At 38.9% G+C, this 144,179-nt stretch overlaps 6 protein-coding genes across 7 annotated transcripts in view; 4 read left to right on the top strand and 2 right to left on the bottom strand.

The window, feature by feature from the left end:
- The first annotated feature begins 16,722 nt into the window (after positions 1-16,722).
- LOC139721353 (uncharacterized) lies at positions 16,723-18,465 on the top strand. Its single transcript, XM_071632671.1, has 2 exons — positions 16,723-16,990; positions 17,290-18,465. The coding sequence occupies exon 2, from the start codon at positions 17,407-17,409 to the stop codon at positions 18,049-18,051; it is 645 nt and encodes a 214-aa protein (XP_071488772.1). The 5' UTR covers positions 16,723-16,990; positions 17,290-17,406; the 3' UTR covers positions 18,052-18,465.
- Positions 18,466-30,372: 11,907 nt separating this feature from the next.
- LOC139721304 (uncharacterized) lies at positions 30,373-50,014 on the bottom strand. Its single transcript, XM_071632626.1, has 8 exons — positions 49,557-50,014; positions 46,313-46,802; positions 45,787-45,977; positions 45,225-45,296; positions 42,533-42,652; positions 41,165-41,287; positions 38,357-38,486; positions 30,373-35,360 (listed from the first exon to the last, which is right to left on the bottom strand). The coding sequence occupies exons 1-8, from the start codon at positions 50,012-50,014 to the stop codon at positions 30,651-30,653; spliced, it is 6,294 nt and encodes a 2,097-aa protein (XP_071488727.1). The 3' UTR covers positions 30,373-30,650.
- Positions 50,015-50,301: 287 nt separating this feature from the next.
- On the top strand, positions 50,302-72,673 carry LOC139721367 (conserved oligomeric Golgi complex subunit 7-like). The gene is made up of 24 exons (XM_071632683.1): positions 50,302-50,391; positions 52,837-52,929; positions 53,680-53,724; positions 54,606-54,746; positions 55,323-55,412; positions 56,222-56,290; positions 56,870-56,905; positions 58,357-58,477; positions 59,114-59,196; positions 60,155-60,265; positions 61,136-61,288; positions 62,606-62,657; positions 62,868-62,995; positions 63,674-63,748; positions 64,452-64,517; positions 65,476-65,644; positions 66,939-67,050; positions 67,634-67,734; positions 68,396-68,526; positions 69,425-69,502; positions 70,228-70,342; positions 71,155-71,292; positions 72,012-72,102; positions 72,595-72,673. The coding sequence occupies exons 1-24, from the start codon at positions 50,389-50,391 to the stop codon at positions 72,671-72,673; spliced, it is 2,280 nt and encodes a 759-aa protein (XP_071488784.1). The 5' UTR covers positions 50,302-50,388.
- Positions 72,674-77,532: 4,859 nt separating this feature from the next.
- On the bottom strand, positions 77,533-94,228 carry LOC139721365 (renin receptor-like). 2 transcript variants are annotated; one of them, XM_071632681.1, is made up of 9 exons: positions 94,111-94,228; positions 89,186-89,316; positions 88,135-88,269; positions 87,385-87,486; positions 86,206-86,400; positions 85,221-85,370; positions 84,330-84,434; positions 81,693-81,785; positions 77,533-80,306 (listed from the first exon to the last, which is right to left on the bottom strand). In XM_071632681.1, the coding sequence occupies exons 1-9, from the start codon at positions 94,169-94,171 to the stop codon at positions 80,091-80,093; spliced, it is 1,188 nt and encodes a 395-aa protein (XP_071488782.1). In that variant the 5' UTR covers positions 94,172-94,228; the 3' UTR covers positions 77,533-80,090. The 2 variants fall into 2 exon arrangements, with proteins under 2 accessions (XP_071488782.1, XP_071488783.1); XM_071632682.1 differs by lacking the exon at positions 81,693-81,785.
- A 4,630-nt stretch (positions 94,229-98,858) lies between these two features.
- Positions 98,859-128,914, top strand: LOC139721303 (uncharacterized). Its single transcript, XM_071632625.1, has 22 exons — positions 98,859-98,957; positions 101,415-101,598; positions 104,080-104,147; positions 105,903-105,937; positions 106,725-106,785; positions 109,401-109,464; positions 110,472-110,552; positions 111,252-111,361; positions 112,588-112,625; positions 113,315-113,397; positions 114,398-114,533; positions 114,914-115,188; positions 115,539-119,237; positions 120,087-120,536; positions 120,706-120,849; positions 121,570-121,690; positions 122,145-122,260; positions 123,761-123,868; positions 124,969-125,128; positions 126,111-126,377; positions 127,677-127,772; positions 128,706-128,914. The coding sequence occupies exons 2-22, from the start codon at positions 101,431-101,433 to the stop codon at positions 128,912-128,914; spliced, it is 6,489 nt and encodes a 2,162-aa protein (XP_071488726.1). The 5' UTR covers positions 98,859-98,957; positions 101,415-101,430.
- A 12,141-nt stretch (positions 128,915-141,055) lies between these two features.
- Positions 141,056-144,179, top strand: part of LOC139721302 (FAST kinase domain-containing protein 1, mitochondrial-like) — a 9,258-nt gene continuing 6,134 nt past the window's right edge. Inside the window, exons 1-2 of the mRNA XM_071632623.1 lie at positions 141,056-143,708; positions 144,129-144,179. The exon at positions 144,129-144,179 is cut by the window's right edge and continues 57 nt beyond it. Of these exons, the coding sequence (XP_071488724.1) occupies positions 141,314-143,708; positions 144,129-144,179 (2,446 nt within the window). The 5' untranslated portion in view covers positions 141,056-141,313. The remainder of the gene's footprint in view (positions 143,709-144,128) is intronic.

Raw genomic sequence — 144,179 nt, 5'->3', positions numbered from 1 at the left:
TAAGGCGAATCTTAAAAAAAAAAAAAAAAATCTGTGTTATGTATGCTAAACACCAGTGCTTTAAATTGAGTTGTTATGTTTGTGTGTATGTATGTGTGTATGTGTGTGTGCGTGTTTGTGAAAAAAAAGCAAAGCAACAAACCCCAGCAGAACTTGTAGTTGATCAAAACAGAAAGTGGAGAGACTACATGATGTAGGCCTATAATGATGCTCTGAAGTTTCTGATATACGGATAGTTCCTAATGAATGTTTGACATCGTTTCTACAGTTTTCCTTCTTTTAAAGCTTGGACAGTAGCTATGACCAGGGTAACAACTTCAATACTCTCATTTGATTGGCTGTTTCCCAATAGATAGGCCTATACCACCATGAAGTGCAAGAGCCTTTATAAGCTGCAGTTGGTATACGGAGATTTCTGAACGTATTTCAGCAAATGGGGATGTTCGGCTTCATCTGTGAAACTTCCCCTCCAAGGGACGCGCTAATCCCATTTATATCCTTAAGTTGTCAAATATAGCTGTTAAGATGGTTTCATTAACATGATAGTGTAGGAGAGTTTAGCGGAGGGTGAGGGCTGAGTATGACCTCTCGGAGCCGTAACCCCCACCTCCCCCCCCCCCCCCCGGGGGGGAGGGGTGGAGGGGTACAAGGGCACTCTCACTTTCTGTATCTGTACAAGTCACTGTCCTATGACTGTTCCTGAATCATCGTGTGTCTCTGTTTTGTCTTCGTCTTTCCGCGCTCAAAATCTCATTCACGCCACCCTCATCATCATGAACGGTGGTAAAGCAGTCATTGGTAAACCCTTGGGAGAATAAGGAAGAAGGGACGGAAGGAAGGAGAGAGAGAAAGATAGTTTGAATAGATACTGTAGACAGCTAGACATACGTGCAAATGGGGTGGGGCTGTAAATTAACTAAACGTAGCGCGATGACTCACTGTATAAACTGCCCATGACTTGACATTTACGTTCAACTTGACACCAACGTGCATTCTTACTCTCTATAGAAGTTGGCTGTAATATGCACGTACATGCATGACGCCGAAATCAAACGATTAGAGTGATAAAGTTTCATCAAATCTGGACAATACGTGAAATGACAGACTTATGAATTTTCTGTTGAACATGATATCAAGAAATTAGTGATATGAGTTGCAGCTACTTATCAAATATTAATATATTTTGAAATGGTGACCCCATCGCCCTACCAGTCTCGTACTGATCTGCACACAGGCCTTCACTAAATTTCCTTCTTTGAGATCCAGTCATCGTTGTGTTAGATGATTTCTGTCTGTCTGTCTGTCTGTTCGTCTGTCTGTCTGTCTTTCTCTTTGATTGGCTGTATTCGACGTAGCCACAAAGGAAGCACCTTTATAGCAAGTCCCCTTGTGATCCAGCGATGATATTTTGGCCTCAATCGATTTCGCTGCGTGGCGAAAACAATATGTGTAACCGTAAAATTCACATTCTAATTCGTGTCCAATTGTCGTAAAACCTAAAACCCTCCGATTGTTATTTGATTTGTCTTCATCATACGATCAGCTTGCACTGGTAAAGGCAGAGGCTTACATATTTACATCACTACTCCCCTTATCAGCAAGATCTCTAACCCTTCTCCTCCCCACCCTTCATAATATTCTGATGATTTTGATCTTGTTTCAACTTTGAGAGGATAAGATATGATTTGCTGAAGTTTTGGTAACTTTTAATGAACGCTATAGGCTCTTTTGAAATCTTTCATAATAGTGATTAGCATAATGTTATTACAATATTAGCAAAGGGCTGATTTGTTTTTACTACTACGTCTACGTCTACGTCTACTACTACTACTTCTTCTTTCTGATGCAATGAATATTGGACGACAGCAAGACTTCTGGATTCGAAGTGTTTTACACCATATTCGACCTCCCACGAGAATATTCCAATCCATCAAGGTCTGGTGTAGTGCATTGTCATTATAGATTAATCAGCTAGGTGCCATCCCATAATCACCACCACCACCACCATCACCATCATCATCATCATCATCATCATCATCATCATCATCATCATCATCACCATCACCAGGTAGGATTGGCTTTCCTCATTATACTTCGCCCCATCTCGCTCTTTCAATCATCGCTATTATCACTGTTTTGGTTGTGATGGTTCCCATTAACCAGGCTCCGTTGGGAGAGAAGCGATGTTTTTTTTTTTCCCAGAGTTGAGTTTCCTCGTGTTTTTGTCAGAGCCTGAAAATAGGCGGGAAGGTTCGTCGATGGAGGAGGCGCGTGTTGCCTTGGAGACGATGCAGATGCATGTATCTAGGATGGCACTACCTAAGATCTTGCCGTTTATGACGTGAGGAGTCATCTGAGCCGCTGAAGGGTCAGTAAGCCACGCTTGTTGATTGCCGAGAGCTGGGCAACGCGTCAGTACCTTGTGAGAGGTCTGTTCGTAGAGAGATAGATAGTAAAGTTTGCATCTTCGATGTGAGACCATGGAGTTGTTTAGTAGCTCCATGGTGAGACTGTTCATCAGAGGCTGGAATCAAATCATGCCACCTTGGCAACGCTGATGCATGAGCTCATCTGCCTCCTGAGTAAGTTGTGAGTATATTATGTGAACGTGATTAGGAGTTACTAATTAAAGCAAGTTAATGTGCCGATCGACTTTTATGATTTAATAGCACTTCGCGGTTTCGCCGCTCTATTTCGAGATTACTACCGACGTTAGAGCTGCCTTTATATATTTGTCATGTGCCAACAGACAAAGGTTGGATAAAAACAGGAGAGAGCACACATCACCACGGAAACTCGGTTTCTGAAGAGGAAATATCCTAGGTTAATACATCCAAGACAGTCGTGAGGCTACTGAGAGATAACGCATGTAGCCTTTCAGTTTCGTCGTTCTCTTGCTTGCAGACCTAAGAAACCTCGAAATCGAATATATCATACGAGTATTTGTAACATAAACTCCATATATCCTATGCAGTGTACGCCTTTTTGTTTTCTTTATGTAAGTAGAACACATTTTCATCAGATGTAGAGATTGTATCACGGAGTCACCTACCCGATTGTACAGTATGATTTGGTATATCATACCTATATGATGATGTACAGGAGCCGCGCCCTCCCAGACGAGTAGGCCTATAGACTCGAGGGTATGCAGTAGTAATCACTGCAGAGGAAAGAGCTAGGTATTTAACCTTATCACCGACGAAAGACAGAAATACTGTGTGCTTAGCAATGACTCTTTGAGTCGCTGATATTGAGAGGGTTAATGAGACGAAGATGAATGATAGACATTTCTCCGTGCCAGAGAAGCCATTAAGGCTTTGTGAGCATCCATATGTGCTCTTCATTGATTAATTGCCCTCCCGAAGCTCTAGATATTCAAGGCGAGGATTTCTTCTGCTTTGCGTGGTCTTGAAAATTCCTTTGATTACTGTACTTCTTACCATTCCTCTCTGCGCCGCGCCTGCGTTGCCATGCCTCGATTTACAATTTAAGGAACAAGGAGTATGTAGATGAAGAAGACTCTCCGTGTCCTACCCTGAAGAGGTGTAACTGTTATGTTGTTGTTGTTGTTGTTGTTGTTTATTTTGTTTTGCTTTGCCTTTGAGGTGTAGTGAGGAGGATGGGTGGGTTGTTGCTTTTTAGGGATTGTCCACAAAGACAATCGAACTTGCAGTTGTTTGGGGAGTCGAGGGACAGAAAAGCACCATTGTTGCATTCCTATCTTATATAGTTGTTCAACTTTCTAGACTCCTGAATGATCATTTATAGATGAAACACAAAGGGGTCACCATGTTTGCTGTTGATGACGTCATGATGGACTCCCGGAATGATAACCGTCCCCCATTACGAATAAAACAAAAGTAACGCCACGACAATGTAATTACTTATGTATACCTCGTCATAGCCTATAGCAACAAATATAAGGATAACAAGTGTCAATTCTGTCATCCTTCACTAAGGTACACCTCGAACCAAAGACTGTGTCGAAATTTGTTAAAAGTCATGATATTAGGACTGGATGAACAATTGTAGTTGTGGTGACAAAAAGTCTACAAATACGGGAAGGGAAGAACCACCTAAATTTAGTTAAGCAGCAGAATGCAATGGTGTCTATTTCAGTAAATAGAAATATGTATTCTGTATGGGGAAAGATATTCCACGAGGCAACAACGGAAGGAAAGATCCACTCCCGCAACTTTGTCATATTTTTTTTTTCCTGGGGGGGGGGGGAACGGGGCGTCAGATATCGGTGTAACCCATTTTTGACCAGATTCTTCCTACTTTATGGTCACTTTGAATTAGTTGCGAAGTTTCTCTTTAAAATCAAATCAAGGATATGTGAATGTTCGGCAGTAGCGTACGTATTCTGAGTACTGGTATGATGTTATCTCCATCACTGTAATTAGACCTATAGTTCCACTTGAATGCCGCCGTATTGAGCTCTAGATTAATTATCAATGTTGATTATTCGTTTGGTCGGGGCCACATCTTACTCTCAGATTTGTATCAGTGCAAGCACTGATGGGAATTTGAGGACAACCACTCGTAAATATCCTTCTTCTATTCCCACATTCCGATACAAAAAAAAAAAACTAATAATGAAGGCATGAAAAATAAATCAATGTAGTTAGGCACGGTGAGAAAACCTATATTCATCTGTAATACAGAACGTTACAAGGCGTGATGTATCCATATTTTATACCTTTCGCAGTCATCCATGGGAATCTGTTATGAGGGGCGGTGGAGTATTATCAAGTCTGGCGCCTGGATTACTGTTTCATGAGATATGTTTCCCCGGGAGTAGGCCCGTCGACGCCAAAGGGACCTCGTTGTCTCTGTGGTGTCGACGTGGTATGGACATTGCATAAAGGTTTTTTAAAAAAATGAATGCCTTAATAATCTTGAAATTAAGACGTGAACAGGATGCTTAAAGGGAGAGTGTAGTATTGGTTGAGGTGAGGATCCGGCCTTTAGCTTTTTGAGAGATACTTAAAAACCACTTTTACGAAATGTTAGAGAGCATAACGATTCTAAGAGGAATTCAAAGTACATATGATGAAAATCGGTTTTGAAGTTGGTGACAATGTCATATCCAAAACAGAGTAAAACAAAGCGATCCTAATAAAAGATGGGTCCCAACTTTGCATTTGTTTTGTTGGTATATCTCAGCCATTTCAAAACCAATTTTCATTAAATAAACTTTTAATTCCTCGTAGAATTATATGCTCTTTCATATATTCATAAGAGATTTCTCGTTACTCGTTAGTTCACAAAATCATCATCAAAAACGTTGAAAACATGTAGCCCTATCTCAACCAAAACTGCACCATCCCTTTAACTCGAGGACTACTTCTAATTTTCGATATACGGAGTGTGTGACTTAAGAAGACTGGCTGTAGATCATAAATATAAGAGTAGAAATAATCGATGACGTAATTCACTGATACAGGGCACACACGAAAAGATTTAGTTTGGGGCTCACTGAAACAGTTGTTCAATACTGATTATAACTGCATAATTTGCTAAGATGTGTTTTGTTTGTATACTCTGGGCGAGTGTCTTCAAATGGATTGTGGTCTTTGTGGTATTTCACTCATGTCCTTTATCTCATACCTTCTCTTTTTTTTCTTTTTAATTCTTCTTACTATCATAATGATAATAATGAAATAATAAGAATAATAATATTGATAATACTAGTACTACTGATAATGATAATAATAATAAAAATAATAATAAGTATCACTATTTGTGAATATCATTATAACCATAGTGACCATTATTATTATTGTCATTATTCTTATTATTATTATCCTCATCATCGCTGTTGTTTTTGTTATCATCATCATCATCATCATCATCAGTATAATGATTATGTTTGGTTATATTGATTAAAAAAAAGAATTGTGAATGATCCCATACAGAGAATGAATAAATCAAATCAAATCAAATCATTATCAGAAAACTATTTGCCATCATCACGTTTATCCTCATCAATAGTGTCTTTCTTAGCAGATCGTTTCCGGTTGTTGATAGGTTGATGTGCCTAGAGCTTCTTGGAAAAAGATATCGGATGTTTCTAGACCGGTTTTACATTGCCCCGTGTGCCCCGTCTTAAGAGTATACCCCATCAGTGTACGTCAGCGTTAAATCATTCTATTCTTGTTCTAGTTCTCTATTTACCCCTTTATAAGATCTCAAGGGACTTTCCCTTACCTCAAAGAATCCGATTCCTATGCGGATAAACTCACCTTTTCTCTCTCTCTCCCTCCACTTAGTTATTTTGCTAAGTTGTTTGCATGCCCTTTGTGAATTGTAGTATTGAGTGGCGGAAAGTTATGTCAAACCCTTTTACAAAGAGAGAGTAGCTTCTGCGTCAGCGTAACTGAATACAGACTAATCCCAGTCAGTCAGGCACGTCAGAAGTGGGAATAAGATGGTGAAAGAGATGGGGGGAGGGGGGGACGCACTGTTTTAAACAATTTAGTGTCGAGCCCTGCACGTGAAACTTGTCTATTCGTATTTCATAACTTTTTTCTGCGTTGTTCAATGTCAATGAATGTCTATGAAACTGTTAGTGTCTCGTTTGTTTGAATGTAGTCTGTTCAACTATACGTCAACTTGATAATAATGGAGTGGAATTTTCACTTCCAGTGTTCGTCACCTTTAGCCCTAATTTTCGGCAACGGTTTCCCTTTTTGTTTACGTCTACTGTCGTTTGTTTTGAAACAAGTCAATCACATTCACTCATTGCTGTAATGATGTGTGCACAAAGAGGACGTCATCAATTCATTTCATGTTGACTTGCACCTCTGAACTTTGAACTTTAAAGATATTATTCCGATAGCAGCTTGTCCATAAAGATAAACTGGGATGGGTGTGCGACGTGACAGTATTATAGTGGGAGGTGACAGTGTTGAAAGCAGAGAAAGTGAAATGTTTGTATGTACAGTAAAAAGGCTAACGTAGAGTTACACTTCTTTTGATGTTCACTCATCTCATTCGCTGTCATTTTCTTCATGCGAAGACAGGGGAGAAAAAAATGCGATGATTTTGTTAGTGTATTTTAATGAATGTATTGCCTTGATGTGGAAAGACTTGTAAGAACAGAACGTCCTTGCTATATCCGCCATAAAACTTTCGCATTCATACTTTTTCTTTCAATCAGTCCTTGATTTTATTTGTACACACACACACACACACACACACATGTATGTATACACACATGCACACGTTGACACACATACAGACATACACGCATTTACACATTGGTAGCTATAACAACCAAACAAAATCATTGATAATGGCAAATAGGCTAATGCCAGAGCGAAATGGTCACTTATAGCCCAGACGCTTGGTACAGGGTAATGATATGCAGATGAAACCGAGCGTCATGCTAGATAGACTGTACTCATGCTGCTACATGTTCATGGCTTTCTCGATCACTTTCGTCAGTTCCATTTAAACCTTACAATTGAAATGCTGTCTTTACTTGACACTAATTGTTTTCTCAACTTGACTTCCCTGAATAAGCGTCTTTCACGTAAGATGGCAAAGAATTGCGTCAAAATATAATATACGACTGAAACGTGTAGCAGATGGCGAATGAGACTCCAGGTGTTCACGCCTTGAATATTAATTTCATATCATTATGAAAGCTGTCTCCCATCATACTTAATGTCGATATGGAGCGTGACATCATGCTTATTTTTAGTTGTTTGCGTCACTGCAACAACCAGTATAGACTGCGACTATTTTGAAGCATTATATCCCCCTCCCTCTCTCAATATATGAGCGACCTTGTTGTGACGTCGGATGGGATCTCCTGGTAGATACTTATGAATGATAAAAAGAGTCGATGCACGCTTTGTTCCCTCTCCTCTACAACGGGCATTTCCCGTCTGCATTCAGAAAGTAATGGTGGTATAGAGTATAGAATTGATCGCGATTTCAGGGTTAATTTGATCGTGTGTCATGTGTGTTCATTTGTTTGTTTGTTTGTTTATTCCATAGCGCAGGGCGACCCCTTTCCCCCCCCCCCTTTGTATTCCGACCCGTTACAATTACAAGAAATTGTGCGTTTTCGAGGAACTCAAATCAAAATGATATCATGAACGCGATGATAGAAAAGTAACGGATCATCGGAGCCTCGAGTGAAATCAAGCCAGCTGTTTAGGGATGGAATGATTCCTAGGATAGGGGTTAGTGCCAGTGATTTCAAGTTGTCAACTTGGTTACGATTGTTCCGAGTATTATGATCTCCAGGGGTGATGACGTTACTATGATAATGCATCCATATCCTTTCTTACTTGAAATCCCTATAAGGTCTACTTTCTCGAAAGCCTTCGTTCACAATGTTGTACGCGGGCTTTGTTATCAAACACTTTTATGTAATGTGCAAAAAACAAACAAACAAACAACGTTGAGCTCTGGATATGGTTGAAAAGAAAACTAAGGGGTAGAATCCCGAATAAGTTCTTTTCTTCAATACATATTTTCAGAAATGTTTAGTTTTGTATACCGGAAAATGAAAGTCGCAGGTGACGTTACTCTGCTGATTCTCTGCGTCCTATCCCTATACCCCCAGCCTTTACCCCACCATCCATCCAAAGTCTCTTCTTTCTCTTCTCCTCAGCGTTTTCCCCTCCCCTTTCATCCTCCCTATTTCCTCCCTCCTCCCCCTGTGGTGCCAGGATTTGTAAAAATGCGGGGATTTGTAAAAACGTCTCGCCGGGAAATGTAAAAATCTCGAAAATTGCATTAACGGGAAATATAAAAACGTCTCGCCGGGAAATGTAAAAATCTCGAACATTGCATTAACGGGAAATGTAAAAACGTTCAATTTTACCCTTCTCATAACTCTTCATCCCTTCTACCATGGAGGTAGAAATTCTCTTTTCTACCTCCATGCTTCTACTGTTTCAATTCCTTTCCCTGTATACCTCCCTTTCTCCCTCTCCCATCCGTCCTCCCGCTCTCACCCCCCCCCCCCCCCTCTTTCCCTCCTCTCCATGTCCCCATTAGACACACCCAGTAGGCTACGGGTATGACACCGAGAGAAACCCATTAATATATAATGGCTCTCATGTGATTAATCCTATGTCGCACGTATAACCATTCCTAGAAATCGCTGATTCGATTTCGCCTGCTCAGCTAGCTGCCCCATTTGCCCTGGACCCGTACCCAGAAACGCAATGTCGAAAATTTGGTTTAATGGGCAGGCGAGGTATTATTGATCAGCACGCTGTCCTTTCGTGTTTTAATGATATGCCTAATAACCTAACGGTTCCTGTTGGTGTTAATTGGTTGGAAGGTCCCGCAGAGAGCGTGCAAATTATGATCCTAGTACATTCCAGGGTTTCCTGAAAAGGCCGAATATTTTTTTTTTCTTTTTCATTAAAGTTTGAGCTATTTGATATTCATCTGACAGTATTTGTTTCGGATACAGAATTTTCTAAAAATCTGTAATTTATGACAAATTCTTGTAAGTGACAACATATTTTCGAAGATTTAAGAATCTTTGGCTCTCTCAAGTCGACGAATGTTTGTAATTTTTTTTATTATGATAGCATGCACACATATAGGGATTTACAAATTTTTCAGCTAATTTGTCTCCGATATAAAATCAAGTGATATTCGAAGGTGCCAATTTGATGATCGAGAAATGATTAATTTGACAGCAAAGATCCCCGGCTTTCCATGGGAAAAGTCTCGAATGTCTCAAGTTAAAAGGGTTTTGTAAGTGATTTGGTTATGCAGGCCTATGATTTACAGACTAAAAGGCATCAATAGATCTTAACAAACATTTGGGTAGCATGTACCTTTTCGAATCGACCATTTGAATTAGGGGTTGTTGTTCAACGTTGTTGGTCAAAAAAGTACTCCATTCCGAGAGAATTGATAAATTCGATTTAAACAATGGTCTACGATTCCCTAGCGCTGAGCCCTACACATGCTATCACGCAGGCCTCAAAATATAAAGTAGTTGTGAAGTAGTTGGAGTGGTACACATACACTCTGTAACTTTCCGTGTTTTTCCCCTACCGTTCCCCCTTTCTCTATCCCTTATTCTATCCAGAGTAGCTAAGTATAGGATCTCCATACCGTCAAGCCTCGGCTTATTTTGGAGACCCGTCTTTTTAAGTTCCCTAAGCTGTTTTGTTTTATTTGTTTTATTTTTGACTAAAACTATGTGTCGATATATTGTTTGTCATAAATGACTTGTACACAATGATATCTGATGTAACGGAATTAAGCAGAAATAAATCAAATCACATCAAATCAAATCAAATCAAATCAAATCAAATCAAATCAAATCAAATCAAATCAAATCAAATCAAATCAAATGAAGTACAAGTTCATGTTTGTGGTTTGTTCTTCTCTGCGATATTTACACTGAGCTACAAACACATAATAATCAGGCCAACCGTGGTGACTACAATGGAAACGATTTGTCTTTACTGACTGATAGATTCTTCTGGGAATTACATCCGGGCCACTGTCACATAAAGCGGAATAGAAAACGATGTTTACGATCGGCGTCGGATATTGAGGAGTACACGTCAGGGAACACTCAGCATGGGAAATGAATGCCAGAATTGTTTGTGGTACATGCGCAAATATCCTATGTTTGAGGATAGTTAAACTTTTATGTTGTTTCAACTTTCTCTCTTCCCCTCGCTTAATCTCATGATCACCTCTGGCAGGCCACATATTGGAATATGATTTATTGAGTTCATCTTGTAGTTCATAATCAAGGAGGCCTAAAAGGTCTGAAGGCCATCCCTGCGTGGTGCCTTGCTATTTCATCGGAGTCGACGGCTGCTTAGCAAAAGTTTCTCTGGTCTTTTTAGCTATGGCTGTAAAGCATCTTGTTAGCTATGGCTGTAAAGCATGATATATTTGCGGCACGAAATTTTCGCGAATTGGAGCCAACGGCCTTTTTCGAGGCAAGAAATTTCCGCGAATTGCCACTTGCGTTCAATGCATATAGTGTAGATAAGAAATTTCGAGTGCATTTTAATTTCGCGAATCTTGGCGCTCGCGAAATTCGCGAAATTAAATGCACGCGAACATTCCTCGTTTTTCGGTATACTGTATAATATGTAGATGCTTTATACATATCAGTCTGTGCTCTCGAACGTGTCGAACCGATCTCCAATGAACATTTTTTTTTTCCCCCTGATAGTCCTCGTTATGAAGTTTAGGCATTGTAATTACTTTAATGAACACCCCCTCCTTGCGCGGTCACACACATATGCACACACACACAAACACACACACACGCAGACATCTCCTCTTTAGCATGTAATGCTGATGTGTGTTTTGCATGCACTGTAAAAACATCGGTGTTAGATTTAACACCATGGGTGTTAAATCTAACACCAATCAAACTTCAATAGAGGACCACACCCACAGGTGTAGAAAATGCACTGCGATGGTGTTGAAAAGTGTTCACCTGACACTTCGTGGTGTTAATTTGACACTGTATCTGGTGTTATTTTGACACTGTACTGGTGTTAATTCAAAAATGACACCACATGGTGTTGATTTGATATTTGTTGATGTTAATATCAATGGTTTAACACCCGTCCAGCTTCAATAAGAGACCACACCAGCTGGTGTTACTGTGGTGTAAATTTATTTTCACATTTTTTCAAAAATCTAGTATTTTAACGTAAAATTCTTAATCGTCTTGTTTAAATTAAAAATCAACAGGAAGTGCAGTTACTAAGAAACTCTTCAAAAAACAGTTTTATATTTGGAAATGACACCCGGAGGTGTTAATTTAACACCATAAATGAGCACCGAAAATTTAATACCAGCTCGGTGTTCACTATTTAACACCGGACTTTTTGCAGTGTGGGATGTAGTCACATCGTCATTAAACCTCCATGTCGTGAATATCACACTTGATTTTTAATCACACCCTATAGCATCGCATCAGATTACGAGGAAAATCTTCTTCGGATTTCCATTTTCATAAGGTGTTCATAATGTAGGCCTACTTATTTATGTGAAATTTCAGCAATGGGCGTATGATTATTATAAGGAAGCCAACCTCCCACGTGCCCACATATTTTAACAAATCATTCGTTGAAACACACCTGTGAACAATTAATTATTATAAATGGTTATCAATAATAATTGTTGATTATAATTATTATAACACTGTAAATACAATGCGGGTGGAATGCAACTAGATAAGGGTATGTCCAGTCATACTTTTTTTCTGCCGAAGAAAACAGATAACCATCGCGAAACAACACGAACTCTTTCAAAGAGCTTCTCTTGTTTTTTTTTTTTTGTTTTTGTTTTTGTTTTGCTTGTTTTGTTTATAAAAACAACACGATGTGAAGTTGTAAGGTAGCAGGTAGTGCTGAACTGATGAGCAGTGTAGCTTTCCTTCTCGCAAGGGGGTGGGGGTGAGATAAACAAAACCAAAATAATCAAAGTATCAAACCAAGCGGAAGTATTTCAAGAGTCCATAAACCTAGATACTAAACTTCACGACACAACATGGAAATGAAATGGAAGGAAAATGTGTCTTATCATTAACTTGAAAAGATTGATTATGTCAATTACAAAACCGCGCGTCAAACAAGTTGTGTTCATGATACTTAAAAAGATGATAATAATAGCATGCTCAGATTCATTCAGAAACGGAAATAGAGCGGGAATAGAACAATTATGTCTTTCTGCAGTAGCAACCGGGAGTTCCTTGTAAAATCGATTGATGTGGCATTGTCTGTGTATACCTTTACCGTGAAGATATCTTTCTACAAAAATCGCTGTGCGGAAGACAAATTATGACGGTTGAACAAAAAGCTGCTTCTTTCACGCGACATTTGCCAACATGTCCGTGTCAGTATGACCGCTGGAAGTTATATTCTTCAGAATGCTCATTGTAATAATGTTGTATTTATGTTTTGACAGGTGTTCCAGTACGCCACTAGGAAATCCCTACTGCCTGCATAGTCACCGTTAGTCATTCACTGGCAGTTGTTATTCGATTCAGTCCCGGATTCAGTCCAAGACAAAGTAAAATCCGGTGGAAATGTATACTGCACCTTGAGCAATGTCAGTAGTTTATTCATCTAATATTGTCCTTTTTTTTTGTGGTGGATGGAGCTATTTCAGGCGTAGAATAACCAGAAGCTCCGCTTTGCTGCTTGTCTCACTGCCCCCCCCCCCCTCCACCGTGTGCGTGCTATGAAACATCACGTGTCCTCAAGTTTCACAATGATGACATATTGAAATTAAAGAATTTATTCATTCATTCCCTCGTTCGTGTTCATTTTTTCATTCATTCATTCATTCATTCATTCATTCATTCATTCATTCATTCATTCATTATTTCCATTTCCAGCAGAGACACAAGTCATGAACATTTTACAGAAATGGAATGTATAAATTTAATTACATCAAATTGTATAATAAAAATTGTTAAGTTTGAGGAATATTGAAAATACAGTTGTATATTGACGTCATCCCAATGCGCTGAAAATCCTCATCTTACCTTAGATATTGACCAATGTGAAAGCAAGAGTGTCGTTATAGTTTTACTCGTAAAAAAGAGATTTTGAGATGTTATTTTCATCATCAAGCACTGGCTACAACATGGAGCTGTTGTAGCTGGGGGGGGGGGGGGGGTTCAAGTCCTTCCATGGCAATCTATTAATAGTCTTATGATGGATTGACCAAAATGACAATCATGATTTATGCGCTACACGTTAATGATATGCCTGAAGTCACGGATTCGCATCCGCATAAGAAACATTAGAAGTGCTACAAAGTCTCGTCTAACTTGTCGTGACGTAATGCTTGATTCTCTATTTTTGAAACCGGAAGTGAAACTGTGAAACTTTATGCTGGTATATAACGATACGCAAAATTTCCTGCCATTTCGGTGAATTCCCCGGTATGAACATGACCGTTCATGGAAGAATAAGGGAAATAGAAGTATACAGTACACTGCACATTTTCAGAAGTGGGAGCGGGGTAGCGGGCGGGGCTTGGGGCGCTGTACAATAGAAAGCAGGTTTTAATAATGTGAATTATCCACTGCTTATTATAAGATGAAATTTATTGAGTTTTAGGTAAGGCATTCGTGTAAACACGTGTCTTCGATCTAATAATATATCAATTAGAAATGCCTGGGCTTAGTAAATGTATACACCGCAACAAAAATATTGACCCTGAAACCCTTTTAGGCGAAGTGCGAAATTCACCTTAATCGACCATTTTGTAAAAGGTTTTAACTCATTGTGGAGGTATATGTTCTCTTGCGTCAAATAATTATTTCTTTATGTGAAAAAGTCTAAACTGATGATTGTGTAAACAGGTGAGAGGCCAATGTAGCAAATCGTCGTCAGTGCTGAAATGCTCGGCAAAAGTTTCGTCCACCATTCCCATCTCACCGCTGGCAGAGGACGCATGTAGCTACACGTTCAGTCATTTCCGACAAGCTCGAGTAGCCGAATGTCTGTGAAAACAATAAAATGACTACACCTACGTCTATACGCCAGAAAATTGCCGAACACTGTACACGTACTTCCCTAGCGTGCTAAAAGGAAATGCACAGGTCCGTTTTGGATGCTCTTATCAGAGCGATTACCTTGAAGTGAAGTGACACACCTCGGCTTCCATTTTAGGCAATGATGGTTAACATTTCTACTTTTTATGTCAAAAAGTTCGTCATTAAACTTTTTGGTCAATCTCTTTTACTTTTGAATCTCTCAGTCATTTCAAAACCAATTTTCATCAAATAAACTTTGAATTCCTCTTAGATATTGTATGCATTTTCATATTTCATAAGATGTTTCTCATTATCTCACAAAAAAAGTCTGGAACCTGCAGCCCCATCTCAACCGAAACTATACCATCACTTTAAAGGGCCTAGTCAAAGTCATCTGGTCGTAGCTGATGTGAAGCTCATTGCAACTTCTTATTTAGTTATATTAATTAATCAGTATCATCGTGATTTTTTTATTTGTCATATTACCACCATCGTATACCACCTTCCATAGGCAGTCACATCCCCTTTTGTATTTTTTTTTTTTGATACCGTACATATGACTATAGGCCTACTGCCTTCCGGGGTGAACATACCAGGGAGAAGGCCAAACCATGCCAAAGTGCCTGAACATACGGCAGGTTGATTCAATTGATACATGTATTGGTATCTCTGTAGTGCGCTTTGGAAATGTGCCTGGGAGATGATTGAACTTTAACCTTTCCAAGTTCAACGTATACCGTCTCAATGTGTCACTGCTATTGTACCAAAAGACGTGGACCAAAATGTTATGCGCTGATAAGATCTCACCCCCGAAAGACAGCTAGTGCATGAGCCGCGTAAGTGGGACTGGGAATGTAGGCCTATGTGGAAAAAAATAAGACTCCCCAGAAGAGACAGGAAACCCAAAATGGATTACTAGTAATATGCAGTAAATGGAAAAGACGTGGAAAGGATCTCACCAAGGCCTCGATCGGCACTCCACTGGTGAGAGCGCTGCTGCGTGCTCATCAATGTATAGTACACATAACCAAATGCACATAACACAATGACGTCATAATTTTATGTCGTGTAAAACGGGCGCGCCTCATTACGCCACGGTCTGCGGACCGTCTGCGACGTGTTATCACACCCTGAACAGGGCAAGCTGCCTGGTGTTGATTGAATGTATCTCATAACGCCATTTACCCTAACAAAACCACTGCCCTCAAATTCCATGGCTATTGAACTCAATAACAGAATGATGATAACAACAACAACAATGATAATGATACTTCTACGCATACTACTACTACTACTACTACTACTTCTAATTATCATTATTATTAATATTATCATTTTTATTATCATTATCATTATATTACTTCGCATTCACTTCTCCTCCCAAACCGTCCGTTCTCTACCCCTTTCCCCTTCGAGAGGGGGATAAGGATGAGTTGAATGGACCCAAAACATGATTCTATCATTATGGGCACACGAATGGGAGTTATGTTAAGCTCATATCACCACTTAACTCGATAGTATGCATGTTATGCGTTCATCAAGCCCTCATTGCAATGTGGTCCCCAGGAATGTTCCATCAGATCCTTGACCTCAATTTTGTCCTGGCGTCTAGACCACCCACCCCCCCCCCCTCCCCCATTCCTCCTCTAACCAGACCCAAACATGCTGCCAGACCTGTTACGAGAGTTATGTACAGCAGTTGGCCGAGGAATACCATCCTGAGCGATGACGTCACAATTGGTATACGACATCGATCTGTGCCCGCCTCGTATGGTCCTGCATCTATAAGGCCAACACATTGATGTTTGGTAGCCTTCTATGCGCAGACATGTTTACCGATGCAGGAATTTAATACCGGGATGGAAATAAGAGCTATGTTTTTGCAACAGCAGTGCCTTTGGCTTTATTGTGAAACTCGAAGTCTTTGTAAGATGAAGATTTGATCAAACAAAACTAATATTTACATGTATTATGTGTCGTGGTGTCATCCGCTCATACATTCTAAGCGGGTGTGCAGGTGATTCTAAGATAATCGTGTCTGAATTATTTCATAACCAACTGAACGGTATTCATTTGGGAGGCGTGTCTACAGTATGACATAGTCTGCCAATCAGGGCTCGCTGCGTTCACGATTACGTCCGTATGTTGTCTTGGTTATAAAGTCCCCGCGATCGAACCCAATTAACTGCACATGTGCTCAGGACCACAACGCTTGACGGACCCTCTTCGATCTCTCGCATTTGTTTTGACGGATCCTCTCTTCGATCTCTCGCATTTGTTTACTGGTAAAGCTCCCACTTCACAAGATCTATTTCTTCATGGTCAATCATTCTTGTTTACACATTGCATAGAAGTAATATCAGCATGCGGATCTTTTCTCTTGGAACAATGTCATTTTTGCTCCTTCATGTGATTTACTGACATTTTATTTCAACGAGTGGCACATTTCCAGTTGCAGCGACATATATAGCACAGGTTGGTATAACTTCTGGGTGTTTTTTGTGCCCTGAAAGAGCACTCAATGCCCGTAGTACACTGTAGTATGCACGTACTGTATAACGTTTTTCTTTCACCGCTCTCGCTGTCTCGTGTTACGTGTTGAGTAAAAGAAAACTTATCGCATGAACGATCATATCATTGTGTGCAAAGACTTCGAACCATTATTAATGCTTTTAACGCTCTGCAACCCTAGTAGTCACATTATCTAAAAAAAAAAAAAAGAGGCCTTAATACTAATGGTCTCCGGTATCGTCTCCCTCTTGTGTATCTTTCAGATTATCCGCCAGACCACTGTCCACGGACAACCGTTGTAAAGAGAAGAAGGCGATTTCGTGAGAAGGGACCAGTCTCACAACAGACTTCTAGCCGTCTGCTTACCCGACTTCGCCTGCATGGGAAAACACTGGACAGGTGTGATTAAACGCGTCAAAACGATGGGATCACCACAGAGCCCAACAAGCCCGAAGCAGCAGAACAAGTTCCTGCAAACCCTCAAAAACTCGCCGTCGTTGCTGCGTAAGAAGTTTATGAACTCGGACAGCGATTTATGCGGCGAAGCGTCGGCAACGAAAGAACGATGCTTCCATGTGAGGTATGGCGGCCGCGTACCTGTACGGTCGCTTCGTGTTCGAGACGCGGTAACAGCCGTCGAGAAAGTGGCGCCACTGTCAAACTTACACCACCATCAACCGCAGCAACCTATCCAGACGTCATGTTCGCTTCGCGTCGACAAGAGTACCATCACGTTTGAGGACGTTACGCGCGACGTTCTGGAATCATTACCGCTGTTCTGCATCGCGTATTGCGCGACGGACCTGCGACATCCGCGCGCTGTGGCGTTGACGTGTAAGACGCGGGAATCGGTGCACTGCCACGTCTTCGAATGTGCGACGAGGGATAAAGCCACAGAAATTGTAAATTACATCAGGCGGGCTTTTGAAGCAGCTTGGACCGACTGGAAACGGTGTCATCCAGATGGGGAGGATCCCCGGGAGAGGAGTAGGAAGCCTTCCCCTCCGAGCCACGTGCCTCTCTGAGCTCAAGGCAAGGAAATTTACAGTTTTGTATTACTAAAGGACATTGTCAAGATCAAGTACTGCGCCGGCTTGCAGACCTGCAGTAAGGAATAATCTTTCCATCTGTTTGCAAAATCGCAGAGAATTTTTCCACGCATTGGACATGAATAAATAAGATTTTATCTTAAATGTTTGTATATAGAATGTACAGTACAGTGTATTCATACGAATGATACTCATGTGGTTATCTATTATGAGATTATGTGTGAACGTAGACCTCATCGTAATGACGTGTAGTCCCACGAAGGTACCGTATTCATTTCTCAGTAGGTATGTAGGTCTTCTACATTTAATAAGTGTAACTGCACTGAACAGTCGTTTACTCAGTCATGACAAAGTAAGTCAAACCATTCCAGCTTTTTCCTCATTCGACCCCCTCACCCGTTTGATTGCACGAGTCAAAACACGTTTGGATAAGTCTGCTTGTTTAGGCGCCATCCGTGTTATCGTGCTGGTTTTTTTTTTCGTTTTTTTTTAAAGTATATTCAGCTTCGATATTAAACAGAGGATGCTACAAACAATGGTATTCTATTAATTGGTCAACGCGTCTCTTCATTGATTATATTTGGCAGGATTTAATCCAGTACCTCTATACGATAACCTTATCTGATGAGACTCTCAGAAAGCACTCACAAACACAGACACTTGAATTAAGTGACAATGGACTCTGAACTTTGTTTTCTGCCGATTCTTGCCACATGGTATTATCAAGAATATCAAATGCTCATTCCACGCATATTTTGTCGATGATGTGGTCTACATTGTACATGTATTTCATATTTTGATATCATAATGGTGGTCTAATTTCCTCTAATAATAACCGATTACGACTGAAAATCACATTCATCGTTAACTTTTCAAAGAAAAACAAAATCCAGGAGGTTTGAACCGGTCTGAACTTGTGTCCGGTTAGCTGAATAAATAAGATCAGAGCACGATTAATGGCCCTATAATAAATGATATAGGAAGAATAGTAACAACTGGGTATGGACGTTCAATTCATAATCACAGTGAAAGCCAGTTTGTGTAAAATCACTAAGGTCTACAGCTTTGAACACATTCAAGATAAAGTTGAGTGCATTCTAGCCCAGGTAATTATGCGTCACAATTGTTCGTTGCAAGCTTCATATCTGTTTGTTTTGTTTTTTTCCTCGATGGAAATCACCCAAGCAGCATGTTGAACAGAAATTTGTATAAATTTCACTGTCAATGCCTTGTAATTGTACTTACAAAAGCTCTCAGTTGATAAGACCGAAAATTTATCGTTAGGCCTCGGATTCAAATCCCTTCTCTATAACGAATTGGCGTCCTTATGTATATGCAAATTGCTTTGTGATTCGGAAGGTGGCTTGGCTGCTTGCTCGCAGGCAGTCATTGCTGAACTAAGCAAATCACGCAAAAATCACGCAAAAAAAGCAAATCATCGCAAAAATACGATAAAAATTTAATTTCAAAACACTTCCATCTGAAATTAGATGGTGATTTATTGTAATAATTAGGGCCTACTGATGTGTGCTGTACAAAGTGGCGGCAGGTATTATTTGATATAAAGACTTAGTCTGTGAACGGAAGACCGCTTAATGTATTCATATCTCTGATTATCATTAATTTCCCCAGATGACAAAGTCACAAGTAACTATTTAATCGAAATCTAGTGGTGATTTATGACGTGTACTGTAATGTGAAATGACGACATGAATTCTTCAATTTACCTGTTTGCATGAAATGTATTGCAATGTCTGGGATCAAATCATTTTATTAATTGTCAACGTGTCTGGCAAACTTCAGCTTACTTTTTCGGTTGCCAGGAGCAACCTATCTTCAAAAAGTATACAAGGTAGATCTCCTGATCAAACTTGTTTCTGCGTGCACTGGTCTTCTGATTGATTCTACATGTACTCTGAATTCAAAGGTGTCTCTCGTTATCATGTGGCTTTAATTCTTGACATCACGCACTCGAACGAACACTATCTGTGAACTCTCAATGTACAAGAAACTGGAGTGGTTTGTATTGTTTGTATTGTGCTTTTTATAGATCTTCAGTCAAGTATCATGCGTATGGTTTCAATCTTCAAAAGTATATGAATCATTAATGTGTATGTTTCGTCGTGCGCGTTTAATGGAATGATAGATGTGACTTTGACTTTTCAACTACACTCGAACGAAGTTCACTTTTAAGTCCGCATTGTCGTAACTTATAGACATAACATCAATTCAAAATTAGGTACATGTATTTACGTGTGTACAGTTTAAATGCATGCGGGCCTATACCAGAGATTCCCAAATATCAGCAGCTATAATAGAGACCCATTATACTGTATTGTGAAATGATCAGTTAATCGACTCATTCAGGTTCGTAGAAATTTCTCCTCTTCACTCCAAGTGACAAAAATAATGATGATGAGCCTTGTCATATTGAATTCATTTCGATACTCTTCCGGTTGACGTACGTTTCCTGTTGTTACACACTGCGCAAGTTTATAAAGTTTATATGATTAGGTACAACAATCATTGTGTGTATACAAATTGTGTACCCTGATGCACTTCCTCGTCTATAATCGTGGCCCATACGAGAGGGAAGAATATCAAATATCACCGATGTGTATTTAGGAACGATGTTTTGTTGACACGGTTTTGTTTTCAAAGCGCTATGTCTACATCTTTGCAGACAAATTGACGCTAAAATTCTTTTCGCCATCATCATCCATTACTGGGAACGATTTTCTCTTTTGTCAGTATTATACACGTAAATGAGAAATACGCCAGTGATCTGTTTTTGACTAAATACATGTAATAGTCGTTTTCAGTGCACTTCATCGACGAAAACGAAATCCCAGCGTTTCTCCTTCACTTCTCACAAAAACTCGTATTGGACGTCAGTTGATTTGTATCAATGTGTGTATTAAGAGCGCTTCATGTATGTATCTATGATGAGATTAAAACAATGTATTCTCTCCAAGAATCATATCAATCTGTTATGACGATAACTTATTAAAATGTTGTGTATGCCCTCGTGCATGAAATTATGAGTATGACTTTTGGCTTGATTTTTTGTTTGTTTGTTTTTTGTTTGTTTTGTTTGAGGGTATACATGGAAATCATGCGCCTTAATTGATACAAGCAAACAAAATGAGAAGAAATAAAGTACTAACGACCTAAAAACTCAAAGTGAATTAGCCACCCACTGATAGGGAGTAAATACATTCTCCCGATAAGCAATCGGTATAGGCCCACTTGCCTATAGTACTGCAAATACGCTCCGAGTTACGATTCCCTGCATAAAGTTGGCATATTACAAATGTACCACTAATCAATACGAATTTAGAAGTTAGTGTAGTATACACAATGGTCATGATCATATTTCAGTGATCTTATGATAGCAAGATTCATGAAATTGCACACGTACATAATTTATGTAGAACAAATCCACAAACATACTATAGGCCTACCTCAAAATATATATATACACTCAGCAAAAAAAAAAGAAGTAAACACTTTTTCAAGTTTATCTTTCTCATAGATTATCTGACTAAAAATGGTGTTTTACATACCATGTTAAAGGTAATTTGATTAGCTACCAACCTAGTAGGTCAATGAAAATGTTAAATTTACGCATGAGTGAATACATTCGTTTTTCTCTTCCAAGGCACAAAAGTAAAAATTGCAAAATGGACAAGTTGTTATTCAAGCGTATTTGCTCTTCCATATGATAATGAGAACTAAAAAGACAAATTCAACACAACAGAAATGCAAATTGATTTGGAAACATCAGCCTATGATCTCAATAATGTCTCTGCAACCCTCCAAAGATAAAGAAAGGCAAAAAATAATGGAGGAAAATGAAGAATCCTCTGTCAAATCCGCAGTCAAAAGACGCAAGAGAAAAATTATGGTAACAAAGAAAGTTAAATATGCAACGTTATTTTAAGAAAATTTGAAATGATATTTGGTTCTTGAATTTGTCTCGTGCATTCTTAAATTCCTTAATTAAAAGGTAAAATGAAGAAATTCTGTCGATTTTATCACCTTTCCGGCTTACTCCCTATAATGTCATTTAAAGTTTGAATTGATGGAAAATGCTTATGTTCCACCTTTAGTTTCCGCACTATGTTTTTGTTCTGAATATAAAGGGAAACAAGGGAACGGAAACTTATTTCTGCTGCTTCATTCATGTCTCTACTTGCGTTAAAGTGGTCTTTTGTTATCATTGGTATCTTGGAGGGCATTTGCAAATGAATTTCAATATGTCCAATTCTGCAATTTTTACTTTTCTGCCTTGGAGGACAAAAACGAATGTGTTCACTCATGCCTAAAATTTTCCTTTGTATAAACCTACCAGGTTGATAGCCAATTAAATAATCTTTGATATGGTATATGACACATTCATTTTTATCAAAATCTTCTACGAAAATTATTAACTCTAAAAAGTGTTTACTTTCTTTTTTTGCTGAGTATATATATATATATATATATATATAATTACACTATAATCATCTTGAGACAGATAAGACAGAGAGAGAGAGGTAAGATATTCCAAATTACAATACCAGCAAGTTTTCATGATCACTGGCTAAATTTTGATTCATGCAATATTGCAAGAAAGTAATTTCCAATCGTCGGGGTATGTAATATCTTTTGACGTACGGTGTATGCGACTGACATAAATATGATGCGTCGAAGGTCAATATGGATTGTATACATAATGACAATATCATTTTCTGTGTTCTCAATATTGATACAATAGAATTTTTTCCAAATTTGCGCGCTGTTAGTTATGATTCAGCGCTTCCAGTTTCCATCGAAAGTATAAGAAAGATTGAGGTTGAGAGAGAGAGAGTGAGTGAGAGAGGAAGAGACAGAGTAAGAGACAGACAGACAAACAGACAAATCAAACCGACTGATAAGATGCTATCATGTGCCTATAAGGTTCTGACAACAACATGCACAGAGCAACCCGTATATACCGGAGATTAATAAAAAAGTAGGGGCGAGTCAATCCCAGAAGGGTCGCTTTGAGGCGTTTGATTACTGGCCAAACATAATAATGGCTGTTCAATCAAAGCCTCAAACTCCCGAAGGCTTTCATAACATCATGCACGAGTAGATTATGTGTCTTGAAAATGCAATTACGACTGACGTGAATTACGCTATGCAAATAGGGGGAAAGCGGGATGATAATCCTGTAATTACAAACTGTTTACGTGACACTTAATTCTCGTTATTTTATTACAACGTGAATTCAGTAAAATTTGGAATAAACAGTCAATTTTGAAAACATTGACTCTGTTTAAAGTCCATAGTTTGAATTGATCGGACGCCAAAATCGTACTTCGTTTTTGCAATCATTCATTCTACAGATTTTATCTACTAGCATAATATCATGAGAGATGTCCAATACTTGTCACTACTTAAAATATGATAGCATAAATCATAGGGCACTCTTTATAACTTTGAGGGCACGTAAATAAAGAATCTAATTTTGTATGTTGTGTAGTTTCTGCAATATTCTTAAAAATGACGAACCGGTGTGTGTTTAAAGAACATCGTTTCATTTGCGTTAAAGCAGAATGTAAAATTCAGTATACACGTACAATGTACATTGTATTACATGCTATACACCACCTTGCACACTGCTCGATTTGAGTCAGAATTTTGTTTACTAAGAACTTCGAGTTTTACCACGTCTAGATCGTTTGGCACAATGAGGAAATTGTTCACTCGCGTCAGATATGAAGCCTACAGTACGTTTATTTATCAAATTAAGTACTTGCCAATTCTTATGAAATTTAAGAAGTTTCAGTTTCGATGATTCCATTGTGAATCATTTCCCGGTACTTCGGGTACAAATCACGTGTATACGTATATAATGTATATGTGTGCATCATGTATTGTTCGTGTATGTATACTTATAGATTTTATATATATATATATATATATATATATATATATATATATATATATATATTTCTCGCACTCTCTCTCTCTATATATATGTTAATCAAAAATATAATATATACATTATATTTTATACACTGTATGTGCGTGTGTGTGAGTGTGTGTGATGTGTTGTTGCCAACGAATAGAAATATAGGGGAAAAGGAGAATAGAACTTCACATTACTTTTTTTTTTTTTTTACTCACTTGGGAACACATACGTAAGATTTGTAAGATTTGTAAGATCGTATTGACTCTATCATGTCTATCGATCCCCTCTCGGGGTATAAGAGTACAAATATATTTACAATATACATGTATGAATACAAAAATGTAAGTGATGATGTACATGTACATGTGAAAATAACAGATATAAAAATAAACATGTTTACAAATCAAGGAGTAAAGGACGTTTAACTACTCTACCACTACGTGTCACACATTGATATCTACTATACTTTCTACGAAACTATTGTCTTTCTTCTTTGGCTTTGAAGAAAACTGAAACATAATTATTCTGACAAATACGTAGAAAGGCATTGTTGACAAAATAATGCACTTAAAATACGGAACTTTCATCGGCCACTTCACTAAAAAAGGTTGCTTCTTGGTCTGTGTACCACTTTTTTATTGCCAAACATCATCATCATCATTACTATCATTATCATTATTATTATTATTATCATCATCATTATTATTATTATTATTATTATCATCATTATTATCATCAGCACATTAGCATCATCATCGTTGTTATTATTATTATCACTCTGACAGGAGAAAGTGGCTTTTTGTGTGTCTTTTCATATGACGTATTGCCTACTTTCACTATCCGCAATAACTGTTGTAATGGAAAATTCGTCATTCTTAGGCCTTTTTTTTTCCGAAGGGAAAATTATCTTCCTAATTTGTCCCGCGAGAGTATCCATTGGACCTGTGGCCCCGTTTCCGTTATAATGCGATACAATAAATCAACGAATTCATGATCATAAAGAGTGACTCCAGTATTGTGTGACGTAATAAACGAGTGATCGATGGATGTGCAGTACATGTATCACCTTTTACTTTCACGCTTGATGACATTCGTCCAAACGACACCAGCTATTCTGACTAGATAAAGAGTTATAGCAACACAACGTATTTTGCATAAACTGAGAATTCAAATAGCTTTCCGAAAGATATCATACTGATATAGCATTTCTAAGTTGGTCATTGTACAAAGATACGAGCCATCAAACTTCATGCGTTACAATATACTACAAATGTATGTATGCTACTTGTTGATTTGTATAGCAATAAGTCTCAAAATATATTTCTTTAGAAGGTATACAAAGCCGACATTTTGAAGAGTCAGTAAACGTGATACGATGTCCAAACGTCGTATATTCACGTGCAATCTCACGTACCGAACATGCCCAATAAAAGTTTGATAGCGTTGGCCTACTCCTGCGTGCAGGGTCTTGCATGAAGGCATCGAACATCTAAGATTCTGGCAATTGCCTCTAATCTAATAAAGAAACACACACGTGCACACACACACACACACACACACACACACACACATGGCAGAAGGTGGCGGCCAAATTTGGTATTAGAGCGAAACTAAAACTCCGGGTACATGTCATGTTAATGTATATTTACGCCCTAATAACGTCGAAAGCAACCATAAAATGTTGCCTGGATGATTAAAAGCAACAACAACACAAGCAGATAAACAAACAAAAACGTGTTTACGACAAGTTAAACGTTGCATTAATCTAAAGTAAATTAGCATCGGTAATTGACTTCCATCTACAAGCGCTATCTTTGAGAATTTACAGCCGTCTTCCTATAGCCCATCCAAACGTGTGAAGTTGCTACTTCTTCGAGACGAAAAAGGAAATGGACAATTGGTTACAGGTCATCGAAGTGTCCAAAAATATTTGTGAACTTGGTCTGAACGGTGAAACAAATAGTTTGCATATAGTACACTGTACTTTGCTTTCAACGCTGCCACAAACTGGAGCAAAACACCGCCCATTTTTTTCATAAGGCACTCATACCCTTCACTTCGTACATCATAATACTCCAGTAGTGATTGGAATGTATAGGGAATATTGAAGTACCGCGGGGTACAATGTACATCAAAATTGGTAGTGGACGTGATGATCTGTTCATATAGGCCTATGCTTCCAGATTGAACACGAAAAGACAAGGAAACCTTTTTCTTTCTGACGATGAGAGATGCTGGCATGATAGTACATATATATAGTTAGATACACATCTTTGTATATATATATATATATATATATATATATATATATATATGTATATAATACTCATGTATGTACATACATATGTATGTACAGTGTATATACATATAATTATTATATCATATATAACACCTACAAGCATTGGAAGGTATACACCATTCTACCTGGCAGCTATATTCTAGAGACTATTTTGCTTGAACGTGTGGAAGTGGAGAAGAAAATCACTCATCTCTGCTCTAGACCCTCTACCCCTACTCTCTACATACCCGTCGGGGTAGAGATCAGTGGAGCAAACGGGTGCAAGCAAGTCCAACCAATCAATGGCGTCAATAGTCTTGTGCAACCGTCCGTGGATAAGGGTTCTCTGGCCGCAAGAGGAACTCATCGCTTCGCTTCTCCCCTCAACGTCGAGGCGCCAGGGGAAAGGGAATACATGCTCATGGACGTACTCATGAGAAGTCTTCGCGCGAACGAGGTCCGTTCACGTGATAGATTTGAGAGCGGAACCGTTTAACAGCCTTAACCCCTTTCTGTCATCCAGTTGCATTCGGAGGTTGACTTTGCGTTTTCTGGCAAACTCGTGATTGCGTTAAAGGCATTTTTACATTATTTTGATTGTGATACAGTGCACTCCCGTTATAACGAACACGGTTATAACGAAATGTCGGTTAGAACGAAGTAGACTTTAATACCGCAACATTATTTGGTCTTTTTTTAAAAATTGTTATTTGTTCGGTCATAACGAAATTTCTTCGATATAACGAAAGAAAACTGCGGGTCCCGAGGACTTCGTTAGTCTTAGTAGGACTTAGTACTCCTAATAAGCTCAATAACTTCCTTATATGATACCTGATTGAAATAAAAACGTGCACCGCTCTGATAGTATATATGATTTTATTTTCCTTCAATGTGTGGTGCATCACTTCGAGGAATAGTCAAGAGCACGTCCATTTCCACTCTTTATTTTTCGTTCTCTTTCTGTCGCACACACACACACACACACACACACAAGTTAACGAACATGTTTATCAAGACACGATACACAAAATGTGTCTTGTTCTGCATTATACAGGCTTCTCAACATAAAACATCATATCAACATTGCTTTCAAGGATTTGAAATAACGGTAAGACATATCACGAGGAAGGACAATGAAAACACTTGCTAAACACCAAGTTTGAGTTAAGAAATTAAGTCATTTTAATACCTCGCCATTACTGTAACACTCGGTATTTGTACAACAGATCCACAGGACACATTGGCATACTTCTGTCAACTCAACCTTAGCGTGAGCTACTGACAGACAAAAACAAAACTGGAATATTTACATTTATATTTCCTTTTCCGCTGTCTGGTGTGAAATACAGGACTGTGGATTTGACATACCATTGACTACAGTAGCAGAATTTATTAAGACAGACCTATCAGGAGCATAAAATTTCCTTTGATTCTGTATCAATAACAAACGTATTGGAAATAAAAGTTCATTTGAACTCATAACTGAATCGAATTACAAAATTGACACTTGGTGACGAAATCAGACATTATTTCTACTTCTCACCAAAGTAAGTCATATGAAATAATTTTTATCTGCAAATTTACATTCTGAAAAGGAAAGAAGTGCAGCTGACAAGCTAGCAACTTTAGAACATACTGAAGTGAAGGCATGGAAGTGCCACAAGAAATGTTGAAACAAAGTGATAAAAGAAATAGAAAATAATAATGCCTCCGGCACCACTTCGTGGCGGAGGCATAAAAACTGAAAATAGAATGTTTTCATGAACTCGCACATCATGCTCTAGCAACAGCACTTTGGAGCTTAACTCTTTTGAATTCATCGCAATTCAACTCGGTGCTTTAACTCTATCAATGCCAGGGGAGTGTAGTGCTTCGGGGCAGGATCAGGCTTCATTGTAATGACCAAGAGACCAGAAAGATTGCTTGTTTTTGAATACAGAGTGTACTGAGTATATGACACATCATTTACACTACCAACCATACTTTGAAATATAATTGACTTTCATTTGAGAGTAGCAGTTATTCACTTCAATGTCTAATATGAGCAAGAGCGCATGTAACAACATTTTTGGGGAAATTTCCTCAACCTGTTTCTTTATACTACCTTTGCCAAGTCAAAAAATGAACCATGAAGAGAAATTCTATCACACAGATTTAGCTACTTTTTTGGAAGCTTGAAAGATTACTTGAAATCTGATGAGAGAAACACAGGCATGTGAGTTTGTTGTAGAATCAAGAACGTGAACTGAATTACATGAGAGAGCAAAATTCCATGACTATAATAATTGGAGGTTGTGCACTTGACATGAAAGTCACTACATAGTATATTCTTTAAAATGGCTAAGTGTACATTAATCATGTGCTTGAAAGAATAATCATGGAACTGATTTACGACTGAAGAAGTCCCTTATAAGAAATGCCTCTGTGGATTGGAAATAAAATCAAAATTGGCATTATGCATGAAGACATTACAGCCTTCTCCTGTGGCAGTGAACACCAATATAATCATTTCGCCATGAGTGTTTCTGACGGTGTCTATCAGACACTAGGTAAGTTCCTTGAAATAGCTTCTGCGTTATTTAAATGTGGGTGTAGGAAAAACACATTGAAAACAAATGGGTGACAGATAAACAAATCTCTTTGACAGGTGTCTGAAAATAAAGTACAAGTACTACTTTACAAAGGCTGCACCAATGGTCAAATGATAATGTAATGAGCACCAATACATGCCCTTCATAATGTCTCAAACATACAAGAAAGTGTTAATTGAAATACAGACGCCTAAAAATAAAGATTAAAGACAGTCAAGAGACACAGTTTTCAACTGTGACTACATTGTACAGTCAGTACATTGTACAAGAATTACAAATCAAAGTTCCTATGGTACCACTTGAAAGGTAAATATATGAAAACATCAAAATTATTACTACCACATATTACATATTTTAGCTGAGATAAACAGCATATGACTGTTGGCATCAACATATTTGCTTATTATTTGACATATTCACAATACAGTGGCATGAAACCTCTGGCAGGTATAGATACAATGGACAATTATGTCACAACCATTGTATTGTGTTCACACAGTCTTAGCAAACTCTGCATGCATGCCAGCCTTACAGAAAACAAATGTGGCTAGTTGGCAAATCTTCAAAAGGAATTTGTGCAGACATGGACTTCACATTTACATATTTTTAATATGTAACATGTGTGTTATCTTAATACAAAGAATAGACATTGAAAAAGACAGTAAATTATTGCTCACAGAAACATGATTACTTTGCACAAATAATCTATATCTGTATGAAATGAAAATAACAACATTGCATCCAATAGGTACAACCAACAGCAATCCAAGATATCATTTGGATCTCTATTGAGCATGACATGGTATTCTGCACATTACTCGCTTTCTTTTTCTACCATATATCAAAAAAAATTCAAGTACACATATCATGTGCCCTAAGGTCGTAAAAAGATGTTTCACTTCCTGACAAACTAGGCTTCTAGAAACAATCATGGAATGTTGCCAGTGAGAATTTACTTCTTTCTTGATTCAGTGGGAACTTGGGTAAAAAAAAAAGTCCTTCGTTAATTTCTACAGTATTCTATAACATCAGCAACCAATAGCAAATAGAGACAGAGGAAGTTGCCTTTAATAGCAGGGCTGCAGAAAAGAGTTTCTACTGATACAAGGAAGGGCTTGACACTACCTTTTTTCCCCTGGTGGCCTGTTCTGGACTTAAATCTTCTTATACCAAATGTTGGTCGCCCGAAAAAGAAATGTATTAACCCCAAATAAAAGGAAATATAACAATTCATTTTGAATCTTAGATGCCAGACCAGGCCACCCAAAAATAAACTTTGGGGAAATTTGGTGGCCTGACATCAATTCTTAATGGCCCGGGGTCACGGGGCTACTGCTAATGTCAAGCCCTGCATAAGGTATTGCCTTTCACCAGATGACTTTGCACAGTATCCACTGGGTACTCCAAATGGCCCATATAACCCAGAGCATGTGGTGACTGTTCCAATGCATTTTCTCGCATGCAAGTTGTGAGCTACGTGAAAAAACCTATGATACATGCAAGTCATCCAAACTTGTTTTTCCCAGAATGAACAGACATAATAACTTACTGTTTGGGGCAAAACACATGACTGATAAAGTATCAGTGGGAGTTCAACTTTGTGGACCTTGCCCAGTGTATTAGAGTCCTTCGCAGCTGATCGTAATAGTCTTATATTTCATGCAAGTGGGAAATCCGTTAAAGAGTACATGTACAACCAAATTATGAAGTCAATAACAAGCAAACATTCATAGTGTCAAATTGAACATTTATTACTGATTTTGCGTCAAAGCCACCACTGGCGATACTTGTGACAACTTTGAGACAGTGGTTCCGAGTTCTTGGAGGATAAACTGTACAGCTGTGAGATGAGGCTATCTCTTGACTGGGTAACGAGACCATAAAACACACTACTCTCCTTGACCTCTTTCACCCCTCTACCCCAGTCATCGTCATCCCTCTTCCAAAACCGCTCCCTCCTCCCTCCCCTCTGGTTCTCATAGTACCTCCTGTGCCTCGTCGTGTCGTGACTGCCTCTGTAATGCCTGGACTGTCTGTAGTAGCCTCGGTCTTCTCTGGAGTGATACTCTGAATGGCGCCCAGAGCTGCGTTCCCGATGGTATTCACTCTCTCTTTCAGTTCTGCCCATGTATCTGTCTCTGTGATAACTTTTCTCTGAGTGATACTCTCCTTCACTCTTACCCTTGCTGCTTCGATCTTCTGTGGATGGGTACTGTGGATAATGCCCAGGGAGCTGTTCCTGATAGAATTCTCTCTCTCTTTCAGTTCTGGCCATGTATCTGTCACTGTAACCACTTTTCTCTGGGTTATAGTCGCTGTCATCTTTTCTCCTAGCACCAGAGGATGTTTGATGAAAAGCCCTGGTGTCTTCATGGTACCGCTTCAAGGGGTTTGCAGGAACATTTCTACCCCTTTTATCATCATCAGCTAACGTTGAAGTACGACTGGTGGGTCTTTCTCTATCATCCGTTGAACGTTTCATGGGTTCTCCTTCACTTAAACGTGATTTCTCATGGTCATCTCTCCTGCTGTGTATGTGTTTAGTACCTCTGGCAGTGTTCTGCTTTTCTTGTTGATGTAATTCCTTTGGGCTACTACTATCTAGTGTTTTTTTACCAGATCCCTCCCTTCCTTGCTTCCCTGCATTTGTTTCTCGAGGTGCTGTTTTTGTTTTCCCCTTGTCATGCAATTGTGAGTCATGACTTTGCTCATGTGACAACTCTTTAGCAACATAATGTCCCTTACTATCCATGTAATCCTCCCAGCTTTCAAACAGTGCATAGGCACCGTCACTGCCGGAATCTGAGTTGGAGGAGTGTGAATCAGACATTTCTTCTCGACTTGGCATGGAATCACAGCTTGCCTCAACATGTGGAGATGAAGAGCGTGATGATGTCGTTGAAGAATGGCTCCCGGAACTTCTGCTACTGCTGCTGCTCCTGCTTGTAGAATCGTCAGAGATAGAAGACCTAGATGAAGATCTTGAACTGCTTCTAGATGATGAAGATGTGTCATCAGAACTCCTGTCAGATTTGTCACTACGACTCCTAGATGAACGTCTGAGTCGCTTCTTGCTCACTGAACTTCTGTCACTTGACGAAGATAATGACCTGTAATTCTCTCCCTTAGCCTGCCCCTCAGTGTGATCTGCCGTCAAATCATTGTCCGAATCAGCTGCACCGGTCGAGCTGCATGACAAGTCTGAATCCATCTGGTCTGGCTCCAGTTTGGGTGGAGAAGCTGCACAACCCCCTCTTAGTCGAAGAGGAGCATTGTAAAAGTGGGAACAGAAACATCCCATGCAGCGTAGACTCTTACTGATTTCTCCTACTTGTAACAGGTTGCTGATTATTGTGGGAGGTGTCCCCTTTTGATCACAATGGTAATTGTCATGTCTCCGATACCCTCCTGAACCCTGTCCATAATTACTGGCATTACTTCCTGTGAACTGAGAGGATTGGTTTTGTGATCCATGACTAGTTAAGGCTCCTCCTCCTCCTCCCCCACCCCCTCTTTTTCTGCCCTGGACATTTCCAGAAGCATCATCATCATCTTCACTATCAGTGTCCCACTTGCTCTTCACCTTAATGATTTCATCCTTACAAGAGCCTGAAGTTACATATTGTATTGGTGTCAGATCTTTCTTGGCGGGAGGTTTCGCTTCACTATCGGGAGGAACTGGAATTTCAGAGACCGCCACTGCTGTACCTTCTTTAGAAGTTTGTTTTTCAAGCACTCCTCTGCTTCCACTGCCTTTCTTGTCTACACTCTTTTCAGCATTCTTAGAGTCTCTTTCCTCAGGCTTCTCTCTTTTCTTTGATTCTGTGGTGTCCTTTGGCTTTACTTCTCTGTCCCTAGAATTTCCTCTTCTTTCATTGGATCTCTCTCTTTTGTGACTTTCCTGATCTGATTTCTTCCTATCCCTGTCCCTTTCATCTCTCACTTTGTCCCTGTCATTGGACATATCATCCAATGACCTTTGTCTTTCATCGAAGTCTCTACCTTTGCTATCATTTGATCTCCGCCTGTCCCTATCTTCAGATCTTCCACGATTCCTTTCGTCAGAATGACGTCTCTCTTTAGCACTTTCCCTGTTGGCCTCTCCCTTTGCCGTATCCCTGTCACGCTCTCGACTTTTACTCCTTTCACTGCCTATTGACCTCTTCCTTTCTGACTCTCTTCTGTCATCTGCTCTTGACTGCCGACGCCTCTCTGCTTGATCAACTGAAGAGCTCCTAGAATTTCTAGACCTTCTATTGACACCCCTCTCTTCCCGGGAACTCGGCCGGCTGCTCTCACCGACGGGAGATGGACTACGCCTACTGTCCCTCCTCTTCCTGTCTCGTGGTGAGTGTGATGGCTTTTTGTCAGCAGATTGTGAACGGCTTCTACTTTTCTCTGATGATGCTGATCTCTCCTTAATTTCTGCTTTCTCTCTAGAATCTCTTCTGTGCTGTTTTTCAGATACCTCAGCCTCTCCTGAGTCCTTTGATGTTCTTTCAGACCTTGTCCTTCCTGGGGACACTGGTTGCATTTTGGAAGACTCATCCCGTTTCCTTTTCCTGTCCCTGGCTGGTGTTTCATGATTTGGGGACTCCTGCTCTTTAGATTTGGGAGATTTAGACCTAGACACTCTGGACCTTTTTTGTTTGCTTTCATGGATGCCATCCCTGCTTTTGGGTACACTCTCTGACTCAACACCTTTGTTTGTCTTGTCAACCTTCCTAACCGGAGAAGATGATTTCGATCTTGATGAAACACTCTCAGATTTCCGTTTCTTTTTGTCCTCTGCTTTATCCTTCGGTGAATGCCTCTCTGTTGAGTGGTGTGACCTATCTGATTTGTTTTCCAAATGTTCACTCCTGCTGCCACTCCTCTTATATTCATATTTCACTTCATCCTCTTTTGGTTTGCTCTTCTTTTCTCTGTTTTTGGACTTGTCTTTGGCTGGTGAGAGTGATTGCTGATATTCTGTGATCTTGTCAACTTTACCTTCCTGTTTCTCTGACCCGGAATCAGAAGAATGCTTTGAATGCTTGGAATGTTTTTTCTTCTGCCCTTTGAGTGATTTAGTTTCAGGATCTGGTGATGACTTTCTTTTGGAGTGCTCTTGCAGACTCAGTGCATACATATCACTGGATTTGGAACGCTTCTTGCCTAGTTTGACTTCACTCATACTATATTCTTGGATCTTTTCATATGATACGTCTTGGTTACCTGAAGAAACAGACCTTGATCTTCTCTTAGATTTTTCACTTATTGGTGATGACTGTTCAGTCCTCTTTGACTTCCGTTTCCCCTCTTTGCTGTGCTTAACCTTTTGGGGCGACATAGAACTATCAGAGGGTGGTGATGGTGATTCATCTGTTAAATCTCTAGATTTATGTTTTTCTCTTTTTTTCTGTGTTCTTGTGTCCACAGATGTTTTTCTCTCAAGAGACTCTGAACTTTCACCAGATGCGACGGATACAGAAGGAGACCTTGCCTGTTTCTTCTTTTTCTTGTTCTTCTTCTTTTTCTTGTGACCTTTCCGTTTTGCTGACACCTCTTCTGCATCAGTTTCTTGTCCAGAGGATGTTTCCGAGGCACTTTCGTTTCTCTTCTTCAAGCTCTTCATATTTTTCTTGACCTTTTTCTTGGTCTGTTTAGAGTGCTTTGTCTTTTTTCGTTTGGGAGATGGAGAGAGGGATTCCGATGTTTCGTTTGAGTTTGAAGACGACGACACATCTGTGTCCTTTGCTTTCCTCCTTTTCTCTGCCGAGGCATCTTTGATTGACCCTTTTTTCTTCTGATGCTTCTTGTTTGCACTTTTGCCATTTTCAGGAGACGATGAGGAGCCACTTGAAAACGTATCCGACTCATCTCTGTTTCTCTTGGAGTTCTGTCTGTTCAGAGATCTCTTTTCTCTGCCTTTCCTCTTTTTCGACTCTTTTGTACTGACCTTCTCGTCATCCGTTGATGACATGGTGGAAGAATCAGACACACTTCTGCGGACAAGGTCAGCTCTCCTGGTCTTGCTCCGGCTTTTCCTCACTGGCGAAGCGGTCTCCTGCCTTGAACGCTTCCTACTAGCCATCCTCGTCTTCTCCGCCCTCTTCAGTTCTTCAGATTTGCTGACTTTGCTTGACTTGGGGGTCTTTTTGTCCTGGGGCTCAGGACTTGCATATGAGGAAGCACTGTCAGAGTCACTTGACTCGGTTCTTGACACTTCCTTTTTCCTGGGTGCAACTTTACCACGTGGAGAAACACTTTCAACCTGCTTCTTCCTCTTCTTTATCTTCTTTTTCTCTTTTCGAATCTTTTTGTCTCCTTTTCCATCTGCCTCTTTCACGCCCTTGCTCTTCTTTTTCTTCTTCTTTGCTAATGCCTTACCATCATCAGCATCTATCATGTCTCGGAGTTGCTTAGCAGACATATGCTCCTCTGGGGATTCCTCAGAAGAGCTTGAAACCTCAACATCATCATTATCATCATCCTCATCATCACTTTGTGCTTTCTTCTAGCCAAATATTTCCATGTAGGTGAGAAAAATTTCAATCAAATGGTATGACAAGTCACGACATAGGCAAAAAAAAGAAATGAATACAAATACATGATTAACAAGATTCATTTTATGGAAAATATATCACAAAAGGTAGAAGGAAAAAAAAACATAGAAAGTGTGGAAAGATTCATTGCATCCATGTTTGCAATGTATGGACCACAAAACATTGTAAGTTAAAAAGGTGTGGATTGAATGAAAAAAGATATATCAAAGAATCATACTTACAGGAAGGCAATTGCCCATGAGTCAGACATGCAGCAGGTTGATTATTTGCATTTTGTTGGTGATGTCCACACACATCAAATGGAGGTTGTCGTTTTTGGTTTAGTATGGTCAGAAGGCAGCAGAGGGCAGGACATTTCAGAAGCCAAATATCATTGGGAGTTCGCAACGCACAGAAAAGGAAGAAGGAAACCATCTTTCAGTAAAAGTTTCACACTTTATCATCCACTTCAGATTTTTTCTTCATTTTTCTTTTTTAAAGAAATACACATGACTGATTGACAAATCTTCCTTACACAAGATGATAGGACTTGACATTAGCGATAGCCTGCCTGGTGGCCCGGGGTCAGTACTAAGTGAACGACCACCAAATTCTCCATAAGGCTATCTCTTGGCCCGATTGGGCAGCTAGAATTCACAATGAATAATCAAACTTACTTTCTTTGTAGACCACTTAGTTTATTTTTTGGGCCACAAAAATTATAAAGAATAAGAATACTGCCTTCCAGTGACATGCAAAAATACCTTTGTGGTTGGTACACAGAACACAACTCACACACCTGCTTTGAGTTTTTCGAAAAGTAATGGAGTCGTAGGTGTGTCGATTTTTTTTTTTCCATCACATCCACGAGAAAGAATATATAGAAGCAATGCTTAGTTTTTTTTATACCAAAAGATACTTGAGAAAAACAACTTTAGGTATGGAGCATTCAAAGAATGTAGTACAGAGGGCTGGCTGCATAATAGTTTAGGTTGATAGACAGATAGATACATGGTAGATCTAGGATATATGAGGGGCAGAATAGAATAAGATAAGAGGTTTGAAAGAGAAAGACATAGATGTAAAAAATGGAAACAAAGAATGAGCAGACTAAGTAGAGGAAATAGGTAAACGATTTTGGGGAATTGTGCCCATTTGTATTGATATATTTTCTATCACCCAAGCGATAATGCCTACCAAGTTTGGAGAAAATTTGATAGTGCATTCTCAAAAAGGAATTTAGGTCCCCATTTGGAACAAAGAGGGGTACCCCAGACTCTGCCATGAACAAACTTGAAACTACAGTCATCAATGTACTAAGTTATAGCATTAATTCAGCTCTATCACTTCTGGTTCCAGAGAAGAAGATTGTTAAATGTTCTTTCATTTGATGGGGGAGGGGGTTGGACCTCCCCAGGGCGCCAAGGGGGCACCCATGGATCCGCCATGAACAAACTTGAAACTACAGACATCAATGTACTAACTCATAGTATTAATTTGGCTCTATCACTTCTGGTTTTGGAGAAGAAGATTTGTAAAGATTCCTTAAATTAGGGGGATCTGGGGTTTTCAAGAAGAAGGTGAAAATGTAAAAAATTTACACACGAAGAACGACACACTATGGACGCCGAAGAGCAATCACAATAGCTCACATGAGCCTTTGGCTAACAAGGTGGCAAATGATGAAGATATACATACAGTCCAACCTCTGTTTTTTAGCAATGTTGGGACCAGCACCCATCTGGATAAGCGATTTGTACACATGTATACATGCAGCTGCCAATCTAGTGGTAGCTAAGTAGGTGGCGTACATGGCAACAGTGGAGTAATCTATACAGGCCTGCTAAAAATTAGAGTCAGTTATTGGTCCTCATGTTGAATATTTTGTTTCTAAATATACATTTCTGATCATGTCTCCTCACAATGAAAAGTTAGTGTGAATGTATGTTAACTCTGTTGGGAATTGCGGGAGTTTTGTGGGAGTTTTAACCCTAACTTGGCTGGGGGGGAGGCCTCTGAGGCCCCCCCTCGACGTTCCACACGATGTATCGCAATCGCAAAAAGCTATCGCCGCGACGTTTCATGACTTTTTTCTTTTGAGTCTCCCACATCTTTTGACACCAAATTTGCGACGCCCGGGCGCGCGGTTCCGAAGTTACGCATATATGTACATGTATGTCAGACCAAAAATTGCTCAAAAACGTGAATTCGTGTACAATTTCAATGCAAACTGTGCTTACAGGCAAATTTCACAAAACACCATTATTTTGGTGTTTTATCGATTAAAATCAATGAATAACATATTTTCTTGTTTGGAGCAATGTCGCAGACAAATTTCATCGAAAAAACAATGGAAAACATACATTTATGTAAAGTCGAAAAAGCAAAGAAATACATAATTCAAAAAACAATAAAATACTTCAGAATTTTTTCTGATATCACAATTTTTTTAAAATTACATTTGCTAAGGACACTAAAAAGAATATTTACACAAAAAAGGTGCCTGTTTTGAGCTCTATTTTGTGATTTATACCAAATAGTCTGATTTCATGCATCATTACGCATAAATTAGCATAATTTCGCATAAATGTTAATTTTTTGAAAAATTAACTTCATGGTATTTTAGATTACATCATAGGCAATGTGTGTGCCAATTTTCATTGCGATCGCGCGGTCGACGGCCGAGATCTGGAGGGGGGGCCTGGGAGGCCCCCCCGGCTCTATCAACTACCTAAATAGCCCGGCCTAGTTAAGGTTAATAGAGTTTGAAATCACTTTGTTGTTGTTTTTTTTTTCCATCTTCACTGCTTAAACATGTCTGAATGATAAAGAAGTCCAGATAAGAGACAGCCAGATAATCCAGGTTGGACTGCACATGAAATACTTCCATCATTCTTTGTTTGTTCGTTTCTCTCATCCTCTCTCTCTGTATAACCCTTCCTACAGAACTCACCCGTCGTGACACTTTGGTGAGTTTCTGAAGACAGGTCCGGGCCTCCTCAAAGTCTGGATTCAGGTCCAGGGCACTCTGGTAGCATTCTATGGCCTTCTCCCGGTCATTTTCTTCCTCACATCTGGTAGCAAGAAACAAAACACCAAATTCTCATGGCTTGTTAACCTGCTGAAGACTAGTCCCAAATATACTCAGGTAGGGGCAAATTTCCGTGGGAAGTGTGTGTTATAGCAAAATTAGCTTGTCCCTTATAACACGTCAACACATCCACAATCTTTAGTTTCAGGCAAGGGGTAGGGAACTTCAGTTTCAGGTTCAGTTTGATTTTATTTCTGCATGAAAATTATACATAAAACAACAATACATTTGAACAGAAATGTACATAATAAATATGAAGTATATAAGTCATAGTATTCGAAATATTTGAACAAATACATAGAAGTTGCAGAAGTCAACAGAAAAATTAATTTTAATTAAAGAGAAAAAAATATAAAGGCAGGTCTCTGCCATCCTGAGCAGGTGCTCGATAATTGATGGCAGCCTAAAACACACACACACACACGCACGCACACATACAAACACACTCACAATGAAATGGGTCACTGGCAATCAAAACTTGTTTTGTGCTTACACTTAATGGAATAAACAAAGTGAGAATATCACGCAAGGAAGGAAAGAAGCAAAGTGAACAAGAGACCCGGGGGTCACGCGCTCACCTGAGTATTGCAAGTTCACCTTCCATGCATTCTTGCACACTCTTACCTAAGAACATTGGAAACTTGGAGGGGCAGACCTGGATCCGCAATGAACAAACTTGGAACTACAGTCATCAATGTACAAACTCAAAGTAACTTTGCTCTATCACTTCAGGTTCTAGAGAAGAATAGTAAATATTCCTTAATGTTGGGGTGGGGGCGGGGGGGGGGGGGGGGGGGGGAATTTGGCCCCCTTGGGTCCCCCAAGTGAACAAATTGAGATCTTGACCTAGCATGCTACATGTACCTGTCAAGTTTTGTGAATATTCACAAAGGGGTTTTCAACGATTCTGAACATGCACAATTTACATCACTATTTGGACCCACATCCCATCCCTCTCCTTGGGTCCCAATGGGGAGGGGGGAACACCCCTGATTCTGCCATGAACACACTTGGAACAACAGTCATCAATATTTTGACTCAATGTATTAACTTTTTAAACAATCACTTCTGGTTTTATAGAAAAAATCTTTAAAGATTCTTTACTGGGGGTGGGTTGGGCCCCCCTCGGGGCCCCCAGGTGGGGCATGGTGCCCATTTGATAGAATTGAGAATCTATCCCTCTAGGGATGCTAAAAGTACCTGCCAAGTCTAGTGAAAATTCATCATGGCATTTTCAAGAAATAAAGAAAATGTACAATTTAGGCCCCAATTTAGGTCCCCCTGGGGCCCCCAGGCGGGTTATGGTGCCCATTTGACGGGAATGAGATTCTACCCCCCTAGGGATGCTACCTACCAAGTTTGGTGAAAATTAATAATGGCACTTTCAAGAAAAAGATGAAAATGTACAATTTGGGCCCCATTAGGACCCCCACCCCCTCCATGGGTCCCAAGGGAGGCACCCCTGATTCCGCCATGAACAAAGTTGAAACTACAGTCATCAATGTACTAACTCATAGTATTAACTTAGCTCTATCACTTCTGGTTCTAGAGAAGAATATTTTTTAAGATTCCTTAAATTTGGGGGGTTTGGGCCCCACTCGGGCCCCCTAGGTGGGGCATGGTGCCCATTTGAACAAATTGAGATCCTAGCCCCCTCGGGATACTACCTGCCAAGTTTGTTGGAAATCAGTCATGGGGTTCTCAAGAAGAAGATGAAAATGTAAAAAGTTTATGCACGACGGACGCTGGACGACGCACAACGGACGACGCATGACGGACGACGCACGACGGACGAAGAGCTATAAAATATAATTGCAATAGCTCACTTGAGCCTTTGGCTCAGGTGAGCTAAAAAGTGAAAACTTGTCAGCGGGCCTCCTTCTGCGACTATATTGAGCAAGAATGGAAGGATCTACCACATTTAGAGTCACTAGTTTCTATTTGCTAGTTAAATATATCTGCATCTCTACATGAAGTTGTATACATGTTAATACAAAAAACTCGCAACGCCGACCCCACCATCCTCTAAATTCCCAAATACCATTTGATGATTTCTGGTTAAAATGTCAGAAGCTTTAGAAAATACCTGAGATACTGTGCTAGGTATGATAGACATTCCATGAAACATAAGGGTAATCAAAAATTGTACTTAAAGGGGATGGCTAGTAACTGATCAGTGGGAATCAGTGGGAATGCTGGGGGATGATTGTTCCAATTCTTGTGGGATTCATTTAAGAGTACATTATATATCTATTGTTGTGTGAAAATCATTAGCTTCGGAATGGTCTCATATTCAAGTAATGTGCAGTTTAATGGTTCCAGGCTAGCATGTGAAAGTTTGAGAAAATCCATTCAAAAGTTATGAATTTTTGAAGTTTCAATGACGCCGTTGCTGGATGAGAAGACTACTGCAGCTTTTGATGTCACAAGCATGGAATGATATAAAGAAAATATCAAGAAAATACAAGATATTTTCACTTTTCTCGTATAATAAAAGAGCACTTGACTTGCCTCTTTCAGAACGCAGGGGGAATAATATTATCCTTAATATACTGTATACGCCGAATATTTTGCAGTTTCTCAACCAACGTGTATATGGAGGTGGACTTGTCCTTTAAATCAACCTCATTATGTACCCAGATCAGCCTCCAAGATACTTACTGCTTCCCCTTCTCGAATAGCGTTTCACACATGTATTTGTTGGCATTCTTATGGGATGGTTTCAACCGGAGGGCCTCAGCAAAATCCTTGATGGCCTTAGAAAGATTATCCTGATTAGCATATCTAAAAGTGAAAAAACAAACAAACAAACAAACAAGAAAGATGAAGAGAGAAGAGCATGAAACATTAATTGATCATGAGTGATATAATGAATTAAGATTGAAGGATTATACTCCATCAATCTATCAAATTAGTAAAATGAACAATGTACTATATTGTTTTCTGCATGCTTAGGTTTGACATAGCGAGACCAGAGAAAACTGTTACCAGTTTAAACTGACTAGAAATTACAGAACTAAGGGTGTCCCGGAAAGTTTCTTCCACTTTTTAATGAAGCAAAAATGTTATTTTGTACTTAAACAAAACAAAACAAAACAAAAAACACTTTATTGGTGCTTTGAGGAAGTGACATTTCAAGTCAGGTTTTAAGAGAGTTCCCATTAAAGGTCACATCAACACTGTGATTCACTGCAACATAAACAGCGTTTGCTTTCTCTACTCTGTGTTTGCTGGGTGCTATCAAAACTTGTCATTACAAGATCAGTGTTCAATCTGTGCTAATATGCTTCATGTCTTCCTGGCATTGGTGAGTACTACAACTGTACTCTGGCATGGCACGAGTCTGTCAAACATGTTCAGTGTAATTTACTTATCCAGCACTACCTATTGCGTTGCACCATAAGTTCTTGTTTGGTGTACATATTTGGTGTTTATGCAAAATCCTTTTAAGGCTTTGACAAACTTCAAAACAGATACAATTTATTCCAAAGTCAACATTAGTTGTTTGATAGCTAAGTTAGGAGTCCTTGCAATGAATCGAACAACCAACATGCATCAGACGAATATATTTTTTGCTCCTAAGAAGAAAACATGACAACTGCACAAGTACAGAGGAAGAACTTGGGTGGATTCAAGCACTCTCCTAAAATGTACCATACCAAACCCGTGCTACAGGAGCACTGAAACACTGCTACAGTGTACCGTTCCATACTGAGAGCTCAAATGCTGATTATAGATAATAGATTAGTGCGCTTTGGTTTGCTTCTGAGTGCTCAAATGCGGCCCAAGAGTCCAGAACATGCAGAAGACCAAAGCATAAGCAGTGGCGGATCCAGAGGGGGGCGTATCGGGCGTGCCCCCCCCCCCTCTTTATTTGTTGTCAAAACAAAAGAAAACAAAAGAAAAAAAATGAGATAAAATCCGGAAGTAGCATCAGAAATATTGTTTGCGCCCCCCCCCCCCCCCCCCCCCCCCCCCCCCCTTTGCGGAATTCCTGGATTGGCCACTGATAAGGCAAGAGATTCTTACAGAGCTCCTCTTGCGACGAGTCCCTCCACGTTTTCTGGGTCAATCTCGAGGGCTCGGTTCAGCTGCTGCATGGCTTCGATGTGTCTGCTGGCCTTGAAGTGCTCCACACCTCTGGCAACACTGCAGCAGAGTAAAAGGAAACATGCATACAACAATATGGCAATTAAAGCCACTCTTCAATGACAACTAGACGCTGTCATCCTGGTGTGTTGCTTCAAAATTTTCGGAGAAATCAGGGAGAAATTGGGTCATCTTTTCCTGTGAATACATGGTCAGGATGAAAACACTATGCTCAAAGCAATACAGTTCTGCAATCTCTTCATAGCATTCAAAAGTGTTGTGTGTGAAACATAGGTACATGGGTACAGCCAAAACATATTCCAATATCTCAATTGTGACATTTAACAACTTCTGGAAATTTCGTACATCATGTAATGATTAAGTATATGCATACGGGCACACAAAATGTTAGTGTAAGACTGTCATTTTGTCAACATATTTCTGCCAGCAAGATGAGGGGGCAGGTACAGGAAGGACAGGAATAGTACAACCAGTGGCAGATGCAACATCAAATTATGAAGCTGTATATCATAGTCACAATCCGACAATTGACCAGGAATATATATATATATGGCTTAAAAATTGCAGCACACAGTTACAGCTCATTATTATCTGTAATACTGCTTAGGCCTATGTATGCATTTACACACTCAGCTAATTATCTCTAGTTTGTGTATTGATTGTTAAAGACAACTAGATTTTGTTGGGGGTTTTTTCAGAACATCTGAGGATATACAAGGTGTAGAATGCACGGTGAATACAAACAGAAGCTTAAAAATATATTGACTGCTGCTAAACGTGCATGTATGCAAGACACAGCAGAACACAAGCACTTCTGCTGCAAGTGCCCTTTTCATATCATTACTTTTTTTGGCTAACAAGAGGTCTAGCAAATAATGACTACTGTCCTCAAACTACAATTGCAATAGGTATTCTATGGATCATCATTCTGCCATAACTCTTTGTCTGAGCACACTTCCCAACCACTTCATTAACCTCTGAGCCATCTATCAGATCTACATGTACCCACTACTACTTGGAGTATACCTGCTTGCAGCATCACACAAAGTTTGTCATCAGTTTCAAATGTCTGCAGAAACACATGTAGCTCCTTTTAAAGGGATGGTACAGTTTTGGCTGAATTGGGGATTAAGATTTTAACTTTGTGCGATATAACCACAAATCATTCATGAAATATTAAAGAGCATACAATTCTAAGAGGAATTCAAAGATTATTTGATGAAAATCTTTTTTGAAATGGCTGAGATATCCAAAACACAAGTAAAATAAAGTGATCCTAATAAAAGGTGGGTCCCATCTTTTATCAGGATTGCTTTGTTTTGGATATCTCAGCTATCTAAAAACCAATTTTCATCAAATAAACTCTGAACTCCTCTTAGAACTCCGACTAGAAATGTCGCTATGGCGATTGGTATGCCTCCGCCATAATGCATGGTTCTCCTAATAGGTCTATAGTACATGTGGACAATTTGTGATTACATTTTCACAAAATTGGCAAAATATTAAAATGACAATTTTGTCACAAATGTGTTGAATGTTCACCTTCCTTGACGTAGGTTTAATTGGATGAATAGGAGAGCATGTATTTGGAGATTTAAGAACTTTAACTTGACTTTGATCCATTCATAAGTTTATGCACTGAGTAATTTTCAAGGTATGGAGAAAAAGTGCAATTTAGGTATTGAATAGTAAATTGTTGTAATTTTCATCTGGCCTTTGACCCTAAAATTCATATTAAGATAATCAGTCAGGCAGAACATGCATAAATATGTAATAAGTTTCAAGATAACTTGAACCATTTCTTAGATATGAAGGAAACAGTTCAGCACTTTCACTTGATCTTTGACATTTTGACCTTTAGGCAAAAAAAGAAAAAAAAAACTTAACAGAGAATCTCTATTGGGTTATACATGAATACACCAAGTGTAAAAAAAAAAAAAATCCTGCTGGCATTGCATAAATATGAGGGAAATAGTAAAATTTTGAAGTGTTCCCTTGACCTTTGACCTTTGACCCCTGACCTTTGACCCCATGAACCCTAAATTCTCTAGATAATCACTGCCAGTCAGTACATGTATATATACTATGTTCCATGAAGATACCTTGAACGATTTCCAAGGTACAGAGAAAAAAGTGAAATTTTAATATTTTTACTTGACCTTTTGACCTTTGACCTCATGACCTCAAACTTTCACCAGAGAATCTTAATTGGGTAATACATGTATACACTAAGTTTCAAGAAAATTTCTTCAGGCAATGCATAGATATGGAGGAAATAGTGAAATTTTACGTATTTGACCTTGACCTTTGACCTTGAGCATGTGCACCCAAAAGTTGATAGGCACAACTTCACCCCCTAATACACACACACGCCAGGTTTCATTAGGATACCTCAAACGGTTTTTTAGTTACACTTGCCACAAAATTCATTACGGACGGACGGACGGACGGACGGACGGACGGACGGACGGACAACCCGAAAACATAATGCCTCCAGCACCACTTCGTGGCGGAGGCATAAAAAGAAGTTGGAAACCTGAAGTCCACCTCAACTGAAACTGTACCATCCATTTAACTGAAGCCTTCATGCTTTGGTCTGCTACCTGCTTACCTTTCCATGGACCACTTGTGAGATTGCCACTTCCTGAGGGCCTCTGCATGTTCTTCCACTGGGAACTTTGAGCTGGAAGTATAAAGTTATGGGAATCAATACACAAAGGTAGTAAGAAGATTACACTGTTTGGTGGGAACATCAATTTCACTTTCAATTTCAATTTCAATTTCTATTCATTTCCTTCGAGATGGAAACCATCGGGTAGCAAACAGCCTCTGGAGCTAGCAAAGTCTATAAGATGCAGCAGCAAGTGGTGCCTTAAAAAAAAAAAAAAAAAAAAAACTCCCTCAGGAGGTGGAAGGTGAGATGGGATCAAAATGATCTTTACAGACCTAAAACAGGTTATTGAAGAATATCCTTGACATTAAGATACTTTGGACCCATCAGTTTGCTGATATCATAGATTCATTTGCTATAAATAACAATGAATGTAGACATTTGTGTCATCATGGCAGCAACATACATGTACCAGCCTGGCTGGATGACCCCAAAAAATAAACCACATTTTCCGTAGAACTCTCAGATGGCACAGAGCTGTGTATGAACGAAGAATATTTACCTCTGCAGACTTGTCATGAGGGAAGGAGGGTCCTTGTCATCGATGTGCAAGATGTCAGCAAGATACGCAACGTTTGATGGGTTGTCAAAGCCCAGTGTGTTGTCCAGCATCTCATCATATGACTCTCCAGTGTCCAGCTGGGTCTGGGAGCGGCGATAGTGGACGGGAAGTGCGCCCTCGTTGACGATGCCCTGTGAGAAGCAGACATGCAGCAGCATTAGTACATAACATCTGCCCAGTAACTCTCAGTTTGCTTGAGCCATGCTTTACATACAGTCTGTACATTCCATCTCTGTCACTGGCAAATACTTCATGTGATTCTAAACAAACTGCGATGGACTGATACAAGACATAATCTTGGTAACTAATACACTACTTTCATAAATCTGCCATAAACACTAGATTGTGCTCGTGATATTCATGCCAAGTCATCCAAAAAATTACTTTATTTGCTAATTTAAGTTATTTCTTATAATGGTTATCATCAGAGAATGGACAAGTTAAAGGATTGGGGTGTACTACATACCAGTGGATAAGCCTCATTATCTTCCTTGTCATTCTTCATGGTCAAGATAATTTTCTCATTGACAGGGTCTGCCTTGACCACCAGACATCTCACAACATCCATGACCCTGAAGTCTTCCAGCTCGGCCTTCTGCGAGAACCTGTCGCCAAGCTCGCCCTTTGGCAGCAGCCCGACCACGTCGCAATTCTGGATGTAGCGGGAGCCCTGCCCACACAGGCAGAGCACGCGGATGAACATCCCAAAGTCTTTGATGGCGATGATAGATCCGCCGATGATGTCCCCCGCCTTGAGGATCTCGAAGAGCCGTTTCCGGACGTCGTCCGGCGGCACCTCCATGAACTGCTCCGCCGGCGGAAGGATGGCATAGTAGTCCAAATCTTCGCTGTCCTCGACGCAAGGTGACTGGTCACGTTCTTGGGTTGCAGCAGGCTGAAAGAGGACATCTGCTTTCTTGGCGATGAAGGTGCGCAATCTCGACGCAAAGGTGTTGCTGAAATATTAAAGACAGAATACATGTATGTGTATCACAGATATTCTTTGCAAACACTTGTGCACAGTGACCATTTCAGGATTGTAAATATATTTTTTTCCTTTAACAGCCTTACTTGTACTGTATACTACTCCAATCTTTCGGTCACGTATCACTAATCACAAGCCAGCATATCCTATTGTCACAACATACGCATACAGACTGGCACAGTGGCACTGTCATTCACAACTGGAAAATCCCTTAGGGTTCTAGTCACCTCCAAAAATCCATTAAAAAAATCCTAAATTTCACTATCAAAAATACAAAATTGGCACAACTTTTCCAAAGCGAGTGGGAATTATGCACTTGTCAATGTAATGACTCACCCCACTACCCCCGGACATGGGTGCGTCATTTCCTCGTTTGGTTCGTCAAATTTGTGACCCAGGTGTTCGTCATTTTACCAGCTTTGTCCGTCAAATTTTTGACCGAGGGGTGCGTCAAAATCCCATCATTGTTGGTCAAAATTTTGACCGAGGGGTGCGTCATGGTACGTCACTTGGCTATGGAAAATAACACGCATTATTTTGAACCGAGGGGTGCGTCATGGTACGTTACTTGGCTATGGAAAACTGCACGCATTTTTGCACGCTACCAGTCCCGGATACTGTAGTACACATACCGCGAGTGAAGTTACAGTGAGCGCTTTCCCGCGACAAGTGAAAATCAAAGTCGGGAAGCGTTTTGGAATAAGAGGAAAAAATGCTTGCCAGAATCTGGCAAGCAAAGAATTTAAAAGCCACCCTTTCTCCTTACATTTTCCCTCCAACTAACCCATGAAATCATGCATACTCAATCTCAAACCAGGGACTGTTCAGCGATGTAACAACTTAGTTCAACCTTTCCTTGCGAAACAGCAGCAGAAGAACTGCCTGCCGCATGCCATTTCCTGCTCGCGGGATAGCCCGACCAGACGCGCGACGCTGTTAGCTGCGCGAATCTCCACGTACAGCGACTAGGCTGTATGTAGTTATGCAGTACTCGAGCGGGAATATGAATGCCGTGGCGTGGTGTGTACCTACCTGCGCTGCAGCAGTATGCATCCACCGCACTAGCAATGGCCGCGCACACACAGCGCATTCTGCACACATGACTGTGATTGTCATGTACAGTTGTATGGATTGCATGCACAGAATACATACTACTGTAGGGAATATCGTAGCAGCAGCGTGATGTACGGTGAATGACGGTATGGTGCTTACATGGTAAGGGAAACTTGCCGAAACTTTTACAAATTATGTGTACGAACCAAAAGAAAATGAAATTGCTTGAATAAAACGTATGCAAAAATCATTTCAGTATTTACGGGGGTGCGTCAAATGTACCGAGGATGTCCGTCAAAAAAGTGACCGAGGTGTGCGTCACTTTCAACGTGTTGTCCGTCAAAAAAGTGACTGTGGTGTTCGTCACTTGCAGCGTTATGTCCGTCAAAAAAGTGACTGTGGTGTCCGTCAAAAACCCCGTGTGGTCAGTCAAAAAATGACCATGACGCACCCATGTCCGGGGGTAGTGGGGTGCGTCATTACAATGACAAGTGCATTAAGTCCAGTGTTAAGAATGAGGGTTGACAAAAAAAAAACACACACAAAAAAAAAAATCGAGATATATGCCGTTCTGCTGCAAGATTTTCACCTCATGGCTCATTGCAAGCTCAGATTGTGATGGCATTCGCAAATACGCAAAAGAAAAACAAAATTTCAGTAGAAGTCTAACGTTACATGCCAATGTACACCTGTAGCCCTGTAAGTGCACTGATATGACATTGAACGCACATATTGTCTGAATGAATTCTGGCCATACAGTTCGGGAAACCCACTCACAAGGGGGGCCCCTCCTTATAAGTAACCCGTCCCCCTTATAAGTAACCCCGTCCCCCTTATAAGTAACCCCCGGGGCACCCCTTATAAGGAGTCTCCACGCTTTTTTGCAATGCAACGCGAAAATGAAAGGACTGCGGCAATTCGCTTGATTATGTCCATAAAGCTTCACAAGTTTCCTAGTTACCAACGACTGAGTCGCCACGTCTGCACTCAAGCATTGCCGCGCCGCCGCGCCTGGCGACACTCACGCCAGTAATCGCTCGCATTTCAGCATTCGCATGGGTCGTTTGACATCGCATTTAAATCCATGATTTTAGATATGATGCCTCAAACCGATTTTGCTCAAATTTCGTGAGTAACTAGGAAACTTGTGAAGCTTTATGGACATAATCAAGCGAATTGCCGCAGTCCTTTCATTTTCGCGTTGCATTGCAAAAAAGCGTGGAGACTCCTTATAAGGGGTGCCCCGGGGGTTACTTATAAGGGGGACGGGGTTACTTATAGGGGGGACGGGTTACTTATAAGGAGGGGCCCCCCTTGTGAGTGGGTTTCCCGAACTGCATAGCAGTTGGATTCTGGTTGTTCAATATCATGATTCATAGAGATATCTAAATTATTTTTGTATTTTCTGAAATTTAGGAAGAATCAAAATTGAAATATATAAAAGAAGTCTGATATAGGTCTAGATCTAGATTGCGACTAGAATATTATTAAGTTTAAACTTTAACATTCGTTGTTGTGACTTGTAGATATGATTTTGTATGTATTATTTTAGTTGAAAAAATATTGCAGAAAACCTTAAGTGACCAAATTCTGGTAGGTTTACACTACACTCTGCTACAGTGCTAGGCCCTACACTACAGTAGTAGTCTAGTACAGCTGCAGCTAACTTTACCTTGTTTTTTCTTCGATTTTGCTGTTGTGGTGGCTAGTGAGAGTGTGAGTGTGATTTTCTCCTGTTCTATTATCATGATTATGCTTCGCTGAACTTTTGCTGGATTCGTTGAAAGGTTCGTGCAACTCCCTTGGCACACCAAGCGGCAATATTTCAGGAGAAGTGTCTGACTTTGATGATCCTTCCTCAGCACTGGAATCAATGTTCATGTGGGGTTGAACAAGGTCCCGAAGAGTACCAGTGAGCCTAGCGCCCCCACGCTGTATTGCCGACGGGACAGGTTCGGCGTTGCTTGCAACAGATTCCCGCTGTTCGCCGTCCCCCGCTGTCTCTCCATTACTCGGTTCCGCGTTCAAGCCAGAAATAAAAGTAAAATTTTCCCCCTGGTGTTCCTCTACTAAAGCTGCCAAATCAGAACCATGCATACGCACGGCTTGTTGATACAGATTCCGATGCATTTTAGCTATAAGGCGAGCTAATATGCTTGAAATTAATCATATGGCGCTGACTTATCGTGCTCGCGTGGGTGTCGCCATTTGCGAAACTTGTCATACTGGAAATCAGTATAACTATTTAGTGTTAAAATAAATAAACGATGACTTTTCCATCCAAAATAGATAAGTTAATTTTATATAATTATATCTAAGTTTTTCTATAATTTTCAAATACGACAATGAAGTTCCTGTGTAGAATCTATAAGATAATTTTAAACTGAAATAACATTAATCTTTTGCTCTTGTTGACACGTCGGGTGGTGACAAGCTAAAAACATCATTTTATTATCACTTGCTGTGCGTGCCATGAGGTTTAATTACGCCCTTTTCAGTCAGTAATGGTAAGCCACATGTACAATTCACTCTTATTGAAACAAAGTAGCTCATTCATGTAGGGTTGAGTAGGTTTATTGCCGTCTGCCTCTGTACCTTGTAGTACATTTATACTCTCAGTCCCAAATGTAGAAATATGTGTAGTGTGTGAAGAGAGCAGCTAATTCAGTTGGATAGATAATGTGTGGTCATGGTGGTATAGCCTAGCTATGTCATCCTATGATGATGTAGGTTTGTAAATTTTACCACAGCTTCATCTGATCAGGGTATTCGATTTCAAAATAATTTAAAGCAGTAATAAAAAAGGAAATAAAATAAACACTACCCAAGCATTTCCAAGTAAATTTAAAACTAAATTGGATCTAACGTTACAGAAGTAGAACTAGAAGTGTGAATAAGTTTAAATTCATTATAAAAATTATAACTTGATTTCATTATGTAAGACTATTGTAGATACACATTTTTGGTCCTGTGCATTCTGTGGAGATTTTACTTTGAGAACATCTGAAGTGGTTAAGACTTTGTTTCTGGAAAGTGTAAATACAAGTAAATTTTAGCTATCTAATCTAGCCTACAATTGTATGTCTTTTATTACTAATACGTAATGCTAATTGTGGCATTTAGATTTTTAGCAGCTAGACCCTCTACATGTATGGTCAAAATTTTGTCAATAGTGGGGCATAATGGAAGTTTTAATCTTTTGTAATTAAAACAACAACAACAAAAACATCAGAGCAGGACAATAAAAAACAAAAAAGTAAATCTACACATTTGACGTGAACCACTAACTATTTCTTCATTTATAAAGTCTAATTAATTATTTATTACCATATCTACTTGAAGTACAGAGTCACTTCTGCAGTCAAGTTTCCTGGTCTAGATCTACATGTATCTCTCTCTAGCTAGATCTATATGTAGTTGGGTTGGTTGGGTAGGGTTGGTTCTCTGTCATGTGTCTGAGTGCTGTGCTTATGGGTGGAAACTCTATTGCCATGGTTATAGTGCTGGTTATAGTGCTGTCCTCCAAAATGACCTCCAGCGCTTGGAAAAATGGGCTAAAATGTGGCTAATGTCATTCAAATTGCCGAAATGCCAGATGATCCACTTCACAAAATGGCGTACCATTATCCCAACTTCATATACACTCTACGGTCACCGCCGTGCTGAGGTGTCACAACACAAGTATTTGGGAATAACCCTGTCATCGGACCTAAAATGGAATACACATATTGACAACATCACCAACAAAGCAAGCAGTATGCTTGGATTCCTACGGCGTAACCTCAGTAGAGCTCCTCTTAATGTCAAAGTGCAGGCGTATAAGAGTCTAGTCCACCCTCACCTGGAGTACTGTAGTCCTGTTTGGGACTCGCACACTGTGAGGCTTATCCAAAAAGTAGAGGCCATACAAAGGAAAGCTGCCCGCTTTATAACCAACGATCATGATTATGGAAGCTCTGTAACAACCATGCTCCAGACTATCAAACTACCTACTCTGGAACATAGGCGTCACATGAACAGCATTATGTTTATGCACAAAATAATCTATGGCCTGGTTGATTTGCCCTTTGAAAGACATGGTGAATTCAACCCTGAACCACTTAGAAGGACCAGGAGTTGGAAGCCTCTTCAAATCAAGCTCCCTACTTCCAGAAGTGATCTCCATCTACATTCATTCTTCCCAAGAACCACCAGATACTGGAATGCCTTACCACAAGCAATAACCAATATAGCTGATTCAAGCTTATTCAAAGATACATTATTCAAACACTTTGAGTAATGTCCCTCCTACCATGACCTATGAACCAAAGTTGAGTGTTGCTCTACCAGGGCTGATCAACGTACACCATCAAGATCAAGATCAAGACATAATGTAGAAATGCAGACCAGAACGTGTCTCCTTGTCTTAAAGCTATTGGCTGATGGAGCCATGACTATGTCTGCAGGCAGAGAGTTCCAGTCATATTGACAAACCTGACACTCAAGGTGTTCTGTCTGGCATATTCTAACCTGTGTTCCCTCAGATTGCATTGCCACAACATAATGCAATCAGGATTGTATCATATTGTGATATTTTGGTAAAATTCAACATGTTGTTGGTTTTTTTAAAATCATTTTTTCCCGTCTTCTGTCTGAATTTATAAAGTCAGAGACAGCAAACTCAAATTAAATTTAATTTGAGACAAGAGAATGTCTTCAGCCTGCCTTCTTATGAATACAGTTGTAATTATAAGAATGAAGACATTCTCTGAACTGGACAGAATGTCCCAGCCTTTATAAGAATGAAGACACTCTAAGAACTGAGCAGAATGTCCCAGCCTGGTATACAATGTACATGTAATCCTAACTTTGTCAATGACCAGCAATCAACCTTCTGCAGGGCCAGGGCATGTCTCTTGTTTACTATTGACTATTGTGATTTGTGTCTATTTTCCTTCTTTTTCCATCTGCAGGACTTTTCCAAGTTTCTAGATTCTAACTTTGATGTGAAGGAATGGGTGAATGCAGCATTCCGTGCTCAGAAGGACTCTCCAGAGCAAAAGGATGTAAGTCACACTTGTAGCTTCATCTCTTTTACAATGTGATCTAACTAATTCTAATGCACATTTAAGATTCAGAATGAATAACAGGCCATCAGACTCGCATAGCCTGTATTGCAGTCAAAGATAATATTTGTCAATAATTCACTTGGAGAAGTGCTAAAAACCTGAGTGAACTGATTTATTTCCTAATTATGGGACCATCTCCCTAGAAGAGAAGCAAAGGCTTATCCAGTCAGTGTGGTTTTTATGAAAACAAGTTTGATTTAAAAAAAAAAAAATGCTCATTCTTTCTCTCCTGTTCAGCTTCTCTACAATGATGCTTTGGTTGTAAAAACAAAGAATGGAGAAAAAGAAGAAAGCAAACAGTTTGTTTCAAATAGCATTAAGGGTTAGTTATTGTGTATCTTGCTTGAGGGCAGGTACTAACATGAAATCCGTAATGTTAAGTCTCACTAATCATTATTGTACCGGTAACAGTAATGGACAGAGTAAGGAAAAAGACTGAATATGCAGTAAATGTATTCCATTGTAGTGGAATTGTAATTGTCAAAATGCCAGAGTAATATTTATTAAAAACAGGCAGATTGCAAAATCAAAGGCAAAGTGTCATTCTGAGTATAAAACTGTCATAACACGATCGAATTCAGAGTGAATTTTGTAATATAATGAATGTTAGGAGTGGAAACTGTGATGAGATAATACATCGCTTATTTTTATTTCCTTTTTTTTCTCTCTCTCTTTCTCTTAATGCAGGCTCATGCAGCGACTCTTGTGATGAAACTACAGTTGTTTATCCAGGTGATTTGATATTTTTACTTCATACTGCACTTAATTTCTTTATCAGACAAAGTATATCGTCGCTGGGGCGACAAGACCTCGTATCTACAATATGTCAAATGTTCAGGAGAGCCAAAAAACATGGCGGCCAAAGCACTATAGCGAATGGGATAGCCTTTCCATCGACATGCCGTGGTGGCTTCATTTTTGGAGTAAGACAGTTGGGATTTGGACAGGACATCACTTAACCCATTATTTGACTATTAATTCAAAAAAGTCATTTTCACCAAAATTGCAGATACAAGGTCTTGTCACCCCAGCGACGATATGCAAAGTTACAACAAAGCAACTTGACCCACATTTTGTTATCACTGTATATGTTTCTTTATGTTCTTTCTTTAACAAGACAGCAAGAGTAGATGAGCCTCATTCGTGATGATTGTATGTGTGTTGATATGTTTGTACATTAAATCATCCAATTATGCAAGAGGAATTTTAGTCTGATATATATAATGTATATAATGTGACAGTATCTTTGCAAAAATTATGATAGATGTATACAGATGCTTGGCTGCTCATTTACCTTCTGAAATGTACACGATGTACCTAAAGTTACATCTATGAGTATGCAATGTTTCTTTGCTCTATCTTCATTTCTCTTTTCATTTTCATCTTCAACCTTTGTTTTATCATGTGAATTTCATTGATGTTTGCCCTTGTTGAAATGTAATAATGATTGCTTGTAAGGGATCATTTCTAACAACCCTGACGTGTGCTTCGTACTATGTATGATCCAACCATTTAGGACATATAGCATGATAAATGTATTCTGAGTTTGTAAATATTACTATGCCTTGAAGTGGAAGTAGAATGAATGAACAAAACTGTCATCTCTTTATCAGGAGGTTAATAACTCCTTGGAAGAGACTAGCCAGCAAGCCCTGCAGAACCTTCCCAGAGTTCTCAGGGATGTGGAGGCTGTCAGGCAGGAGGCTGGCTTCCTCAAGGATCAGATGCAGCTGGTGAAGGAAGACATCAAGAAGGTATGCTAAAAATCATGCATGGCTAGTCTTGCTTCCAGGCTTCTTGATTCATTTGTTTATGATTTATGCTTTATAGTTCTGTAATGGTAATTTTATAGTGTACATCTAAATTTCAGAGCAGCTCAAGATTGTCATATCAATAAAAAACAACAACAAATGTTTATTGGGAAATTTGAGATGAAATAGTGAAAGCATGCAGAGTCACAGATTTGACTAAAATCTCATGGGTCATTAAATTGTGATTGAGGTTAATCTTTAGATCCATGCACATTCGCAAGAATTAGAATAGATAATGTGATAGATATCCAAATACATAGCTTTGTTTCTCTCTGCATGTGAGACCACTTTCAATTACAAAATATTCTGTAGAGAACCAAAACTAGTTCAAACATTACTCTGAAAAATTATAGTAATGATTTGATCTTTCAAGCATGTTTTCATAAATTATATTATTTTGTATTTCTTCATTTTGTATTTCTTGCTTTACAAAGAAAGATGTTAACAGTATGGCCAGTGCTTTTGAGATTAGTCTTATTCCAGTCGTCTTTAATGCGAGATTGACTTCTGTTTCCCCAGGTTGAGGAGGACACTTCCCAGTCGATGAAGATGCTGCTGGAGATTGATACCATCAAGTCACGTATGAAGGCAGCATCAGATGCCCTGCAGGTAGGAGGATATCTCGGCTGGAAAGAACTTCATGGAATCTTTGCATGATTCATATGTGTTTGTGCCTGTGTTCTCCTACTGTTTTTACACTGTTTGTGGGGAACACATTGTCCTCACGCAAAGTCAAAGTTGTAAAGTTCTATTAAATGGTTGTGTTGTAAAAGGCCTCTCCAACAAACAAAGGCTTCTGTAGCAAACAAGTTTTTGCTATGACAGATATCAGTTGTCACCCTCTGGAAAAATGTATTTGTAAGATCATAGATCATAGAAGATAATTCCCACTGGTTCCTCTTCCTGATACGTTTGTTAAAAGGTAGATTAGCAGTTGTGGTCTTTCAAATACATTTGTACAGAGGGTGACAATTGGTGAAAAATCTGTCATATCACATCTTCACCCCTCTGCATTAAAATTCTCTTGCTTTCATTAAACACATTTTCGTTGAAAATATCTTAAGGTGTCTAATGCTAATGAGTGTCCAGCAGTTTTTATTTTTCCTTGGAAATTATGGAACTAGATGAAGTGATTTTGAATTTATCAATGATTGGATCATACTACCTGTAACAATAGGAGTACAGTGTATGTGTGAAGGGAGTGAGGAAACAAAGGACTGTGGTGCAGAGAAGAAAATTACAATCTCTTGAGTCCCTAAACCTGTTGAGGACAAGCTGATTCTGATTATAGCATGCATTTCCCATAGACGCATGCCCGAGTATACTCAGGACAAGTCTTTAAAGGGTTAAAGAGTCAGAGATACAGAATTAAGGGCAGGTTATTCATGCTATCATAATCTGTATTGATGCAATCGCAGGAGGCAGATAACTGGACCACGCTGATGGCGGATGTGGACGAAGTGTTTGCCAGCCAGGATGTGCAGCTGGTATGTACAGTATCACTACTGTCAAGCTTCAGTACAATGGACTCCCGTTATATCAAAGTCCTCAGGACCAGCCATTTTTTTTTGTTATATCAAAATTATGTTATAACTGAACAAATAAACAATAAAAAACGTAGAGCAGATAATGTTGCGGTCTGAATTTGTACTTCATTGTAACCAGAATTTCATTATAACTGTGTTCGTTATAACAGCAGTGCCTTGTAGATCATGAAGATTAACAATTTTGTGTATAAAGTCTGCTTTTGTTTTCATTATCTCAGGAAACTATGATTAAGAAAAACTAGATACATGTGTATGAATTCTTTGTGGACATCTTATAAATAGGGTTGTAATGAAAGAGAGTATTGATTTTGGTATTGTCTGTATCAACTTAAAGTTTAATGAGATGCATCATAGAAGTACAGATATTGCATTTGCAATTTCCTTTTTTTTTGTGCGTTACTCATCTCTATTGACAATGATGTATTTGTAAGCCAGGATGGTGGCTTTTCTGGAGAAGCTATCGCTGAACTCTTTCAAAAGCATATAACTATATGGTTTTCCCCTTCCCACTCTCAACAGATAGCTAACAAGCTTCTTGCTATGCAGCGTAGCTTGGTAAGTCAGCAATGGTTGACATGTATCATTTTTTTGTAGTGTGGTAATAAAGCTCATTATTTGACTTGAAGTCGGTGTGTATTTTGATAATGAGTACCAGGTGTTGTTGATTTTGTCAGCACCATATGGCTACGTGCCACATAGAGCATTCCACATATTTATATATCATATCGACAAAGTAAATATGTTTCACTTGTGTACAGTTTATGTATCCCACAGAGACTCTATTTGCTTCTGGGTTCAGAGTTTTAATAGTAATTAGTATAATCAACATAATAACCAGCAGGGCATGTTAGATTAATTACATTCACTGAAGTAAGCATCTGTGATGTAATGATTATTCAAGTAATCAAAAAAAAAAAACAAACAAACACATCCACCTGACAGCAAAGATGATATTTGGCAATGTTGATAGAAAAAAAATCTGTTAATACACTTCAGTACAAAAAAAAAAAATGAAATTGATGCTTCCATCCAGGTGTTAATCAATGGACCATTCTGGTCATTTGCTTTAGCATCATTGATCCATTCCATAGATTGTTCAGTTATGGACAAATTTGTACATTATATTATTGCTTTGAAATATGAGTGAAGTGCCTAACCAAGTGAGAAAAGAAAAAGGTCATATGTGCCAATGTGCACTTAACCCTAAAAAGACTGGGGGGGGGGGACCTAAAAGGCCCCCCCCTCGACATTTCGCGCGATTACTCAGCAACGCGCAATGCTCTCGCCGCGATGCTCTATGACTTTTTTCTTTCGAGTTTCCCGCACATTTTGACACCAAATTTGTGACGCCCGGGGGTACGGTTCTGAAGTTACATAACTTTTTGTACATGCACGTGAGACCGAAAATGGCTCAAAAATGTGATTTTGTGTACAAAGTCAATACAAATTGAGTTTTATCACATGGTTCATATAAATATGCTTATTTTTACTCTCAATGGCTAAAATTAATTTGTTTTAGTAGTATTATGCTTCAAAAAGGGTCTGCCACAAATTTTGCTGAAAAAAACAACAAAAACAAAAGGTCGAAAAAACAAGGAAATACATAAGAAATTCATAAAACAATAAAATAAATAAGAAATTAATTTTGATACCGAATTTTTTTTCAAGTACATTTGCTAAGAATGCTACAAAGAATATCTAGACCAAAAATGAGCACTTTTGGAGCTTTATTTACTGATTTAGATAAAAAAAATCTGATTTCTTGCATAAATTAGCATAATTAATCAAAATAAAATAAAAGAAGACTATTTTGGAAAATTTAAATATACGATCTTGTAGATTACATCGCACACTACCATTGTGCAAATTTCCGCGGCGATCGCGCGATCCACGGCCGAGATCTTAAGGGGGGGCCCTTTAGGCCCCCCCCAGTCTTTCGAGCTACCAAAATAGCCCAGTCTTTTTAGGGTTAAAGCTATATTTGTGAACTGGCATATCCCCCTCAGAGCATGTTGGCCCACTGCGGGGACTACAACGAGCGGTGCCAGAGCCTGGAGGTCCTCAAGAACAGACTAGAAGCCCTTCTCAGCCCCCAGCTTGTCAGCGCCTTCAATTCACACTCACTAGGTGGGACTTCTTCTTCGTTATAAGTTGTGATCTGTCACCATTCACACTCATGCATGTGGGAAAACAAACACATGTGCACTTACAGCATGTACATACAAACATATGGACATACACACACACACGCACACACACATACGTACATACAATTATGTACATATGTATACAGCTACGGTAATACTGTAAAAGTGGAAATTTTACATGATATATTTATCATGCTCAGCTGGGTAAGATGAATTTTGCATGTTTTTAATTCTACAGAATCAAAATATGGATTGCTGTAAATAAAACAAGCAAAAAATTTGCATGCTTTTATTTTCACGTCAGTTTCATGTTTGCACAAAAATGTCAAATTTTGCAGTAAAACAATCCAAGAACAATACAAGAACATGCTATTAGTACAATACATATCATTCACATAAGGTACTGGTCACCATGAAAGTTTGATTTTTCATCTCAGACAATTATCTGCAGTAAATGGATATTATTTTTCTTGTTTAGACACTCCTCATTGATTTTCATTGTGCATTGTCATGTCCTCTCTATGTTTTGTGCTCAATTCATCAATGAAAGATGACGCAGTTTGCATTGCTAAGATTCAAATGTAATGTATACAATTGTATCTCTGCGTGCACACAGAATCGGCCCAGAGGTTCGTCAACATTTTCAGAGACATGGAGAGACTATCGCAGCTGAGGAACTACTACCACAAATGTCACAAGGTACAATTTTAGCACAAATTTTAAATGTTTGTTTGTTTGTGTGGGTTGTCTGTACACCTGTCTGTGGACATCTAAAAATATTATAATGTAGATAAGAAGTCGGGTCCATCTCTGGATGTTAGAACGATTAGATTTTCATGCAGTAAACAAAGACTCTTCCTCAGTTTGAAAAGGAATCGTGATGATTATACTCAGTCTCTGCGATGAGAAGAGGAGCCATTGAGGTTCAGTGGTTAAAGCCACAGCATATCATTCACAAGGTTCGTGGTTCAAATCCCCTTACTGTTGCAGTTGTGCTCCTCATTACCTAATTGTTATGACCTCAAGGAGGAGATGGTGGTACTGAGCAACACACATGCCATTTCTGTGAGATGCATCAATGATAAAGCCACATCGCCACCAAACAATTGAGAGGAAACCAAAAAAAAAAAACATCTCTGTATTCCTTGTGTTCCATCTCTTTCTCCATAAACTTCTCACTACCTGGGTTTGTTGGAACCGCTTCATGAATACATGAATTTTTAGCATATATGTGCATATTCATAACGTAGTGCTTTGGAGGGGACTTGAAAGCCTTTGGTCCTGTGCTTGCTTCCTTGCAAGTATTCTGTACTCTCTAAATAGCAGCTAAGTATTTAAAAGCAAACCATAAAACGATACATTACAACTCCATGTGTATATATCACCTTGTTGCAGTCATGTTCCTGACTTTATCAAGTATGTTTAATATTCATTGCACATTTCTCTTTCATCTCAGAACTTTCCACATATTTCCAGTAAGTCTTTATACACAAAGGCTGGCTTTAAATTAGTATGTATGAGCTCCATATTGTAAAAGAGAAAATGCTCCTCTTTCCCCCTTTTTTTTTGGGGGGGGGGGGGGGGAAATAGTAGATCATTTAGGACTGGAGATGTGAAATTTGGCAATCATTACAATCCAATTGTTGTTGCAATGCAGAGTTCCCTGTTGCTTCAGTGGCAACAACTACAGGAAACAAACAGGGAGAAATCTCTTGTGGAGTGGCTGCCATCTTTCTATGAAACCTTGCTGACAACATGGCATCGAGAGGTAAGAAAGACATGACATTTATTTATTTCTTTTGTATTATTTTTGTAGTTTTGGAAGAGTATTATTGTGCGTTCATGGTTTAAACACTTTGTAAAACCAGTGTTGTTTGGTTTGTTGGACTTGTTATTTTGTACCTTCATTCTATTTGTCTCCCATTTTATTCTGTAAACCAAAGTATGCAAGATTTGATGAATGACAGCAAAAGTGTGTTAAAACAAACAAACAAACAGAGATCACACTTGATGAAGACAATATACCGTTATTTGATTGGGCTGATTTCAATTCAGGGAATCAAACATCATGAACATTTTAAGGTACAGAACGTTATGATGATATTAATAAGGGGATGGGGATTAAAAAAGAGACTTTACTGGATCTTGGGTGCAGCAGAATAGGCTGCCTTGTCATGATGAAAGTCAGTCAAGTGAGTATAAGCCCTATATCTTCTTCCCCTTTAGCACCCTGGTGCATCCAAAACCAATCACAAAAAGGCAAGTGTGCACAAAGGGTAGCGTATTGGGAAATAACTAAGCAAAAGTGTTGTCAGTTTGGATCATGGTATCGTGTCACAAGCTGTTGTCGGGAGGCTGGCATTACTTGAATGGGCTGGAATCAAAATTTCTGTCAGATCTAAATAGAAGACTACCCCTGTTGAAATGTAACAAGGATTGTTTATAAGGGATCATTTCCAACAAGACTTGTGTATGCTTATGTTATTACAATTTAAGATGTAGTTTGAGAAATGTGTTTTGAACGTTGCAAATGTTATGCTTTGAAATGGAAATAAATGGAGAGACGGGTGCAGTGCGCATCTCTTTACTTTCATCCTTTGACTCATCCCTACTCTTCCGGTCCATGCCCGAAACACAGGTCCAGTGGTGCGACCAGGTCTTCCCGGATGCGGTCGCCATGGTGTGTGAGCTCCTCACCCAGACTCTGTCCAACCTCCAGCCCTCCCTGCCGGCCTGCATGGACTCGGCTCTGCAGGACAACACCTTGCTGAATGTCATCGAACTCAGACAGGTACATTGTAGACTCTTAGCCACAGCCATGCCTCCCACAGAAATTACTGACAGATTTTATCATTAATGGTATTTTTTTTTCATTCTATTAAAAAAAAATAATTCTTTGGAGCCCAAGGCTGAATTGCAAATGCTATTACGAAACACAAAGTGTGATGTACACAGATATCGTGGTAAAACATCACAACATATATATGAACCAAACAAAATATATAACAATTCAATATTGAATCAATAAACCATAATTTATATTCAACCTTGCAGTGTGCATGGGTGAAAAAAAATCGAGATGGTATTGCGGAAGGCTACTTTTTGATAGACATTGTTTATTATTATTTATTTGGCAATTCAACATAATACTAACAAAAATCATATTACATGATATAAAGATTGTGATTCTAGTTGCTTACCTCTGGTTGTCAGACATGAAATATACAAATTATAAAATAAAAGGGTTAAAGGATTGAATTTTAAAGATAATTATACCTGAAACCCCCCCCCCAAAAAAAAAGTATTATAATTGTACATATTTATACACTGTATACCCCATCTATTGTGTATCATATTTCATGAACAGGAACTTGTTAGACAATTCTGTGATTGGTTGAATTTGAGATTGAGAACCATAGTCGGGAAGTGAGAAATAAGTGCTGTCCCTTTTAAGGAGAAAAATTTGTGATTTCTCACCAAGTAGTTGATACCTATAACCACCTAGCACCAAAACCTAGACAACTTGTAATAATAATAATAATAGTAGTAGTAGTAGTAGTAGTAGTAGTAGTAGTAATAATAATGATAATAATAATAATAATAATAATAAAAATAATAATAATATTATCATTAATAATAATAATAATAATAATAACAATAATAATAATGATAATAATGATGATAATAATAATAGTAATAATAATAATAATGATAATAATAATAATAATAATAATAATAATTAAGATAATAATAATAATAATATGAAATATTCATGTAGCACTTAAAACACATGTTTCAAAGCGCTTTACAATTATCAAAACAAACAAACATATAAATCAACTTCACTTACAAATAATCAAGTATACATAATCATCAGTTCTGTTCTAGAAATAAATGGGTTTTAAGTTTCTTTTTGAAAATGATTTGTGTAGGTGTTTGTTACCTTTTTTTTTTTAGTAAAGCCAGCTTGAACACAGTGGAATTGCACTTCAAAAGTTGTATATCAGTTAGAAATTGAAACAATAATTGTTCATGCATACCTAACTTGTATCTGTGTCTTCTTCCCCCTGTCTCTGTCTGTATTCTTTCTCTTTTGTCTTCATTCCAGATCACTCTGCGATTTCTCAAGAGCCTTGAAGGTGCTATCCAGGCTGTCACAGGTATCAAATTCTCAGAATTTGCCTCTATTTCTGGAACAATTTTATAGTCATAGTATACGGTCTTGTTGAATTTCTTGTAGTGCTTACACGATAGGACAGTTGTGCACAAATGAGTATAATTGTATTAATGTACATGTATTGTTCTAATGTTGAGGTTCATGCCTCTATACTTCAAGTCGACACAATAATTCTGCACCTGTTACTTCCCAGACCCAGTGGTTGGGCGCCACTTTGAGGAGCTGGTCCAGGCAATCCACGGCCCCTACATGCCCTACCTGCTACAGTACGGCCGCTACGAGGAGGAGCATCTCTTACAGGAGCTTGCCTCCATCCCAATGGTGAGTCCCAGAGGTTTAGGCCTATAACCCTCCATCCACAGTATGGTGCACATGGCATGTGCAACACAATCATATATCTCACTCCTAGCATTATGCAGTAATGCAGGTGAATAAGCTATGGGTCCCATATCTCATGCCTACACAACTATAAAAACATAGGGAGTACCAAAGTATAATTGTTTTCTAGCCCACAGGTCTCAGAGCTACACCCATACTATCTTTACCTACTATAGTGCATCTAGCTTATACATGTAGGTCGAGGAGATAACACAGTATGCAACCCTTACACTATGCTGTATAATGTAGCCCGTAGGCTAACCATGACAGTAGACCTATACAGCCCTATCTTAACCACACATATACCATCCATAAAACATATATAACCAATTTTGGCAGATCTTAATATGTCTGTTATGCCACTTTTACCTTATACAGTCTGAGAGCCCTTGATCCACAAGCTAAGGCCACTTTATTGATGGATACAATTGAAATCACTGATTTGTAATAATATGGGCGGGGGAACTTCAAAATTGTTTATTTCAGGTCTGATTGCAATGTATTTGTCAAATTTTACTCTGTATTAAGGGAATGCAGGTGAAATAAATGCACCTTCATCAAAATGTCACTGAACCTTTAAACCATTAACTCCCTGCTGTGTTGTTTCTTTCATCCTTGTAGGAAAGGAGAGACCTTATAGACTGTGCCCAGCTACTGTCAGAGTCGGTCAACAAACTCTTCAAACTGACCAATGAGGTGAGAGGGTAGAAACTCAATTCCAGAGAAGCATATCCAAAGTGATTCTGCTCTCCAAATGCATGCAAACTGTGGGAGAATATGTGTGAAACAAGCAATGTGTATTGCAACTGATTGACAAATTGCCCCACATTGATGTAAATATGCACTGAAGTAATCCATGTTTTTGGAGCCATGATAAAAACCACTCGATGTAAGGATTTCATTAATTTGAAGCACAGTCATTAATTGGGTTTTGTTTTTGTTTTGTTTTTTATAGATTTTTTGCATTAAGATTTCTGGATTCCTTTACTGTTTTATCCAAAATGTCAGATACATGGATGTGAGAGTTTATAGTTTAACCTGATATCCGACCTTTTACTCTGTCCCAAACCCAATTTTCAGACTTTTTTTTTCAGTTCAAAGGCATTGAAATGTTCACAGTATATTAAAGAAACTTCAGACTTTTTTCATAATTTTCATTTTTTTTCTGACTTTTTCTGCAAGTACTTACTCCCCTGAAAGGGTTTTCATATTGATTTCAAGTATTTTTCGAAACTACTCCTCATTCATACTGCCAGGGTGATACACATATAACCCTCAACCTTATAGAATGTGGAAAGATACACCGTGGCTGTGTGGTACAGTTTCAGTGTATCTGTATGGCAATGTTAACATCAGTGGATATAAACAGTCTTGCTCCCAAACCGTTGTTGTTTAACAGGCGGCAGACCGCTGCACCGCCTTTACCGAAGGCTTTGGCATGACAGGACTGCAGTCAGCACTGAAGGTAAGCATTCCTCGAAATTTCTTTTTCAACATCGTTTGTACATCATGGGATGACTCTTCAAATTTAGTCATTTTCCAATTTGATCTTGAGTAATGACAAGAGTTAGCAATTTTTTCTCCATTTTATATGAGAGCTGTTAAAATTCATCTACTTTATGAGAACAGTTTCAGCTTCCTTCTTCTCTGAAATTATCTAATGGTCTATTTAGTCTCCGTAAAGTTGGAGTATAATAGTTTAAAGAATGAGCTTGTTCTACACCATCCCGCAAAATTTCTTTTTAAACTCCATCTGTACATCAGGGGATGATCCATCAAATTTAGTAGTCTTCCAGTTTGATCTGGAGTGGGCCCTAATTAATGACACAGTTATCAATTTCTCTACCATTTCGTATGATAGCTGTGAAGTGCATCTACTTTGGGAGGACAATTTCGGCTTCCTTCCTTGAAATTCATTTAATGGGCACATTATGAAAGGTAAACTGAATCGAAGTCACAAGTATAGCTGGACTCGACGCGAAGTTCTTTTTTTTCCTCATGTGGCCTATGCGACCACTAAATTCTGTAAATCTGAAATTTTGATGGCCCAAAATGAACAGAAACATAACAATCCGTTTTGAAATTTAATTGCCTGATTGGGCCACCAGAAAATAGCTTCTTTTGAAATTTGGTGGCCCAACATCAATATTTAGTGCCCCCAGGCCACCGGGCTACCACTAATGTCGAACCTTGACTACAGTTTATGCACCCATTGACAACTTCTTCTCTATCCTCCTCTTCAGTATCATATGAATTGGATTATGGTGATTTAACCTGTTAAGGACTAATACTGAGTATACTGGGGCAGGTGTCTATGGGAAATGCGTGTCATAGCAAAATCAGCCCATCCTCAACGGGTTAAAGAATGGACTTATTCCACACCATTACCAGTAAAGTCCAACACTTGTTCACTCATGCGACAGGCCGCATTCAGCTGTTACTGCCAAAAGTTTGACCACGCCCTGGAAACACTGAGAGCAGCCTGTGGACTTGACCCAGGAAGCAGTAACGTCATGGTGACCTCCGCAGGGTCAGAGCTAGGGGAGGACTGGAGCAAGTTCCAACATTCACTCAAAATCGTGCAAACCTGTGGTGAGAGTCGGGTTTCCTTTTCATATGGAATGTATGTCATACTTTATGGCAGCTTGTACATATATCACTCAGAAGCATGCCATTATAGATTGCTTGTATCTTAATGCTATACATTTTTACTATTCATTGATAGTACCTCATTATGTGGGGTGAAAACAAAACAGAACAAAATATTATTTGTGCCTTTTAGTGCCCATGTTACAAATGTTTTTTGATTGCAGAATTTTCAGAAGCATCTTGATTGCTAAATTCATATCTGATTTTTGGCTTGACAGCACATTTAGAAGAGTAAACTTCTCGTTTCTACATGTATATATATCTCAAATTGGCAATTTTTTGTACATTTATTTCTGATTTTGTACAAATTTGATTAATGAAACCAATTCCATCTACTGTATACGCCGTTATTTTTGCGAGGGTTTTATTTTCGCGAATTTCGCGAGCTTTTGGCTGATCGCGAAATTAAAGACACGCGAAAATATTACCCCATCATACCTTATACATAAATTGATGACAAGCGCTGGCCGGACCACCAGCGCGCGCGGCTGTCACAGCACACCGGCCAGTAAGTACGTACAAACACTAGTACTGAGTACTGCAACTGCTGGCATCGTATACTACATAGTACGCTACGGTGCAGTACGATGATAAACATGCATTAAAATGTGCAATCTCCGTGCTACATTACCCTACGCGAACGAACACCGGCTCGACGTGGTTGGGTGCGTGAGGCCTAGGGGGATGCATGTAAAACTTTTGCTAGCGCTAGCACAGCTCTGAAACTTTGCAGTCTGCATCTATTTGTTGCAACATGGTAGGTACTTGTGAATGCCGTATGTGATTGTCTCACTGTAAGTTCCCGTAGCTATTGTTTCATTTTATAAATCTTCTACTGTGTCTTTTCTGTTGTCATGTTTGGGAAGTCACAATTCGCATGTAAATGGAAAAACGTTACAAGTACAATATACGTTGGCAAGTGTTTGAATGTGTTTCTTGGGCTTGGCAGTAGACCCGACCACTACTAGTATCAATCGCGAATTTAACAACACGCGAAAATGCCACTGATACCGTGATTCGCGAAAATATATGTACGCGAAAATATTGGCGTATACAGTAATCTTTATCCAATGTAAGATATGTAGTGAAATTCAGAGTTGCCAGTTTGAGAAAGAAAAGATGATAATTTCTGTAGCAAAAATTTTCCCATGACTACATGGGTTTAGATAGTTCAAAGTCAGTTCTAGATTACAAATCTTACCGGTACCTCTCATGCTGTGTGTTCCCCCACCCCTAGGTGAGCTGTTTCTGCAGAGCGAGGAGTTTGAGCTCCACCTGAGTAGCAACCTCCTCCACACATGCAGCAGTCACAACATCCAAGTATCATCCTCCTCTCCAGCCAAGATCAGGTACAAACTGATGCTTTTTTTAACCAAGTTTGATCTTCATGTCTCATACAGACCATGTACTGTAAATGTGGAAATGTTTGTGCGAGTAATTTTTCCTTCTTGGCCAGGTGAGATGAATTTCGTGTGTTTTTAATTCCGCAAAATCAAAATATCAAATAGTTTATTACATATAACAAAGAAAATATTTGCAAATTTTTATTTCTGCACTAGCTTCATGTCGCACGAAATGCACAAAAATATCCACATCTCGAAAATTTCCATTTTTACTGTAGTACTGTCTGATGCAGACCAGTTTGCATCACTTTCTTCAAGCAGCAAAGTTAACTTATGCTATTTGTCACTTCAAATTGAGATGTGGTGCTCGTGCAATATCATTTTGATGAATCCCTTTCTTTGTTCAAAGTGAAGCACAGATTGGATGATAGACATTAACATTCACACTCTTGGTATTTTTTTGTGATGAAGTGATACGGACAGGGCTCCAATGACGTCACCTACCCATGCTGCGCAGCATTGTGCTGCACTGTGGTGTGATATAACTCTGAAGGTTTTCTTTCCCCTCCCCCCCCCCTCCAATCCACAGTCTGGGACACTCCAACCCATTCAAAGAGTACAACTACCTTGCTAAGGAGGACCCAGCCCAGTATCAAGCATTCCAGGCACTCATCGTTAAACTCAGAGAAGGTTAGTCCAGTAGCGAGCAAATTTAGGTTCTTTGAAAAATCTTTCACTCTTTCCATGAAAATGTACACACCGTATTTATGTATTTTTTGCTTTTGCTTGTTTAGTTGTTGTTGTTGTTTTTTTCATGTAGAGAAATGTCATTTATTTGACAAGTGAAATGCTATTATAACTTCCAGAAATGTATTGTTGTGTTAGAGTGTTTCCTCCCATAGGGTATGTCTTGATCAGTGTTTGTTTGCTGGTCTTAGACTCAAAACCTAAAGCTCTGTGTACTCTAAAAGCAGACATTTTTGCGCTAGGTTGGGTAAATTGAATTTGCATGTTTTTAAATTTTGCAGATAGTCATGACAATTGAGCAAGCACCAGAGCTTATCACTGCCAAGGCTGTTAGCCCGTTGAGGACAGACTGATTTTGCTACAACACGCATTTCCCATAGACACTTGCCCAAGTATACTGGGGATGCGTCCTCAATGGGTTAAGGGCTTTAGCAGCACATACTATGGTGAAAGGTATCTGCTCCATGTACATTACCAACTGGCCTGCCTTTATTCATGTGCTAGTTTTATGCCACGTGAAATGCCGGAAAATTTCCACGCCGTGAAAACTTCGACTTTTACAGCATCTAACGCAATTGCCCAACCGTGGCTAATCTTTCCATAGATGAAGGTTCGTCCCTGCTTCAAGAGCCCCTGGAGGCTATGTCAAAGGTCACGGAGCACGCCCTCAAGCTTGCATTCGGCATCGTCTTCTTCCAACTCCAGCTGCAGCTGTCGCAGGTCTCAACAATGGAGGTAAAGATGATACCATTACATACTGTACGAGCTGAAATTTTCGCATACAGATATTTTCGCGAATTGCTACATGGAGGACATTTTCACGTGTTGTTAATTTCACGGTTGCGAGGGTCTAACTGAACTTAGCTATTCGTGCGTTGTTATTTTCGCGTGTTGTTATTTTCGCAGTTCAAAGGCGATTCGCGAAATTCGTGAAAATAAAACCACCGCAAAAATTTCAGCTCGTACAGTACCAAGTGCACATGTAATGCTGTTTGATTGCCTGTTTTATTTTTGCATGGTGGATTTTTAGTGAATTAGAGGAATTATATTTAGTTAGTTAATGCTGCGACTTGTGTCTTGACTATCTGACCATCACAAAAACTATTCTACATTGACAGTGTAAACTGAAAACTTGTCCATAGCATTCAGTCTCTGTATTAAGGTTCTTATCTTTTTCACACAGACTATTGTTAAGCAAGAAATATTCGCAGCATGAAATTTTCGTGAATTCACAAATCGAAATTGCCACTGGCATCCACCATTATAATGTAGACAAGAACTTTCAAGTGCATTTTAATTCTGTGAATCCTGGCTCTCGTAAAAATTAAAATGCACGCAAAACTTTGTTTTACAGTAATTCTTGGAATATCAAGCTGATTGATATAAGATTTCTCAGCCTCTATCATATGCAGGCTCACATCATTGACTTCTTGTGTTTGTTTCTATATTTTTTCTGTGATCATGTGTTTTGATGCTCTGTAACTTTCCTTTTTGAGGCATGACATGACATTGTACCACTAATCTGTGCATGCATTGCAGACGTCATCTGATCGCCTATATTTTTCTTTCCTACCTACTCTTGTCACTTCTGACTCACATAATTATGTGGCACTTTAATTTTCATTTCCACCAGGTGTGGACCAATCAGGGAGGTTTGCTGTCAGCTGACCTGCCAACATTCAGTCTCTCACCTCAAGAATACATCACCAAGGTACACATAGATGATACAACACCTTGTAGGAAAAGAAACTGTGTCTTATTGGGATCATAGTTTGTCTCCCTTTTCGGGAGACTCAGATTTTCTTTTTACGCAAGAAGTTCTCCTCTCACATTGTTGTACATTAGCCGTTGACACAACATTTGCTCTTGCCACAATTACTCCGGTCTTATTTTCTCCACGGACTTACGGTTAGGAATAGGGTTGTGATAGGGTTTTATTTTTAATTTGTTGTGATGGCTAGGATTAGGGTTGAATTTGTGGGTAGACTTTATGTTTGGCTTAGTGTACAGATATTTCATGGAAGCAATTGTCGCAGGAGCAAATGTTGTGGAACTGCATTAACCACTACTTCTGTACAAGCGAATCATACCAAATCACTTTTGTTTCATATCAGTGTAGCCTTTTAAGTGCAATTTTTTTAATGAAAGTAGGATAAAGTTTCAGTGTTTTGTTCTTTATTATTATCAACGGATGCATATTTCAAGAACTCCTTGGGAAAAGTGGGATTTGGTGCTTTGAGAACATGGTGTATTAGGTTTTAAAAATAATTAGGTAAGAGGAAAGTGAGAACTTTAAAACTTAGTAAGCTGAAGATTACCAAGCCTGAATATCGGGGAATATTTACTCTCCATATATCACTGTCTGTAATGATTAGAAACGGTGGCTGCAGTGATCTGATTTGATCGGCCATATATACAATGTTCTGATACTCACAGATTGGCCAGTACCTGATGACCCTCCCTCAGCAGTTGGAGCCTTGCACCAGTCAGGAGAACCCCGCCCTGGAGAAGGCCCTCGAGTCCAGTCGCCTCCCGTTCCCTCCATCGGCTGGTATAAAGCACTTGTACAGATTTTTGGCAGTCTCCTGTGAAACCAGAAACATTCATGGCATGAAACTTTCGCGAATCGGAGCCGACGGCCTTTTTCGCAGTGTGAAACTTTCACGAATTGCCACTGGCATTCAATGCAATGTGCAAACTGAAACTTTTGCATGCATTTTACTTTCATGAACCTTGGATCCTCATACACTCTGGTTTTCAAGGACCAGTACAGGCCCTATGGTCACTCACTATATACAATTTTGTATCAACACACTCTTGCCAATAACTGAAGTGAAGTATTGACAATGGTACTTTTTTTGTTGTAGATTGCCTTTCCATTATTATCTACTGTATACGCAATATATTTTGCGAGTCCAGTGCTATTCACTAATTTAACGACATGAATGGGACATACACGTGTACATTTCTCCATTCATGACTTTATTCCACGATCGAGAATTTAACCACTTACAAAATTGTTTGAAAGTCCCGATTCGCAAAAAAAAAAATTAGACTCGCTAGATATATTTAGAACCATAGTAAAATACTGACAGTTTATGCGGTTTTGGTTCTATCTAAGACAGTTATTGTATACATGAATATGAACTGGAAGTACTTTGAATTGCGTGTGAATTACCAGTCAACCAGAATGTTATGATTCTGTCAGCCAAAAGGTATTCCATCAACCTTCAATTATACCCAAAGATTGACAAGAAGGGTCATTTGGAAGTTTGATATCGGTACAAGAATTCTTCTCTTACAAACCCAAAGTCAAAAGCCAGTCTTCAAATAAAGGGTGTGCCCTCTTTGTCTTTGATCCAGGATCAACTGAAGCTGATCATCTGGCAGACTACTGGATTGGCTCTGTTGCCCGGGCAACCATGCACACCTATGTAGAAGCCATCCTCCGCATCCCAGAGCTGACATCCCACGCCAACAGGCAGCTGGCCACGGATATAGGTAAATTACTTCAATGTGATTTCAGTTGATTCTGGTAGTTTATTCATTTGTTTTGTTGAGCTGTTGATATTTTTAAATCGTATATTCAATATCTTGTATTTTATCGTTTACAATATATACTCCAAAGAATGCTCATGCTGGTTGAAAGGAAAGACGTGATGGTCGCTGTAGTTAGATATTGCTATTTGCTTTTCCAGGCCACTAGGAGAGCATTCTTTTGATGTAGACTCTGATGTCACAGACGATGATAAACCGTTGTTGCTGTTGTGAAGAAACATGGAGATTAGCAAGAGAATATTAAGCAGAGGGTATTTGTTCCAAGTTCATCGTGTCATTGCCAGCAACCAGGGATAGCCTGGTGGTAGTGTCGCTGCCCGGAAAGCAGTAGATGACAGGTGTGAGTCCCGTGGTTCCTTTTTTTCCAACATGTTTGTTAACCCATGGAGGACCAGTCCCGAGCACTTGAGTATACTTGGGCAGGTGTCTAGGGGAAATGCATGTCATAGCGAAATCAGTCTGTCCTTGACAGGTTAAATTACAGATCAGCAGTTGCAATCTTACAAATTTCATTTGTAGAGGGAGAAAATTCATACATGAAGATGAATGTTTTTACTAAATTATGAATGTGAAAATGACAATAACTTTTTTCTCTCTGTCTCAACCCACCCTTCCTTCCTTCCCTCCACTCCTCCTCCTCTCTGCCTCTTCTAACCCTCCAGATTACTTGTGCAATGTGGTGGATGCCCTCGGTATCCAGCCCTCCCAGAGTCTCAGGCACATTGAGGACCTGCTCAAGCTACCTCTCTCACAGTAAGTAGACCTCGTCAGGCAGTTTTATCCTTAACTTTTGTCTGTTTATTTGTTTGTTTGAAGATCTGCTCAAGCTGTATGTACCTCTCTCACAGTAAGTAGACCCAGTCAGGCAATTTACTGTATACGCCATATATTTAGCAAGTCACAATTTCGTGAATCTGGACTTCCCGATGATTTTGCGAATGGTTAAACTTGCGATCTTGGAGTACTGTACTGAACAAAGAAATCTATATGTGTGTATCACATTCATATCAGGATCAGAGTCATTATTTTCATGTGTCTTTAATTTTGCGAATAGCACCAGACTCGTGAAATTTGTGAAAATAAAAACCTCGTAAAATATTCAGCGTATACATTATCCTTTAGCTTTTGTCTGTTTGTTTGTGTGTTTACTTCAATTTTGATGTTGTTTTTGTTGTGTTACCCCAAGGCATACTATCCAACAATGTTTAATACTTCTTCATTTATTCTTGTGTCGTTGCCCTGTAGGTATGGCGAGGTGAAGGGGAAGATTTCCGACAGGCTGATGCATGCAGTGGCCAGCATGAGGAGTGCTGACGAATCATAGCTGATGCAAATCGCCCCTTTGGTTTCCATGATGACATCCTCTTGACGGGCAGGATTGCATCAATCAAAGGGCCTCGTGCTTATGACTGCCGCAGCCAGTGCGAATAATGCGATTTATTTCCAAGAAGAAAGAAGGAGAAGAAAATGTAAAGATAGATGCCAGTTATTTTTGTAGTCGATGGCAAGAAAGTCAGAAATCATAATGACTGTGAAATAACATCATCTCTTGGTACACCTTCTACTTCTCTCGTCACAGCACAGACTGCTTTTAACTGCGCACATTGTCCCTTAACCCGTCGAGGACGGACTGGTTTTGATATAACATGCATTTCCTATAGACACATGCCCGTGTATTCTAGGGACTCGTCTTCAACGTGTTAAGAAAATGACAGAGAACCACAAGAATACTCTACAAATCTTTCATCAATGATTTCAACTTCAGTCCACTGTGATGGAATTACAGTGTGTCATTCTCACTTGCTTGAGCAACACACTCTGGATGGCAGATGATAATATTTAACCTGTCCAGTTCCTTGATAGTCAGATTTTGAGGGAAGAGCAAACTTTCAAAACGACTCGAGCAAACTTTTTGTGAATTAGTTAAAGAATGAAGGAAGCATGTAATGTTTTGTCCTTCAAGTGTTTAGTTTGGTATGCTATGAACATGTTTCTTTGTAGACTCTCCCACCTTGCTCTCTGTTTATAATTTCTATGGAGAAAAAAGAATAATGCATTAAAACACAAGAAGTGTATCTGTCATTGAGTAATTTATTTTATGTTAATTAGCTTCAAGCAGTGTTCTTTCATTTTCATGAGTTTTGTTGCAATTTTGTGCAACATTGAGGACAAGGGGTATGCAGTTTGTGCACCATGAAAAAAAGGCTGCTGCAATTGTGATTCTGTGATCATGTGGTCATGTGAAAGGGGGCAAAGAACACATGTTTAACAGGTTTGAGAAGAATTGGCTTTGATTGAGTAGTAATAAGAAACTGGTGTAGGTAGCATTATACAAATGATATAATGCACAATCTCAATTCCAGTGTTTTGAATGATATGCACAACAAATACAAGATTAACCAAAAGTGCTGTTTTCAATTTCAATCATGTTTGCTATGAATAGACCATCTACTGTAATATGAATTTATCCATGGTAAACTATGTAGAGTCCATCACTCTCCAAGGTGACAATTATGGTCATGTTGCTGCAGATATGAAAAAGCAAGGTCTAAAGCCCATAGATACAAGTTTATTTTTGTTAGAAAATGATAGCATGGCAAAAGGTGTGTTTTGGTTTTTTTTAAATCAGTAATAAGCAATAGTCTGTCAGAAATTCTTCTCGGAAAGAGAAGGATGTGAAAGTTTGTTTATATATAGAATGGATATCACATAGGAGGCAGTAATGTGCCTGTGACATTCATGTACTGTACATGTATACAACTTCAGTTTGCTCGTAGAGATACTTTTGCTTTGGAGAAGAGAATTAGTAGAAAAGATAACATGTTTGTAGCCATATATTAAAGAGGTTTTCATTCATTGAAGAGACTTAGTGCACAATATGTGTGTGCATTGAAAAACTGTTCATGTGTATACCTTGTACAGACACCACACAAATTAATGTACATTTTATCCTTTGATGTAAATATCGTTCTGCCATCACAATACTGCAAATATATGTTGAAAAACTACAACTGAGTCTGAGAATTAATTACGGCTGATATACTTGAATCGAAAGAGAGTTGTGCAGGATTTGAAAGATGAGCAATAAGCAGGGTCACACTACATGGAACCATACTTTCACTACCTTGTAGGCCTATTTTGCTTTGCGTAGTTTGGGCAGTTGGACCACAAATTTCTTGAGAAATTTCTTACCAGCAAAGCTTACCAGGGAAAACAAGGAAAGGTAGAAATTACGCGGTGCATAATATATGTCCCCGCCGGAAGTAGCATTTTGTAGCAAAATGTACTATACAGGTCAAAAATCAAGGTCAAAGGTCAAAGAAGTCAAAGGTCAAAATTCTGTGTAGAAGTTTTGAAGCCCTCACCTAGTGCCATCACATAAAGCAAACGGAATCGAAATCAGGTTAGAAATGGCGAAGGAGTAGCATTTTGTAGCCATTGTACAATATAGGTCAAAAATCAAGGTCAAAGGTCAAAGAAGTCAAAGGTCTAAATTCTGTGTAGAAGTTTTGAAGCCCTCACCTAGTGCCATCACATAAAGCAAACGGAATCGAAATCGGGTTAGAAATGGCGAAGGAGTAGCATTTTGTAGCAAAATGTACAATACAGGTCAAAAATCAAGGTCAAAGGTCAAAGAAGTCAAAGGTCAAAATTCTGTGTAGAAGTTTTGAAGCCCTCACCTAGTGCCATCACATAAAGCAAACGGAATCGAAATCGGGTTAGAAATGGCGAAGGAGTAGCATTTTGTAGCCAATGTACAATATAGGTCAAAAATCAGGGTCAAAGGTCAAAGAAGTCAAAGGTCAAAATTCTGTGTAAAAGCTTTGAAGCCCTCACCTAGTGCCATCACATAAAGCAAACGGAATCGAAATCGGGTTAGAAATGGCGAAGGAGTAGCATTTTGAAGCAAAATGTACAATATAGGTCAAAGGTCAAGGTCAAAGGTCACAACTGAAATTCTGTATAGAAGTTTCAAAGCTCCCATGTAGTGCTATCATATAAAGCAAACAGAATCAAAATCGGGTTAGAAATGGCGAAGGAGTAGCATTTTGAAGCAAAATGTACAATATAGGTCAAAGGTCAAGGTCAAAGGTCACAACTGAAATTCTGTATAGAAGTTTCAAAGCTCCCATGTAGTGCTATCATATAAAGCAAACAGAATCAAAATCGGGTTAGAAATGGCGAAGGAGTAGCATTTTGAAGCAAAATGTGCAATATAGGTCAAAGGTCAAGGTCAAAGGTCACAACTGAAATTCTGTGTAGAAGTTTTGAAGCTCCCATGTAGTGCTATCATATAAAGCAAACAGAATCAAAATCGGGTTAGAAATGGCGAAGGAGTAGCATTTTGAAGCAAAATGTACAATATAGGTCAAAGGTCAAGGTCAAAGGTCACAACCGAAATTCTGTGTAGAAGTTTTGAAGCTCCTATGTATTGCTATCATATAAAGCAAACAGAATCAAAATCGGGTTAGAAATGGCGAAGGAGTAGCATTTTGAACATTTTGATCACACACGGACGCATGGACGGACGCACGGACGGACAGACACACGGACACACACACGTACGGAGCCCATTTCATAGTCCCCTGCTCGAACTCGTTCGGCTGGGACAAATAAACTGTACTCTCGGAACTTGTCTTTACATTCATTCACACTCTTTCTTCCTAATTTTTCGTATTTTCATTAAGTACTGTCTTTATTTCTACCAAGGGCATATTTGTATGCCTTTGCACAGGTAGTAACATGTTCAAGATGAAGTACTGTATGCAGAACTGACACAGATAGATATTAAAGGATAAGAGTTTAACATTCTGCTGTGAATAAAAGGTCAAATATTTTACCTCCTGCACAGCAGTACTGGATGAAGTGTGTGAACAAGACTTATGTTCATAACTTGAATTGGAAAAGAGCCAATTTTAGACAAACCCCATGCAGGCAGAAAATAAATGAATGTGTGTGTGTGTGTCTGTTTGTGTGTGTGTTAAAAGGGAAGTAGGGTCAATATCAAAACGGTAACTTAAATCAAACGGTAAATTCTTCTATTAGAGATTGATGAAATCATAAGGGCATACACTGTATTTCGTAACTCAACTGTCTTGAATTTATAATTACACATTATTAGCCCATCATATGAGGCAACCCTGCCCACTTCCCCCATACATGTAGAAGAGAAAATTTAAAAAAAAAAGAGCAATCACTGTTATGCTAGTAAGAGGGGATTGAGTCTTTGTACGTAACAATTATTGTATTTCTTCATGATGGATACAGCTATAACACTGACATGCACTCATGAACAAACACACATCACTCCAGGGCCCCATTTCATAAAAGATGTTAGGATAGCAACTTCTGCTGAAATGTCAACTTCCAATAGCAACAGCCAGTCAGGAAGCTGGATTCTTGTCATTACCATGACAATTGCCACTCTAGCAAGAGTTGCTATCATATCAACTTTTTATGAAATGGGGCCCTGGGCCCCGTTTCATAAAGCTGTTCGTAAAGTTATGAACAACTTACGAGCGACTGTGATCAGTTCTGATCTTCTGATGTGCTATACTTATCAGAATTTCCATAATTCAGCACAAGAACTGATCACCAGTCGCTATTAAGTCGTTCGTCACTTTACGAACAGCTTTATGAAACACCCCCCATAAGTACTACATTGTAAGTATATATAAAACATGACACAAAAGAAGGGAAAGCCATAAATAACATGATTGAGTCATATATCTCCATGTTCTCTTTTTTAAACCAAGTTAATATACTATTCCATAATATGATACAGTAATACCTCACAAACATACACAGTATAGATTTCTCCTTTTTTTATTTCTCTCATAATAGTTTTAACTGCATGGCGACAAGCAGTATTTGTAAAAGGAACAAATCAATTACAATGAACCTCATTCACCTTTACAACTTTAAATAAAACTCAATCAATACCGACTCACATATAGTACTTCATTTTGTCAACAAATTTCTATGATGTTCTATTAGCACCACAGACTACTACAACCACAATGTAATTACATACCATTTAACCACTAACAGCTACAACTCTGACAGAATATGGAATGCGACATCACGTAATATATCGCTGATTTCTTTACATGTGATATCTCAATACTCTGGGATGGCAATGTGGGTCTCATCCTAAATAGATATACATGTACATTACTCCATCTATATAGCCGTCCTATAGATAACCATTTCTCTGGATAAATGTCTACAAACATAGTATCTCACAGATATCTCAACAAAATGTAAACAAAACACACCGAAAACACTGCTATTTCAAATAATCATATTCTAACACCTGGTGCAAACACACTGATCATGTACAATGTACATTGTATGCATTCTTTGCACCGCTAAATGTTCCGATCATTTGCTGAACAGGCAGGCAAAAGCACATGAGAGGATGGGAATTCATAATGTCCACCTGATGTACACAACACATTGGTGGATACTCTGCCCGTAAATGTCTTGGGTCTTACTGCCTCAAAGCAATCCCTTCTAATTAACTCCTCCAGTCCTGTAGACAAAATGCTCACATAATGTAAAAGTGGAAAGTTTCGCGGTGTTGAAATTTTCGCGCATTTCGCGCAACCAGAAACTAGCGCGAAAATAAAAGCACGCGAATATTTTTTGCTTGCCATACGGTCCTGTGCATGATGTCTTGATTCCGCGGATTTAAAAACACGCGAAACTCTTCTTACCCGGCCAAGCGCAAAAAATTAGTCACGCGAAAATATCCACTTTTACAATACAATGTCAACAGGATTTTAGGATGGAGGTCTTTACAGTACGAGATCACCTACATGTAGTCATTCACCAAAAGTTTGCTTACATTATTCCTTCACCCACTCTCCTTGCAAAAGATGCTGAATGACGAAAAAAAGAAGAAGAATATCAACATACAAGTGTAGCTAACAAATGAATATTGAATTTTAAAAAATCAATAAAATGAATAGATACATGACAAAACAAACAAACAAACAAACAAATAAATTCTTCTGCACTCATTCCTTGAGCGCAATTGTAATCAAATGAACTATTCTTCCGCGATATGTGAAGATAAACAAAAACAGCACATCTACAGTCACTGATGGCTAGAGACGGCTAATAATACAACTAGTGACTAATAATTTGTGGAACTGTGTGTGAAGGACATCAGAAGTGGATGGGCTTCGAAACAAGAAACCCCACATCCAGTCATCATGATAAGATGATACATTGAAAGATATTCACAACAGACTGGTACTGAGACCTACTTACATGCCCCTGACAAATACCACACATTAATGTTGAATGGTAAATTGCATAATGACATCTGAACTCACAACAGACAAAGCATGTGCGCAAGAATACATATAATTAAATGAACAATATCATCAGGCCCAATAATGCAGAGTTTGCAGAGTTCACTGATAATTGACGACATCGTCAACCATTGCTTACATTACCTGCCTGTGCCATTTTTCTAATCTAAAGAGTATTACCATATTTTGAGGGGGAGGGGGCAATGATTTAATATGCATAGCCTAAACAACATAGAATTACATCAATACTTAGTGTGACTTATGGAATTCACAAAAACAAAACAATATTTCACGTAACATCACTGTTTTTGCAAAACAATTGAAAACATGAGTTCATGTTTCTATCACATTTGGCACACTTGTCAGAAAAAAAAAACAAACTCACAGGCAAACATCTGTGAAAGCTGACAGGTGTCTAAAAACAAAAAATTCAGTTGTTTATATTGACATGTTACCGTAAAGTCCAACTTGTGAATGACCAATAGACAAAATGCGATGATAACTAGAAAGGAATTCAGATACACAAAGACCTGGTTGAAATATAAATGATAACAATACAGAAAAGCAGATCTGAGTATTTTTCATTTTCAGGACTATACTCAAAGACATGCACACAAAAAGCGACGAGTCTCGGTAAGCAAAAAATATTCTTACCGCAGACCACCTATTCAACATACACACATACAGTATGCTACCTAATCTAACACTAACTAAATCAAAAGACATTACTATGATGTGTGTAGTATGGAAAATTGCACATGATGTGAAGATAAATCAGTTTCTTAGTGCGGGTAGATACTTACAATGTTATGAATCCTATCTTTAATTCCAACACTTGGTCTCATCACCGGCATGCGAGACAAACACATGCTCAATTAACAGGTATCTATAAAAAAGTCTACACATGTCATTCATGTTAATTCAGTGACTAGAAGGAATTTGAGTACCAGTAGCTGAGAGATGAACTTTCAAAATGTGATTAACATTCTTTAAAATGATGTCACCAGTCAGATGTCTGAGGTTAACTGCCAGATTGTCTATAAGTATATGCTGATCATTCACTTTTTCAGGATGATTTTTTTTTTCATTTGTGTATATTCACAGAGTCACCAACTCATTACATCTATCCATCACAGATGCAAAGAAGATGTAAGTTGTAGCTAAGTACACATTGTGAACTTTTTTAAAAGATATATTCTTATATATTTCTGACAATTATAGCTTTCATCCTCTATACTGCTGAAATGACGTAATTAATATGAAACATAGTACATGAAACAATGCTCATCTCTCTCAACTTTGGAAACTGACAGATGCCAATTTGGCATTAAGCACATTGTGATATTCTTCTAAAATGACAATGAATTGCAGTATACAAAAATACTCAGATCTGCTTCACCATCTGAAATGAAATAATCCTCAGTCCATCTTGATTCGCTGGCTGGTCATGCGATAGATGATGGAGTCGCCGGGGTCCATGTTGCCGAGCATGTATGCAATGACCAAGGTCGCCAAGGCGAGGACGATCCCGAGCCAGAGGAAGATGTTGAAGAAGACGGGGAAGCTGTCGTCATAGTACGGCGCAACGTTCAGGGACTCGGGGGTCACTTCTGACGACGGCGCCTCTGTCGGGGTCTGCGGGATTAAATTAAGGAGACAATGATGAATTAGATAGCCATTTGACTACAACCTGATATTGCGATGACGGTGCTGTTCGGGTCTGCAACAATGACGAGTTACGGAGCCATTTGATCACAACCTGTCGACATTGCGATGATGCTGTTCTCTTGATGACGCTAAACTCTAGGGTGAACTGCGCTAGTTGTAATCACACCAGCTGGGTTCACAAACCTGCTGGTAGAATGCTTGCTGTGTGTACAAAATCTCTACTGAAATTATGCAATAACTTACATGTATCAAGATGGCTTTAAAGACATTTCATCAGAAAACGATGAACTTAGATAACTGCATTGTCATCTTTATAATCCAAGAATTTGACATTTCTTTGCTTCAATGTATTTTTTCTATGAAAAGAATTTCAAAGGCATTAATAAAAACATCATAATTTCAACAGTAACTTTGCTCATCTTGCAGTTACAGGAGCTGTAAAACAACATGACGAAATGTACATGTACACAGACAAAGTAGGATGTGATCTACAAGGATGAAAGGAAGAGAGTAGGTGTGCAAGGATGGGGAATTGGGGGGAGGGAGCAACCAATTGATACTTTTTGGTCTGCAATATGTTATGCATTTATTCAGTCATGCAATCACACAGTCTTATCTTTTTCTCAAACCAACACACAGAGATGTTTTTCATTTGTTCCTACAATGCACCTTCCCGACAACTACTAGTACACTGTACTAATACAAGACACTGCTTAATCTGTCTCATCCCCCCCCCCTCCCAGTATTCAATTGGAACAAACAGTCTTTCAAAAACACAGAGACTTTAATTAAGCAGCAATGTCAATGATGTAAAATGTACATTGTAATAGTACTTGGCAGATCATTGGTATATGTAGTAGAAAGTCTTGACATTCCTCTTCCTTCGTATCATCAAATCACACATCTTATACGAACAGAAAAAAGCTTTTCAATGAGACTGCCTGATGAGGGGGACGGAGGATGCGGTCTTTACATGCAGGGGATCCTTGTAGACCAGTTGATTCACATGCACACTACTCTGAAAGGACACAACATAGATACTGAAGTGGTCTTAATAGACACATAGCTGTAGCAGGTTTGATTGCACAAACACATGTACATGTACATGTACACAAGCACAAACTCAAACACCCGAAGAATGTGCAGTAAATCTCATCTTTGATGCATCAAAAATGTGAAATCCCCACATTGTTTCCAATGGGATAGATCTGTGTTTGTTTGCTTGCTGTGTTTGTCTAAAACATTTGAAGAACTGGTCATGCATGCATTTCCAATAATTTACACATGAAATACCACACTTCCGACTGGAAAGGCATACGTTTGCCTCCACTTTGCCCCCGATAATTTACTCACTAATTTTGTTACAACAGTAACAGTGCCCTCTGTGTTGACTGTTGTAACGCCGGTCATCATAGTACTTGTAGACTCAGTTGTGGGTTCAGTTGCCTGTATCAAAAGTAACGATGGGCAATGGCAAATTTTGGCAAGAAGAAGTTGCTCCCCTAACACTTTCTTTTTTCTTTTTTTTCTTGCAGAGGAGCAGAATGACATGCTGTACATGCATCTGTTAATTCCATGCATAGTGTTTTCGTTTGTGAATGCTTTTTGTCACAAATTATCATTCTTTTTTTTTAGTATTAAATATGCAAATCATGCATCAAGAAAAGGAAGTGTCAGCATCAAATATGAGTAATGTTATCAATGCATGACATATAAGTTTGTCTATTAGTTACCTAGAAATATGCTATAGAAATATTAATTCACATGAACATGTTTTCGTAACCTTGTATGTGCTAGAGCACATACAAATTGTATCTATAAAAATACCAACCCCTCTATTTTGTCCTTTTCCTGTTTCTATGTATGCATGTATGTATGTATGTTTGATTGTTTATTTGTTTGTTTTTTTGTTTTTGTTTTTGTTTTTGTTTTTTTGTTTGTTTTTGTTTTGTTTTTTTTGTTTTTTTTTTTGGGGGGGGCATTTGTTTTATGGCTCTGAAAACTTGTAAATCATATTGACTGGAAGGGGGAGACTATCTTCCAAGATTACAGTATGAAACCTACAAGATTTCCCAGTCTTTTTACTGATGGTTGAGTTTATGGAATCTATGCCCATGGGCAAAAAGAATATGCCAGCAGATGATCTGTTTGGCAAATATAGCACAGTGAGCATAGAGCTTGTCGTTTATCTGCAGGACTGTCTTGTCATTTTAGCAAGAGGTGTGTATTAAATACTTGTAACACAATGGTCTTTTCTCATGCCAGTAATGTAGAGAGCCTTGAGGATGAGGATGAGCACTTTCCTCAATTTGCAGTCAAGGTTTCACTGAAGCGGGGCCAGCATTGAGCCAAGAAACTTAACCAACACAAATCAAACAAAGTAAGCAATAAGAATGTTGATGTCAGATAGTGTGTCTGGCAAACAGAAGCATAAACATAGCATGCAACTACAGCAAGCAGTCGTGATAATACACATTCACGATTACATCAGTAAAATTATGCATAATGATCAAAATGGATTGCATTTGGGGTACACACGACAAAGGAAAAATTGCAGTATGAAAATCACAACAAAACATGTCAGCAACAAATCACTCCTCCTTGCTAAATCTGTAATAGTAAGGAGGTACAAATCAGGTGAAAAGGAACAAAATGTCACTGCAGCAGTCTTCATTTTCTCTGTTAAAACATTTTAGTATTGGAAATGCATGATATGAACAAGAAAGTAACTGTGATGGCATCAATAATATTGAACTCAGGAGAGAACGCGTAGTGAATATCTGCGTCAACAAAACAACATTAAGAGAACATCTATTGCTGCAGTAGCCAAAAATCCATGCTAAATGGAAAACATGCTGAAGAAAATAGTCATTAAACAGTAATTCACAAAAAGAAAATCTACATTTTGACTGAAAATGACAATGCATATGGAATGACATTGTTTTCCTGGTTGTGGCAGGGGGGGAAAAAATGCATTTTAGAATATTGGATGGAATGATCAAGAATGAACATACATGAATATCTATTCATGAAAATGTAAATAAATAAAATCTATTCTCTTGTGTGATGAATACATTCCAGCATGACTTTACTGCATAAAAATGTGTGTGAATGCTTGGAATATGTAGTTAACTGCACAACATGCACAAAGTTTCATCAAGACATTGAAATAGCTGGAGAAAAAGCTATCCAACTGTAGTATCAGAATGATAAATTTGGCAATCTCAACAAAGCAATGAACTGACAGATTCAATTTTTTAAGGTTCTGGTTTTTCTGCTTCAAAGTCTTCAGACATGTTCTACTTGTTGCTTAACAGTCATTTTCAAATATATTTTGACCACCCTATTTGTGGCTTTCATTCCTCTTTTGTACTGTAAGAGTAATCAATATTCTTCACAATCAAATAAATGTCAAACTGAATGTAACGTTTTGATCTCACATTCACATTAATGAATATAGAGAAGATAAAATGAGTTGCAGGAAACTCTCACAATAAGCAATGCAACTTTGCCCAACTTTCATTTCCTGGAATTTGTTAAACCTCGAGACTGGACATATATCAAAAACCTTATAATATAGGCATCAAGCATAAGAGTTCAGCCTGTTTGTTTCAGTCACATTTAAAAAGCAAGTTAATCACAACACCATTTCTGTAAATATGTACAATGGCAGGTCATACCTTTTCAATGCTTTCTTCATTGAGCTTCTTAAGTTTATTCTTCATACACATTTCAAAATTCTTTGTTAATTTTGATTCACATGATTGATCCTCTATCACATCCTTTTCTTCTCCTTTACGTCTACAGTCTAAAGCAATACAAGGTTGTCAGGTTTTCACTTTTTCATCCCAACAAGATCTTATGGTATCAAAATATAATGCCTTGCTACACAAGGTAGACTTAACTCCATCCAGTAAGGCAAACGTGTTGGTATAGTTACCTCTAACATATTACTAATATTTGAATCAATTCAACTGTTCTCCTCCTTACCTGCATTAGTGAGCGTCCCTGCCGGTGAAGGAATGCTTCCATGGGAACCGTGGCCACACCCATAAACAAATCGCCTCCATAAAGATCAATCATTTCCTGACCCCACTGTTGACATGTGACAAAAAAAAAGAAAATCAAAACATGACTAGTCAGAGATATCTGTACATGAATTTTTGTAACATGTCAATTTCTTTTAAGATTTGCATACCTACATCATTCTTCCAAAATTATGTGCCATATACGTCAAACTCATGACCTCCACATTGGTTTATGTCGGAAGACAAACATTAACTTAGATCACAAAGCCTGCCTGATCTTGTAACATCAAATGTAAGGTGAGAGGATGTATTTCAGGGAACTTTTATTACCACAATGTACTGATGATAATTGCAGTGCAATCCTTTTATAACCAATACTGTTATAACAAAAATCTTGTTACAACAAAGTACAAATTCAGGTCTCATAATTACTATCTATGTATCTTTATATAGGGTACTTTACTGTTCAGCTATAATGAAATTTTGATATATTGAAAGAAAACTGCAAGTCCTGAGAGCTTTATTATAACAGAAATCGCCTGTACCTGTTTTTGATTCATTCTCATCCTGAGGCTATTATGTGCACTTCTTTTAAAGATGTAGTCCCATGTACATTGTACATACATCATCATTGTCATTTTCTTGAAGCCCGTTCATTGAGAGGTAAATTGTATGCCAATGTGATCAAGCAGTGTGGTAAGCTACATCTTAACGCTGAGGACGAGTCCCGAGTATGCTCGGGTAAGTGTCTATGGGAAATGCCTGTTGTACCAAAATCAGCCCGTCCTCAATGGGTTAAACTGTCACTCATAATATATATACCATACATGTCAGTTCAGCATGCTGCGTTTACCTTCTGGATGAAGTCTGCAAGGACGTTCTGTGCATCAATAACTTGGGCGGAGTCTGCTCCATACTGGCTCTGCAGGGCTCTAAAGCCAGACAGCTCAAAGGCGAAAACATCTGGGACATTGTCCTCAACAACTGCGGGGTTCTCTTTCAGCTGCAAGATCACACAAAAATATTCATATAAATATTTTCTGGAAAACCAACACTACTAAACGTGAAACACAGTTGTTGATGAGGTCAATGATATTCTTTCTCAGGGTCAAGGTCGAAAGTACACACAGTGTACAGATAGTTAATGCTCTTCAATTCTTAACTGTAACAATGACAATTTCAAAATGCGTTTTCTTCTATCAATGCTGACCATGATAATATGGAGAGGCTAAGGGAATCTCTCATTTGCATTTTATCTTGATAGAGTACAGGATGGTGAGTTGTTCTGGGGAATTTTGAGATCAAAAGTGAAGAATAAAAATTTCAATCGTATGCACACAACTTTTATTCCAGAAGAGCCCTCTCTGTTAACCATTGTGGGTGGGTAGTAAGTTACATGATGATCGATCGCACCCTAGCAGCCATATCACCCAACAAGTTGCATGTGATTCACGCTAGGGCAGGAGATCAGTGGAAACTGTGGCTTGATTTGTCAATTATTGAAATCAATTATGAAAACTTACAAAGGAACCAAATTATGTAAGCTCTGAGATCATGTACCTTCTGGTGAACCTTTTTGGCTAATGTATCACATTTTCGTTGTTACTTACATGTAACTTCTGGTGAACCTTCTTGGCTAATGTATCACATTTTCGTTGTTACTTAAGTGTAACTTCTGGTGAACCTTTTTGGCTAATGTATCACATTTTCGTTGTTACTTAACTGAATATTACAGTGGTATTTCACACATTTCTAGTGCACAGCATACATGTAAATTTTGCAGCAATAATCAAAAGTTCTGCAAGAATACAACAACTAAGTTTTCCCTTTAACCTCACCTTCAAGAGAACCTCCTGCATGACCTGCAGCTCGCTGAAGAAGCTGAGGTCGGCCGGGTGGGTCAGGTTGAGGGCGTAGGGCGAGAGGTTGCGGGTGACCGACGTACTGCCCTTCAGGAGGGGCACCATCTTGTCCAGCCTGAGAGGGGGAAGCCCCCGGAAGAGATCTGGGAAGTCCTCTGGTGACTGAACAAACTAGGGGAACACACACATACAAAAAGAACATTAATAAAAATTTCTGTCTGTGTCAAATTATGGGAGTAAAATGAAAATTAGTGAAATTTTGTGTACAAAACAAATGGAGAGCTGCTCAACAACTACATCACAGATCTAGAGTTGCCAATTTGCTTTACTCTCTAAAATTTCAGTTCATAACTTTTTTGTGTGTGTCCAATTTTCCCCAGTTTCACTGATCTACTTCTCTGATTTTTCTGTTTTCATACAAAGCAAGGTAATTGACTTTCCCTTTAATCAACTGCATAAGTCTTCAAGTTCCCCATACTCGTCATTCTTGGGGCAACAGAACTTTCTCCCAGTCTGGCTCTTCTCTCTGGAACTCACTGCCTTTGAAACTGAGAATGGAGACCTCTTTCCCTCTGTTCAAGAGGGAACTGAAGAGGTTTTTATTTTAGTAACTGTGCTTTCTTTCAATTGGGATCTTTTCCTGAATGAAGCAATGTGGGAGGAGGTCTTACCTTTCTGCGCCAGGAGTGCCACTGTGTGACAGACATGGCGCATTACAAGACTCCATTATTATCATTATTATAAAAGTTTCAAAGAATGCTATAAAATTCTATGACATTAATTGCAGAATGGCTCAGAATATCTCCAACAACACAAAGCTGATACACTATTCTAACTTTCACTCACAGAAACAAGGAAATCATGTGAAAGAATTCTTGCAGCCAAAATAACACTGCATTGTCACAAGATCTCCCCTGAACTACCACCCCCCCCCCCCCCAAAAAAAAAAAATATATATATACATGTTTATATAATAATAATAACAAACAGAAATAAAAAATGCATTTTCCATCACTGTAGATATGGTGCTATTGATGGGAAAGGCATGTTGAGCCAGTCCTGCATAAAAGAGACTCTTTTCTTTCTGGCTTGGACATCTTTTGAATCATGTGTGCCTTCACTCAGTACAAAGAAACAAGGTACCCAGGTTCTCACCTCCATGCCTGCATTGAGCTCTACAGCGACTCTTTTGCCATTGCCGTATGTTCTGCTGATGGCATCCCTCACTGCATCAAGATTGAGACTGCCTGGCTTCACCTTACAATGAATCAATCAAAGCAGTGTGGTAATCATTCTCACAGATTTCTGCCAACTAAATCATTGCAAAAAACATTTTGCAATCCTGAGGATGGCTCTGCTCTCCTCCACCTCATTCAAATATTCATGAATTGTATCCATATCTATCTATATTTGAATCCATCTGCGTTGGTACACAATGAATATCTGAGTGTTAGGGTAAATGTGGGGGACAAGACATGGCAACTAATCAACCTGAAATGTGTTATTCTAAAACATATTCAAGAACAAAATACAGTAAAATGGGTGTGTAGATTACACTGTACATAGGAAGTCACTTCAAAAATTGTCATACATTGTACTAAGCTGATATCTCTCGGTCACAGTAGCATTTAGTCAATGCATCATACAACATACAACTGATTCAAATGGAAAATTGAACATGTTATCTTTACAGTAGAGAGTGAATACACAAAATGTGCACTGTTTAACAAGCAACTTCTCTGGTTTTTCCATTGTAATAATATTACAGCACTAAGGATAAAACAACATATACCCAAATGCAGCACATCAACCCCATGAACCAAATACACAGGTACGAGATGGATTCATTTGTGTAGCAAAATACCATGAATCCCATAAACAGTAAAGACAGGAGTCATGTGTTACCTGCTTCACAGGAACAGATTTGAGTGAGGATGGCTCAAGTGCATCAGTGCCTGCAAGTTCTTCTATTGTCACCAAGACAGCTGCCTTTGGTCTCCTGAATAAATTACCATTGGTCAGGCCATGCCATGACACAGGCTGGAACCAATAAGAAAGCACAATTATTTTGCATATCAAAAAGCATTGACATGTAGCATATTTACCTTCAGATCATTAGATACTTATCATTGTAGATATGCCATATATTTTGTGGATTTTGCAAGTTGGGTGCAATTTGCGAATTTAACAACGTACAAAATTATTAACTCTCATCCCGACATGAATGCAGCATGCACATATGTGCAACATATCGTACATTTCACCATCCATTCCTGTATTCCATAATCGCAAATTCAACCATTCACGAAGTTGTAGGAAAGTCCAGATTCACATGCCTGTTACTTATGTACAATTGTACATACACGTATGATTGTCTTGAAACATAACTGGTTCAAAGTGAACCACACCTTATACCTTTAGCAAATTTACCACATGCAATAATGATTGCAACAGTTTTCTATGTGAGAAATATTACACTTTTATAACATTTTGCTCTAAATACTAATGTATGTGAGATATCCTTTTCTAAAATCAAAACATATGGCGGAAAAAAAAAAATTAAAACTGTGGAACAATCACTCTGCTGCACAGTCAACTAACAAAGTTGCTGTTTATATCTTCTTGTGACAACACTGAATATACAATGTAGCAACAGAATTTACATCAAGCAATCCATATGATGGCAAAGTTTTATAAAAAATTGAACAGTCATTTTAAGAAATAAAGAAGAGTCAGAGTGTAGAGATTGACAATGGACAGCTATCGCCAAAGCTCATTATTTTCGACACTCATAGCAGTTAGAGGCATCATGTACACACACTGTTGTACTAAAAACCACTGTCATCTCATTTTACAAAATACATTGCACACTACCATAAAATCATCACACAGATCTTCAATTGCTACTCTGTGAGGGAATTGCAACACTTGCAGTACATGCTAGGCAAGGACTCACCTTTGAACTTGAAAATCCTAGTGCTAGTGAAAAGACATCTGGAATTTCATGGGCGTCAATTGCCCCTACATCTGTGTGTACTGTCACATAGTCTGGTACATGGGCAAGCATAAATCTCCCGTCAGCAAGTACTGTGAAGAAATTATATGGTAGATCGACACGATATATAAAATATGAACACCAATATGTACAAATTGTATTAGTGGCTATGAACAAAACATGAGCTGTGGCATCATACATGACTGTGTACATGGGTAATTCCATGAGTTGGGGCAGTGTCCATGTACAATGTAGCATTGTGATATTTAAAAAATACATTTCAGCATAACTCAATATTAATTAAGCTATACATTTATTGTTTGTAGGCTTTACATCTGCATTGAGGCCACACATTTTCCTGGAAATTTTGTGCCATTCAGACTCAATTTTGATGAAGTTATTAAACAATATGTAACAGTGTCCTGTAGCATCGTGACGTGTCCATGTAGCATCATGATATTTTAAAATTTGGTCCTAAGAGACAAATTATGGCAATCAGCTTGTAGCTTGACCAAAATTTGATGCAATATGCATTTACAAGATACGAATGAGATAGCTAAATATCTCAAATTTCCTGTACACAGTTTTAATTTTGAAAGAAAATTACAAAATGTATCACGATGCTATGCAGTGTCCTTTTTTGTTACATTTGGTGGACACCGCGTAGCATAGTGACACATTGTGTAATTTTCTTGTAAAAGTAAAACTGTGGAAAGGAGAGTTAAGATATTTAGCTATCTGACTAATCTAGTAATTATGCATATTATATCAAATTTTTGTCAGGCTAATTGCATTAATTTGTCTTTTAGGACCAGATTTTAACTATCATGATGCTACAGGACACCGTTACATATTGTTTTAATAACTTCATCAAAATTGAGTCTGAATGGCACAAAATTTCCAGGAAAATGTATGGTCTCAATACAAATGTAAAGCCTATGAACAATATATGTATAGCATAATTAGTATTGAGTTATGCTAAAATGTAACACTTTGTGCCCCAACTTCACGGAATTACCCACATGTATCTAACAATCTACCTACAGTGTACATTATGTACATTGTACCTTCATCAATATCATTAATTTCAAACATAATCATTCTTCATAACCTTCTATTTCTCTCTGGAGTTTACATGTATCTTGCCAAACAATTCATTATCTCATAATAAATTTGTATGCATTTTTTTCTTTCCTACAAATTTACTCAAGAACTTCATTCCTTCAAACATGTGCAACCCAAGATATGACATGAACAAAAGAAAAACCACAAGGATATGTACCAGGTATCAATGAAATAAAGGATAGTTTCTCAGTGGGTTTAATCTCAAAATAGTATGCATAAATGATGACATCAATTCATGTAAATACAATGTATGCACATATTTATTCATCACAGTATGCTCAAGTTTAATCTAAGAGCTATAATGCACAAAACAGTCAAAGAACTACATTGTACCAAATGAATTTCACTTAATGGATGCAATAACCTTGAACTCTAAATATTTAGTAACAAGCCTTTCAATTGCAGAATGAAAGAGTGAATTATTGGAGGGATGGAACTTGTATTGAGGAATCGAAATGTGCCATTTGTAATTAATGATGAATGTGTCATAACCAAAATATCACAGAATTATCAGGTTAAAGAGTGGCACATTTTAGGAAGCACAGCCATGCAACAATCTTTTGCTTTATGTCACTTCCTCCTGTTATGACGGATTTCTGGTTTCTCTTCGACCATTCATCAGAACTGAACAATCCAAACAACAGCTGCAAATAGATACACAGGACACAGACACACACTACAATACATGATTGTGTATGTATAGACACATTTTCACTGGCAGAGAACTGTCCTAATACAGGAAGTGGCTTGGTTTCAGAATGAGTGGTGAACCTGGATATTACTAATAGTAGTCAAGATAGGTCAGGTTTTGAATGGAAGCTTACGATGAGTACAATACACATGGCATGCCAGCACAGAACTTTGAGTGGGTCAAAACATCTCTAAAGCCAAAATGCTTGTTTTCTTTCTTTCTTTAATGGTGGATTTAGTCGTATACTTTAAGGTACAACCATGAATTAATTTTCTGTCCAGAAATACATGTATTGCTTTTAATTAGTTTGGAGAATAAGTTCTGGTATTTCTATACTGATGTGTTTGTGTTTGTAGATCTGTATGATGTTGCTTTCATACAAGTATGCGGGATGGACACCAAACTGAAAGTTTTAGCATTAGTGCCAGGATTTCAATTTTATTTAATATTTCACTTGTTTTGGATTGCCTGTTTTGGATACACCTCCATGACCCAATCTTTATTATCATTATTATTTTTAATAGCAAAATCCACCTCCCTGATTGGAAAAATACTGTAAAAAGAGAACATTTTTGTAGTGTGGACATTTTTGTGCATTTTGTATGACAAGAAAGGGGGGGGGGCAGGGGTACAACATGTATAAACAGACACAAATATTTTTGCTTGTTACATAGTATCACTAATGTTATGATTCCGCAGAATTAAAGCCATGTGAAATTCATCTTACTCAGCTGAGTGTGAAAAATTACTTGTGCAAAAATTTCCACTTTTGCAGTACACATAATAATCTAGGTTCACCGTATACAGTATAAGCACTCGCACTTCAACTCTGTACAGACTGCAGGAAAGTGTAAAGTTCTGATGCACTACTTGTACACTGTATTAAAGTAGTTACTGTATACGCTATAATTTTCGCGTACATAAATTTTCGCGAATTGCCGATGTCACACATTTTCGCGAGTGGTTAAATTCGCGATTGGGGGACCAGAGAAGATATGAAGTGGCAAAGAAAGTGTGAATTTTCAACTTACTAGCATATAAGAATGATACTAGTTATACACTGCAAGAAAAAGACTTGCCAAACTCTGTGAACTAGTAAGTTAGAATTCAACATTTTTGAAGTGGTTAAGTCCATCACGCTAGATTTCTGACGAGTGGTCCCCTTGCGATAATGGATTGGCTCTCTACAGTATTCGTAAGTAGACGTGGACGTACGTAAACAAGCTTAGCCAGTATGGTCTGTTTGGTAAGCCGTGACATGGCATTTTAGTACTGAAATGTTCGTATCATCAAGGCAAGGGATTCATTTTGGAAGGTAATATTTTCGCGTGTTGTTAATTTCGCGAATAGCTCCTGACTCGCGAAATTCGCGAAAATAAAACCCCCGCGAAATATATAGTGTATACAGTATATATGTCTACTGACAACTCTGTATTTTGTTCCCCCTGGGATCTCTGCACATGGATACTAGTTACCCCATTTTTTAAAACAACCAGTAGTGGCATATGTTTTGTAACTACTGCTGGGTTTGGTTAAAGATTTTTACACTTTTCAATAATAACAAATAGGGTCTATTATTAGGGTTACTTTCAGCCTACTAGTACTAGGACTCCAACTACGAACGTAAGTATGTGTATCTACGCTAGTAGTATATAGACCCGTCTATATACAGGTATGGTATTCCCTGAGGGTTAAATTCCTGACATGCATACAGTATCTCTGCGTAATAATAATATTCAATGTGTGCTGGACTTTGTAGATTAGCCTTTCAATACAGAGCATTGTATGGGCTGAAATCGCCAAAAAATGCGACACAAAAATGTACAAACACGAAAAAATTCGCGCTTCACCTCAGATTTACAAGAAGATATTGATTTATCACAAGATTTTATTGTGTAAATTGTTCAAAATGTTCATGTTAGACCTTTTACCATACAATACAAAATTTGAACCTCATTTGTTGATTTTCTCTTTGTTGTCCATATTGCTCGGTATGAATGTGAACGGTGACTCGTGGGTATAAATTGTGATTCCGGTGCATGGACAAGATATGAAAGACGTCAATTATCCATCGCGTAAATCATGACTAGAATCATAAAGCAATTTTACACCGCACTAAAAGATAACTTTTTGTGAAGGGGATTACTTGAAGTCTATTTTCCAAAATCAGAGTGAATAATTTACATAATTTTGCAAAATTTGTAATTTTCAGGACGTTGTGATTAAGACAGTGAAGGAGAGTGTTTATTTTTGGTCAAAATTTCATCCTCTGAGTACGGAATTCGACCCGGAATTCAGATGCGAGCCAAAAAAAAAAAAAAAAAAAGAAGAAAAGGCGTCTGGTTATACGATCCACTCTCCTAACCGTTACTCAAAAGTGGTTAGTATTTTAAAATGAAATCATTCATACAATTAGAATTTGTTAGTATAAAACTATGATAGTAGATTTACACGTTGCAAATAGAAACCAGTTTCATCAATACCATGCTAGAAGTAGAATTCTATACAAATAAACATGACCGTAGACCTTTAATCAGCTTGCCTTTACTAAGACAACAAGGTATAGCCCCCAACATTTAATATATTGTTGCACCAGCATGAGCTTCAATTCACATGAATGATCAAGATCACATGATCAACTTTCACTTTACAGATCAGTGCCCAGACAGAAAAAGTACTAGCGTTAACGTTACAGGATAGCTAGAGCAGAGGCTTGGCACAGCACATTAAAAAAAAAGAGGTAACATTGTAACCTCTGTGCCCAGGCAATGTTTCTTTTCCAACTTTTGACAACACATCAACAACCTAACACTGCACAGAGGAATTCCCCATTTTTATAGCCCCAAAATCTATTCGTTGGTTGTAGAAATCTAAAGATCATCGTCCCCACACTCCACAACTTTGCAAGAATGAAATGGACGCCGGCGGGGCCGGGGCACCTGTCTGACGGTGGGTGTACCGGTGTCAGTACAGTGGCAAACATTCCTAAAGGACGAGACAAAATTCTACATAGAACAATTTATCTTATCCATGAGAATTCATTGATAATGAAAAAATCACACAAACTTACCATAGGAGTACAAAACTGATAAGAAAGTCAGAGATAAGAGTGAAGACATGGAAGTCGCCATCTTGCACGAATGAAATACAGAATACACGCGATCGCGAATGCACTGACTGTAAACGGTCGCCGATCGGCGATGTGGGTATTTTGTAGAGGGAGAGCTAGAGAGGCTTCAGCAGCGCAGCTTGTCAGCTGTGTGTACTGTGTACTGTGTATGTGAGTAGCTGATCACGAGATATGCGCGCGAACAGTACGCGTGCGTAGTCGGATGCGCGACGTTAGGGTAGTGCACGCACGTACGACCAACTGCAAAATCACCATCATCCGATGGTCTTTTCTATTTTCATCCGATTCACTTTCAACAATCCCTAAAATTACTTTATAATAGTCTAGTGTTACCACAATTTGATTACTGTTCTGTTGTTTGGTCAAACAGATTTCAATCCCATACAACTAAGCTAGAGAAAATTCAAAAGAGGGCAGCAAGAATAATTTTGGACAAAACATATGACACACCGTCGCGACGCGTCGGCTGATTTATTCAAAAGTCTGAAATGGATGACACTAGACAAACGTTTTGATTTCAGCCGCGTTATGATGATAATATGCGTCCATAACTTAGCACCTTCGTACCTTCGTGCACTTAGTTAAGCCTAGTGATGTACATGAACATCATACTTGTAAGGCTAATAGACAGTGGAAATCTATGTGTGCCAAGATTTCGCTCTGATTGTCACAAGTGCAGCCCAATCGTATCCTCTGTACTTGAATGGAACAGGCTAGATCATTCAATTAGATCAGCTTCTTCCATATATTCATTTAAGATATTGTTTAAGCAAAGTTGCTATTTGTAAGTAACACACGAAATTCATTCTGGGCTTTATCATTCCTGTATAATAGCGTTTTAATTGTTATTTCGGCATTCTGGTGAACTCTTGCTGTGGCATGTACTTTTTTATGTTACTTTGCAATGCTGGTATGTATCTACACTGTATTATGTCATCTTCTGTATATACGTTTTGCTATTTAATGTACATATGTACATCAACATTATTCAGGGCTCCATGGAAGACCACTATTTACTGGTGAATGGACTACCCTGACAAAAGATTAGAAGTAAATAAATAGATAAATAAAATTCCGTCTTCTAGGACTTTTATGAGTTTTGAACTGCATTCTTTAGACCTTCGATATCACAAACGTAGTTCTCTTTCATTCAAAATTACCCGATTGCTCATATTGGATGGTTTGCAAGCAAACTGTATAATGATGTATACATAGCAATGATGTTCAACACTCAATGCTTGAAAGCTCAGACCTATAACAAAACAATAGTAAAAAGAACAAAATGAAACGAATTGATTTCATTACTGGACGTTTTTAGAAAGTCTTACCAAAGAGTTTGAAAATTCATGGAAAATTTGAAACTTGTCTTGCTTTCATCAAACAGTGGTATTGTTACCTGTAAATTAGATAAGGTTATTAATTGATTAATCTCTTATAGTTAAGAACTACCGGATTTATTTAAATAATATTAAAATTTAGCGAGGCCTAACCGCATGATTCAACAAAAAATTAATATAGGCCTGTACGGGCCCTACCACTTCCTCTTTTTCCAGTGTCATCATTGCTAAATCGTTAAAATTATTCAAACAACGTGATGTAAGAGACACAATACCCGCTTCTTAATGGTATTGTGTTTACCATTGGGAGCAGTGAAAATCCAGTCATAACATTTGATGCATATGTGTAGGTCATGTTGTATCACAAAACGTCCTACCATTGATATGAACATTTTGCAATAAAGCCTAAAATATAAGGAGATATCGATATTTTTCTCATTAAACCATAACTGTATGGATGATTTAGTCTAGAAACAATTTTATTATAACTATTGTTCACATTTTGTATATTTAACAATACATTGTACTTAACATTGATTAAATATACTGATCAACATTACATTGTTGTTTCTATCCCTAACTCACATTTTAGAACTATATTTTGAACACAAAACTTAAGCGGCTGGGTTTTTGTTTCAGTCTGCAAACAGTAAATAATGATGCCTTTAAAGTGATGTTGATACACTCGCAGACATAGGTTGTCCTACAGGCGGCGATTGGGGGGGGGGGGGGGACGCCCCACCCCACCACAATGATTCTTTTTTTATGGGGGGGGGGGTCAACCCCTTCGAATTTTGTTAGGTTTCTTTATGTCTTGCATCTGCGAATTCATTCGCCTGCAAGGGATAGAATATTGATCAATTCACCTTCAGATATGAAATAATAAGCATGCAGATCTTGGCCCGAGTGACAAATTTTGTTTCACTCATTCAGGGCAATTTATAGTTTATCTTATTTAATTATGGCAATTTGTTTCAGCAAGGCTGATGTCAATCTACAAATCCGTCAACAACACTTCCAAAGAACAAAAATCAGTGCATACTGCATTCAATGCTAAAGTTAAGTGACATATAGGGCCTTAACTCAAGTAGCAAAAAAAAAAAAAAACTAGCAATAAAAACATGAAAGCATAACCAAAAAGAAAAACAAAAGATATACTAAGTTATATAGCATTGAACAAAGAAACAACAAATCATTCCCGAGCAATATTATTTAAGCTATACCAGAGAAATGCTCGAAATTTTTGAAGCCAGAGAGAGCCTATATCTACATTTCAATTCAACTGATTCCAACTCTATATAGACGCCTCTAAAAGAGAGAGAATTCTTTTCCCAAAATCTGTTACACTGAAAACAAATATCTTCCTATACTGTTTCTATTAATAAGAGACCGTTATATAGTTTTTTTTTTACGTTTCAGCACATATTCTGAGAAGCATTACATCATTATTGAACATATCATAGAACTTTAAAAAAAAAAAGTTTTCCTTATGTTTTTTTTTTCTTCAAGGTATCTATGGTTATGCGATATCTAAGGAGTATTTCATTGCTGTCGAGTATGCCTTTGTTTAACCTGACCAAAAGAACGGTTTTAGGACTATATATTTCTAAATAATTTGCAACTTCTAAGACTCTGTTTTTCGTAAACATAGGCGGGCCTACCATTCAACATAATCAAATGTACTCTGAATAATGAACTAAAAAATGCACTAGGATTTTTTTTTTTCAGTTATACAAAATCGTATTATTTTCAATTAGAGAAGCACTATTAGAGCGCAGACCTCCGCCAAGTAGCTCATTTTCCACCACTGATCTTGTTCTTCCACAGAGATCAGTGAATTCCACCCATCACGTAGGCCTATTACTATGTGTGTGCATGCTGAAAATCGCAAAAACCTAAAAAAAAAAATGAGCAGCTTGAACTCACAAGTTCATTGACACTACCTGCCAAAATACCGATAATCCTTCTCTCTAAAAAAATTCGAGTGAAAATATTCACTCCAAAAAGAGTGAATACAAAAAAGAGTGAATTTAGAGTGAAATTGGAGTGAATTTTGAGTGAAAATGTTCATTTTCACTCGTTTTAGGGTGACCTCAGGGATCACTCCAAAAACTTCGAGTGATCCTTGAGGTCACTCCAAAATGAGTGAAAATGAACATTTTCACTCAAAATTCACTCCAATTTCACTCTTAATTCACTCTTTTTTGAATTCACTCCTTTAAGAGTGAATATTTTCACTCGATTTTTTTAGAGAGTTCATAAAATCCATATAAGAATTCCCTGATCACTACCAAAGTTTAATTATCCGTTCGTTGTGTCATTCTCAACCTTTTCTGTAAGTTTCATTCACTTCCGTTCTCAACTTTATAAGTTATTTTACGAGGACGCATAATCGGACTTAAAAACTCTTCATTGCATGTCTTGAGTGATTACATGATATGAAGAATATATTTAAAGTGCATGCTATAGGTCCTATACACAAGTTTGATGTGGATACACTCTCGATTGGTTTTTAGACCAAAGCTGCATGTGTGGTCATATCATTTTCTTCTGATTTGTATAGGGCCTATATCCCCCCCCCCCCCGAAGCTCTGGTGTCATCCCCTCCCTCTATTTGGCAGTTTGGCTCATAGTAGGGCCTACTAGTATTCTCTCATCACAGAACTCTATACTCCCTGGTACAATACACGTGTGTCGAGTTGTTGACATCTCTCATCCTATCCAAGACAACGCCCTCTCTTCCGCGGTCGCATCCACCACCACTACTCAGCTGTTTCCCTCTCTCATCATGACCCCTCCCTAGATCCCTTTGACTCGCCTCCTTTCTAATGGGAAGAACTTCAAATAAACTGCAACATTGGCAATCATGCAATCATTATATGTTTTACCATGATGTTCATTATTCTCAGGAAATTAGGATTGTTTCTACTATAAGAAATAGTCTAACACGTACAATACATGTATGGTATATAGTGAATCTGTCCCCTCCCTCCCTGCAGTCAATAAGTCATCCAGGTACGCCTGGGCTGGAGCAATAGTGAACATAACAGGTGTATAATTGACCAAATGAGATAATTTTATACTTGTTTATATTTTGATATGATGTGTGTGAGAAGTAGGGTACCTACTGGGTAAACAGATATGATGAACCCGGTCTCGCACTGAGTGATTGATGGAGAAAAGACCTGCAGACTATTGAAAGTGGTATTAAAGTTCAAGGATAGAAACCTTTCAGTCGCTCGTGATGTTTTCATGCACGTACACTACAGTGTACGTTGTTGAGGGTTTGTGGACTGCAGCCATCGTCGATCATCACGCTATGCACGTTTACGTTTACAAATGTTGTTTGTATTGAAAGACTCGAGACACGCGTTCGATTGCGTTTGTTGGGTGTTCCCGGTGTCTTCGTCAAGTAATGATGCAAATTTCCAATTTCTGCAAGCCTTGGAGGTGAGACATATCTCTTGTGAGAGTTTTTTTGAACCTTGGAAGTGATTATCGTATGGCGTCACAAGTCTTTGTGTATCAAGTTTGATGGATTTCTTGCAAATAGCGCGAGTTCGGCAAGACAAAAATGAAGTTCAGTCCCGCGTACTGAAAACCAATGTAGGGTAAACAATTCGCAGTTGCAGTTTTGTCTTGGTAGTAAAGCCCAAGGTTCTGTAAAATATTCATGATATTGCAAAGATCCGATGAATATAGGCCTATATTTATTTTGTGCCCTAGACTATATACTCTGTGCAGATGTTTAAAACGTGTAGTTTCTACACTAAGAATGTTTTCATTATCAACTGATGAAATGTGGCTCACGCCTCGCCTCAGTAAGCTCAGGAAAGAAGGCAGAAGACTAAGCGTCCCGGGGTTAGCAGAAGACAAACCAGCAACCCCTGCACCTTTCCTGAGGTTAGCTTTTAAGGCCCATATTGTCTTCTCATGACATAAAAAACCTTCGCTTGATAACTTTGGTTGTTTGCTTGCTTGTTTGTTTTGTCACATTGTTGTGTTATATTCGTCATTTACATTACATGTAGACGTCTACATGTACTCATCATAGTCATAATTGTTGTTGTCACATAAAGCATGTTCTATTACAGAGACTCCAACCCCAAGCACCTTCTGATCTGGAGATTCTCCCGCCCGAAACCCCTAGCAAACGGGAGACTCCAAGTTGATGTGTGCGAAGCGCGAAGTTCCTAGGGTTATAGATGTTCTCTGGTGCTATCTAAGGCTAATTTTTTCAACATACGATAGCAATAAGTAAGAAATCCTTTCCACCGGGAGACACAGAGCCAGGGCGGGAGAAATCAAATCTCCAGCAGGAGAACGGGAGATTCTGCAAAAATGGGATTTCGGCAGGAGATCTCCCGTTGAAAACGGGAGAGTTGGAGTCTCTGCTATTAATTGAAAATAAATGAAATGGAATGAAATGCAAATGAAATAAAATTATCTACCAGCAATTTAAGGACCCAAGGCAGCCAACCCAGGCCAAGGGCAAGATGTTAGTGTTTGTTTTGTTTAAAGTCTGACTAGAAAATCTAGGCGAGTCTATTTTGCATATTTTATGTTATGTTATGTTTTCACTTTAGAAGTTTAAGAATATACAGTGTACAATGTAAATAAAATGAAAAGCGTGATAACGTGTAAGATGGGATGCGATCAGTCTTGTTGTGATGGTCTACCCATGAGACTGTCTTTTTTTTTTTTACATCTTTTGCCAATATTAATTTGAAGCCATCAACTTTGCTTTCCTTTTTCCTTTCTGTGTTGTTCAATGAAATCAGACCTATTTTCTATTCTAGTACAGTGTCGTATGTTCGTGGAAGAGGTTCATCTGATTGGTAATTCACTAATTAAGGTGAAATTTCGTTTATACACAACCGAAGAAAACTATTTACCTTGCGTGAGCTTTCGCCTACTGTCTGTAGGCTTCATCAGACTGGCGTTAACGTGCCGTAGATGGGGTGTAGGCAGTCTTACAGTCGTATGTGTGTTGTATGATAATACAAAGAGGAAGTTGAGCAACTCTGCATGGAGGGGAAAATATATTACAGTAGACCTTACGTTTGAAATAATTTTCAAGGCACATTGATTTTACTGCTTGAACAGGATAAGACATCTCAGCATGTTAAATAAAGCGCAATGTACATATGTACACAGTTGTACATATACCAATATACAATGTAGTACACTATACAGACGTACAGTGTATGTTGTTACTTTCTGTTTCTGTTTTCCTGGTTAAGATAGAGTTGAATTCCTGAACTTTTTAATACTTCGAGGACAACTGTCTTAACATGTACGTGTACTCCATCTCGAGTCACCCTAATTGCATACTGTATACAGGGCTCCACACTAACTTTTATTTTTGGTGGCCCATAGGCAAACATCCGACCTTTTTTGGTGGCCCGATCAGGCCACCAAATTCTTCATTTCTGAAGTTTTGGTGGCCCGACGTGCGTTTTTGGTGGCCCTGGGCCACTGGGCCACCGTTAGTGTCGAGCTCTGCTGTGTATGTGTACAATATGTATATGTAAAATATGTTTTGGCAGTTGTATAATGTGACGTGGCCAGGGTCATTGTTTACAGTTAGTGGCATTTCACAATGATTCTATTTAACATCCCAGGCAACAACCAATAAGTTTGATTGGCACTTTAGCTGTTGTATAGCAGCATTGTTCATTTTATATATGTAGCTCTCCAAAATTGCAAACTTCTTTGTGGAGTAGACGAGGTGATGCAAACTTGTGAATTGTGCATCAACTTACTGTAAGTACCAGTAAGCCTTGAAGCATTTGATATGTACACGTGTAGTATGTTTTAAATGAACCAGCCCTTTGTCACATCATAATTTCATGTGAAAAGAATGCTTTGTAAACACTATCTGTTTCCATGTTGGACACTTTTCAGTCTCGCCCCCTGAGCCATGGATCCAGAAGATGGAAAAGCACCTGAGCCCTTTGACGATGTTGCTCCCGTTGCCATGGAAGTGGAGGTGTCATCCCAAGAGGTAGCCCTCTCCACCGGGAGCGAGGTACCGGTGGAAGGTGAGGCCCTGGCCAGCAGTTGCAGCGGCTGCAGAGCCTTACAGAAGGTAGGATAAAATGGGATTCCCCCTTTTTGTTCTTTTATGTGCGTGGGACTCTCAGTTTGTTTACACTAGTATGATACTGATTGTGAAGTTGTGCCTGGTTTGTGGTTGGCAATGCAAGTGTGATTGTGGCTGCATTGTTCAGCATTTCACAGATCTTTTTCATTGGCATTCTTTTATTTGAAAAGGAAAAAAAAAGGATATAAACTATATGTTTGTTATAACAATTAAAAGCAGCTGCTATACTCTTGTATTCACTAACTTGAATTGTACAGTTTTACAATGTCTACTCTGTGTTTGTGTGTATATATGTGTATGTTGCCTTCCCTTGCTGTCATGTGAATGAAAAGACTTCAGTCTAAACTACAGTTGAACCTCTCTTATCCGGCCTCCCTTTATCCGGATCTCTCTATTATACGGACGCAATCTCGCCGTGATTTTTTTTTTTTTTTTTTTTATAATTACGGGAGGAAAGGGGGATTCCCAACTCCTTGAGAACTCCTACACAAACACACATGAATTACATATTACTTCCAACATGATTAACATACATTACATCAAATTTCCTTCCAAATTGCTTACCTTCAGACATTTTAACATCCCCAAACATCCCCAAATGTAACAATGAAAAGGTTGCAGTATACACATTACTACATGTGGTACTACAATGGGCTACATCAGTACATGTGTATGTATATGTACATGTATAAAGCATTGAGTCTCCCGTATCCGGCCAAATCCCTTATCCGGATGAGCCCCGGTCCCGACTTGTCCGGATACGAGAGGTTCAACTGTAATTGGAAAGTTGAATATCATCATTACATTCTTCTTTCTTAGATTTATTCACCATTGAACAATGATTGGAATATCTTCAAATGTGGTAAATTCCTGAGAGAGAGAGGAAAAAAAAAAGTGTGCTAGAATGACCAGGACCTGTGCCTTTAATTGCAGTTGCATGACATTGAATTACAAACTTTAATTTAAAGGGGATGGCTAGTAACTGATCAGTGGGAATCAGTAGGAATGCTGGGGGATGATTGTTCCAATCCTTGTGGGATTCATTTAAGAGTACATATTGTATCTATTGTTGTGTGAAAATTATTTGCTTCAGAATGGTCTCATATATATTCAAGCAATGTGGAGTTTAATGTTTCCAGGGTAGCATGCCTGTACAGTGACGGAGCATTGAACTGCACATTACTTGAATATTTGAATTTACAGATTTAGGGAGGAATGGGATTGTAGTTGCCAAATGAGCAACCAAAGGCATGGTTTTTGTTATATTTTTAGTGTTGAAAAGGTTGTGAGTTGATAGCAACTTCACCTTAAGAAATTTACAATCTGGCTGTGATTATTTCTACTGTTCAATCCATGCATGTATACAAGGAACTGTAAAGAAAGCTGTTATTATTGCGTACAGATGATTTCGCGAATTAGGAAGTCACAGACATTTCTGCAAGATGTTGTTTTTTTGTGATTTTCGACTTCCAGGCTATCATATTGTAAGTGCACTAATGCTTGTCCATTTGATTTGTGATACTTCGTTTCTTGTTACAATGTAAATTCATGGTCAAAGTGTGAGCAAAAAAAAAAAAAAAAAAACGAAACCCTTGCAAAAATAACAGCTTTTGCAGGTAAAAAACTACCCTGTGATTTCTCAGTTTATGTCTGATTTGGTGCACTTCACCATTATCTGATTTTAGTCTTTTTTTTTTTTCAATGTCATCTTGAATACCTGTAGTGGCAATGCAAAGAGTAGTCAACGCGGAGTGTAATTCATTGATTTGTTTGATCAGTTAAAACTTCCGGTGGCAAGTGTGAGACAGTGCATTGTTGAGGTAAAAGTAAATTAAAGGACAAGTTCACCTTCATAAACATAAAGATTGAGAGAATGCAACAATATTAGTAGAACACATCAGTGAAAGTTTGAGGAAAATTGGACAATCGATGCAAAAGTTATGAATTTTTAAAATTTTTGTGTTGGAACCGCTGGATGAGGAGACTACTACAGCTTGTGAGTCATATAAATGCATACAACAGTATAAAGAAAATGTAAAGAAAATTCAACATATTTTCACTTTTTTTGCATAATAAAAGAGCACTTGACTTGACTCTTTCTAAAGGCAGGGGGAATAATATCACCCATAACATTGTCGGTAATGAGTCGGGGGAATGTGTATTTTTTGCAAAAGATGAAATTTTGTGAAATTCTCTTTATATTTTCCTTATATTGTTGTACGCATGTGACATCTAAAAGTTACATGTATTCACACACTGCAGTATAGTCTTCTCATCCAGCGGTTACTGCACAAAAACTTCAAAAATTCATAACTTTTGAACGGATTGTCCAATTTTCCTCAAACTTTTAATGATGTGTTCTAATATTGCTACATTTTCTCAATCCTTATGTTTATGAAGGTGAACTTGTCCTTTAAAATGAATATTGTATTTCTTGATTATGTTTTTTTTTTCCTGTATGTGTAGGAGCTTGAAGACTGCAAAAGGGACAGAGCTTTCTTTGTGGACATCAAACGGAAAATGATCCTCACTGAGTATGTAAAACTGAATTTCACAAACTTTTTAGTCTTAGAAAAAAGACCAATCTCACAGGAATCATGATCAAATGTTATGTAGATTATATTTGTGTCTCTCAATACATTGCACAAACTAGAGAAGCACTCTGCGAGCGCAGACCTCCGCCAAGCATGCAAATCATTTTCACCACTGATCTTGTTCTTCCGTAGAAATATCAGTGATTTCCACCCATACGTACTGCATTGTGTGCTGAAAGTTGCCAGATTTCCCGATATAGAAGCCTTAGTTACGTCATAAACCCTCAGCTGCACGGCGCGCCTCACCCCAGCAAAAACTTTACCGCACTTTGCTGCGCGCAGGCAACCTCAAATACGCGCAGCCTGAACTCCCAAGTTCATTGACCCTACCTGTTAAAATATCAAAAATCCGTCATAAATTCCCCAAAAATTCTCGGATCACTGCCAAAAGTTAGTCGTTTGGTACTTGTGTCATTCTCAACCTTTCCTGCAAGTTTCATCCCAATCCGTTAACTTCTTTTTGAGTTATTTTGAGCATGGACAAACTAACTAACAAACCAACGGTAACGAAAACATAACCTCCTCCATTGGCGGAGGTAATTAAGAAATTTGATGATGCTCAAAATATTATACTATGGTTATCCCTCAAAGTTTGACAATACTCATTGACTTACAGTGCATCACACAAGTGATTTTTTTTTCTCTTTTTGCATTCTTTCTTTTAATTAGTTTTCAGCTTCCATAGACTTTGAAAACTGTGGTAGAATGTGTGAGACTCTAGTCAATCAACTAGCAGGTCCTCAGTTCGGATTCTGTCATGCACATACCGTGTACAACATACCACCCTTGGGAGCTGTTTGAAACACTGCCCTTATGACCCAGTAGTATGAAGGAGTGGGTGGCAATGCTAGAATGATAATGTAATGGTAGCACTCCCCCTCCCTCCTCCATCTCCCCTCTCCCCCTCCCCCCCCCCCCCCCTCCTCCTTTACTCCACTGGGGGTACAGTGCTGACAGTAGACAGACGTATTTGGGGCTATTGTGGCATAGTAGACAAGACTCTTGACATTCTTATCAGAGGTCCCAAATTCAAATCCCCTCAAGTGCCTTACTGTATATCCTCAAACAAGATGTTTTTGCCCACTGTGTCCATCTCGACCCAGGTGCATAAATGGGTACCTGGTAATGTTGGGTAACAAAAATGGCAGGGCCCTCTGATGGAGCAATGGCATTACTAAAGAAGTGCCCCTGGATAAGGAAGACAATGTTTTTATGCTGTAATCATTACTTCTCTGGGTAGAGAAAACACCACACCATTCTGCATTGCAAAAATGTTGTTCAAAGTGAAGTTCGAATCTGTTAATCAAAGACAAAGTACAGGAAGCGCAAATTATAGTTTACACAGCTTGCACTGTATATGAAACTGAATCTTGTTTTTATCATACTTGTACATATCACCTGCACTGCAGACTAAGTCATGATTTGTCAGAAGAGTATGTCAATAGAGAAAACAAAGAGAAGTGATCTGTTTGACGTGCAAACAATGTCATACCATACACTTTGCTGTTTCAGTTTTGTCAAAAATAAGTTGAAGTGAATACAATGTAGCATCAATAGAAACCTCTGCACAGTACAGTGTATGTCATGTGCGTGTTATATTTTATACTCTTACTACCGTTACCATTTAATAACCAGTCTAGATGTAGCCTTGAAATTAATTCTTGTCCCATTGGTTTTCCTTTCTTTTCTTTTCAGCACTCTCATCCAGAAACATCAAAGCAAATGCCAAGATATCCTTTACCAAACCTTTTATTTTAATGTAATCAATATTGCCATTCAATTGGGTCAAGCCAGTGCTCTGTTTTACCAGACATCCATCGTTTGAAAATGTATGCAAGTGCATCAGTAGTTTACCGGTAGTTGAAATTAATTACATGTATACATATGGCGTACATACGGTGTGTGTTGACTTAAATCCTGTATTAGAATGGAGACGTGCAATACCATGCTAATCGGCATGCTGTGGTCAGGTTGAAATATGTAGATCAAAATCAAGCTCACAAAATCATAAATTTTCATCAAATTTAGACCTGTAATAATGTAAGAACTTTCCTGAACTGCCGCTGTTTTGCTACTTTGTCTTGAGGAAAATTTCTCCCTTACATCATGATGTTGACTCTATTGGTCTCAGAGCTCCATTGTAAGTCTTCTTTCTTGCCAGTAATTAGTTTCACTTGTGTGATTTCTTGTTATTGTGTGTTCTAAGAGCAGCTCTTGTTTACAACCACTGCAAAACACAAAAGAAGCACTGTTAAAGGACAACGAAGATGCAGGAAAGTGAAATTTTCCATCATCCATGCCCATGTTACCTTGGATTTCACTTCATGTATTGATACATGATGTGACACTCAAAGTTGTTCTGGACATGTTTTATTGTGAAGATGTACCAGTGGATTATGATTTCCTTTCATTTAAAGATGTGTATTTTTATTTGCTGACAAGCTATTCAAAGTGTGTTAGATCCAATGTGATTGGGAACGATAAAATGGAGAATGTTTTTCCTTGACAACCGTGCACCATTTGACGAGCAGCAGAAGAAATTGCAGGAAGTCACGCTGAAGCTGGCGCAGTCAAAAAGGTGAGAAGTTTGATGGATGTGTGAAGTGCATTTATTTATGCCTCAGGAAAATGCCTTATGCTGTACTTCCTTTCCGTACAGACAGAAACTTACCTATCATATTTACAGAGAGCGATAGCAAAGGCATTATTCATTAGGTAACCTATTGGTATGTTTGTTTTCTGATTTCTGCAAGATTTCATCTTGAACAGCTGGAAGAAATGATTGGTTTCTTTTTGTTTTAAATGACGGAAAGTATGAATCACTAAATCAGGAAGTAAAGTAAAATAATTCATGTGTACAATGGGGGTAAAAATAGGTAGCAGTACAATATGTACATGCAAATCTATTTATATTTGATGAGATTCAAATTGTTTCTCATATTCACTAAGTGTATGACGCAGTGTGTGGGCAATATTTTGGATTTTAATAGTGATATTGTGTCTTTGGTGCCACGGCATCTCTGTGGTGATGCTGCCCTCTGTGTTCTGACTTGTTCAGGTGACTTGAGTCACACTTTTAGTGTATGCTCAACTAGCCACATCTCTGGTGGGATTTTACTCAACTTTTGCTGTGGATGTGTATCACGGGAAAATCTCTCTTGTTTGTGTGTGTGGATAACGGCACTCCCCAGTGGCAAATAATGCTCCTGATGTTTTGTCTTTCATACGAAATATTGTACATTTAGAGATTATTTAAGTAGGTTATCAACATTTGAAATTTATAGATTTTCACTGCATGGCAACAAACATTGGTGATTTAAATGGCTATTCCAGTTGTTTGTTCAATGCATCTTCCTGCAAAATGACATCACACAAAAACACTCACACAAATTAAGTAAAATACTAAGGTGCAACAATGTACCTTACAATACAGTTCGTATCCATGGCTCATGTACAAACATATCACCCCTCCTCAAGTTTCCCACTGATCTGTCATAGAAGATGATACTTACCCCTCATTAGACTTTAATAGTTTTAGGAGATCTTAATACTAGGTTTGTATTAAATTGGAGTGACATTCATATACATTGTACCTTGAACCTTCGTGTTGTAGCATTTGAAATACAAATGAAGTACATCAGAAAGGCTTTCCTTGAAATAGAATGAACAATTGAAGAAGTTTCTGATTCTTGAAAATTTGGTGTGTGAAGGGAAAACTGCTTGCATTATGAAATTTCACATTGAAATTGCATTTTTAGGTAACGAATGGAGAATTGAAACCAATGTGGCTTTTGGTGGTCTCGGATTAAAAAAAAAAAGAGCAACATAGTAACTCAATATTAGGAATACGTACAGCTGTATAATGTGTGGTTTCTCAAGTCGACGTAGGAGACAATTATCTGACACATATGCCAGTGTCCACAGTGGTAAAAATCTTCACAGTGTTGTCTTTGCTTAACCCCTTTTGTGCCAGGGACTTTGGACAGTGTGTACAATGCTATGGGGTTTTCTGTGACAATCAGCACTTAGAGCACTCAAGGGTTAGAGAGAAATGTACAAGGATATATCAAAGTTTCCTGTCAGTGAAATAGTTGCCTCACTTCCTTGTTTAAAATGTCATTATTTTCATAGCATATAGTGTATCCTCATGCACACAGTAAGATCAAAAAGGTACTCCTTGGTAACATATATATATACAGTCAGTCAGTACCGGTATCAGTGAAAGAAAGAAGAGTAATCGGGGCATACTGTGGTAGATTTCTGTTTTTACTTTTTCCCTGTAATAACTCTGATGTTTATGAGATTGAATCTGAAACGCCTGTCTAGTTTAGATTTAGACTACAGGTACTGTATAAGTTGTTATTTTCATGTACAGATATTTTCGTGAATAGGGAGGTAACAGACATTTTCGTGGGATGTTGTTTTCGCGAATTGACACAGGGCTATATGAAGTGCACTATCACCCTTGCGCATGGCAACGTTTTTGCGCGTTGTTGAATTTGTGGTCCAACAATGATGTACAATTTGTATATTAGATTTCTGCAGCAAAATTATTCCACAGTTAAATCTGTGATGAGTAGTAGCCTTGCTATAATGTAACATGTATTTATAGTCTACCTGACTTAAGTGTCTGTTGTGCATTCTGCTGGCTTTTTAGCAAGATTGCGGTTTCTGCCACGCAAATACTGTCTATATTTTAGTCTCTGATACAAAAAACCAGACTCATTGAGCAGAGCAGTGTAACCCATGACCTATAAGCTAGTTTGGAGTTCCCCTTTGTGCATGAGCAGTAAAGGTTTTTGTACCAACAGGCATGTTGGTTTTTAAATTCAGTGAGACAAGCATCTGTGATAGAGTGATTATTCACTGCAATGCCTATAAATGTTGCTTGCCAGCATATCCACCTGACAGCAAGTCTGGTATTTGGCACTATTAATAGAAAATGTATATTAATGCATTCCATGCAAAATAAATGGATGCTTCCCCAAGTGTGAATTAACAGACCATTCTGGTCACCATTTGTATGAACATGATTGATGAATTCCATAAATTTGTTTCATCGGGCAAGATTGTGTTTTATGTCACTTTGAAAGTGAGTGAAGTGCCTAACCAACTAAGAAAAAAAAAAAGGTCATTTGTACCAATGTGCACACGAGCTAACTCTAAACTGGAATTCTTCATTTGCATTGACAGAGACTGCCGAGTCTTGGAGGACCAGCTTGCTGCAACGCTGAAGGACATCATACCCTGGAAGAGAGTGAGTTAATCACAATGTATCACAAGTCTGATAACAGAAAGAGTTTAACCCCTGTAAAGCAGCAGTAGTGTGGGGAATCATAGGTGGCCCGATTCATTCGCTCATTCTCGGATTATGATTCTAATGCATAATTTGTATTAAAAATCTTACATCATGTGTTTGTGGGACTGAGAGTACTGTAATGGTGTTTGTCCTCTGTCTCGTGTTGTGTACACATCTGCTTGTGAAAGCTTTTAATATCGCCTAACTTTCTTCTGTATAAAATGAACATATGTATAGACTCCTTTTTTCTGCTGAAGGAAGAACTGCAACATTTATGACATGAATAGGCCATTTGATAAAACTTGTTCAGCACCTTCTCGTAGTATTGGGTAATTTTTTTTCTGCATGATATGAACATAGATTCCTCACTTTCCAATCCAAGAGAGTGAGCTAGGATATGAAAATACTCATTTGGTGCAATTTACTTTTTCAGCAATATCCCTTAAACTTGAGCTTCTATAACAGTGTACACTGATTGTAACAACAGACAGATAGCCATTAGCGAATGACCTGACATGTGAAAAACTTTATAAGAGTGCTCTTTTTAATTGTTGTTGTTTTTCATACACTATACGTCACATGTACTTGAAAACTGTTTTACTTGTGTATGAGTGTGTGACACGACATCATATCGTCGCTGGGGCGACAAGACCTCGTATCTGCAAAATGTCAAATGTTCAGGAGAGCCAAAAAACATGGCGGCCAAAGCACTATAGTGAATGGGAAAGCCTTTCTTTTGACATGCTGTGGTGGCTTCATTTTTTAAGTAAGACACTTGGGATTTGGACAGGACATCACTTAGCCCATTATGTGACCATTAATTTAAAAAAAGTCATTTTCACCAAAATTGCAGATACAAGGTCTTGTCATCCCAGCAACGATATGTAGTATGGTTGTTTGTCGGCGGCGAAACATTTATATGTCTTCTCTGTCCTTGTTTCCATGACGACCAACACGTGCCGCAGGACAAAGAACGCTTTCTTCAGGAGCTCCAAGACAGCAAGACGCACTATGACGACCTGCAGAATAAAGTCACAGCGCATGAGGTAGGGCAGTCAGCAATTTAAGCCATCCAATTCCAGAAATCACATTTCTCTCGATTGATGCCATATCTTTTAATTATAATTTCAGCTATTTCATACAGGCGTACACTTTGTTGTGAGTTTTCATGAAGTAGAGAAAGGAAAAATGAAATATGGTATGCATTTTGGCCCCTTGTTCATTACACATACCAGTAACATTCATTATGTGAGTTTCTTCAGTTTGTCTCCCTCTGCAAATTAAATGACAGTAGATGACAGGTTCGAGTCCCACTGGTTCCTTTTTCCGACATGTTTGTTAATTTACAGATCAGCAGTTGCGATCTTAACAAATTTAATTTGTAGAGGGAGACAAACTGAAGAAACTCACACCTGAACCTTCACCCCTCTGAATAATATCTTTCTTTCATTTAATATTCATCATGTTGAGGAATTTCAAAAGTCTCTAATTGCTAAAGTTTACTCTAAAGCAAGATATTTTTGTGGCATGAAATTTTAAGGAATTGCCACTAGCACAAATGGCGAATAGTGGCATGCGTAGTGGATTTCACAACAGTGGGAATCCAGCATTAGAGACATATGCCAGCAAAAAATCTTTCTCATTCTGTAACAAACTGTGACTACCTGCCACTGTTGGTGTGTCTGTTTGTCTGTCTGTGACCACCCATCACTGTTTGTCTGTCTGTCTGTCTGTCTTCTCTCCAGTCCACCATCAAGCAGTACCAGAACAAGCTGGATCAGTGTGAGGAGGAGAAGGCGGTCCTCGAATCCGACGCCCTGCTGCTGAAGTCGCAGTGTGAGGAGCTGAGGAGCAAGTGAGTGTGTACCCTCCTCTCCCAGGGAGGTGGGGACCCCCCCCCCCCCCCCCCCTGGTATCAGCCTCCTTTGCTCTGATTTGATTCCATTTTATTTCTGCATTTCTGCACTTTGGTAATTTGCTTGCTAGCTATTGACCACTCCTGTGAAGTTCTTCAGGCCAAGTGATTACACCATTTCTCTAGCACTGCCTGCTTGTTTCTTGATCATTGGATTATTGGATTGGTGGTAAATTGTATCCAGAATTCCTATTGAGTGTGAGCTTGATTCTCTTGATCCAGATGGACTCTTTTACTTTTCTCTGCCAAAAATTCTTTTCAAGGCAAGTATTGTGGCAGCAAATTACTTAAGGTTGGTAGAAACCTAAATATACTGTTGTATGATCTCCCCAACTGATGAAAGCTTTCTGCATGAATTTAACATGACAAAGAATTCTTCCAAGTATACAAATCGTATGATATGCAACAAGTGTGGTTATACACATACAGTACAGTCCTTCAACAATTAAGTTATCACTTATCAAATCAAATTAATTTAAAGAAATGCAGAAGACCACCATCTTAAAATAAAAGCTTGACTTTCACTCAGAAAGAATGCATGTATTCATATGGAACTGTTTTGAACATGTGCATTCTGAGCCCAGTGCTACATTGCAGGACTCTGTGCTTGTTTAAATCATCCGCTGTACGTCTGCGCTTGTTTAAATCATCCGCTGTACGTCACTACTATGTGCCAGGGTATTTAAGACTTCAGCTGCTATTTGTGATACCAGTCAATGATACTTAACTGTATCAATGCTCCCATTAGTGAACAAAACCTCCACTAATGTTACCTTGTCTGACAAGAAAGATGCAAGCTACACAATGTATGTGCTGGTCTCTGGTAATTTATGTCACTTTGTAAAATGATCTCTCCCCTAGGATAGATGGTACAATCCATTTTAAGATTGACATACATGTATAACCTGAACAAAACAGGAATTGTTCATTTAAGAGACAGGGAGGTGCATGTATAATAGAGAGAGTTCAGTTGTAAAAAGTGTCATTGCCATATCTCTCCCTGCATGACATCCATTTTGTAAACGGCCTGAGTGAAAGAGAGGACCCTGTCTGAGATTAGAAGACGTCACTGTTTCAGTTTCACTTTATTTCTGTCAGTATTGTCATTGAGTGAAGTTGTGTGTTCTCTCCTTATCTTCTGTGTCATATCTTTGACTCATTCACAGAGAAAAGAAAGCCACAGCATCCCTGGAGAAGATGAGAGGTGATATTTTCATTCATTCATTCTTTCTTTCTTTCTTTTCTAATACTAAATACTAAAAGTATTATACTTGATACCAGAAGTGCTTTGAATATTGTAATTTGGCATTTGAAAAGAAAATAATGAAGTTATATCAAAGCAGTATTTTCCCAGTTGCAAATAACTGATGAGATGAGAGGGGATTTTTCTTTCGTTCTTTCTTTCTTTCTTGCTTTCTTTCTTTCTTTCTTTCTTTTTTTTTTTTTAAATACTAAAAGTGTTTTTGAATATTGTTATTTGGCATATGAAAAGAAGAGAATTCATTTATATCAAAGCAGCATTTTCCCCATCGCAAATAGCTGTAAAAACTCAAACAGCAGCGGCGCTATTTAATTTCTATAACAATGTGTTGACAATGCTGAGCACAGCGCCAGCTCTATTTGATCATGCGCTAAAAACATGGAGCACTATCTCTGTCTCCGAACTCCCATGTTTTGTAGATTTTCTCAGCAATTATTACATGGCGGCAAAAGAAATATGAAGTTATAAGTTCTTGAAATGCATTTCTATTACGATATGATGACATTCTAGTCATGATAAAAGGGGAAAATTTAGATGTGATTACTGCATGGTATGTAACAAGATTTTAAGACCTCTTTTTTGGCAAGGTAATGTATTAAATGGGTTACTAATCTTTTGATGTTGCTTTACAGAGAGCTACTCCAGGGTTAAAAGAGATGCAAGCATGGCTAAGAGATCACAGTCAAGTTTGCAGCTACAGTTTGAAAGAGCTCAGGTAAGAATATCATCCTTAAAACATTTGATTCACTGCTCTTTTAGCAAGCTCTGGCCGTCTTCATCTTTTGTTCTCTCACTCAACATATGTTGTTCACTGATGTAGGACAATAAGCATTTCTATAGTACATTCCAGGGGTCGCACTTAACTTTTTTTTTAACTAGCCAGGCGGACTACTTAGAATCAATTTTGACACTGAAGCAATATTTTGGCTAGCCAGACAGACTAGCTACTTCAGAATTTTATGATTTTTAGCTAGTTCGACATGATTTTGGGTGGCCAATGGCCAGCGGACCATCGCCAATTTCGAACCCTGCATTCACATTTTATCATTATTTCACGGTAATGTGTAGTTGTAGATTGATACTCAGGTATGTTTTTTTTTTCTGTGGATGGCATTTTGCTTCAGAGAAGTATGATATTCAAAGAGAATTGTCTACAATGCATGAATAAATATGTATAGGGTAATTTAAACATACAAACATGCAATCATGCAAAGATGTCCATTGTAACACATACAAGCAGCAAACAGATGTTAATTAGCACATTTGCTCACACTATCACAGATCATTTCTCCTTCACTCACTTTCCTTATCAAAATATTAACAGTCTTAAGCATGTTTATGACATAACTATTAAACTCATGGCCTGATGTGTACTATGGTTTGTTCCCGCAGTAATGATTCTATTCAGTGTTAAGCTGTGATGGTGATTGTTCAGATGTTTCCCTCTCATTTGCGAACAACTGAGGTTGAAAGAATTTTTTGTGTAAAAATTCACAGATAGTGAGTGAAATGGATTGTATTGGGCATTTTTTTTTTTTTTTTTTTGGGGGGGGGGGATGTGGGGGTAGAGCAGGGGATAGTGTGTATTTTCTGTTGGCATGTACTGTACCGGCATGCTGTAGCTTTGCACAAGTCCTCCAAAGTAAGCTTTTGCCTTGACAAGGTCGTAAAAGTCTGATTTCTTCTGTGACCTTCTGGTTCTTGCTGTTGTGCAGGCAAGGATATCCTCCCTGACAACCCTGTTGCTACGGCATGGTATCAAGCCACCAAGACAGAGACGACAGCAGTCATCTGCCTCCGAGAAGGAAGAGGAGTTCATGGACGATTCAGATTCATCTGCCGAAGAAGAAGGTATTTTTAAAAAGAAAATCATTTTTTTTTAGTAACATCTGCAAGTATATACAAGTTGCTCATACTTTGTGATTTGTGCTATAGTTCTTCTCAACTTACAATCTCAAGTTGTTTATTTTGTGAATTCATTTCCTGTTTTGCATCGTTGACAGAAAGAGTTTGTTTGAAACTTTTATTGTGTGACACTCTCACATGATGATACACAGGTTGTGTCTATGTGTCCTTACGCCCCCATATGTAATCAGACCTTGTCCTAGCCTGGGTTTTCACCTGGGTTGCAGTCATTGAATTGTCAACAATAACGTAATATTGTTGCAGTTAATATCAGTATCATGATTAGTGCTGCCTCATGATGTTACATTCTTGTACTGCCCCTCCAGGAGACAGCAGAAAGTTGAGCGGGGTTAATGATAAACCCCCTGCTCCTCAGAAGAGGGCAAGAATCACCCCAGCCGCACCCCGGAGCCGTCCCTCGGCAGCTCCATCCTCCCCTCCATCTCCTCCTCCTCCTTCTCTGGGTCCGCAGCCTGTCCACCCATCGTCCTCGCCACCACAGCCACCCGGCAATACCACACCGGTGCAGAGGAAGCCCTGGCCGAAGATGAACCTGGAGTCTTTGGCTTGCCTCTCCCCACTCCCACCGTCTCCAGAAGATGTGAGTCTGTGGCAATATGAAGTGAGAGCCATCAGCAATAGATGGATGTAATTTTAATCCAAAAACTTGGTTGCTATGCAAAATATGATGATGCCTATAAATTTCATTGGAAGGATAACTATGAGTTCAAACACAGAGCATAAATTTTAAAAACAAGTTTAGTACACTACATTCAAAATGTGGCAGATCATATCCAAGAAACATGTTCTACTGAATCAGTTGGAGTAATTGGTGTGGTATTGGTTATGCGCAAAAGGCATTGTTACTGTATCTTTTTCTCTACATTCTTAAAATTAATTATAAGTTTCTCTGACACCTGCTGAAATATTGTCTGCTGTTTTCCCTTCCAGGTTCCCAAAGACAATGCTGAGAGTTCCGAGGATGACGATGATGATGCCCTGACCGAAACAGCCGCCAAAATCGATGCTCGGCTGGCTAATAAGCGTCATGGGACACGAGAAGAGGCAAAGAGGACACCACCTCTGAGGGTATCGCCCCGGAGGAGAACTGGCAAACTTTCCAACACTCGGGTGACAGAAAGTGTTCAACTCAAGGCATCTGCTGCAGGTAGGGAGTCTTGCAGAGAGCTGAGATCAGGAAAGAAGCTTCCACAAAGAGAAGAACCCGGAATAGCACCCAGGGCGACTGTATCAAAGGCCTCAAAGAAGCTTGACCTGAGCCAAGGCGAGGATGTTCACGCCCCCAGAAGGGGAAGGAAACCAGGCCGAGGGAGAAAGCAGGTTGTCAACGAGAAGGAGAGGAAGAGTGACAGTGACCTTGATATCAAGGATAAAAAGCCTCCTGTTTCTCATAGACTTCAGAGGCAACAAGTTCAAACCTTAACGTCATCGGAAGATGAGCCAGAGACGGAAAAACAGGAGGGCATGCAGGAAAAAGGTGTTAAAAACTTTGGCATGCAAACACGTGGTAGGGCCAAGGGACAAGCTGCAACCCAACAAACTGTTGCTGCCGCTGCTTGCAAAAGCACAATGTTTAACCTCGATGATGATCTAAATTTATCCAGTGATGGAGAATCAAGACATTCTGAGTATGATCCGAAAGACAGTGACAGCTTGGATGATAATGGCATTCGCAGAGGTAGGAGGCGCCGTACAGACAAAATTCGCCCACCACAACGGAAGTCAGTGATCAGTGAGAGTAGCGACAGTGAAGACATTGACAGACAGAATTTCACACCAAATCAGTTTAATGATGAATCTGTGACAGAAAGCAAACTATTGAATCGGTCAACAGCAGCGAGGCACGATAGCATAAAAGAACAGGTCTTTAATGATACTGAAGATGGTGCGAATGGAGTTGGGTCAGACAGAGTATCAGTAGAAGAGGTGTCTGATGGAGCAATTGACACACATGAAAATGGAGGTGTGAGTTCGAGAAGAATGACCCGATTGCAGAAGCACTTGCAAGGAACCCCACCAAACCGTAGCAAACATGAGAAACAGAGGAAAGGAAAGCTTTCTAGTGGTGATGAAGTGTCAAAATCCAAACATGTCCCATCTCATTCTGCTGATCGTGGTGGTGGAAATGCTTCTGATGCGAACAACTCTACAATGTCAGATGGCAAAGAAGCAGCTGAGTGCAAGACATTTCTACGGGAAGAATTAGAGTCAAGTCCAAAGAGACTCACGAGGCAAGAGGCCAGGAAGTTACTGCGTTCTTTAAGTAGTCCACCTTTACAGACAAAAACGCCATGTCCACTACGTGGAGAGCCGAAGATGATGCTTCTTCGAAGTTCATCAAGAGATATGCAAAATGAGGAATGCTTAAAGACTCCTAAAAGAACGGAACCAATGTCTACATCATCTGCACCCTGTCGTACCAATTCATTGCAAAATGACACCCAAAATGATAGACTGCCAAGGAATCTATCCTCGCCTGCTAGATTGACCAGATCGGCCTTGCGCAAGATGGGCTCTGTGAAGGACTCGAATGCCCCACTTCATTTTCCAGCTCCAGGAGCCGAACCTTCTTCAGTCTCTAAACACGGTAGTGGTGATGATCGTAAAAGTCCTGAAAGATGCAGGAAAGACTCGGCAGCCGACCCCTCTCAGAGGAAGAGGTTAGCATCTAGGAAGCGATCTCACAGCGAGTGCCACAGCTCTGGAGGGGACGAAAGTGACAAGCAGAGTGCTCCCAGTAAAGTGCAATCTGTATCTGCCGAAACTCCAGCTGAGGATGGACTGAAAGTAGAAGAACAAAATGAGAATGACACTTCGTCAAAGAGTGACGTGAAAGTGTTGATGCGATCAGAGACAGAGGAATTTGTAGCATGCATGGATGATCAATATGATGTCCCGATTGAGCACATCACACAGGATGATGGACTCAAAGAAGAGGTGAAGCCGCCTCCTGCTAGCTTGAAAGACAGTCCGCATGTGAAGAAGAAGAAGAAGAAATCAAAGAAGAGAAAGACCAAAGCATTGTCTTGTAAGGCTGATAATGAGTTTGCTGAAAGAGCACTGAAAGGAGACCATCACACAATCAACAACACAGAAGCAGTTTCAGTTAATATGGATGTGCCCGGTACTAGTAGAGGTTCTGCATCAGGACAGGTGTTAAGGAGTGGAGTCGCCATGGCAACTGCCTCACCTAGACTGGTGTCGGAATCAAGGATGAGACAATCGTCAACTGCCTCTCTGCCATCATCTGAAAGAGACAGCCCTGTCTCACCCATCCAGGAACCTTTCCAGAATTTTGCCTGCACCAGACCCATCTCCCCAATGTCCCCTGAAAGACCAGTGGAGAGGGTGTCACCAATCATGCCCTCATTCTTCTTTGACATGCTCCCAGTGCCCAGGATGGTTTCCCCCCTGCCACCAAGTCCTCCACGCCTCTCAAGGGATGAACCCATCTCAGATGATGGGGTTGGAGATGCTGATGTGCCTCAAGCGGCAGTAGAGGTCCTACCAGAGGAGCCGGCACAGCCAAGAATGATTTCACCTCTATTCCCAACTCCAGTGCCCTTTGCTGTGTCACCACTGCACGAAATACCAGTTCCTCCTGCAATATCTCCAATTGCGGATGTTCAGCAACCGCCACTAGGAGTTCAGGTAGCCCAAGCCATTGCGACAGGAAAGAGTCCCCAGCTACCCTCTCCCAGGAACTTTCACTCTGTCGCGCCTCTGGATGCCATCACAGTGAGGCCCCAGCACAGCAGTCCAGGCCAGAGTCAGGAGAGGTGCACTGCCATGAGGAGTCTGAATGCAGCTCTGGCAGGTGGGGACAGTTCTCAGGATCCCCGCAGTAGCTTCTCCAAGAAGCTGATTGCCAGAAGGTCCAGTGCTGACGAGGCTTTGAAGAAGCCAGAGGACTCCAGTCAAAATCAAGAGCGTTCGGAAAATACAAAGAGGAATACAGGGTCTGATTGCCATGATCAAGCATCAAATCACAATGTGCTGCCAGTCAGGGTAGATTACAAAGAACAGTCGCAGCCTCAAGAAACCTCCGTCAAGCTGTCTGATGACAAGAACTCAAGTGCAGTCAGTGTTACGCAGAAGGAGCATAATCCTTCTGGTGACTCAAGGAAAGATCATGTTGAAGAGACCCAACCTCAAGTGAGTGTCTCTAAGGCTCAAAGTGACTTCAGCGAGCACTTGAGAAGGGTGAATGGCCACGAGGAGGTCACTGCCTTCAGCCGAGTCATCCCTCACCGTGACGATAGCAGGCCAGTTGGAACAATTGGGAAGTTAGAAGGGATGATCTCTGACCTCACCAAGAGGGATTCCAGTTCTGCTGGTTCCCACCAAGAAGGCGGTCCAGCTGCAAGTGCCGTCTCATCACGTGGAGATGCCAACTGTTCAGGATCGAGTCAAAGTAGGCCAGAAACCACCGATGCCGGGACTGGGAAGAAGGAACAGGAAGCCGACAGTGGGAACCAGCCCAGGAGACCAGAGGGAGCCGCTCGCAAAGTGACAAAAATTGGTAGCCTCTGGGGTCAGATGGCTCGCTATGACAGGAATAAATTTGTGCGCAGCAAAAAACGGTGGCAAGAAATGAAAGGAGAAGTGGTCCATCCAGATGACCCAGGAGTAAGTTCATAATATTTAAAGTAACAACACAGGTTAAAGGACAAGTTCACCTTCATACAGTGTATATATGTCGATTGTGAGAATGCAGCAATATTTTTAGAACACATCCGTGAAAGTTTGAGGAAAATCAGACAATCCATTCAAAAATTGTGGATTTTAAAAGTTTTAGTGCCAGTGCCACTACATGCTGGAGAAGATTACTACTGCTGGTGATGTCATATGTGTAGATCATTAGAAAGGAAATATATATCAAAAGAGCACTTTACTTGTCTCCTCAGAAGGCAGGGGAAGTAATGTTACCCTTCACATATGTCGGTGACAAGTGGAGGGAAGGTGTACTTTTTTCCAAAAAATGACATTTTGTCAAATTGTCTTTATGTATTGCTTATATAGTTCTGCACATGTGACATCTTCAAATGTAGTAGTGTTCTCATCCAGCAAGGACTTCACAGAAACCTAACAAAATCATAAATTTCAAATGGATTGTGTGATTTTCCTCAAACTTTTACTGACGTGTTCTGTTCGTATTGCTGAATTCACTCAATCCACATGTATATGAAAGTGAACTTGTCTTTTAAAAGTTTAAACCTTCATGTTTCATGTCAGTGATCCTTCTTTACCAAACTAAGATTTATTTTTTCGCAAGTTAGCCAAAGGCTCTGAGAAAGTTAAAGGTTAAATTAACTATTTTTTTACCATTATTGTCAGTTACCAATTATGAAACTCAAGGATAATTCAATTTCTAGTTGATTGTTGATCATGCAGTTTAGATTGGTCTATGACAAGTTTGGTGCACGCATGATACTATTTTTATTTTTGATCTCAATTGCTCTTCTTCTTTTTTTGCAGTCAAGGCCACCAACGGAAGATCTCCGTAGCCCAGAGTTTAAGGTTCCTGCTCAGCCAACTGCCCAAGGTCAAGCTTTCATCCAGGATCAGTTCCTAACCAGGGGCCAGGACCACCTCAGAACTAAGGAGCAGGCCCAGGAACCTTTTACTGTAAGTGGAGACCTCTGCCACACCTTGCCCATGGACGTGGAAACACAAGACCAGTCCACCCTGCACAACCGTTCATTAGGAGGAGAAATGACCATTCAGGAAGACCATCAAAAGTCCTGCCTGACCAGCAATACCCCAGGCTCCACTTCAGCTGCTGACCAGGACCAGTCCCTTGCCTTGAATGCAGGACCGACCAGTGAAAAGGCCGTGATCGCACCACAGCTTCAGAACATTCTCAGTATGATAAAGAGCCACAAAGCCGAAGGCTCCGGAGTTTCTGTCTGTGAATGCATTCTAGAGGTGAGGAAGTCAAATTGTGTAATGCTTATTACAAATCCTGTGGTGATTTACTCATGAAAATGTGTGAGTTTTCCATTTCTTATTTGAGTGATTATCTTGGACTTCATCTGTTCATTATGATCATAATTAAAAAACACAAATGTAATTATATCCACCAATCACACCCCAGTTCCTACAGGATAACAGCATGGACCTGTTCTCAGCGATCTACTCCAAGTGCCAGCTGAAGAGTATGACTATTTCCATGATTGCCACGCCAGAAGAGAACAAGATAGCCAGGCAGCTGGCCGAGTGGACACACCTCAACTCCAGTGTGAGTAGCTTCCAGTGGGCCTCTTTGGGTGTGCAGGATTTTCCTTGTGAAACAGCTGTTGAGAGGAACTCTTTTTTGGAGAGGAATGTTGAACAAGGAGGAAATAGGATGTCAAGATATCTTGTGATTCTTGTGACTTTCTTAAGTTATCGTGACTCTATTTAGTTGAGTGACGTATTTAGTTCATTGACGTATGTACATTGTAGGTACTGTATGCTGAATTGATGTGTAGTATATTTGTAATGAGAGATTTATGAGTGAAAAATGTAACTGCGCCATGAGACGATTACCTCTGACTTGCACCCTTAAAGTTCCTGACCAGAGAGTGTACCAAAGTACTTAGTCCATGTTTTTTTGCTAAGTTCCAACTATTTGCCGATCCACGCTATCTACAAGTCTTGCGTTTTCCAGTAAATTTGTCTATTTGGTAAATTGCCGTTATGGTTATACTAAACTTCACCTACTGTGTTGATGTTTGCCGTGACAGAGCTTCAGGTTTTAAGGATTGTAGTAGTTGTGTATAGGATAGATGATAAATTTCTTAGTGCCACTTTTTATGGGTACGCATGTGCGTTGTCATCAAAATGGTGCCTTGATACTGTGCAATTGACACTGTAACATAAGCAATTAGTCTCAGCATAGTTTCGGATTTATCATGTGACACGCTTGACCTTTAATTGCAAGTGTAATCTATGGCATCCTATGGTGTCCATCTCGCAGAGGCGTTTGATCCAGCATATTTTGGGTGAGCTTGGCCGGAGGATTGCCGTGGAGGGACTCCCATCTAAGACCACAAAACTGACCCAAGCAAGACTGTTTGCAGCCATCTGCAGAGAATCAGGTAAAAGAAAAATTGGGTGTTGTTCGATTCAACCAATGATGAGGTACCAGTGAGCACAAGGCCCCAATTCCTTGGAAGTAATCAAAACTACTGCCATTGAGTTAATAGAGGAGGGACTGAAACAGTTCATTGTTTGTGGATTCCTTTCCTTGCAAGCATCTGTGGCCAGTCTTGTGCATCACAAAATGCTCATGTGAGGACCCACCTCAGCAGGTGACCTCTGTACCTACTCATATGTTGCATTGACAGGAGAATCCAAATGAATAATAAACAAGAATGTATCCCAGCCTGTATACCAAGATTACTTCATAAGGAATTGACATATAACCATTGTCAAAATAGTTATGTGTAACTTTTAAGGTATCTGAAAGACTCTACTGATTAATAAGTGTCCCATTTCACATTTGTGTCTTCCTGTATTGTGTTCATTGGTATTCTGTGCATGCACCAACAGGCTGGCTTGCGCGAGGACGGGTCCTGTGCTATGACATCATCCGGGAGGGTATTCCCCACCTACTGGATCTCCTCCTTGCCATGGCTGCTGTCTGGCCAACTTTGCTGCGAAGAAAGGTGGGAGATCTGTTTTGATTTCTCTGTGTTTGTGTGTGTGTTTCAAAAGTGAATACCAGATATTGTAGCCTTCGTGGCATTCAGGGCATTATAGTTTATGCGTACAGCTATCAATGCTGGAGGCACAAAAATAATTTTGCTCTAACATCAATTTGTGGTCTTCATCTCTATACCAGGTTCACCCCTCCTGACATGAACAGTTTTTTTTTTTTCATTTTGTGTGTCTGCAAATGCTAAAGTGATCAGAAAATATTGTGGCCACCATGTCATTCAGGGGAATGCAGTTTCTTTTATTTGGCTGTGTAGCTATCTCCACTGGGGCACACTTTACTGATTTTGTCCTGACAGCAATTTATGGTCTTCCATCTCATTGCAGGGTCAACCCTTTCTAATGAAAAGAAAAAAAAGTTTGGGAACAGTCTTAATGTGAAAGTTGTCCCCAGAAACAGAAATTAAGACAGGGGATTCAAATAGTGTACATTTAGTGGGGGAAAAAAGAAAGAATTAGAAGTACATTAATATTCCTCTCTTGAATCCTCTCAGGGTCAATTTTGAAATGTAAGTAGGAATGTGTATTGATGCAGAAGTAGGTGTCCCTGCAGAAGATTTTACTCAGTTTGACGTTTGATAAGTGCTGTAGGCAATTGGGTAAAGGATTTCTTGAGTGCTCTGCAGCATTCAAAATTTGCCTGTTCCTGCCACGGAAAAGTATAGTGTATCTGAAGAACAAAAAATGTATCTGCTCTATATTTTTATCCATATTTCTAAATATACACAAATGTCATTCTTTGAGACTTTGAAGCCTTCTATTTGACCGGGGTTTGTTTGTTTATTTGTTTGTTTGTTTGTTTGTTTGTTTGATTGATTTTCATTTTGGAAACTGTATCATCATGATTATCGCAACAGTCATAGTCATCGTCTTTTCTAGAGGTACCATCCTTAAAGATAATATAAAGTTTTGGTACCTCAAAAATTTCCCTGAGTTTCCTTGTCTTAGTTTGTGTTTCAGGTTAAAGTACCTTTCATATAACTAACACAGTGAGATTTACTCGCCCCAAAGTGCTCTCATGTCTTAGTAATCATGCAATAATGGTTTCGTACAATACGTGTATATTGATTCTCGCGGTACCGCGTCGAGTCAAACTAACGGCTCGTTCGAATTTTTCAGAGCCCGCTCTGCTCTGGTACGAAACCATTATTGCATGATTACTAAGACATGAGAGCACTTTGGGGCGAGTAAGTCTCACAGTGTTAGTTATATGAAAAGTACTCTAACCTGAAACACAAACTAAGACAAGGAAACTCAGGGAAACTTTTGAGGTACCAAAACTTTATATTATCTTTAATAGTGCAATGAATATCTTACCTATTGCAGTTTATACTCTATGTGCACATCTCCATCCTTAGCATCATTCTTACAATTATTTCCCACTTTGTCATCGTACGGCGGGTAGTAAGAAGGAGACTGTTATCACTTTTCACCTCTCTACAACCAAACAGGATGGAGCTGCGCATCCCATGACTGCCACAATGGAAGCAGTGATCATGCACCAGCTCCATGATGCTACAACAAGCAGAGACAGGCACGAGCAGTACACTGCTGAGAAGGTGAGATTTACCGCATCGTCTTAACTCTCTCACTGCTGATGGTTACCCGCTCATATGCAAATCCAGTGGCATTTCTGCAGAATGTGGCTGGGAGGGTTGGTTAGAATGTTTTGTAACTGATATTGGGCCAGATTGTGTGAAGGAATACTGGCATAAATGCGCAATGTCCGATTGATCGGATGCAGTCTATTGTGGGCAAATGTGAAGTGTGGCTCCAAGCTCTGAAAGTTGATCTCATTCTTTCATAAAGCAAACTAAATATTCCAAATGAATTGAAACAACTACAGTGCACATGACATGGCAAGCTTGTGTGTGGTTAGTTAACTACCTTATAAAGTCATCATACTTACCAGGAGAGATTGCAAGAAAAACCTAAATAGATGCAACATTTTCCGTCAGCCTGGCATGGATTATCATTTGATTTCACTGTCCATGTGTGTATTTGATGTGCATGATTACATCAAAGTATTTGCGGTATCATGAGAGAAAAAAAGAAGAAATCAAGTATTTTACCATTTGTCACCAACTGTCACAAACATAATAATGAAAACAATCACATGGGAGGTGTTTTCATTGCCCATACAATGTGAGTCCATTGGAAATACAGCATTGTCAGAATTCATGTCACCTGACAGAGCTCTCAGTCACTTCTATTCAGTTTTTCCACAAAACACAGACTGTGACCTGAATGTGATATTTCTGAACTTTTAGTCCCGTTGTTTACATTGAGTGCTGATTTGCACAGAACACACCATACAAACCTGAATGTCCGAAGTCCTTGACAAAGTAATGGTTGATGCAGTACATGGTAAGCAAATATGTTGATGTACCCAAAGAAATCACAGATTTGAGGACTATGGATTAGCAGCAGTCATAATATGTCTGTTGTGTCTCTCAGAGCAGTGGTTAGAGCTCTCGAAAATATTGTTACTTCAGAAAATAATGTCCCTCTACTCTCTAGAGTACTACCATTATTGCATTTCCAATCAATTATCAATTCACAGTCTCTTCAAAGGTATTGTACTCTTTACACAGTTGCATATTTTTCTGTGTTTTTTGTCTTGTTTTGTTTTGTTTTGTACTTCTCATTAATCATAAAGTTTTGCATTGTTTTGTTTTCATTGGAATATGGTACAAAGATGTCCAATTGCTTCTCCCATCTGTGTAAATGGCGCCCCCTACTGTCAGAGGAGTGGCAGCAGTCTCACATCATGTGGCTGATTGGCCTTATACGAGACAAGAGTTCCAGCATCAAACACAGTAAGTCACCAGAGGGCGCATTTATTTTATCATTCTATTTCAGGATATGATGCACCATGTTATATATATATACCCCGGGTTAAGGTGCTACAATTGTATGTAATGCCATTTTGTGTTTGTAAGATGTATAGTTACACACTGCCATCATGGCAGCCAAATTTTAGGAGGCCGCGTTAGCGATCCCAATGCCAATTCAGTCGTGTCATGATGTGGTTTTTTTTTACCATAATTACAATAATAATGATAATGATGTATTCATTAATATTTTTTTTAAAAAACATGTTGTTACAGTTTTCAACAGAAATTCAGTGTGCAATGATTTTAATCCATGAACTCATCCCATGATTACATATTTTACGCCTTCTGTGGAGTGGTGATGTTTTATTGCTGCAACCCTGCTGAGCTCGTTATTGCAACAATATTTTCCTTCATAAATCATTATAACCCAGATACAGTGCCGAGAAATGAAAACAATTCAACAAAAAAGCAGATTTCTATTTTGGTTAGATCTGCAACGCAAACGCTATAAAAAATGCAGCCTCCTGGGTTGGACAATGGAAACGGCTGTCTCGCACATGTGCAGAATACCATTTTCGGCTTAATAAGTGTCGTCGTATCATTAGCGTCACAGATCTAAAGCTCGCTCTTGTGTACCTGATACAGAGGTGCCAACTGTTACTTTTTTGCAGTATTTAGTACTGTGTTTTTGCCTCAGATACAGCAGATTTGATTGAAAAATACTGTTTTTCCAAAATTTTATCATTCCAAATGTCTGTTGCAGGAAAGGTAAAAATACTGTTTTTCCATCAAAAATATGCTTTTTCAACCATCAGAACACTGCAATTCCTTTTGAAAGGTCACCATCCCTGTTGATAAGAAAGAAAATTACTAACAAGGGAAAAACAAACTCCTGAGCATTGTCATCCCAGCTAATGTGTGGCTTAGAACTAGAGCACACTGTGTGGCATTTTTGTGTGTACAGGTGACGATGGACCCAGACTAAGTCCACGGTGCTACGAGGCCGTCATGTCACTGGAACTGGTGGCGTCCTGTCTGGGCTGGGAGTGGACCAACAACTGGCTGATCCGAGAGCAGCTCTGGCCCATCCTGAAGGACTGGAGCCGAACTCTCAAGGAGAAGGGAGAGGCCAGCCGCGAGATCGGGGCGGGGCTGGAGGCAGGGCTGGAGGCGGGGCAGGATGAGACAGACCATGCCACCGTCACTGCATGTGCTGTGATGAAGACCATCGGTGAGTGGTGTTGACCTGTCATTTATGCTTTTTATTTTGCATACTTTTGGCCCGTATTGTACTGTGTCTGCATGACTTCCTTTGTATGTCTTTGTGTTCTAATAGCATTGCCCTACTCATTTCAACAATTCTTCAGGTGGTGATTTGACCTTTGGCATGATCATAATGCTGCTCTTATTCTTTACTCAAATTCTGAATGTCCCCTTTGAATTCCAATGAGATATACAGCAATGGCTGATTTGAAATGACATATCGTGTGTTAGAACTTGTCAAAACATTTGTCCCACTGTCACAGAGTAGCAGTAAGTTTACAAGGAAGCTGTAGCTCGTCTCAAGGATGCTGTTACTGTAAAAGTAAAAATGTTCATGGTGTTGAAATTTTGGTGTATTTCGCACAACCAGAAACTAGCGCGAAAATAAAAGCATGTGAATATTTCTGTTTGCCGTATTTTCCAGTAGTTGGTGTCTTGATTCCACAGAATTTAAAACACACAAAACTCATCTTACCCGGTCGAGTGCAAAAAATAGTCACATGAAAATATCCACTTTTACATTAACACACCGTAAGTATTACTTACGGTACGGTACTCTACTTAAAGCAGAGTAAATTATCAAAGAAACCAAGTCAAAATTCCCCTCTACTGGACAATAAACTTTGAGCTTAACCATAGCTCACGCTATTCCGAAGTGTGATAACCTGTAAAGACCTAATTCCGTGTTCCCTGTCATCCAGCTTTCCAGCAGTGCATGTCCATCATTGCCCCTGTTTTTTGTTAAAAACCTTTTTTTTTTTTTTTTCAAAAACATTGTTATGCTGTCTGCCCCTCTAAGACCTTTCATTCCTTTTTTAAAGTAATCACTTCTACTTTATACATGCTTACCTAAGCTCTTTCTCTGTCCCTGCCTGTCTTCATTTCTTCTCTTTCCTGAAAGCCTACATCTGTACTTGCCTCTTTATCATATTTGTGCTCACTTTGAACTTCTGGAATTCCAAGGAACAGTTGCACTTGTCCAGAAAGATCTTCAAAAGAAAGTTTAAAAAAAGGCCTTTATAGATAGGTCATCTGTCTAAACCCTGATCTGTTTACTGGCAAGCTGCACTGATGAGAATTATACAGAGTACCTCCCCCTTAAAGGCAGTCTGTACGATATTTGCTTGCTGTAAAAGTGGGTTGGACTCTACCACACAACCAGCACAGACAATCTGGTGTGCACCTTTTTGTTACGGCAAGGTCGACAAGACTGTGGTCAAGATGTTGTATATCATATGCTGTTCTCTCCTTTTTCATTTTCTCACAGGAAATGTGTCCCAGATTGGCCTGGCTTCCAGTCCGGCTTCGGTGCAAACTCTGATGAAGATCCTGATTGGTGTATTGCAGCAGCCATCTGAGAGTAGTAAGTAAACAAATAATTCTATTATTTTATAGAAAAATGTAAATTGTCTGTGAATATACACGTACATTGTATTTATACATTATTTGACATAGGTTCTTTAATATCCATTCACTTTTTGTATTCTTATTGTTAATTTCTTTCGTATCACTTTCATCCTTATTTGGCACTTAATAGAGATTGTATACGGTCATTAGTGATTTAAAAATGGGAGCACTATCATCACCTAATATGGTCTGTGGTGATATGAGCATATCAATTGAGGATAGCCTCTTGTGTGTGAGCAATGTTCAGACACAAGGCTGTGCTATTACTGTACAAGCTGAAATTTTCGTGTACAGATATTTTTGCGAATTGCTACTTGGAGGACATTTTCGCATGTTGTTAATTTCGCGGTTGTGAGGGTCTAACTGAACATACTTATTTGCGCGTTGTTATTTTCGTGTGTTGTTATTTTCACGGTTCAAAGGCGAATCGCGAAATTCGCGAAAGTAAAACCACCGCAAAAATTTCAGCTCGTACAGTAGTTTCCTATCAGTACGAAGTACTGTATAACCAGAAACATTCGTGGCATGAAAATTTTGTGGATGAGATTTGTTGAACACATACTTGTGGTCTATGTAAAACACAATAAACCTGAATGCGCACTACTAAGCACATGTAGTACAGCAGCAGTACAAGTCAACTGAATTGTACGTTGTAGAGCATTGCACTGGCATTTATTGCTTTGTGTTGACAAGAGCTTTTGATTGTATTTTACGAGTGCAAATCTTGGCTCCTTGCAAAATTCATGAAAGGTTCATGGACTAAACAATTTCTGTTTTTACAGTACCCTTTTGTGCACTTTGATTAAGAGATGCACTGTGGATAAAATCTCTTGTTCAAGGATGCACATAGTTTTATTTCTTTTCCTTTCTTTCCATTTTCCCCTCTCAGTCCCCTGGCCTATGCAGATTTTCACAGCCCAAGCCATTTGTGATTTGTCGCCCTGCAACTTGGCTGTTGCCTCAGAGGCTCTTGCTGCTTGGAGCATTCGCCCGCTGTGCACCATCCCCCGACCGCTCGCGGGACGCATCGCGCAACTTGGAAAGGTGGAAGGGGAATCGGCCAGGGCAGGCGAAGGAGGTGCGCCCTCTCAAAGTTGAGAAGCGGGAAAAGTGTTGATTGACGATGATCTTGGCACAACTCATTGGTGAACATGCAACACAGATTGTGGCCTCACTCTGAGGCATGACCATCTTCATCTCCTAGAATTTGGGTTTTGTTTTTTCCTCATGGAGGGTTACACCAACCTTTATCTCCATCTCGAATTTCTCTTTCCCCGATGATGAGATGTGGAATATTTCTGCCACGCTGGATTTACGAGCCAAGCATACTGGTAATTGTTTTTTTGAGGGTAAGACCTGTGTCACTTTCATGCTTTTTGCAGATGTTAAGCTGAGAGAAGGAAAAAAAAAATATGCATTAGGAGTGACGTACATTGTAAAATTAGAAACTGTATGTTTGTGGAATACTTGACATACTAAAGCCAAAGTGCGCTGCGTGTAAAGATAGCTGTTTGCTTCCCCTCACTGACTGACTTTCTACAGGGTATCACTCACTGCTTTGAATGAGTGTCTGTTTTATAGTAGTGGTCAATATTCTTGGTCTGAGCCTTTTCCCTGCTTGCTATTGAACATTGATTCCCACAATCATCAGATCCTCTTACCAAGTTTACAAAATATTTTCTCGTTGTAGTGAAAGTACTACAATAGATGGATAAGAATCAAATATTTAAAACAAACAGAAACACCAAATACCACATTCTTACAGTGTTCAACAACAGACTTTAATAGATACTGTGAGGGATGAATGTAGGATATTTGTAACTTGTGTAACAATGACTCAAGTTTTGCAGGAGGAAATGCAGTCAGATTTCTAAATTCTACAAGTTTTAATCAGTCTACTAGAAAAGATTTTGTTGTACATGATGTGTACTATTCTGTAAATTTGTTCTCATGTCCCATACCGATGACTACGAGTGTTACTTTAGAATTTGGTTCCAGGAGCGAGACTGAAAATGAAATAGTACAATGTATGTTCAAAGTAGTGGTGCATGTTGTGCTTGGTGCTAGTTCTTATCTACACAGTATTTACCAGTTAGCTAGTCGCTAAAAGTGTAAAAGCTCATCACGTGGGAAATCCTGCATACATTTTGTCTCAGCATACTCCTGAAATACCTGAACAGTATTGTAATAAATGCAATTTACACAGGCCATGAATGTTGCCATGTTGTATAAACATTTCTGCTTCAGGTATTTTATACAGAAGCAAAGTAGTATGTAGTTTTGAAGTATGCGAATGATATTTTCCATTTGTATTTTTTCAAACGTATCTACAGTGGAGTTGTCTATGGAATATCATAGTTTATCATTGTCAATTTGTATCAAGATGGATGTTTCATTTAATCCCAATTGTGGGCAAAAAAGTAGAAATAGAATCACACACCCTTTTTGAAAAAAAATTTATGAATCGAATGGAGGTAAAAAAAAAAGGAGATATCACCATTTATCTTGTATGATTATACTGACTTCATTTTTAGATGTCTGAAATGCATCCACAAGGTTACCTTAGACATGGTATTTATTGATGTCAATGTTGGAATAGAAAAGGATGTTGTAAATTCACACGGAATTAAACTTACTTGACTGAGTAGATAATCATGCAAATTAAAGGTACAGACTAAAGCTGAATGGTTAAAGGACAAGTTCACCTTCATAAACATAAGGATTGAGAAAATGCAACAATATTAGTAGAACACATCAGTGAAAGTTTGAGGAAAATTGGACAATCGATGCAAAAGTTATGAATTTTTAAAATTTTTGTGTTGGAACCGCTGGATGAGGAGACTACTACAGCTTGTGAGTCATATGCGTACAACAGGATAAAGAAAATGTAAAGAAAATTCAACATATTTTCACTTTTTTCGCATAATAAAAGAGCACTTGACTTGTCTCTTTCTAAAAGCAGGGGGAATAATATTACCCCTAACATATGTCGGTAACGAGTCAAGGGAATATGTACTTTTTTCAAAAGATGCAATTTTGTGAAATTCTCTTTATATTTTCCTCATATTGTTGTACGCATGTGACATCTAAGTTATTCATACACTGCAGTAGTCTTCTCATCCAGCGGTTACTACACAAAAACTTCAAAAATTCATAACTTTTGAACGGGTTGTCCGATTTTCCTCAAACTTTCAATGACGTGTTCTCCTAATATTGCTACATTCTCTCAATCCTTATGTTTATGAGGGTGAACTTGTCCTTTAAGTAGACTTCATGTTACTTTTTTAAGTTGCTGTGAAAGACATACTGTAAAAGTGGATCTTTTCGCATGCATTTATTTTTCGCGCTTTGCGGGATTAGAAGGGTTTCGCGTGTTTGTAAGTTCGCGGAATCAATACATCATGCACAGGAATATATGGCAAGCAAAAATATTGGCGTGCTTTATTTTTGTGGTACTTTCTGGTTGCGCGAAATGCGCAAAAATTTCCACTTTTACAGTATTTGCGGCACGTGAATCAGAATGTGCTCAAGCGGTAGGTACGCTGTACGAAAGGGATTCAAATGCATACCGTCGGTAGCTATTCAAAAGTACATGGGCACAATATCAAACCCCACAATGGAGTCTGTGTGAGGCACACACACAGTTTACACGGTGTGCTTCACTCTTAAGATCATGTATTTTTCTTAAAGCCTGGAAAGTCTCTTACCAAGCACTGAGTGAAAGAGTTCATTTCACCTGACCAGCTATTCACCCTCAGACACTTGAACAGCAGGCAGGATAAATCGTTTAAATATTTCGTCAGCTAAGAATGAGAAGGGTGTTGAACACTATGGCCCGAATTCACAAAGGTGGTACAAATGAAACCATGGTTTAAACCATGGACAAAAACCATGGAGTGCCAAGTGTCACATGGAATATTTTGTTAAGAAATCAGTCATTTCGTCGATGATATGATTATTTTATAACGAAATGACAACATTTTGTAAATAAATGAACATTTCATCAACGAAATGATGATTTTGTTAACGAAATGGTCATTTTGTCGACGAAATGACCAATTTCGTAACAAAATATTCCGTGCGACACTTGGCGCTCCATGGTTTTGTCCATGGTTTAAACCATGGTTTCATTTGTACCACCTTCATGAATTTGGGCCTATGGGTTTAGTGGCAACTTAACGCCCTTATCATTCTCAGCCGATGAAATTTTGTCGATTGACAAGGACAGGGAGGGGGGACTGTTGCGGCTGAGTAGATATCATTGATTGTCAATTTTCATGGTTATCTTTTTTAAAGATTTTGAAGTATATACACACATTTGGTTTTTAAAAATTAATGTGATGAATCATGCTCCATAAACATGTCATTCTATTTTTTGTCATAGTGGCAGAAACATATTGTTATTTTCTAGTGTAATTCATTGTTTACTAGTGTTGTTTTAACTTTACTTTGTATCCTACCAAAGATGCAAAGTTGGACATAAAAGAAGCTTTTGATTGATTGGTGCTCAGCTTCATGTGAAGGTAACATTCACCTAAAAATTGTAAGATATAATGTAAATAGAAATTATACAAGAGCAGCTCTCAAAATTAATTGATTTCTATATTTTTTTACAAAGCAAATTTAAAAGGGAAGTATTTGCACTTAATACATTGTAGTACCAGGTAGGTGTCTGTACAACAGATGAGGGAGTTATGAATATCACTGATTCAGTGTCAAGATTGTTGTTTGCATAAACGTGTAGATGAATGATTTTTCGTTTCATCATATATGCCAATGTCTACTGTAAACACCATATATTCAGCAAGTGTTATTTTTCATGAGTGTGGATTTCAAACAATTTCGCAAGAGGCTAGATTTGAGATGGTGGAGTACGGCAGTAGATGGACATATGTCCCTGTACACGTTGCATTCTTGTGAGGATCAGAATGAATGTTTTTGTGTGTTTTAAAGTTCATTAAGATAAAAACCCTGCAAAATATATGGAGCATACAGTATGTAGCAACATTTGTAAAGTGGGATTTCATTTGTCAGGAAAAATTTGAATGTGGAAAATTGACACAAGTTGTGATGTGTTCAGAGACTCAGTGTTGATGTAGAATGAAAAATTTACCAAAAAGAAAACTATGGGAAGAAGTCATTTGGTACAGTGATTAGAAACTAACCTCAGCCTTTTGATTAACTTGAGGTTTGCATATACACGACATATCTGTATTACAAGTTATTGATTTAATCTGTATCAAAATACATACATGTATCGTAACGTGAGGGAGAACACTTTTGACAGTTTTTCTACTGTGCAGTCACAGTGTTCCATGTGAAAGGGTGACATCTGGTGTTTCTTTCTTAATCATCATGTATGTGTTCATTAGAATCAGTATTTGTCCAGAAAGGAAATGCAGATAAACCCACAGTTTCGTGATTTATTGATTACTCAAAAACATGGAAAAGGGTAGAAAGAGGGAATTTTCAACCACAAGCAATATATACATATATATCAAAATTTCATAATTCATATCATTATTGTGTGCTTTTGGCAAAAAAAAAAAAAAAAAAATTGTTACATCATGAAGGAAAGTATTTATTTTAGCCCATCATTTTTTTTTCTTTTTTAAGGTAATCTTTGAAGTCAGATCAGTAAGTTTCAAGAATATCAGATGAGACTGCCCTCATCTCTGCATGGAAAATACAAAGAATATGAAATTTTATTCTCTCGAAGTGCAAAGATGTCTCCCTTTCAACGTCAGCTTAAGACAAATGACCACCATGGTTGATTCTCCCTCATCAAGACACATTTACTGTAAATGTGGAAATTTTTGCAGTACATTGATTTTTGCCCATTTTGGGCTTCTTTTGGCCAGCGTGAATTCTGTGACCTGTGAAAATATCTTCACAATTTTCTTTGCGCATTTTGAACGGGTTGAATCGTTGGCTTCGTCATTGATGCCGCCCTGATAAGAATGTGTGTGTGTGTGTATGTGCATGTGCCGTAGAAGTATTCATTTGAGCGCTTGTGTGTCTGCAGTAGTTTCTGTGCAAGCCTTACATTCAAATTAATCAGGCATCTCGTCAATTTTCATGCAGGGAAATGTTCAATCAAATTCTGTCTTTTCTGTAAATTTGTTGAAAATATACATTACAAGTAAAAAGCACTTTGCGCAGTGTGAATTCAAGAACCCACAAATGTTTTTGAGCTGCACGGTGCAAAGAATTATACTGTATGTATTAGTGCAAAAATATTTAGTTGTACAGTACTTGATACGGTCAACTCTGCATACAAGTTGAATAAAATTGTATTAGAGAGTAAACTCTGACCAGGGTGCTACAGATTCACTTGCCCACTTGCCCTGGGAAAGTGAAACTCACTATTAAGTATGTGAAATGAATGGGTACCTGTCTGCTCAATGTGTTAGACACTTGCCTGCCCAAATATCCATTTTGGCAAGTGAGAAAAACTTTGTTTTTTGTTATGGTGATATCCTACTCTATTATGTTGTAGGCAATGTTATTAACTCCATAATATGAGGTACAACGTACCCTACTCTAAAATAACACAAGCTTTTCATATTTTTATCTTGAATACTGCATCAACTTTGGCCCCATTTGACATATTAATGGGACTTGGACTCCTGCACAGGCTACTGAATTTCATCACTTTGGCCTATCACATGACTTTTCAACTCTGATCATGATGCCCCTTCCCATGATGCCCCCTTCCCACAATGCTTTGCAAATGAAGTGTGTTACGCATAAGGCTTGTCTTAGAAGATTGGCAGGTCAGGACGCACATTGTGCACAGGATGAGGCATTCTGCACTGCCTGCAGAAGTGTGTGGCTCATTCTGGACATGTGCCCAATTCAAATTTTGGCCTTCTTTATCCACCACATGTGTATTTGTATTCAAGAAGCGTGCAGTCTAGACCCCAGATAAACAGCTCAGCAGTGTAGTCCCGTATATACCATGTTGGGTTAGCACTGGGTTAATGTGGTGTAATTACATAGTTTTTCAATGGGTGCCTATCAAGTGCCCTTGCATCAGCAATTTTCATTTTCATTCTAATCAATAGTGAAGGCATGCAAATCTGTCTTAGATTTTTGTCTTGTCATATTGGGATCAATCATATCTTTTATGCATTAATAGGACATTCCAGAGTATACCCTGCTCCTCCTATGCAAAATAAAAAGGAAAAAGAAGAAGAAGAAGAAGAAAATGCCATTGTAGAGCAATGAAATAGCATTATGTTGCAATTTTTTTTTCCCTTCTGCGTGTACACCGTGCTTTCATTTTGTACATTGTCTTCTCCTTTCTACAGCAGAATTTTCTTGCAATAGAAGAGTTGTCGCTGAACCAGTCAAATTACCAGAAGAAAAATAGTAAATATATATGAGAAATATCTACTACTTTAATCATGGAATATTTTGTAGCAACAGATTTTTGGACACATTTTCTTTTTTAATACGAAACTCATGCAAGACAAAAATAAATAGACGTACATAATTGTGCACTTTATGGTGTGCGCTTTTAATCAAAGTATTACCAGTAGTACAGTGTCAGCAGTCTGCAAAATTAAAAACATGCCAAATACAACTTCATTTGTGCACAGAGGACAACTTTCATGAGAATTTCTGCTTGAATACATTATTGTCTGTTGTAACTTGGCAAAGAGTAGTCAAAAGCTTTTTAAGTGTGTCGCTATGCGACAGTTTTCATTGAGTTTGGATTTCAAGGAAAAATATTTAAAATATAATCCTACACCATATGCAAGCTGGTTTTTTTTAATTTCCTGTTAGTATTAAAGTGTAATCACTTTAATGTATTATTTCAATTCGTTTGAACTAACATGCCATCATGTAAAAAATTGCATGATATACAGTGTAATGTAGTCTTTTGATTAAGTAAAGCAAGTGTTGTTTGCTTGTTTCGATCCGAGAATGACGATTAGCTTTTAAAAGTATGAATTTTGTTAGTAAACCTGTACCAAAAGTTTGTGCCATTATTGATTGCAATATGCCAGGTGCAGTTGTTTGCATCTCTGCTTAACATTGATTAAAAACAATTTTGATTTGGCAGGGTTTTTTTTTTAGTTTAGATTTGATCTTTTTTTCTTTTTTTTGGGTGAGGACAGTATGATCCAAACTAAAACGTGTACAGTGAAGTGTAAAACTAAGGATCGCACGAGCTGTCACGATTTACTTATTGTATAGGGTGCACGTTATGAAACTATATACAACATGTAATGTGGAAAGTTTCTGTCGCAGAGTTTCTTTAAGGTATGTGCAATTAAAAGCGATGCTGTATAAAGAAATGTACCTCGTAGTTCTCTAATTTTGTTGCAATATTGTGTGGAGTGAAAGTTCAGTGCTTGAAAAAGATAATGTTTACAGGTATAATTCATCAATGATAAAGATAGCCATGCTAGCCTCCAGAGTAAAGTCATAGTAGATGTGAATAATGATATTACAACAAACCACAAAACTTCATTGACTTTGTTGAGAGATAATTGATTAGCGTTGTGAGATATTTGAGATTGTGATATTCTGGTTTGTTTGAACCATATTATTCTTGCTTCGAAGTATAGGAGTTTCTTATTTATTCATTCAGTGTTCTTTACCCAGGGTAGCCCCGTCAGTGGTTTACACACTGTTCTCCTAGGGGGCCCTGCAAAGGAGTCATTTTAAAATTCAACACTAACCTGTGCATGCAACGATAGGGTCCCACAAAAGATCAATACAAACTTTTCAACGACACATGGTCTAGGCCCACATACTGTCATAATTTTCAGACTTTGTCATCACACTCATTGTTCATTTTCTGTTCATGTCTAATTCCAGCATAATGATTTTAGCTATGATTATACATTAATGAGAATGAAATCTTTTTTCAATCAAAAAGCAAAATCTTTGCCTGTATATTCGTAAAGTTCCTTCAAATAATTCAGTAAAAAAAAAGAAAAAAAAAAGCAATAAATGAAATGAATACCCCACAATGTTGTATTAATTCCATTTTCTTTGGTGTACATGCGCAGTGGCAGATCCAGAGGGGGCAGGCTAGGTGGGCATCCCTTCTTTATTTTTTGTTAAAACAAAAGAAATAAAAAGAAAAAAGGGCAGTACACGCCCCACCCCCACCCCCTTTAATTTTGTAAAGGCGCCTCCCTTTTACGGAATTCCTGGATCCGCCCCTGACGTGTAATAGAAAAACATCGCATTCACAACAACATTTTTGATAAACTCAAAATGGATTTCTTCTATGTTCAACAAACACGCACGCGCGCACACATAAACATATCAGTAATCAAAACAAACAAACCAACCACGACAGCGTGTGAGGAAACCCCAGAAATCTATTCCGTGGGGGGAAATTCGGTCCAGGCCAGATCGCGAGTTGCATCGCGAGTCGGATCGCAATTGAATCTGAGGCTTGCATGTACCGGGGAGACGATCCTGCGACGAGCTTCTGCGACGCGATGCGAACGCTAAAGACTAGTACAGTACGTAGTAGTGAGGCAAGGGAAGCAGGCGCAGGCATGGACGAAACGATGCCAAATCGGGGCCCTCGAATCAACAAGAAGCTAACTGCAGTTGATCCATTGAGCTAGATTCTGAGAGAAATGGTAATTGATATATCCGTATTGATTGATATGAAAAGATATCGTGTTGCCAATGATCACTGATATCTCTTTTAAGGGCAAATCTCCAGAATTCTGAATAATGAAAGGTCTCCCGTGTCGAGCGAGGTGATAGTCCCATCTGCTGGTTTCTGTGTCAAGTGCGGACTTTCTCGGCCACCTCATCTGTGAGCTGTGTTTGAAATTTATATCTGTGCTGTGAACGGGAGATCAGTAACTTGAGACAAAAATTACAAACGGTAGGTTCTACTGCATAAGTTTTCATATGTTTACAGTCGTTTAAATCAACTTTGTTGAGCAAGTGAAAAGGTACTGCACTAAAATCTAGACGTAAAATAATTTAATTGAAATAAAATAAAATAAATTTAATTTAATTGATCCAGCCCAGAGAATTAAAATTGCTGTTTGTCGGTTTACGTATGCGTAATTTACCATCATCCTCATCATCAGCTGCTCATCCAGCAATTAACTTTATTGAGCGTTGCCCTCGTGTCACAGACTCATATTCATGATGTTTGAAACAGAATTGTATTTTGTAATGTACCACTCGTAGAGACGAAATGATAAGCAGAACTTGAGTGGAAGACAAGTTCAAACTGAAGTCCTAGTGCAGTGAAGAATTGAATTGAGACTTAAAACTACCTAAAATTACATTCACTGTCTTCAGCATTTTTTCTCTTTTTTACGATTTTGGACCAACATTTAACAAGGAAAATTTAGAAAGTCTGCAGTACATTGTATCTTCCATGATCTTGTGACTAGTTGTGTACGCATGCAGAACTTGACCCCAGCGGTACTTGATAACATACCTTGGATAACATACCTTGGATGTGGGCTTAAAGTTATATTAACTTATTTGCCCCTTGGTGTCGTCATTACATGACATTAATAACTTTTAGTTAGGCGCTGTGCAGTATAACATGGACAAAAAAAATATCCCGTCAGGGTTGTATTTGTTCTTATCTTGACTCCAGAACCTCTCTAAGTTAGACTTGAAACTATTCACGGATGGGCTGTCGACTACTCTAATAACTCTTTGAGAAAAAGAGGACTGTCTCACTTTGGACTTTACATGTTTCTTCAGCATCTTAAACCTATGACCACGCGTCCTTCCTCCAACTGAGAACTCAAAAAAATCTGAGGACTTCATATCATCAATCCCATTCATAATCTTATGGAAGATCTGCATCATATCGGTATGCCGTCTATATGCCAATGAAGGCAATCTCAAATGTTTAAGTCTTGCTTCATAACTCAAAGGTCTGAGTGGACGTATCATTCTGGTAGCTCGACGCTGTACATTCTCTTCTTTTACAACATTCTTCTTCCAATGAGGATGCCACACTGATGAACAATATTCTAATGTCGGTCTAACAATAGACTTGTACAGTTGAATAAATCCTTTCTCATTGAAAGTAGAAAATGTACGATTGATAATTCCAATCCTATGATTCGCTGCAGTACAAATTGTGTCCACATGATGAGTAAAATCTAACTTCTTGTCATAATTTACTCCAAGATCTTTTACATATGTAGCTACTGGAATGGGCGGGTTTGTTTCATCCATTGTATAATTGACACATAGGTTATTCCTTCCATAATGTATAACTTTGCACTTTTCCTGGTTAAAAGGAAGCTGCCACTTTTTTGACCATTCCATCACTCTAATTAGTTCAGTTTGCAGATTCAGTACATCATCATTATCATATATCTGTGAATACAACTTGGTGTCATCAGCAAAGAGCTTAACTTCACATCTGCCACTTAACAACACATCAGGAAGGTCGTTTACATACAACAGAAACAAAATTGGCCCCAAAACACTACCTTGTGGGACTCCACTAGATACTGCAGTTTGTGAAGATAAAACACCATTGACCACCACTCGTTGTGATCTTTCACTTAAAAAAGACTTAATCCACTTCAAAAGATTCCCAGTGATCCCATACGTTTCTACTTTCCTAATCAGTCGTTCGTGAGGTACACTGTCAAATGCCTTACTATAATCTAAATATATGCAATCGACGTTTCCACCATTGTCTAATACTGTTGTCCATGTTTCTGATACAGATAATAACTGTGCACCACAGCTTCTTCCTTTCCTAAAACCATATTGCTCCTCTGTAAATAACAGATTTGAGTCCATGTGTTGTACAATCTTATCTCTGAAAATGGTTTCCATTAACTTGCAAATATTACTAGTCAAACTCACCGGCCGATAATTATTTGGTTTCTTCTTATCTCCTTGCTTGTAAATTGGAGAAACATTAGCATTCTTCCATGCCTTTGGAAGTTCACCTTTTGACATTGACATCTAGTAAATAAGTCTGCAAGTGGTTTCGAAATGCAATCTACAATTTCTTTCAAAATACGATTCTGCACATTATCTGGACCGGGGGATTTTGTTTGATCCAGTTTCAATATAACATCTTTCACAACTTGTTCTGTAAAAATGACTGTATCTAATTGTACATTATGAATTCTGGTATCCAGAACTGGAACATTCGATAAGTCTTCGTGTGTAAAACGTGTGTTGATAACGTAACTTGTTTAAGCCCTATTTGATATCTACAGTAAAACTAAGACTTGACAAAGCTAAGAAGAACATTGATTTTTTTTGTTGACTTTTCATTGCATAAGTGTATCTGAATTCTGTGTGTAGATATCTACCATATAGAGTCTAGGCCTAGACCATATTGACTTGTCAAACTCTAAAGCATTTGAACATAGACGTCTATCATAATTGTGCAATTTTGCTTCATAAACTTCCCCTAAAGATTGTGGTTTTCATGAAAACATTCTAAATGGTTATGAAAAAAATATTCAACAAATCCTGCCCAGCATAAATAAACATGCACTACTACACTCATGTACAAACTAGATTCAAATTGCTCATTATTTGACCGGAAAAGAATCACATGTGGCATAATTCAAGGCTCATTACTTGGCCTACTTTCATTTCTTGATACCTTGATGCAGTAATCCCTTGTTGCAGCTCTTATAATCGTACAAAGCTTGCTGTCATACTGAGATGAACTCGGGCTGTGTGTCATGAGGGGGCGCTATTCATGTATGTGTACAACATAACAGTCGCATGCATCGTACAATAAAATGTGACTTTGTGAGTATTAGTGCTCAAGTGCAAGTAAAAACTGTGTGGCGTGGATCCTCCTACATGATGGCAGATCCAGCAGGAGGCTGCATTGTTCTGAAAATGGATAGAGCAGCTCCTTGGAATACTGTAAAAGTGGAAATTTTCGCGGTGTTGAAATTTTCGCGCATTTCATGCAAACAGAAACTAGCGCGAAAATAAAAGCACGCGAATATTTCTGCTTGCCATATGTTCCTGTAGTTGATGTCTTGATACCGCGGAATTAAAAACACGCGAAACTCTTCTTATCCGGCCGAGCGCGAAAAATTAGTCGCGCGAAAATATCCACTTTTACAGTATTCTGTGTTAGTTCGGCAGTGGTTACTAACACTTTTACTAACCCTTTGCTGTGTACATTGTGTCCAGAGAGTGTGTATTGCAGTCTTATTGAAGACTTGCTAAATTCCATAATTTGAAATTACATCCACCTTTTCATATCTAGAACAGTTTGCCCTTTACATGTCAGAACAAATTTTAGATGAAAGCTTTGCCAAGATCTATGCTATTGATATAATTTCAAAAACAATGGTGGGAAATAATTAATGCATTGTAATGAAGTAGGCTACCTTTCCTGTTCTTTCATTCAGTGCCTTGTGGATCCTTGAGAATGCTCCTGATGGAATGGGCAAGATCTTCACAATTATGGCATATCTCCGCTTGGGAAAATTGTGTCACTGCTCTGTCCATTTGACCGGTCAAGGACAGTGAAAAAGTACAATGTCTCTTCTGCACATCTGTGCCAGATGCTCTAAGAAATTGCAGAGGTTTGTTTCTGCAATGACTTTGAGACCAAACATCATGCTGCATGATCAGATACAGCAAGCACTCTTCTTCACAGCAAGCTCGCGCACAAACTTGCCCAAAATTGCTGGGGTGCAGGTGCTGTCATCGACATTGCTTGTCTCTAAAGTGGATAAGATGGCCCGGAAGACAAACACACGGGACCAGTGTCAGAGTGCAGCCCATACTTCAAACATATTCCTCAACAGTGATTTTGAATCGTCACCGAGCTGCGTCGAATTTGGCGACAGTTTGGAAATTGAGCACATACTCTCTTTGATAGGCATACATCTGGAGGTGTTCACACCACAAGATGTTGCCACTTCCATAAACCGACTCTGGGAGTGCATTTGGCATTTTAGATCAGATGTTAATTTGTGGCTGAAGTACCTGGAGACCCTTCAGCACCACGAATTGCTGCCACAGCTTTGTGAGAAAATCTGCCTACATGCGCATTCGATGACAAATGCAGAGGCACTCAACACTCTTTACCTAATTCTCAAATTTGGAGCACCTGATGTGACTTCTGAAGCCATCGCGGCTCTCTATGTGTCCTGTGCAAGCCGAGTTCCGACGTTTGACTTGAACGATGCTGCAATGTTCATACGCTGTGCCCAATCAGTCAAGGACATACTTGGTGTTTACAGCATAGACTGTCAGGAAGGTAGTGCCATAATAAGAAATGTGATCGCCCACTCCAAGGATCTCCTTGGCCGTGCAGACGAAGAGCCCGATTCCGGAGCTATGTGCAGATTGTTGCTGGGGCTCTTGCACTGCAGTGTGGACGCCACAGAGCCACTTGTTGCTACCATCACCCAGAAGTTGTACCATGCCATTCCAGACTTGAACACCAGCAAACTCGCCCCACTCTCAAAGGCCGTCTTCCTCTTGGGCAAACATCAGAGTCCCTTTGCTGGACGGATGATGCACCGATTTGCGGAACTTCTCGACGACTTTGCAAGTCCAAGTGATTTTTCTCATATGTTCTATACACTGGCCAGTTTGTCTTCCAAGGACATGGAAAGGAGACTCACAGAGACGTTTCACAAGCTCTTTGTTGAAGGGGCATCCTTTGGGTTTAATGATCTTCGACGCATCATTCAAGGTTCTCTGCTTCTGAGAGATAGAGTGTGTAAGGAAAGAATCTTGCAAAAGAGTGGTCAGTTACTTCTTCCACAGATCCCAGCCATTTCCCCAATTGAACTTGCCATCATCTACGGCAGCCTGCGCAGGGTGTACCTCCAGGATTATCACTTGAGGGGTCTCCTTGAGGAGCAAGTGGAAAAACATTTCCAAGTTGCTGAAGCACCACATCAGCTGCTCGCTCTCATCGAAGTCCTCAGCCACGATCCCCCGCCTGACCTGAAGCCGCAGATCATCAAGAAAGCCATCCAAATAGTGCCATATTTATCCAATGAGAGGCTCGGACGACTCTGCAATGCAGTCGGCCGCATGAAGATCAGGTCTGGACACTTGCCTACAGTTATTGAAGCTCATGTTCTCAAGAATATAGACAGCATTACAGATCTTGTCGCCATGAAGAATGTTTCTCATTTCTTGATGTCGTCTAAAACAACCAATGTTGAGCTCAAGAATATCTTCATTGAGAAACTGCACAGAAAACTCAGGGATGCCATCACACCAAATGTTCTTGTCTTTGCCCTGGATGCCTTGAGCAACATGGGCGTCAGTGCCAAAGACATTGATCCAAGGGTCTGGGAACAGGTGTTGGTGATGATGCCAAAATTGACTGGCAATGATTTGCGGAGGGTCTTCTTCGTGCTGACTGGTTTCTCAAACAACTTGTCCCCAAAGTCTCCCGACGATCCTGTTGGTCTGCAGGTGCTACTGAACTATGTGAGGAGATCAGTCTTTGCGACTGAATCTGCATACTTATCACTCAGCGCCGACGCTTCATGCGCAAGGAATGATGAAGAAATGCCTCACTCTGTTCCAGAACTCGATCCCTCCAGGATACGAGATGCACCCACGGCAGTAGCCTTTGCCAAACTCCTCATCCAGCACCGCATCTACAACAAACCCTTCCTCACAGCAATCGAGTCAACCGTCTGGTCAGCCATGGCCGACTTGTCGCCTTTCCATGTCGGTGACATCCTGGAGGTCTTCATCATCGGGAATTTCCAGCCATCTGGTGAGGAGGAGTTCCTGGAGGAATTGTGTGACTCCAGAGTGATGCCCTACATGGCAGACTTGGGGCCCTCGAGACTGATTGGCATTGCCCTACGCTTTGCTGTCCTCCAGTACTTCCCCACGCAGCTCCTCAGCACTATTTTCAGCATAGACTTCTTGCGGACAATGGAGAAAACATACGGTATGTAAAAACACCAAGAAGTAATGCTTCATCACAAAATATGCTCTATCATCTGTCTCATTTTCAGCACTTTCCATATAGGTACCTTCAAAGAGACAGAAATTGGAATCTTTATCTAACTTTTTTACTCTTATACATGCGTGACATCTCAGCAAAGACTTCTGATAATGGTGATATTTGAAGATGTGAAAGAGTAGACTCTTCTGTCCATAAGGAAGAATGATGCATTTGAAGGTTTTGCAATTTCTCTGCATGCAGGGTGAAAGAAAGTCATGTTTGAAATTGCCTTTGGTAATTATGGTACCGGTACTGCAACATCTTATATGACTATGTAGATGAGCTTTGTTATCTCATTCTATTTGTTGTTGTTGTTGTTGTTGTTGACTTCTTTTTTTCTTTTTTCTTTTTTCACTCTGCTAGTGTCAAGAAACTTATCTAGCCAGCTGCAAGATCTGAATCGCATTGTGTGCC

This window comes from Diadema antillarum, unplaced genomic scaffold (genome assembly GCF_040938485.1).
Source record: "Diadema antillarum isolate AM-2024a unplaced genomic scaffold, OU_Dant_1.0 scf00000141, whole genome shotgun sequence".
Taxonomy (NCBI): Eukaryota; Metazoa; Echinodermata; class Echinoidea; order Diadematoida; family Diadematidae; genus Diadema; species Diadema antillarum.
The sequence above is the reverse complement of the archived record's forward strand: the minus strand, read 5'-3'. Positions and strand labels throughout refer to the sequence as shown.

What these genes read in the sequence shown, in the direction of transcription:
- LOC139721365 (XM_071632681.1), bottom strand. Translation starts at nt 94,171, where the DNA reads ATGGCGACTTCCATGTCTTCACTCTTATCTCTGACTTTCTTATCAGTT. An exon ending in ATCAGTTTTGTACTCCTATG is followed by an intron (nt 89,317 to 94,110) that starts GTAAGTTTGTGT and finishes ATTTCTTCACAG; the next exon opens with TACTTGCTGACGGGAGATTT. An exon ending in TAGGATTTTCAAGTTCAAAG is followed by an intron (nt 88,270 to 89,185) that starts GTGAGTCCTTGC and finishes TATTGGTTCCAG; the next exon opens with CCTGTGTCATGGCATGGCCT.
- LOC139721303 (XM_071632625.1), top strand. Translation starts at nt 101,431, where the DNA reads ATGGATCCAGAAGATGGAAAAGCACCTGAGCCCTTTGACGATGTTGCT. An exon ending in AGCCATCTGCAGAGAATCAG is followed by an intron (nt 121,691 to 122,144) that starts GTAAAAGAAAAA and finishes ATGCACCAACAG; the next exon opens with GCTGGCTTGCGCGAGGACGG. An exon ending in AGCAGTACACTGCTGAGAAG is followed by an intron (nt 123,869 to 124,968) that starts GTGAGATTTACC and finishes TTAATCATAAAG; the next exon opens with TTTTGCATTGTTTTGTTTTC.
- LOC139721367 (XM_071632683.1), top strand. An exon ending in CAAAATCGTGCAAACCTGTG is followed by an intron (nt 65,645 to 66,938) that starts GTGAGAGTCGGG and finishes CCCCACCCCTAG; the next exon opens with GTGAGCTGTTTCTGCAGAGC. An exon ending in CTCAAGAATACATCACCAAG is followed by an intron (nt 69,503 to 70,227) that starts GTACACATAGAT and finishes TGATACTCACAG; the next exon opens with ATTGGCCAGTACCTGATGAC.
- LOC139721304 (XM_071632626.1), bottom strand. Translation starts at nt 50,014, where the DNA reads ATGCATCGGAATCTGTATCAACAAGCCGTGCGTATGCATGGTTCTGAT. An exon ending in CACAAGTGGTCCATGGAAAG is followed by an intron (nt 42,653 to 45,224) that starts GTAAGCAGGTAG and finishes ACTCTGCTGCAG; the next exon opens with TGTTGCCAGAGGTGTGGAGC. An exon ending in CTATTCGAGAAGGGGAAGCA is followed by an intron (nt 38,487 to 41,164) that starts GTAAGTATCTTG and finishes TCTTGCTACCAG; the next exon opens with ATGTGAGGAAGAAAATGACC.
- LOC139721353 (XM_071632671.1), top strand. Translation starts at nt 17,407, where the DNA reads ATGGGAAAACACTGGACAGGTGTGATTAAACGCGTCAAAACGATGGGA.